We start from the raw sequence: 144,179 nt of genomic DNA on the forward strand, positions 1-144,179 counted from the left end.
GCACCCATCTAGTGAAGCACCATGTGGATACAGGACCCTAAAGGCCTATTAAGCAAGGCCCCTTATATGGTGCAAGAGAGGGTAAAACAGACTCTGATGGAGGAGATACAGGAAATGTAGGAACTAGGGGTAAACCAGGAGTCCAGCAGTCCCTGGGCCTCCCCAGTGGTGCTTGTACCAAAAAAGGATGGCAACATCAGGTTCTGTGTAGACTACAGGAAATTAGTCACACAGAGACAGACGCTTACCCCATGCCTAGGACAGATGAAGCCCTAGAGCAGCTGTGTGGGGTTAAGTATCTTACCACTATTGATCTTACCGAGGGTTACTGGCAGGAGCCCTTGACTCCCAGTGCTAGAGAGAGGTCAGCCTTTGTGACTCCTTTCAGCTTGTATGAATTCACAAAGATGTTCTTTGGGATGAAATGCCCCCAGTGACTTTCCAGAGTCTGGTAGAGCATATCCTAACAAGAGCAGGAGATTTTGCCCTTCCTTGCCTGGATGATATTGCCATCTACAGCCATTCCTGTCAAGATTACCTTCATCATGTCAGGAAGGTTCTGGGCAGACTACAGAGGCAGGATTGACCATTAAGCCTAGTAGGTGTCAGGTGGGTATGGCAGAGGTCTCCTACCAGGGACATAGAGTGGGGAGTGGAAAGAACAGGCAAGAGCCTGTCAAAGTGGTAGCCATTCAGGCACAGCCTGCCCCTGTTACAAAAAAGCAGGTGAGGATATTCTTAGGGACATCAGGGTACTACAGAACGTTTGCCTCAGTTATAGTACCATAGCTGCTCCCCTTCACAGACGTGAGAAGGAAAACAGGCCAGACAGGGTAGTGTGGACCCCAGCATGTGAGCAGGCATTCCAGAAACTTAATGGAGCTTTGGGAGGGCCCCCTGTGTTAACCAGTCCAGACTACAACAAAGAATTTGTTGTATGGGTGGATGCTTCAAACCATGAGGTGAGAGCTGTACTCAGCCAGGTTTCCTCAGAGGGAGAAGAGCATACAGTGGTATATCTCAGCCATAAGCTCGAACCCAGGGAGGAATGCTATGTAGCTGTTTAAAAGGAATGCTTAGCCATAGTGTGGATACTGCAGAAACTTCAGCCTTATCTGTATGGAAGGAAATTCACTGCAGTTACAGACCACAATCCCTTAACATGGCTACATCAAACCAGCCAGTAAAATGCCAAGTTACTAAGGTGGAGCTTGGGGTTAAAGGTATATAATATGACAGTGCAGCACCTTAGTGGGGTTAGCAATGCCAACACAGATGGGTTCTCAAGACAAGGAATGGGGTAATGTATTTCCAGATAGACTGTCCATACATGTCAAGCAGAGCACCTATTTGGCCCTCTTCAAAAGGAATCTTGATGACTGGATGGTAGATAGAAAATTCATCATGGGGATCATGTCAGTCACTCTGCTAGACAGGGGTCCAGGATAGTAAATATTGTGTGAAGAATTAGCCAGGGAATTATTATGGCTAGGCTTGTATAGGCCCTAGGGCTGATAGCCTAGTACCAACCTATGGTCCTATGAACCTATGAACCCTCTCCAGAAATATTTCTCAAGGGTCACTTGAAAAACTAGCTTGAGTCTTTGGGGGGGGTGTCATAAAAGGAGATACTGCCAGCTCAGCTATCTGGAATTTTGTAAATAATTATATATATGTCATTTGTGAATGTCAACATGATTCATATGCTTGTGTTACAAATGCATTAGAACTGTATGTTATGTGTATATCAAACTGCTGGTATAGAAGTATGCATTGAAAAGGGTTTGTAAAGTACTGAGCTTAAGAATTTAACCACAGTGTACCCTAATGGAAAATAACAGAAATATGCATACGCTATTGTAACTGTTTAAATGTATATATTTTAACAATGGAAACTGGGACACAAGAGGTTAACTTCATAAAAATAGCTGAAATTAAATTACTTTATGGCCATGTAATAAAAGGATATTATCTTTTAGTTTGGGTGCACTAACAGACACAATGTCTAGAACTAGAATTTGTATGTATGTCTTGGAAGTATTTTACTGTTTTATGACTTCTAGGATCTGCCTTAGATCTAAGAAAAGCCCTTGTTTATGTATTTTTACAGGTAGATGGTAAATGCTACCAGCTGCATCAATGGGGGTTTTACCTGGGATAGAGTCAGATGACACAAAATGATGTAATTCTGCAAGCTATCCCATCAGTAATATTTCAGATATTAATTTAAGAACTCTTTGAGAGAAACTGAGTATTCCCTATTTTGTCTTTGACCTGACAAGAAGATCCATTCACCACAGATCTCCCTTACACTGTAAGTAAGTCTAGGGGACAGTATAATTCTTTTAGATACAGTCAGGAATATAACAAAACTTAATTTAGATGCTTTTCTTTATTTATTTGAGACTTCTCTGCAATGTTGTTTTACATATTTCTTGTGATTTTAACCTGTGATAGGCAATATGAGTCTCATTTTATGAAACCATAGAGTAAATATCTAAATCTTATAGCAATTTAAACATAATATTAGGATAATCTAAGGTATTAAATAAAACCATTCCTCCCCCTTTATCTAGCTTCATAATTTGAATCATAGGGTCTATATTAGATCACCGAATGCTTAAAAAAGCGAATGGTGATTAATCGACCTTATGTAAGCAAAAGCTTAAAATATCAAAGCAACAGAAACCTGAATTTTTTCCTAGGGAAGGAATTTGGTTATCCGTTTCTGTTGCTTCGGTATTTTCAGTGCCGTGGTGTAAAGTTACTTGTCAGGTTCAGATAAGTGTGCGATTGTGTGGATGTGAGTGTTAGGGCACGTTTGGTCAGTTAGGGTTAGGGCGCGTTAGGTATGTGTGTGATTGTGTGGACGTGCGGGTTAGGGCTGGTTAGGTGAGTTAGGGTTAGGAAGTGGGTGAGATGAGTGTGCAATAGTGACGGACCTTAGGGTTAGGGTTTGGGTTAAGGTAAGTGGATAGTTAGTGGTGTGTGCATAGTTTAGTGTAGAGTTAGGTGTCTGATTTTAGTTGTATGTGTGTGGATTGCTGTTTGTTTGGTGTGCTTGTGTTGTGTGTATGTGTTTTGGAACAGTGTTTTTTTTCCCTAGGAAAAAAATCGTTGTTCTGACAGTTCGAGATTGTAAGCTTTCGCTTACATAGGGTCGATTAATCACCGTTCACTTTTTTAACTGTTCGGTGATCTGATATAGACCCAGATCATATTATCTTGCCTTAACTGGTTCACTAAAGTCCATTCTTCCCTTGACAAATTGTGGAAATGAGTTTTCTCACCCTATTACTAAGGGAATACAGTTTATCACTCACTGCTTTCTCAAATATCTATAACGTTAGAATGAGTGGAGGATTAAATAAACTTTTTTTCTTAAAATTATTGGTCTCTCTATTTGCACCTTTTGTTTCATTGTTTTTGAACCAAATAGATAAACAAATCTTCCTCAAAAATAACAAGTTCAATAAGCATATCTACTACATCAAATTTTGAGGAGGGTACAAATTTCACACCCTTCTGAAATAAGGAAACAAAATGTGTTTTTTTTTTTGTAATACAATGTTCTGTAAAGTTATAAATGTGAAAACCACAAAAAACTAAATATATCCCATCCAAAGTCAGTATATCAGGATCTATTTGTCTTATTTCTATCTGTTGGAGTGGTAAATATGTGTCTTCCCCCTCCTTGTGAATAATTCTGGTGATATATTTTCTTTTTCCAGTGGTTCTTCCCAGCAGAAAACCCCTGAGTGTCCTTTTCCTCCCCATCTGCACCTTTAACTGGTCTATTCACTTCTTTATAACCCCCTTAATTGTTGCCCAAATGTTTTACTATTTATTTCTTTTTTAATAACATAAGCTTCACGTCTAGCATACTGTCCTAAATCCCTCTCCAACTTCCTTTGTTTACATTTAAAACCATTATTACATTTTTTCCACATTAAAAATAGATGTGTTATAATACCTTTCCCACTCTTCAAATATCAAATCATTCCTAATTTTCACATTCAGATTCTCTACTTCTTGTAACAGGTGATTAATACTTTCTGCATTATATTTTATAATCAAATGCATTAATTCAAAACCATGTCTGTCAAACGTGAAGAAATTCCTTAAACATTTTGTCATCGTACCTTAAGCCAAAAGGAAATTTAAAAACTCTTAGTCCCTGTGGGACAATGTTCAATTCAATTCAATTCAATACATTTCCTAAAATATTCATTGTCTTGATTTTCAAAATCTGTTTTTTCTAAAGTATTAATCAAGACTTTCAGTGGACAGTCATAGTTAAAATTTGCTTCAACTTGCTCGTTAAATTGCTCAAAGTTAAAATCTCTCCTAATTAATTCCTCAGACTGCAAGGGATTAGTTCTATTGTTCACCCTGTTTTTGTTTAACAAACCATTCCCTCCTATAGCACCAGAAACTGCATCATATGTTTTCTTAGGCATAGAACCTGTCTGAAGTAGAAAATGCTTAATAAGGTTGGTCATAAATAAATAATATATTTTATTTTATAGAAGAATCCTGGTTTTGGCTTCTGGTTACTATTTTTTTTTAATTTTTTCTAAGTATTTAAAGATGTTACCTACATATTGCCACTAGTGCTGTGCTATTATAGTCTAAAAATACTACATAGGTAAATAGTGATTCAGAGTCATACAAGCATTGCCTGGAAAAAAGCTCATTAGATGCTACTTTGCATGTCTCTAAATTGAACAGTTAACACAACCAAGGCAATTACATTAGGTTTCCCCCCTAATGCCCTATGTAACACTACTTCATAGGCATCTACCCTGCTATTTTTAATGCATGTACACTTACACACACACACACACACACACACACACACACACACACACACACACACACACACACACACACACGTGCACAATCACATGAACACACACACGTATAGACAAAATAACATGTGCCCATGTACATGCACAGACACACACACACACACACACACACCCACACACACACACACACACACCCACACACAAAGTATACATGTACACATACAGTACACACACAAACACACACACACACACACACACACACACACATATGAACACTGTTCTGCAATGCTTTTCTGCTGTTATAATAACAGACCTGCTGCTGCGACAGTACGTGATTAACTTAAAGCTGTAGCATTAAAAATAGCAGAGTAGAGCTTGGCTTACCACAACTCTGTCAGTCTGCTATGATCCTGGTATATCACTCTAGTGCAGGGCACATGGATAATTTATATTAGCTGTCCTCCAGAACTGCTGCAGCTCTATGTGTCATTGTCCAGGGCTGCTGCACCTGCATGTGCCATTATCCAACAATATCACCTTAGTATTAAAGCATAGTGCTGCAGCATTTCATCTGTCTTTAAATTGTGCCCTCATAATGCACTGAAGAATCCTGCTCAAAGCAACAACCTGGGTGTCATTTGCAGTTAGCAACCTACTCTAGATGTCTAGTTCCTTAGCTGCAGGCAATGCTTCTACCTTTTGAAATAGTATCATCCTTTGTCTTCTAGTGCCTATAAACATAGATTAATACAGCAGCTGCAAGCTTGTTCTTATCATGTAGAAGCTTATATTACTTCCAATACTTGTCCTGAGAATTAAGAAACTTACTTCCACTGCATGTTCGATTCCAGCCATAAACAGAGAAAAATTGAAAGGTGTTACCCAGTTGCTATTGTGTGTCTGTGGTGGACATTATTTCTTATGCAACAACCCATCAAACCCTTACTAATGATGGCTTTCTCACTCATCATTAACATGACTCTTAAAAAAACATGCAGTTGTTCATTACTATTGAGGCTCCTTTACTTACATATCTCTGTTGTAGCTTAGATTTTATTTAGCACCTCTGGGTAGAAACTTATGATTCCTGTAGATTTATTTGCTAGTTGTTAGCTCTCATTTCATCCTTTTTTTGTATCCTTGTTTAGAACTGTAACACTATTGTACAAAATCTACTGCATATATATTTATACCTTAATGTATTTTTGTTCAGAAGTTTGGCTTTGATTGATGGATATCTTGATCAAGAAATACTAGGATAATAAAATAAATATTCTTTATTGTGACACTGTAGACATCCTAGAATTTGTGCATTGCAAATAAGCTGCATTTGTGGAACAATGTGTTTATTAATTTAGCAATCTGTAGTCTTAAAAAGGCATTTATTTATTTATGTATTTATTTAGTTATTTATTGATTTATGTATTTATTTCATTGACTCCGTCTTGTAGAAAACTAGTAGTACTAATGCTGTTATAATTAAGAATCCCATACACACAACATTCAGTAAGGAACATGTGGATAGGAATTATGTGTGGCATTTGTCAGGAGTCAGATCAGGTTTTCTCTTTCTATTTCTCTTTTTCTTTATGCTCTCACTCTGCTACCATCTATAAGGAGCATAATGAGGAAAGAGGATTACTTTCATACTTGTGGAAGGAGTGCCACATATAACCCTAGCATATGAGGGTGTTCTTCAAATTATATATAGTTTAGTCAAAACTGGGCATATCTTAAAGATAGTAACTCAGTACTTAGCAATGTCTAGCATAGAGCTCAACATAGCCAAGAAAATAGTGTACCGACTCACATGTCCTTAGTGACACAAGTGGCAAATAAATATTTTCTATGAGAGCCAGTGTGGTAGAAATACTGATGGCTTCTATGTTTAGGAATTTGTGATAAGGAGAATAAAACTTGATGAACTCATAGAGCAATAAATACATGATCCTAGAAGATGGTATAAGTTGTACTTGTCCTTAACAAAGTACATTTGTTTAAAATGAATGCCCATTTAGGCTATATCAGCTCATAAGTTCACTAATTCAGTATTCAGACCCAAGGTCACTGAGGAATACTAAGAGCAATTTTATATGATTAGATTTTTGTAATGTATCAAGTAATGCAATTATGTTATCAATATTGTTATGGGTTTTATTAATATGACAATCTGTTCCAAAATGTTTGTATATTTGGAGTAATACACAAGTCTTGATTTTTAGTACAGAGAAGTGTAATTAGCATCTTTGCAGAAGAATCTTGTAAACATTGGTCCCTCCTACACAACTGAACTCCCATCAGAAGATAACACTGTATACATAGCAGGTATGGCTTTATTACTTACATAGGTAAATGTCTAACATCTGTGGAGTAATCAAGGTTATGCATAGATGTTACATGCCTAAGATACCAAATAGAAGAGAGTGAGGTCAAGTTTCTTAAATTGGGACATGGCAACTTAAAATCTAACTCTATAGTGATAGTATTACTTGAAACACAGGCAGACTTCTGTGTATAGGGTTACATGCCCTATTATTGGGAGATTAAGATAAAATGTATTACAGCAGTTAGGATGTCAGTAGGGGTCCTTTGTTATGCGTGTCAGAAGGATTCTCCAGAAAGGACTGCACCTGTTCCTCTTGGGCCACTGGTTATAAGCATTCTAAGTTTTTAGCAACAACAAAGATATACTAGTCATGAGAATAGAAGATACACTCTGGTATGGAACCTCAAATTAGGGTCCGTTAATCCTAATTAAAGATTACTGAAGAAACTTGCAGTTTTGAGATTGTTGAAAGTAAAGACATACCCCAGGATTTAATAAACTCTGTGTAGGCACCATGTAGAGCCTACACAGAATGTATCCATGTACACAGCCACACAGTTTCTCCTGGCAGAGTGCCATGCATATTAATGAGGGAACACTGCTTAGGGAGAGCCAAGGAACAGGAATAATGAATCAGTGTAGGGAGAGCTGTAGAGGCTGCCTTTGGTTGTGGATGCATGTTCAGATGTAAAGTAGAGGGTAAGGCCCCCATTAATGCACCTTGCCACTGTTGACATCCTGTGAAGTGTGTTAAATGTGTAATATGTAAATTTTATTATTTTTTTTATATTTATGTTTGTGGGGCCATGAGCACAACAATGCCAAGCAGTGCTCACATATAGACAGCTGACATCTGCTACATATCTAAATATAGAACCCAGAGGTAATCAGTTCTCATAATTAATATAATTATCTTATTTGGGTTTATTAATTTTTCACAATTTCTATTTGTGTTCTGCAGTGCTCACTTTTATATATAGAGCCAACACCTGCCAAACATCTAAAAATAGAAACCAGATGTAATTCATTATTTATTTAAAGTTTTGTTTACGAGTGTTTACATGTGTTTGTGCTGCGTAGTGCTCAGCAATGGCTGGCAATGTTGCACCATGCATGTGGTGAATACGTATGTATTATGCTAACCGTAGTGCAATAGGCACAAAACAATAAAGCATTAACTGTAATAAAGTATATAAAAGAAAACCTGCAGTGCAATAAATGGGCAATTAGAGCTGTAGTACAATAAATTAATAATAACAACTGTAGTTCAATAAAAACAAGAAACAATACCAATAACAGTAAGCAGAATGGTGTACAGCAGGATTTTGTTGTCATAACCATTGCAGTAGAGCTTGTGTGCATTGATTCTGTAAGGTAAGGTTGCCACAGTCAAGTATAACACTGTAATAGCTGTAGAATGTAAATCTAATAGCTTGCAAATGGTTTACCATCAAATGACTGAAAATCAAAAGACTGAATCCCAAAAAGACTGAAAATTCAAAATATTGAACGACGGTATTTGCCCCTTCTCCACTATCATGCAATCTTGGAGTTGGTATATATATTTGGCAAGGGGTGTAGGGGGTGCAGCCCCCCACATGAGAGGAGCAGGGGGGCTTGCCTCTTGCATAAAAAATGTATTCAATATTTTGAATTTTCAGTCTTTTTGGGATTCAGTCCTTTGATTTTCAGTCATTTGATAGTAAACCCTGACTGTTATGTTACTTAATGTTGTGCTGCACATAATATACATTAATATGTATTTGGATTAATCAATACAATGTTCCATTCTGTTAATAATAATAACGTTTTGGTTATTACTAACTGTAACTTATTTCTATGCCTCATTTACCACAACACGTCAAGGTAGGCTTGTTTTGTCTGATCCCCCTACCTTGCCTCAACCAGCCATGGCACTTGGACGTAGACTAGTGGTGCCTCCTCTGCTACCCCTACACTACCTGTCGTGTCAGGTAGTACTGCCCTATGGGACAAAGATTGGCCTCCTTCTGGGAGCAGAGGGAGAAGGAGAGTTGTCACCCAGTATGAACTAACAGCCCTGGTTCACAGGATAGTCCACCATGGACCAAACGTACCTTAACCTGGCCAAGGCTTTCAACACCATTCCCCACTCGGGTATTACAGAAAAACTCACCAGCCTGAACATAACCCCCTACGTCATGAGATGGGTTGCCAATGGTAAGAATAGTGGGCTCCAGGTCCGACTCTAAACCAGTCACAAGTGTTGTCCCGCAAGGCTTGGTCCTGGGACCCCTACTGCTTGGCATATACTTCTCAGAAGTACAGGCAAACACAGGAGGACTATGGCTAACCAAGTTTGCTGATGACTGCAAACTGGGAGCCATAATTGACTCTACGGCTGACATGGACATCCTCCAAAAGGACTTACTGAGATGGACACCTGGTGTCAAAGTCATGGCCTCAAGCTAAATGCCAAAAATGCATAGTCATCAAATTTGGAAAAACAAAACACCCACGAATTACCACATAGGTGGCAGCCCCCTTAATACAGAAGAGGTAATAAGAGATCTGGGGACTCAGGTAGATAGTAATCTCTCCTTTGACAATCATATTGCCAAAGTAGTTAGGAAATCCTTCTATGTGGCCCATCTAATTACTAAAGGGTTTGCGTCTAGAAATAAAGAGGTTATAGTGCCCCTCTACTCATCACTCATTAGACCCATCATAGAGTACAATGCCCCATTTAGGATGTACCTCACAAGACACTTCCAACAGCTGGAAAGACTAAAAAAGTACCTCACCAAGAGGATCACTGGCCTCAAACATATGTCCTATTCAGTCAGACTGAAAAATCTCCAGCTGTACTCAGTGGCATATCGCTTACTCAGAGGTGATCTCTACCTGACTAACAAAGCCATGTCCAACTCAGAATTGATGGACATGCTCCACCTAAAGAACTCCAAGTCACTGCAAGACATGCATTGTAGTGAGCTAAACCTCACCACAACAATAAATAGAACATGCTGGAGGGCTAGATTCCTGTCACAGAGACTCCCCATGCTTTGGAACAAAATTCCAAACTATATTAGGTTCATAGGTTCCTAGGTAGATACTAGGCTATCTGCCATAGGGCATTTATAAGCCTAACCAGAGTGTATTTGGCTTCCGCCTCCCTATTAGATTAGCCTACTGTGCCTCGGTAAAGTAGGTCACAGAAGGTACCCTTTTAAGATTAGTTTACTGTGCCTCTGTCTAGCAGGGACACAGAAGAGATCCCAGGGGTGAATTTGTGATTTCCCATCCACGTGTCCAGATTTTGCTTGAAGAGGGTCAGCGAGGGTCTATGTCTAACATGAATTGAGATTCTATTCCAGAGTGAGGGGAGCCTCTGGAAAATGAATCTGTCTCTCCAGCATGTCCTATTTATTTTTGTGCTGAGGTTTAGGTCCCTGGAGTGTGTAGCTCTAAGGGACTTGGATTTTTTTGAGGTGGAGCATGTCCATTAATTCTGGGTTTGACATGGCTTTGTACGTCAGGCATAGATCGCCTCTGAGTAGGTGGTAAGCAACTGAGTAGAGCTGGAGTTTCTTTAGTCGAGCTGCATAGGACATCTGTTTGTAGCCCATGATCCTCTTGGTGAGGTACTTTTGGAGTTTCTCCAGTTGCTGCAGGTGTTGGGTAAGGTACATTCCAAAAGGGGCATTGTATTCAATTATGGGCCTGATGAGTGATGAGTAGAGGGGCCCAATGACCTCTCTTGATCTAGATGCAAACCCTTCCGTGATAAGGTGGGCTATATAGAAGGTCTTTCTAACCACTTTGACAATGTGATTATCAAAGGAGAGATTACTATCTACGTTGGTCCCCAAATCTCTAATTACTTCTACCGAACTTAATGGATTAACACCTATGTGGTAATTTGTGGGCACCTTGTTTTTCCCAAAGGGGATGACTAAGCACTTTTTCGCATGTAGCTTGAGGCCGTGGCTCTGGCAACAAGCATCCATCTCTGTGAGACCCTTTTGGAGGATGCTTGTGTCAGCGGGAGATTCGATTATGGCCCACAGTTTGCAGTCATCTGCGAACTTTGTCAGACATAATCCCCCCGTGTTAGCCTAAACCTCAGAGAAGTATATACCAAACAAGAGAGGTCCCAGAACTGAGCCCTGTGGGACACCACTTGTAACTGGTTTGGATTCGGACATGGCACCTGCGATTCTGACCATGTGGGTTCTATCTCTGCGCCAGTTTACAACCCATCTTGTGATATAGGGGTTGATATTTAAGCTGGTAAGCTTATTTATGATGCCTGAGTGGGGTATTTTGTCAAAGGCTTTTGTGAGGTCCAGGTAGGCTGTTTGGACTACCTTGCCCTCATCTATGGCTTTGGTAACTGTTTCAAAGAAATCAACTAGGTTTAAGAGGCAAGATCTGCCCTTAACAAAGCCGAATTGTGTAGGGTCCAGTGTCTGGAGGCTCCCAATGTCTTTGTTTATGAGTTCCATGATAATACGCTCCATAGCTTTACAGACCAGATTAGTCAGGCTTATGGGGCGATAGTTTCCTGGGTCCGTTGTGGCACTACCTTTGTGGAGTGGGACCACTGTAGCTGTACACCATTCTTTGGGTACATATCCTGTAGTAAGGCTAAGTTTGAACAGTGACTTAATGTGAGGGTTCAGTTCTTCTTGGAGCTCATGTAAGACACAGCCTGGGACACCGTCCAGTCCCATAGATGCTGTGATTTTTTGCTTTGGAGGGGGCAGCTTTCACCTGTGCATCTGTGATGTCAGGGAGTTTACATTCAGTTGGGATAGGCATTTGCTGCTTTGGGGGGAAGGGGGAAAGAAGTTTGCGCTGAATCTGTCTGCCAGGATGTTGGCTATGTCTGTAGGTTTGGTATACTTTGTACCGTTATGCAACAATTCAGAGCATATCTGGGAGTTTCCGCCCATGTTCCTGACATAACTAAAGAAGGCCTTGTGATTATCTTTAGTGTCTAGGGCAATTTTTCTTTTGAAGCTGGCCTTTGATGATTTTATGAGGGATCGAAGTTTCTTGCTAATACTGATCAGAGATGCCTTCCCTTTTTGGTATTTTGCTCTGTCATGTAGTAGCTTCCTCCTTTGGTTGTATAGCTTATTTATGGCCGGGGTCCACCAGACAGGTCTCCTGTTTTTGGAGGAGTGAGTCTTGGTTTTATTTGGGATAGCATGATCCATGCATTCCTGCAGGTGCTCATAGAATGCATTTGTAAAGGATTCTGCGGATTGGGCTGTATTATCCTCTGGCCCAGGGGCTTTGAAGGATTCCACCTTAGTCTTGAGAAGTACAAAGTTGGCTTTTGAGAAATTCTTTACAGTGATTTCCTTGGCTGGGGGTGGGGACGGGATATGGATGTCCTGGGAAATCTGTTTATGGTCTGATCTTACCAATGAGGGGTTTACCTCTGGTGTGGAACATAGAGTCTCCATGTTGGTGATAACCAGGTCCAATATGTGGTCCCCTCTTGTGGGAGTGGTGACCAGTTGTTCCATTGCATTAGAGTTTATAAATTCAAGGAACCGTTGGGCGAGGGTGTTTGGGCTTGAGTAGTTTTCCCAGTCAATGCCTGGGTAGTTGAAGTCATCCAATAACATAGTGTTTGGAGAGACCTTCATATTCTCCACTGTTCTCAGGAATGCCAAGTGGGGTTCCTGTAATAGGGAGGGTGTTCTGTAGCAGGCTACAAACTGAAAGGCAGTTTTGCCCACTGTTAGTTGCACATGGATGGTTTCTGATGCTTCTTGCAGTGCCACTAACCTGGAGGTGTGGGTATCCTTGATGAATATAGATACTCCCCCTCCTTTTGTGCTTCGGTCCAAGTTTTGGGGCCAAAATACATGGTATGAGTTATAACCTGGTAGTGCTGGGGTGCTCTCAGGAGTCTTGAACCAGGTTTCTGTTACTGCACAGACATTGATTTTCTCCATACTGAGGACAGCCTCGAGTGCATGCATCTTGAGGTTTAGACTTCTGGCATTGAGTAGCATTACCTTTAGTTTTTTTTATCCTTGGGTTGTCTATGGAGGTGGGTTTGTCCTTTGAGCCTTGCCTAAAAAAGGCACTATGGGGGTGGCAAGAGGCTTGGCCAGTATACGAAAGCCTAAGGGTGACAGGTGCAGGCCGTCCCTAGCGAAGCTACGTGACTTGTCGAGCATGTCTTCCCAGGCTGACAGACACTGGATCCCTTTGAATGACACCAATACTTTAGCCAGTTGTTGAAAGTGATCATTTTGTCTTTATACTGTGGCATCATTGTTGGTGAGGGCAAGATGCTACTCAAGGTCAGGGTCATACCAGCCTGGGCTACATGGTCAGAGAGCTCCTCTATGTCTCTTTTCTTGTAGTCCAGGGAGGTGCGTCTCAGGTCATTCACACCAGCATGGACAATGACGGAGTCATACTTGTACTTGCTTTGGAGTGACCTGAGTGCTTGCATTATGTGGCAGATCCTGGCACCCGACAGGCAGCTTACAGTGACCTTCTCCTTGTTCAGTCTGGTGAGCAGGACGTCAGTGTGCTAGACAATAGAGTACCCTATAACGAGTGTATTTGGTGTGTTGTTTGGCCTTAAGGGCCGTGACTGTGAGGCACACTGATTTTGTGAGATATGTGATTCATGGGTATTATTGTGGGGTGGCTGTTGCTTGGATATCTGCTTAGGAGGTCTTTGCTGTTTAGGCAGATTTTTATTTAGAGCCTCTGAGTACGTTTTTGTGTGTTTATGTGTTGGGTATGCAGATGCAATAGGTCTGTGTGAGACTGGATTTGTGGTGTGGGTGGTAACTTTTTCCTCCTGACTGACTGTGCCAGTCTTGGGTTGAGAGAGCTCTGCCTCCAGTTTGGCTGTGTAACTGCATCTCTCACATGTATTAGAGTTTGTTGGAAGGAGGAGAGGGTTGTCTGTGTACATAAGGCAATTGTAAGATTGCCTCAAAATTCCCAGATTCACCAGCTGGACTGGAGAGTAACCTTGAAACTGACCCTTGGACATACCAGATTAGTATAGGGAACTGTTTTTTTTACTGATAAGATTAGGGAAGGGAACTGATTTTTCACTTGATCAGGAAGGACCGATTGGGAGCCTAATACTTATGAGAAGTCAAGGAGGGTGTAGTGTTTTAGTTAGTTAGTGTTACCTTATAAGAGCTGAGCAAGTGCAGGGCTTTAGAAAGAGAATAGAGTGATTACTTTGAGAGTTTGAACAGTTCTAAGGGAAAAAGTGAAGAGCAGACTTTGTGGAGCCTGGAATAGTTTAAACCTGTTTAGGTGGCGCTGCCAGACGCTGCTCAGTGTGCAAAACCGCGCAAAAAGAGAGTTGTAGGGTTTTAAGAGAGATAGATCAAAGAGTTTAGAATTGACCCAAAATGGCCAATAAAACTACAGCTTCTAGGTAGTACTCCTCCAGAGACAGGCAGGCTGTTCAGTGTTAACCACTCCCACTGGTGAACACAGAGACGTCCCTTTAGCCCAAGCAAGCACTGGCCGTCTAGAAACTTCCAAACAGTTCAGAACAGCAAATCTGTAACTGAACTTTCTTAACTTTCAGAAAGTGGGAAAAAAGCAAGTTTTTTTTTCTTTTTGTTGTAGTTTAAAGGTAGCAGAGATACACAAGCAGCAAAATAATCACAACAGTGCAATAAATGACCCCACACTTGAGTGCTAGGCCAAAATCAGGTAAAATGCAGTTTTTAGAGAAAAAAATGATTTTAAATTAAGTGCAACACAGGAAATGCAGTAATCAGGCTCTAGATGTGTTCCAAGTACTGTTACAGTTACAGATATCAACTTTAGCAAGCCGGAAAATGCCAAAAAATAGGCGGCAAAGCAGTAAAACTTAACAAAAAATCAGAAGAAAATACTTAAAATCACAAAAGTAGCTCCTTTTCTTCTCTCAGCATTTTCTCCCCTTGGTAGGTGCTTCAGCAACAACTAGCAAGCCTGAAAAGATGCCAAAACCATGAGGCAGCCGGGTTTTAAGAGAGAGAGATCAAGGAGTTTAGAATTGACCCAAAATGGCCAATAAAACTACAGCTTCTAGGTAGTAACCACTCCTCCAGGGACAGGCAGGCTGTTCAGTGTTAACCACTCCCACTGGTGAACACAGAGACTTCCCTTTAGCCCAAGCAAGCACTGGCCTTCTAGAAACTTCCAAACAGTTCAGAACAGCAAATCTGTAACTGAACTTTCTTAACTTTCAGAAAGTGGGAAAAAAGCAAGATTTTTTAGTTTTTTTTCTTTTTGTTGTAGTTTAAAGGTAGCAGAGATACACAAGCAGCAAAATAATCACAACAGTGCAATAAATTACCCCACACTTGAATGCTAGGCCAAAATCAGGTAAAATTCAGTTTTTAGAGAAAAAAAAAACGATTTTAAATTAAGTGCAACACAGGAAATGCAGTCAACAGGCTCTAGATGTGTTCCAAGTACTGTTACTGTTACAGATATAAACTTTATCAAGCCGGAAAATGCCAAAAAATAGGTAGCAAAGCAGTAAAACTTAACAAAAAAATCAGAAGAAAATAATTAAAATCACAAAAGTGGCTCCTTTTCTTCTCTCAGCATTTTCTCCCCTTGGTAGGTGCTTCAGCAACAACTAGCAAGCCTGAAAAGACTGAAAAGATTAGGCAGGCCCCCTCACTACGACTCTTCAAGAAAAACCTTAACGAGTGGATGGGTAACAGAAAATATACCCCTGGGATCACTTCATTGGCTCTGCTTGACAGAGGATAAGTTAATTAATCAATGGGGCGGCGAAAGCCAACACACTTTGGCTAAGCTTATAAATGCCCTCGGGCAGATAGCCTAGTACCTACCTATGAACCTATGGCTATGACTATTGCCTGCGCTGGATTGAGGACATGCTGGCCAACCTGATGAGGCAGTGTCGTCCTGGTGCCCAGCCTCCAGCACAGCCACCCTTGAGGCAGTGATGTAGCAGTGCCGACAGTCTCATGCATGGGGATGTGAGTCATGCTGCTGCCATCTGGAGGCACAAGGGACTCAGATTCCACAACACTCTCCCTATCCAAGGTTTTCACCCCTCTCATGTGTCACACAACACACCTATCTGCTGTCTTGTCTGTTTGCATATGCATCCTCACCTACCCAGCATATCTCCCCATACATACCTATGCTTCTTCCCCAACATTCCATTCTCACCTAAAAAAAAAAAATAAAAAACAAATGGGCACCTGTCCCAAATAAATAAATAAATAAATGCATATTGTCCCATACATAGCTTTCCATTTCTCACACGTGTCCACTGGACCCACATAATTTGGTCCATTTGGCTTGACAACACAGTTATGTTGTCCTCATCCCTCTCTCTGGGGTGGAGAGCTCAAAGGCATGTACAAATTCTGTCAAGGTGCACAGCTATTACTGTACAAGAAGTGGATAGCTATGGTTCTTTCCTATACCTTTCCTGCACATCCCTATCTGCCTTTCACTATATTTTCCCCCTGCTTGCTGCCATTTCACCACTTTCTTATCTCCCCTTATTTCTTTTCTTTATATTTTTAGTGCACCTTCACTTACATCAGCTATCTAGAGCTATAATGGCTATATGTGTTTATGACATTGTAGGACACTTGCACAAAATAAACACCTCTGCCATGTTTCAAACCCAAGCGCAGTACATCTACAATACACTGCATTAACCCACCACACAACTCTTTATTAAAGCAGGTGGTTTAAACAAAGCATAGTAATTGCCAGTTACACTCATTAGACATGTTTCAGCTGAGCTGTGAGTCATGCTGAGCAAACTAGAATTTAAAAGTAATGGAATAAATGGGATTTTACCCTGGACTCTGTTGCAATATTACACCACTAGACAGCCAAAGACATGATTATGGATGTAAGTGAGGCCTGTGATAGCAGGATAATGTGCCCTTTTATCAGCAACATGTAGAAATACACCTGCTAAGGCATCAATGGCAAAGTACATGTACAATTGGGACCCTGTTGTAGAAATACAGCTATATAAAGCCATGCACATATTGATGGATGTGGAAAATGTTTGTCACAGCCTGTATGTGTGCACATATATCTTGCAAATAAACCTCCTCTAGCAATGACTCAGTTGTTCAGGCTGTTAAATGCCTTGCAAGCAGTACATTTTGCCACACACTGGTGATCAAATCCAGTGGTGTGTTGCATTTCAATGACATTATTGTGAAGACAGCAAGTAATGTATTACACATGCCCTCTTTAGCCACACAAACATTGCAAATGTAATTACTTTTCAGTGTTGGGAGTCACAGGCCTGCAGGTGGGGACACACATCACATATCCGTATAGCATAACTATATGTCACCTGATACTCTGTTAGTGGCATAGGTGCCTAACATATGTGTCATAAACACATGCCTTAATTGGAGTGTAAAGGGTACTCTCACCCTGGATCTGCATCAAAAACAAGGCTGACACAGCTGACACAGGTACACCTACAACTTGTTGCCCTCCAAAGTGTTCACACCCTCTGCCTATGGGTATTACCTGCAACAGCAGCTGCAGCATGTGCACACACAGCAATATATAAAGGTTTCTACTACAGACCTACCCTCTGTGACAAAGTAGTCTCCTCACCCCAGTAATGTCCATCTCAACAGTTAAGAATGGGACCCTGGTCTAGATGAAGGCCTCATATATTGCACAGCGGTTGCATGTCATTGGCTAATGATAGTGCAATTCAGCTGTTTAGGCTGCAATTAGCATATCAGAAGCACAGATTGATTTAAAGGCAATTACATGCTAATGAGAAGCAGGTTAAAAATGCAAGCAACTGGCTATGGGGAAGCATTCTGTATCAGATTTTCTCACACAAACACGCCTTTGTGAAACATTATCAGATGCAATCCTCAACAGAGAAGTACTGCACTCCAGCAGTTATGTAACTGTTTTTTGTGTATAATAGGATGCAGATGGGAAGATAGAGGTATGGGGAATGGGGACTATAGTAGTAAGCATGTCCTAGACCTGTGGTAATGACATGTCATTGATACCCTGCTGTCTTACACCTACAGGGAATGTACAATACACCAGGGTTGCATTGTCTTTTGTCATTGAGGCCCACTGGCGTTGTTGGACTGTCCATATATAGAGGTTGTAATAGCACACTACTATTTGTCTGGCACTGGTCTTATGACATATTATTGGGTGGTTGACCTTAGGGGCACATCACAGTGGACCGGAATGTTGGATGTATGATCATACAGCAGAATCTCTCATGGCACACAGGGAAATACTTCAGTAATGATTCTATCTCAGTTGTACACATGTAGCATGTTGTCACACTGTGGGGTATGACATGTGTGAGCAAGCAGTGGATAGTGTAGGCAATTTTGTTCTTGCTATATCTGTACATAGTGGATGTCCATGTATCTGATCCTGCAATGTGTTTCCCTTTTGGTGCATTTCAGGACAAATGTATTGCAGACCCCATGCCCCCCTCTCAGATGTGGAGAAGGAACTAATATTTAAAGAACTATGCTAGCATCACCACATCCTCTTATCCAGGGGGAGGCATAACAGGGAACAGTGTCAGGTGCTGTCCAATGCTGCCGTCCTGCTCCTGGTAATCTTGATACTGTTTTATTATGGAACATATATATATATATATATATATATATATATATGCTATTAAACTTAAGGGCCAGAAAAATGTTCTATGTGCACTTAGTTTTGTGGGCAGACCTTGTCTGGGATGTTAATGTCAGTAGCCACCAGAAGAGGTCATATGAGCAGGTTTGAAACTACTCTACAGACATGATGAATGCTGCATGATGAAGGGCAGCTGATGTAGCCAGGGACTGTGCCATCACAGGTGGAGGGTCTGCAGTGGAGCAATCACTCATGGCCACTGAGGAATTCCTGGCAAACCTAGGAATACATGACAGCTCCCAGGCATCCATCACACCATAGATCATGGAGGTGGGTGCCACAGTGTCCACAGAAGAGGAGCATGCACGTAAGCTTAATGTGATCACCATTGTAATACTATAGCAGTCAGTCTGCCAAGCTGTACATACCTTTACACAGTAGGTACTGTACACATGAGATATATGCAGATATTACCTTGTGCTGCAACATGCGTTGACACTGAAATTGCCTCACTCTTGCCTTTTTACAGGTCTGTCAGGTGTTGTCCAAGGCTGCGGTCCTTCTCCTGGTAATCTTGATACAGTTTTATTATGGAACATATATATGGTACTAAACTTAAGGGACAGAATAATGTCCTATGTGCACTTAGTTTTGTGTGTAACCAGAGTAGAATGTTTGTATTTTCCAGTCTGGAACCTTTACCTAAGGTTGCTAGAATGGGTAATCACAGGAGTGTAGTTGAATGAAGAGAAACAATTTTGCAGTTATAGTGAAGAGTGAATAAGCCTCCTGGTGTACATGAGGCAAGTAATCTGACATGCCTTTTAAAAAAACAAAAGGCAGATGGTACATACCATAGGCACTGAAACTTGTATTTGTATTTATTTGTAAAGAATGGTGCACTGGGTGTTATATGCTGTTTTATCAAGTATAGTATCACAGTGCATTACTGAAAGGTAAAGTGTACTGATCATGTTTTACTTGAGTTATCTGACATGCTTGTTATAAAGGCCTTGAGTCAAATGTGTATGTTGTGAGGAAATCTGCTGTGCATGAAAGTGGTGATGAGAAGATGGGAGACTGGTAATGCAGTTCTGGATCCCCATTATTATGGGATTGTGTGGATTTTCCATACATAATAGTGCAGGTAGTAATGTACTGCTTTTGTCTTGGTTTTCACAGGTAATGGGGGGGGTTGGGTGAACTCCATCACACAATCTGATGTTAGTGTCTCTTCAGACTCTGATGATGATGGTGGCCACAGTGAGGCACAGGTGGTGTTGTCAGGGACTGAATCTGTTCCAAAGGTTGACATCCTTCTTCTGCCCCCATTGTCACTGCACACAGTCAGTATGACCACACATACCCAGTCCCCAGAAGCCATAGATATTGGACAGTCATAGGGAGGAGACATTGAGCAGGACAGTGTGGCTTCAGTGAGTGTAAACACTGGCCATAGCCAGAGATCTGGTGAGGTCCCACACAGGTGGATTGACAGGGGTGCTTGTAAGGGGACTGCTGTCCATCCACCACCAATTGCAGGTGTCACATCACGGGTCACTCAGCGCATGTTTTGGGCCATCATAGAGGCACAAGCATGTTTTGAATGGAGCACCAGATGTATGCTTAAGGCTATGGATGTAGCACAGTCTGACATCCATGACTGCCTTCACTGCATTGTGAACACCCTGGATCGGTTCACTGATGCAGTGGACAAACAATGGGCTGAGACAGTATCTGTTTTGCACTGCACATTGTCTGTGCTGGAATGTGTGGTTGGAGTAGGGCAATGGACCCATGGATGTAGGTCAGCGACACCATCTGCTGAGAGTCCATGTGGCCATGCACAGTTATGCTCCCATAGTGGCAGTACATCTAGCACTACAGAGGGGAGTGTGCTGTCCACACCAAGATGTGGCAGGCCATGAGATCATGGTCCTGTGTGATCCTGTGAGGGACATGGTCGCAGCAGACAGCAGTCACCATTAGGTATTAGCAATGCATCTGACCTTGGGCATGATGGTGCCAGTGCAAGTCCTGGCAGAGCCAGATCCATTGCTCAGGACTGGAGACAGTGGACTGTCAACTCTACCATGTACTGCCCAAAGCTGTCCAACATACACACATGTAGGGCTAGCAGTGAGCTTGACTGTGTACGTGCACACATTCACACACCACTGTCACATGCAGGTCACATACAGACACACAGAGCACCACTCCATGGTCCATATAACCTGCTCCCCTTCCTGACTCACACACATGCTGTTACCTGTTTGGACCTGCCTAAGCCTCCAGCACCCCCACAGAACACCCTGTGCAAGTGATGATACCTGTGCTACATCCCTGTTATCCTTACCATCGATGCAAGGAAATTAAGTTATGTGTTTAATGCACAGGGTGACAGTATTACTTGACATGTGTTTGTGTACTGCAGTATTGTTTTGCCATGCCTCTTGTAGTAGTCATCAACATATATTGTATGCTGGCATGTGTCATGAGTACACAACATACTTTTGAGTACCTTATGTTGTATGATGTACAGGCAGTATTGTTACACAATGACAGGTATGTCATGGACCTGAGGGGATAACCTATGGACACACAGTGGCAGTAAAGCTGCACAGGATGGCATGGTAGCACAGCAGAAATATGACATCAGCAAGGTACAGCAGTATATGTGCATGTCTCCATAGGTTCATATGTGTATGACAGTCTAACAAGGGCAATGGCAACAGTCAGAGTACTCATGCATTCATAATTTGTGATAAGGTCTGCTACCCTTGATACATGTCACCTGTGTTTTTGGAACTTATACATATACAAGCTGTGATGATGGAGTGTACCCATCTACAAATAACCCATGTCCGGTTCAGACAGTTGGCCAACATCAGTTATGATTGTCATGTTCTGCATCCCGTTGTGTAATCTGCACATGATGTGTGTCACAACAGATGTGTCCTTTACATTCATGGGGGCCTGTTTCATGTAGGGTGTACTGTGTGTGTTACTTAGCAATCTCCTCAATATGTGCAATGTATACCACATTGATGTTGTAGGTGTGTAGAGCGGGTCTATATTAGAATCTCGAAGGTTTAATGCTTCATATCACTAAAGATCGAACTTTAGTGATTGAAGCATTAAACCATCGGAATTCTAGTTGACCCTATAAAAAGAAAAAAAAAAAACAAGTAAAGGGTATTTAGGTAGGGGGCAAGCCCCCTGCACCCTCACATGGGGGCTGTGCCCCCTATACCCCCCGCTACTTAAATATACCAACTTTGAGATCGCACTTCAACAGAGTATGGTGCGTAAAGGGAAGATTTCCCTTTCTTACACTGTAGCGCGATCTCGGAGTTGGTATATTTAAGTAGCGGGGGATGTTGGGGGTGCAGCCCCCCACATGGGGGGTGCATTGGGGCTTCCTGCTACTTACACTCATTAGTTGTTTTGGGGGTTTAAAAATATTTTTATTGGGGTTCGATTGTTTAATAGTTCGATGCATACAGTTCGATGTTTATGCATTCAAACTATTAAACTTTTGAGATTATAATATAGACCCGTGTAGAACATGTGAGACATGTGTTACTCCTGTCATGGCATCATGAGAGGTACACAGTGCGATCTTACACTACCATGTATGGAGACATACACAGCCCCATCAAAGCATGTAGGAGATGGATTACATTTGTAACGTCATGACACGGACTACATAGGACATGTTAAAACCAAAAACTAAGCGTCACAGTCCACAAGCGCAAATGAATCCAGTCCTTAGGATACCAAAACCAACGATTTATTGAATAATCCACAATAGTGCTGCAAAAACAAGCAATTGTATTGCTTGTTTTTGCTTCAATAAATCGATGGTTTTGGTATCCTCAGGATGATTCATTTGCGCTTGTGGACTGTGACGCTTAGTTTTTGGTTTTGGTTTGTATTTGGCGCCACTTGCTCTTGTTTTCTACATAGGACATGTTATCTACACTGTGTATTGGTGTACCGTGGCACCTTTCTGGCTGCTACAGTTATACAATATACCTGTGTGGTGACATGTCAAGTGTGCCATTGCACACAATGATAGGTGTGTTGGCTGTCACAGTCAGTATAGCACTGACAGTTTGACATTTACATCCAAAACCTGTCAGTATAGGTGGTACAACAGTGAATGCATCCCCACATCCTAATTAATAGTGACTGTCAAAGGGTACAGTATAGTGTATGCATATCTTCATGTGTAATGGCTCAAGTGTGTGCAGTGTGCCGACACTACAATGTTGTGCTGTGGTAGATGATATCCCACAGGGTAGTATCATGCAGTGGTTGGCATGTTGTCTGTGTCAATGGCACAGACAACAACTGACTGTGTCATAGGCCATCCTGGATAACTTTTGGGTCTGTGTGGGAGTTAGTGATGGCTTCCAATATGCAAACAATTGCTAATGTACCAGACAAAGATCACTGATAATGGCTGTGACTGCAGGAAGGGAGTACTTAAAAGGTGCATGGTATTAATGGCGGATGGTAAATCCCACTGTTGAGTGGCATCAGTGTAGCTTAGGTCTCCCAATGCTATGTTTCCAGGGTATGAGTCTCAGACACATGCCTATATACCAGCTGACATACCACTCTGAACATGACATGCATAATTTCAGCATGGCCTACTGCCTTAATATACACATAAACCTTGTCAGGCCAAGGATGGTGGAGTGAGACTGCTGTCCGATATCCATCACATAGTGTGAAAGTCATAGGGCTCTGCCAATCACAGTCAGTAGGCATGATCTGGCAACATTAACAGTGTTTGACCCAATGTCAGTAGGTGTATGACAGTGTTAGTGCTGGTATCCATGCTAACCCCTGTCATGACATTTCAGGTGACGTGACTCAGAGATCTGTGGACACAGCTTGGCACTACATGTTAGTTGTCCTTTGTGCAAGTAAGTGTAGCAGTTACACCCATCATGTTACAAGGTGAGAGTCATGCAATATGTCTGTACAGACCACAGACAAACACGTTACAGTTGTGTAATATATACACACTGTGTTCCCTACTGGTGTTATGGCTCCCTTGTCCACAGTATGTTCCAGGTCCTTACCTACACTGCCCTGGAGCAGTGCCGTGACATCCCCACATGGGGAACCAACATATATCATCATGTGTATAGCAATATGGGTGACTACTACAGCTCCCCCATGTGCAGTCCACCCTGGTAGGGTCTGGCCACATGACAGTCCCCTTAGAACTACCAGTACATACCCCCCTTGAAGACAATACAGACATATATGTCAAGAAAGCCATTTATATCCTCCTGTGGGATGCTTGACATAGCATTACTACACCTCCCCCTTCAGATGAGATCAGCATGTTTGCAGAGCTCTACACCCATACATTATGTCATCAGCATTACAACTGCATAAACCTGGCTGTTCAGAACAGGAGGGACACAGGCTCATCATTGCTCAGCACACCTGACTCATGGACAAGTGCCATTAGCAGGCTGTGCAATAACAGGTGGACATTGCTGTTTGACAGTTGTGGTTGGAGAGCCCCCCCTAACATGGTGGCACAAACACCTCAGATAACAGCAGCACATAGTGTTGTGATGTTGTGTAACATGGTAAGAGACAACTGTCGCCACTCACACAAAGCAGAACCAGAATGCACAGAGTTGTGACATGTGTAACCCCGAAGCACAGGTCCAGATAGTCGCTGACCACAGATGTCATGATGCCACATATGATGGGTCTGTACTCATAACTAACCTGTACTCCCACACTGTCTGCAAAATGTACACTCCCTATTCCCCACCATATGTTACACATGATAATCCTACAACCTGTCCCAAAACAGCCATATAGCAGTTCATAACTGGCCTCACAGTGGAAGGCATATAGCATCTATTGCACATGCTAACATTCCAGGCTGACTCCCACCTGTGATCTGACAATGGTTACTAACAACATTGGGAAGCCCTTGAATTCATACTGACACCACTATCTGCACACCAGCTGAGTGGAGTATAGCACCTGTTCTACCCTTGCACTAAGGAGGTACATCCACTGACCAGCATAACTATACAACTCATTGTGTAACTATCCATAACTGTATGCCCATAGGGGCGATCATCATGGAGCTGATCAGCACACATATCTGTGGTGTAAACACTGTTGAGTGTGCACACTTTGGAAGTGCAACAAGGGGTGCATGACTTTAACACGTGGTGGACATTTTTGAGGCAGTCAGCAGGGATATGGGTGAGGATAAATCAGACTGTACAACCCCAGAATGAGTCAAGCTGTCGGACTATACCACCCATTCAGGCATGTACAAAGCACCCATGTAGGCATCCACGATACTGTCATTGTAGGGCTCACTATGTGGCCCATTGATGATAGACATGCACAACATAGGGACATCTGACTCCAATAGCTGATCGCTAAGCAGCAGTGCTCAACAGGGCATAGTCCTGGGTCCTCTATTGCTCAGACTGGATGTCATCCCAGTACATGTGAGTACTGAATGACTGTGGCTAACAATGTTGGCTGCTGCCTGTTAATTAGGAGCATTCATAGAGTCTCTGTGTTATATCAGTATCCTGCAAGAGGGTATCGCAAAACACATTCCTGGTGACATACTAATGGCCATAATCGCTATACATATATATATATATATATATATATATATATATATATATATATATATATATATATGTAGTATCATTACCATCAGGTAGAACTATGTCTCCAGTTAGCAGCACATCAGTCCAAACATGTGATGTACATACCAAGGGTTGAAAAGTGGGCACAGAGACCTGGCCACACAGGTGTACACCTAATGTGCCTCAGATCACCATGTATCTACAGTGGTATGACAGGAGTTATAAGACACAGCTGAGGCCACAGTCATCAGTAGGTGACATACTCATACCCTCCACATACTCTTTCCTCAGCATGCCAATATCTGTCTCCAGCAGCCATTTATTACTTTACCTGCTGTACTGGCACTTGCAATGGTCCCTCACAAGGCCACTGCACATCTTCAGCATGTGCTCACTGTTGGTCATCTACAATGGGTGTCATTGTCACCTCTGGCATATACTCTACTCAGAGTTGATCTGTGCCTTGCATATAGGGCAAGGTGTGACCCTGCTGGAGTGCATATGCTGCCTTTTTGTAGGGAGCATAGTAGATGGATGACTCACTCTACAGACATTAACCTACTATGTGACATAAGTACAACATACTTGTGGAAACATTTGTCTAGCAGACATAAGCACACCCTTGAAACAGACTCTGCCTAATGGTACACAGAACACCTCAGTGCACCTCACCACATGCCATCTATTTGATTGGCTGGGCTACCATCATGTCAATACACAACGTCTGCCTGAGTCCCTCTTGGACTGGGACAATATGTGCTGATCCTGTTCAGAGGGCTATACAGATGTCTTTGATTGTGAGGGCTGAATGGCCATTATGCTAGTTAAGTTCACATGTTTTTTTGGCTCCATAACATGATATATAATACTGTAACAGCCTCCCACACAGTCATGGCTACATTCAGGCTAGCACCGATACCACTCACTGAATACAGGACATGCCAACGCACACATGTAGTGCCAGTTGGCTGTATGTAGATTAAAACACTTACCTATGTAGTGGTACACACTACAGATCACAGTACCCGATGCTTGCAGCACACCTTATGTCTGCTAGTACTATCCATTTAGAACATATAATGCTTGTTGGTATCAGCAAGCCTTGTTATGTTTAATCATTTGGTGGGGGCACATCACCTGCTACAAATAAAATAATGCAAAACCCTACCTATATCTAAGTTACAAATGTTATCATACATATGCCATGTGGATATATACACGCACCAAGCTGGGCACAGTGAGATTACAAACCCTCCCTATTTAGTCTTCCACACAACAGAACACAGTACTTATTGCATGTGCCATGGCTTATATCTAATACTACACTGTCAGCTAGTACTCTTAAGGTGGCTGACATCATCAGGCCTCATAGAAGAGGGTGGTTTGGAAGCCAGCAGTAATTTACACTGCCAGAAAGTGCATAAACATTACAGGTGGATAGCCTATAAGGGTATGTCCATTTTTTGCAGGGGGATACACACACGTACACACACACACACACACACACACACACACACACACACACACACACACACACACACACGCACACACACACACACACACACACACACACACACACACACACACACACACACACACACACACACACACACACACACACACACACACACACACACACACACACACACACACACACCAAGTGGCCAGGAGTGAAATTACAACCTCTACTTATCTAATCTTTTATACTATAGATCCCAGTACTTATTGCATGTGCCAGCGCTTACATCCGATGCTACCTTCTCAGCTGGTAGTCTTAAAGTGGCTGACATTATCAGGCCTTGTAGAAGATGACAGTTTGGAAGCCATCAGCAATCTACAGGCCCAAAATATGTATAACCATTGCAGGCGGATAGCCCATGAAGACATGTCCGTTGTTTTATAGGGGGATATGCAGAGATGCACACACACACACACACACACACACACACACACACACACACACACACACACACACACACACACACACACACACATGCACACACTCCTGCACCAAGTAGTCTGGAGTGAGATTAGAACCCCTACCTATTTAGTCTTATGCACTATAGATCACAGTACTTTTCACATCTACCACAACTTACATCTGATACTACACTGTCAGCTGGTAGTCTTAAGGTGGCTGACATCATTATGTCTTGTAGAAGAGTGAGGTTTAGAAGCCAGCAGCAATCTATAGGCCCAAAATGTGCATAACCATTGCAGGTGGATAGCCCATAAGGGCATGTTCATTGTTTTGCAGGAGGATAAGCACACACACACACAAAAATAAAAAAAAATAAATAAAAATAAATATCTGACACTACATAGTGATAGATAATATGCCTGTGAGAGAGAAATACTGACAGATGGATATGTATATGTATATGTCTGTATGTGTAGACATTTATACATAACAGGTCATTTCAATGAAAGGCCAACAGAATTGCGCTAATTTTTCCTAAGTGTACGGATATGTCCAGTGGGACTGTCAGTACTTATAATGTGACTCCAGGCCACATCTACCTGTACTCCAGTCCCGAATTTTGTATGTTACAGATAAATAACATCTGCTCCTGTTTCTGCAGTGCTGCACTTCACTCAAATATCCACAGCATTTCCCAGCTGTCTACTGTACCTAATATGTGACTGAGGTTGGTAATGTTACACCACTGACAGACTGACAGTCTGCATACCTGTCAACTGTGCTGATTTTCACAGAATGCCCAGAGTTCTGCCTCATATGTTCATATGTTCCTCTTACATTTGTGGTCTTCCAGTGCTTTATTGAATGTTGACATCAATACATTCTACTAACTTCAGAAAAAAATTGCATTTCAGACTTTGTATCCTTCATTAAATATGTGATAATAAAACATCTCTAATTCCAGAAACTGTCTAGGTTTATGTGACAGATATTTCAGTTCTATCCCTATATTTGGGCCTCTGTCCCCCAATCTTTCTGGCTTTGTCCAGATTTCTTGCACTAAGAGGTTGAGTGATATGACATTTTGTGAAAACACTAAAATAGTACCATCTCACATGCGAAAGATGTGAGTAATTCCAGATTAGAACCATCAACACCATCACCCATGCTAGCTTCCCTTGTCCACTGAACCATATGGGTCACTAGACAGAGAGGAGTCGTTCATAACACAATCAACAACATACATATGTACAATGCTATCCTGTGTGAAGAGAGACATAAAATGTGTGAGCTATGTTACAACAGTGAGATTGCCTGGTCCACTGATATACCATAGCTAATTTTCGGTTAATGCAGTTATATGGGTACACTGCTATGTTGGGGATGGGGGGACAACAGCACTTGATCAGCTTGGGTAGACAGTAGTCCAAATATCATGTGTGCCCATTGTTTAACATCACTCTTGCCTGATGCCATAAATATTCCAGCCTAGTGAATATTAAAGAACACATACTATTGGACTGGATATCTGTACTCCCATGTAGATGCTAAATCTGACCACATAGCCCACTATATTCCCTTGCATAACAGCAAAAGATTCATATATATATATATATATATATATATATATATATATATATATATATATATATATGATACCTTATTACAGTAATCCTTACAATTAGGGTTAGAGATTTACTTTGCGAATGCAGCAGTTGACAGAACTGTAGTTTAGGGGTGCCTCTGTGTGATGCAAGCAGTACACAGCCAATACATGGCTAGGTACAGGTTATGTGGGTTGCCTGGCATCGGCTACTTTAATGTATGAATGTGAGTAGAAGTGAGCTGTCAGTCCCAAGGGCCCTAGGTTGTCAGTGAATGTGCTATGTATTGTCTCTTAGCCAATGCCAGGGCATACTGAGCATGCCTACATCTGCCTACAGGTACAACATCAGGGGTATCCTCAGAGTCCTCCTGTGAGTGTGGCTGTGGTGACCTAGGCACTGGTGGGGGGCTGTGTATCTCTACTCTTTGCTGATCCTGCTGCAGCTGCTTCTGCAGGATCATATTTTGTAGCATGGCACAAATTGTGAACCTTTGTGCACATGTGGCTGGAGAGTACTGCAAGGCTCCATCAGATATATCAAGGCACTGGAACCATGACTGAAGCAACCCAAGCACATGCTCTATGATGTTCCTACTGTGTGTGTGTGCCTCATTATGGCATTCTTCAGTGGGTGCGTGTGCATTTCTAATGGGTCAGCATCTCCCAGTAAATGGCCATGTGGGATGTCCCCCCTAGCAAACATCTGGTACAGTTGTGATGCATGCCAGATATGGGAATTGTGTTAGCTGCCAGAGCTGCCAGCGCACACATTCATGATTATGCCCTGGGCATTGCATATGACCTGCAGTTGATGGAGTTATAGCCCTTACGCTTGATGCAGATTCTACCCTCCTCACTGGGTTGTAACTTGATGTGTATATGGGTGCATTCTATGGCACCCAGTGCATCATTGTAGTGTGCTACATGGTAGAAGTGTTGCATATTGCTGGTCCTTACCTCAGGAGTGAGGGGAAAATACATGTGCTCACTGGCATTTGGTAGCATGGCATCCAGAAACTGATGGAGTACGTTGGATGCTGATGCCTGTGAGACCCATATCACATTCTGAGTTGGTCTTTTGAAGGTACCAGTGGCTGTTATTCTAAGGGCTGCACTTAACTTTGTTTCCACTGTGATGGGTTCCCTTCTGTTGGTTCTGGGTCTGAGTTGAGGGCAGCAGAGCTCAGCGAGTGTTTCTAGTATGTCCCTGTCCACCCTGTAGTGCTCTACAATCTCCAGCTCATGTAGCTCCTGGAAGGTTACCCTGGGCCTGAACACTCTTCTCCTTTTCTGCCTAGTCCTATTGTCAGCAGCAGCAGCATTGCCTTCAACATATAGCACATATAGATGTAAGCAAACCTGCAGCAGCTCCTAGCATTCTCTCAGTTAGAATTCCCAAGTCTTTACTCCAATGGTGCAGAGTATGGGGGAAAAATCAGATTGTAGGATGTATGCATACTTTATAGTGCTCTACTGTAGGTGCTAACTGTGTGATTGGCTACCTATGATGCATTGCACCTGCCTAGTATATTATTAACATAATTTAATGGCCCTAGTTTAAGTTAAACAAGGATCAACAGTAATCAATACATCATTGGCCTTTTATATACTTTCAGTGATGCAGTGCAGCATGCAAACTTGTGCCCCACAGGTAAAGAAAGCTTAGCATTTAATGGACATACACCCTCCAGACTTGTATGCTAGCATGGCAGTGTGCCATGCAAATATCCGGAAACAAGCACCTCGAAGGTAAACAAAGCTTAGAAGTTAGTGCACACCATCCCCCCCAGACATGCATGGTCAGCATGGTGATGCACTGTGCAGACAGGTGCAGCTAAGCTCCAGTCAGCTCAGCAGTTAGTGGGGACACCCTCTCCTGATGTCAGCTATCTCCTCTCTGGGCACTAAGATGGTTCTCTGCCTACACAGAGGGGATCTGTGGACATGATTACCCCATTATGCTAGTCAGTAACTCCACCTAATTTACATAGGGATCCGTGCTCATGACCTGGATACTACACACATCCAAGCCCTACCACATTAGCAACAGCACTAATGCACCATTGTAGATATTCCATGCAGGGTTTTGTAATACATTGCTGTCTCATAATATTAATTTTCTTTTTCCAATTTTTTTTTTATTTTTGTTTTTATAAGGCATGTTTGTGCACTGTGGCGTGCCATGCAAACATGCCAAGATTATTAAAACTAAATTTATTTTAACATATTTTCTGTAACTTTTGGGACACACAGAGGATAATTTTGCTCATCTGTCTGCATTTTTACAGCCCTATTGTCTGTTTACATTCCTGTACATGGAATTTTTCTGTATACACTACGAACACTGACATGGGGTCTTAAGGGCTGCCTATCTGATTGCTCTACCTGTCTCATTTGCATGAGATTCATCTGCATAGGAGGTGATTTGCATGCCATGGAACTTCTCATATTCGAGCTTGCATGCACGCCACCCGGCTGTGCTTATTGGATCTCAAATATGCTTACTTTTGTGTAAGCACCATGGCATAATGCCTACATGGTAAATAAGACCATGTAGGCTTTATTAAATTCCCCCATAATATACTGCTGCTGAGGGTTAAACAAATGGAGACTGGGCTAGATACCTTCCTCAAACCTTTTCAGATTAGATATGTGATTCTGGAAGGAATGGCAAAGAGCACCAGGCTAACTTTTTCTTAGACTGGATTCAGAAAACACAGAAAAAGTCAGGTATTGATTTTAGTAGAGATTATGCAGTTATATCCTCTTAGTAGTGCATTTCCAATAAGTACAAGGCTAAAAAGCTACATATAAAGGAAGGGATCTTAGGGACAAATCAATGCAAGTCTTGAGGAGCACACCTATAGCAAGATTAAGGTTGTTAAATCCCAGAAGTGCAATAATTTATATTTTATAACCTGCAGAATTAGAATTGTATATATTTTGGACCATAAAAGTGTTTGCATCAGCTGAACTGACCTAGTCTAAGCTTTCTTGTTATCTGTGGGTGTGATTATGCCTTTAACAACAGTGCTGATGGCTGCTTGTTTACTGATGCCTTTTTAGACTTTATTTCATTGAAAGCGGGCAGTTTAAAAGTTGCGGTCTTTCAATTCATGCATAAAATTTGCAATAAAACATGTTTGTTTAAAGTATTGCATGTTGTTGTTTTACAACTGAGAACAACATAGGTTGAATATGATTCTGGGAGTTATTAGTCTAAACAGGTTATAACTGCTTCTTATCACTGTCATTTGTTATCAGCCAAGTTCTTTCCCATAGCATGTGCTGTTCGCCACTGTGCAACAGCATAACTCTGTGTGCATCAATGTGAATGTGATACACAGATATGTGACATCCCAGGACTGAACAACTGCTACATTAAATAATGCAAATGTTTACTCATCAGTGCTGATATAAACCTTGAATATCCCAAATGGGCCAATCCCTTTCCACAGTGACAGTATTAATCCTCAGCTTAGCATAATTGTCATTGAAGGTGTACTGGTCCATGCTGGTAGGAAACTTGATGAATATTCCAAGGTGATTGATTGTCTTTCCTCAGCAGCAGTAGTAACCTTTAGCTTACAATAACTAAGTGCCAGGGTAAAATTAATGGCTATTCTAAGATGTGTCATATCCTTTCTTCAGTGGCAGCGATAGCCCTCCATAAATTGTCAGAATAAGGTGTAATAATCCATGCTGATAAGAAACTTAATAAGTATCCAGGATGTGCCATTCCCTTTCTTCAGTGACAGTAGCAACCTTCAGCTTAGAATACTTAAGTAGCAGAATAAGATTTACTAGTCCATGCAGACGTGAACCTTGAATATTCCAAGATGTGCCATTTCTTCTCCTCAGTGACAATAGTAATCTTCAGCTTAGAATAATTAAGTGGCAGTATAAGGTGTAATAGTGCATGCTGACAGGAAACATGATGAATATTCCAAGAGGTGCCACTTCTTTTTCTCAGTGGCAATAGTAATCTTCAGCTTAGAATAACTAAGTGGCAGGATAATGTATAATAGTCCACAGGAAACCTGATGAATATTCCAAGAGGTACCACTTCCTTTCCTCAGTGGCAGTAGTAATTTTCAGCTTAGAATAAATAAGTGGTAGAGTAAGTTGTAATAGACTATGCTGAGAGGAAATTAGATGTGCCATTCCCTTTCCTCAGTGGCAGCAGTAACCCTCAGCTTAGAATAATTAAATAAAAGGGTAAGATGTGCTAATCCATGTGGAGGTGAACCTTGAATATTCCAAGATGTGCCACTTCCTTTTCTCTGTGGCAATCATAACCTTCAGCTTGGAATAACTAAGAGATACAGTAAGTCATAACAGTCTGTGCTGAGAGGAAATTTGATGTGCCATTCAGTTTCTTCAGTGGCAGTAGTCACTATTAGTTCAAGAAATAATTATGTGGCACAGTCTAGAGATGCAGCCACAAAACTTAACCCTGGAATGGTTCTCTATATGAAGTAAAATTTCCCTTCCCACTTTAGTTTGCTTGTAAGCTGTGCTGAAGTGACTTTCCTTTAAGGTATATTTGCTTAATAAAGTTTTCCTTATATAATGTCTTAAGTCTGACTACCCTAGGAACATTTTTAGATAAAAAGAAAAACAGAAGTAAACTTTTTAAATGTTGTTCTTTCTTACAGTAGAGTTAGCAAAAAGAAGTAAGGCCTGTTGGGGCACTCCCCCAATTTGCAGGATTCAGATAGTTTTAAGTTGTGTTATATTATTTACTGATGCATTTCTTTGTCTAATGTATTATTACAAATGCTTTTATGTTTTCTTGAGATGGAGGCTGCTTTTGTCTTGATCAAATATTGTCATGCATTTTCTGTGTGCATGTGGTTACATGCATTTGTACATGAGTATATTAATGTACCTTAAACCTACAGAATGAGTGGATAGACTTCATATCTCAATAGCCCACGACAGGATAAAGTTGGTAGCAGATATGCGGTGAATGCCTATATATCAGTCTGTGTGTGTGTGTGTGTGTGTGTGTGTGTGTGTGTGTGTGTGTGTGTGTGTGTGTGTGTGTGTGCGTGTGTGTGTGCATGAGTGGAGTGCTGATGCAGTGGTCAGACAACATGATTTAGTTTAGGTAAGGTGTAACTAAGGAGTCATGATGAACAGAATTTGTCCTTGTAGAATAATAAAATATTATTTAATCCAAAGTTTTGAATATACATTTTGTCATTTTTATTCTTTACTTAAATCATAATAAAATTATAACTACAGAAAAATAATGATATGGGCCAAAAATCTCATTACAGTGTGATATGCTGCACAACCACAGTTACAAAAATGTATAAAACGAGTTTCCACCGTATGTTTGAGAACCATAGGAGCAATCCACAGAATGGTGAGAATTTATGTATAAACACAGGGAAGTACATACCAAGCTCACTACTGCAGTATCCAAGAGTATTCCCTCTTGTCTAAGGTACAGTGATCGAGTTAGAATGTATAACAGATAGGGCAGGAGCAAGGGGAAATCCCCCTGCAAAATACAATTTTAATATGAATAATAAACATCACTGTTATTTTATGAGGATCACATAGACATTGCACATATATTCTATTCTTCTTACTAAGGTATTTTATCGGTTCCTATTACAAAGTACTATTCTAGTGATTTGTGGAAGAAATATTTGGAAATGTTTTTATTGTGGCTTTCATAGAAAAAGAGCTGGAGACAAACTCATTAGTAACAACATTTAATTTGACCCATGCCTGGTTAAAACACAGCTGGAGTTGAAGACATTATTCAGAGGACTCAGAAATGTCATGTCCATGATCGTGGTCAAGTCAGCACTGTTTACACTGCATGCGCAACAAGCCATGGGGCTCATTAATAATGTATGCAGCCAGGCAAGTGTGCACAACAAGCAGCTCCTCATCACAGCTGCAGTAGGGACCTGAGGGAAGATCCTGTAGAACCAACTCATGGCCACACTAAAGTACAAACAGCTGCAGTAAACACTGAGTGTGCATTATCCTTTGAGGTAGTTGGCATGAAACTGCATGCACAATTGTTAATGCTTGCATGCAAATTTAGTTTTGTAACTCAAGGTTACATATATTCAGGGACATTTGTTTTGGAGGGAATTAAGGGAAGTATGCCAAAGGTGGGAGGGTAGAGGTGGTAGTCGGGCCACAAAAACACATGCATAGAATGGACACAGGATTGCAAAATGTGGTGCTGCCAAATCCAGGGATGCAGAAGACAGATATGTACACATGGATATTGCACTCAAGTACTTGAAGTTAAAAAAATATGAAAAACACACAGGATAGGTGGGGTACAGTAAATTAACAAGATGCATTGAGTGAAATAAGTTATGACATCAGCAAAGTTTGATCACCACAGCCGAACCTATGCTATAATTCGAATGCCATGAAAAGACATATCTTCGACTCTGAGTGGATATTAGCCTGGTATTCCCATCCTTGACATACTGTCAAGCACTTCACTTACATGACAAGCCATAGAAATAGTTACACATTTGTAGAATGAAAACAGAAAAGTTAAAAAAAAACATGCAAATTGAAACTCCCTACAAATCACATCATTTACAAGCTGAGTTACAGAAGCAGTCAGAATGGAGGCATGATATTTTCCCTACTAATTTGCATACTGCTGCATAACAGCTCTAAGTTCATTTGTGCAACTGATGGCAGCCAGGGCCAATATACTTAGTACATAATGATTGGATGTAATTGTTGCCACGCAGTGACCAGTATCATTCCTTGCTGGCTGTACATGGGCATCAACAGTGCTCTTTGTGACTTCAAAAGCACAGTACAATAAAAAAATAAATTATTTTTGAAGTCTTATGTGGTCATGTGTGTGGTGTGTTTATCTATTTTTTGTTGACCAGATTAAAGGCTGGAAATGGGAATATAGGAAAAAAAATTAAAAACGGAAGCAAGCAGAGGGCAGAACAGAAGGAGAGTAAATAAGGAATGCAGGGTATAGGTGGGGCAGGATAGAAGTACTTTTTGTGGGGCAATTGCCCATCTTATATTTTTGAAGAAAAGGGTAGGTTGGGAAATAAATTAATGGAAGTAACAGAAAGGTAAAAGGGTTAGTTTAAGCAGCCAATGAAAACAGACATGACTAACAGTGTGCATGTTAACACACTGAGAAAGGGCAAACAGAATGGTGAAGGTGACATTATACAACCACAGAAAGGACACTGGTGTGGGGAGGACTGAATGACAAAAAGAGGTAGGCATGGGCACAAAAGGTGGGAATACCAGCTTGGTGGATAGGATTGGGTGTTCAGAACTGCAGACTAAACCAGCTGGGACCCAGTAGTAGATTACTTGACACCCTGGGTTCTGTAACCCTTGGACTTTGGCTCAGGTGCGGGAGCCAGTACCAGGCAGGGAAATGACTCAATGATTCATCAAAGAAATTTCTCCATTTGGCCGATTCAGGCAACAAACATCCTGCCCATGCTATTTTCCACAACTGATGCCAGCAGCCAATGGGTGACAAAGCTATTACCTTCACTCACACATTACTTGGAGTGCAACTGTACCAGCTTCCAGTGGAGTATTACATGAAGCAGGTGGAGCAAGTAGGGCAGATGGTGTCAAGGTTGGGACCCACATGTCCTGGGTACTTCTGGTGATGTTGGTAGTCCTGTCACCTGTAGGAGCCTGAAAGACCTTGCCAGTGAGATGTGTGGAGGTCATTGTGCTGTTGCATAAAATAAGAAACAAATGGAGAGAAACAGAATAATAAACAGAATGAATGTATGTAACAGGACATCAACTGGGGGGGGGGGGGTACTAATACAATGAAAAACTGAAATTCTTACAATGTTGGTATTGATACAGTTAAACATAATATACTTTTAGCCCAAAAAATACTCATGAATTTAACAAGCCTGATTGTATCTATGAAGGTATATTGGACCAGAACCATCATTATGTGCAGTTTAACAGATAGAGGATTAACATGATGAGCTATTCAGATAGAACAACAGGTGTCTGTAGCTATAGATGTAGCACTGATGTCTAAGGCTAATGTACACGTACAAAGGAAATATGCTATCAAATGCAATATTGTTTTTCTCAGGCAAAATAAACAATTTTTATTTTATATTGAAACATGTCCATTCAACTACTAATGTGGTCCATGTAATGCTGCAGTTATTGTAATGAGACAGGAAAATAAACTGAGAATATTGTTCAGGATGATACACCCGTGTGATGAGGGTTTGGTCCAACAGTCATTCCCACAATATGAGAGCAGAAGCTTAACATCCTGAACCACTTGTCCACATAAACAAACCGATACAAGCATAAGCACACTAGTCCAGTCCACGTAAACAAACAGATATATGCATAAGCACACTAGTCCACATAAACAGATGCATGCATAAGCACACTAGTCCACATAAACAGATGTATGCATAAGTACACTAGTCCACATAAACAAACAGATACATGCATAAGCACACTAGTCCACATAAACAAAAAGATACATGCATAAGCACGCTAGTCCATATAAACAAACAGATACATGCATAAGCCCACTAGTCCACATAAACAGATACATGCATAAACACACTAGTCTACATACACAAACAGATACATGCATAAGCACACTAGTCCACAAACAGATACATGCATAAACACACTAGTCCACATACACAAACAGATACATGCATAAGCACACTAGTCCACATAAACAGATACATGCATAAGCACACTAGTCCACATAAACAAACAGATATGTGCATAAGCACACTAGTCCACACAAACAAACAGATACATGCATAAGCACACTAGTCCACATAAACATATACATGCATAAGCACACTAGTCCACATAAACAAACAGATACATGCATAAGCACACTAGTCCACATAAACAGATACATGCATAAGCACACTAGTCCACATAAACAAACAGATACATGCATAAGCACACTTGTCCACATAAACAAATACATGCATAAGCACACTAGTCCACATAAACAAACAGATACATGCATAAGCACACTTGTCCACATAAACAAATACATGCATAAGCACACTAGTCCACATAAACATATACATGCATAAGCACACTAGTCCACATAAAAAACAGATATATGCATAAGCACAATAGTCCACATAAACAGATACATGCATAAGCACACTAGTCCACATAAACAAACAGATACATGCATAAGCACACTAGTCCACATAAACAGATATATGCATAAGCACACAAGTCCACATAAATTGATACATGCATAAGCACACTAGTCCACATAAATAGACATATGCATAAGCACACTAGTCCACATAGACAGATGCATGCATAAACACACTAGTCCACATAAACAGATACATGCATAAGCACACTACTTACACTGAGCAATGATACTGCTGCCTTTGAGCTATGCCAGCATGTACAGAAGTAACACCTGTGTATGAAAGTCATACATATTCTGAATTAGTCCGTATTAATAATTTTAAAAGCAAGACATGTGAAACATTTATCTTATTCTGGCATTTTCTGAGATTCTGCAAACTATTCCAGTGCAGCTGTCTATTCCTTTTGATCTCTTCATATGCTAGATCCCTAAAAAGAGCATTGTGTAATAATTGTAAATGTCATGCATTGCCAGTTTGTACCAAATAACTGCTCCAATTACAGTACAAAGGCAGTGCCATTTTCCTAACTTTATCCTCTCATCAGTCTAGTAAGGATTGTGGCACCTTATGTCACTATAAATAATGACGACACTGTTCCCTCCATACATGGAATGTAAGTTGCTTAGGTGACAGTGTGGCCCAAACTATTCTAGGATTCAGCCTTATACTGCTCTTCATACCCTCCTATAGGAGTCTGTGCCTTTATTTATGATGGAGGAGATGGAGAAATATTTTAGTCTCCTTCATACACCACCTCAGTGCTCTAAAACAAACATTACCCTCTCCTTCTCCAGCCCTGATGCTTCATTCTGAATAATCTCAGAGAAAAATAATAGACAGTCGGTGAGTAGAATAGATCTTGTATGTCCTACCTGCTATGCAGTAATGGCCAAAATTGATCATCTAATTTGCATAATACATGGCAACTTCAAAGAAATATAGGCACTCTATTATTATGGCTCACAATGTCAGTTTAAGGAATGAAACAAGGTGGTCCACAATGCCAATTGTTGCTGTTCAGGCAACATGTACTACAGTGCTTCCATGTCCAGGTGGTGGAATGACACAACTTCCCTGATAGGAAAGGCTAACTACAGGTACCCAGATGTGTGTACAGCAGAGAGTAGAAGTCTGTGAAATTTTTACCATGTGTACTCATCACATGAACTGAGTGATTCAGAAACAATAATTAGCTGAGGCCTATTTAGCATAATCATCATACCCAGAGAGGTAAATCTGCAGAATATAAATATGATGAGGAGCACAGAGCTTCATCATGCTTTGGAGGAAAGCAGTGCTGCAATAGTTTGATTCCTATCGGGGTGACTGTAACTGCTCTTGAACCTGCTGCCTATAAGGGATGACAGACTGTCAGTTCTTTTAAGTGCATTGGCCAAAGTGTACTGTGGGGAACATTGCAAGGGTACAACAATTAGCAGCCAGCAGGATCCTTAAGCTGAGCTCCTATTCATAGCACTGTTCAACATTATTTTAGTGCTTTATGTGTTGCACAGTTGTCTTTGGCATCAGTATTTGTAACAGTACTAGTGTAATATCTGTCTGTCCTTGGTCAGTTGCACTTCTGTGATTGCTTGCAGGGTATACGGGTTTAGTAAACGTATATGCCCAACATGTGTTACAGAGCATAGATGCTGGCACAAATAAAGCATGATATATGGACTAGGAGGATACTAGAGTGTTAGAATTTATATAAAAAAACATTTCAGGAACAAGGCTATTAATTCCACTGTTTTCTATCACCAACATAGCAATGCCTAAAAAAAATAAATAAATAAATAAATAAAAATAAAAAAGTGGACCACCTCTTACAGAGATGGGGGAGATCCTTGCATTCCTTAAAGGGAGTACCACATCCACAGTGTCTCATGGTGTGGTTCTGGATTTTGAGCAGAGCTGGACACACCCCTAGAGTACTAATTGTGGATGCTACAAATATGTAGCCATATTTGCATTTTACCTCTTAGTCACTGTGAAGCTTCATTAAATCTGACTTACAGTATACAAATATATAGGGGATTCAAAGCTATAGCCATTTACACAAGGTATGGTCATGCCATTTACACAAGCTATGTTTATAGCAGTAAAAGTCTCATTTGCATGCCCAGCTGTGCCCTCCCATTTTAAATAACAATAATTCTAATCTGAGTGAATTGAGGAGAAAACTAAGCTATTTATAATTTTATTTTGTTTTAACTTTAGAGATACAGAATTTAGGGAACGAGATTTTATAGAAGACTTAGCCAGCTTCACGAACGCCTACACTAAGTGTATACGATTTCAATTCAAGAACATCCCTACTACATTTTTGTGCTGTCTATTCGCATAGAAAAATTAGAGTAAGTGTAGAAGTAGTTGACACATTGTAGCAACTTTTATGACTCCACCTCAATATATACGTTTGCAGAAAAATCACAAGGAAAATGAAAATTAGGAGGAAGAAGGTGGAAGTTACTTTTGTGCTGTTTTTTTCACTCACAATGGGGTACACCTAGTGTACACTTAGTACAGGCATTAATGAATCCATTATTATTATACTATTTACTACTATGCTTTCTTTGTGTGATGTTTCTTTAAAGTGGTTTTAGTAACTGGTCACATGAGTTACTAGAAGTTTTTTAAATAGTGTTTTGTGAGTGTTTGATCTGGTCCTGATGAAGTCCATGACAAGAAGGAAGAAAATGCGTAACCTGTTTTAATAATAAACTGTTAAGGCAGGATTCTGTAAAGTTTACAGAAACTATTTATGGATGGCGAAGCAAGTTGAAGGAAAACCTTAGCGCACCTGTTAAGGATATGATTTCAGACGACACAGTGATGACACTCTGAGTATTTACTTATTCAGTGTAGGATAATTACTGATTTCCCACATGCCCATCTGATTCCAAAACATATTGTGCACACAACGCAAATTAAATACAACAAACTCTCTGAAATCCTTGCTGTATGCTTTATGGATCTCAAGGAATAAAAGGTAATACTACAGACTTTGCTGAATTCTGTAAAAAGAAAAGTACATAAAAATGTAACCTGCTAGTAATGAACTACAACAGGTTGCAGTGATACAAGCCATAAATGAGGCTGTTGCTGTGCACCCTAGAAGGCAGTCAGCTAGAGTCAGAGTAAGGCTGCAACTAAGCCAGTTGTCAGACCAGCAAATAATTGACAGGTACCATTTAGACAGACAACTGGTGCAGGCTGTCTGCAATGTGGGTACTCCCTACATATTTGTGCAGATCCTGTGAGGAAATCCCATCCCTCATAGAAACCAAAGCATGTCTCACTTTGGGTGTACTTACATCTGGGACATTCCAGAGGCATACTGTATGGGGGATGCTGTGGGAAAGTCACAGACAGCTACCAGACATATACTGATACAATTCCTGAAAGGAATGTGCAGTAATGTGGATGACTATATACACTTCTCTCTATCCTCATGGAGCAGACAACTGTAATGCACCAGTTGTACAGCATCGCAAACTTCCCTTATATACTCAGTGCAATAGTTTGCACACACATACCTATCAAGTTGTCAGTACATCCTAATGCAGACTGATACATAGACAGAAAGAGCTCTCCATCCATCAACTGCCAAGTTATGTGTGCAGCAGATGGCAGCATAACAAACATCATGGCAACAGGCCCTGGAAGTGTCAATGATGCTGCCATAAGGAGGGAACTTGGACTGAGGGCTGTATTAGAGCAAGGTGAAATACCTGAGAGACTCCTACTGGGCAACTACTGGAACACAGCTAGGATGTCAGCTAAGGATACACCTATTAATAATATCCATTCTGACAACATGTGTTTTTATTGCCTACAGCCGGTAACTGTGGTTATCCACTTGAGACATGACTAATGGCAGTGTACCATGGACCATTCAACCCTGCTTAGGAGACTTACAATATAGCAGACACAGCAACCAGAAACACCATAGAGCGTGTGTTTGGTGTACTGAGAGTTAGGTTCAGATGTCTGGACACATTTGGTGGTGTACTGCAATACACACTGAAAACACAGCAGAGATGATAATGGTATGTACAATGCTGCACAACATTCTAACTAGAGCACATGGTGGTCTTCAAACTGCAGGTGTGGGTAAACTAACCCAAAAAACACAGATGTCTGAAGATGACGTTCCACAGTTATCAGAAAAGGAGCAGGATGATATAGGGGACAGAAGACACAGGCATGGGTGACAGAGGGTGTGACTACAGGTGAAGGCCCAGGGAACACAGCAGTGTCTGACCCACAACTTTGAGTTATGACAAGCCATACATACATGAGTACACAGATTAAATATTGATGTTCAGGGGTTGCCCCACCACAGCAGCATGGATTGTATCTAATGACAATTACCCGCAAGATGTACACACCAGGCATCAGCCATAACACCACAATCATAATACATTGCAATATGAACATATGCAAATGTGTCACAACAGGGATCATCAACTCAGGGAACAACTGACACAGGTATGCATACACACTTGGATTGTTGTATCAATGTATGGAAAACAATAAGAGACACCCATCAGTACAACACATACATATCTCTACAATATAATAATATGAAAAAAGAGAAACACCACAGGACATAATGTAGAGTAAAGTGGTAATTCAATAATATGAGTCAGCAATTTCTATGACACTCTAACACAGTCTAGGGCAACTTCACTGATGTCTCACATCACAGTCTGCTCTACCTTGACTATGTACAGAAACAAATTGCCCTGGTCAATCCACAGAGGAGATTAATGGGATGGCAACATCATACTGAGGTGAAGGAGCATGACTGAGAGTCAAAGTCCTTGTTGTGACAGGTGGGACCACAGCATATGAGGCAGCACTGGAAATCAGTGCATGTTGGACCATAGACACTAATGCTCAAAGGCAATGGTGGTTATGCAAAGAGGAGGCCAGCCTCTCCCATGTTACAGTCTGCTGAGCACTGTCTAGGCATGCAGAACCCTGCTGGTGGTATGGGACTGCTGCAGTACCATAGAGATTAGGGTTTCTACTGACCATGACACAGCTAGCAGACTCATTTTGAGTGGCCAATGCTGACATTATCTCACCGTGTTTGTGCTAATGTCCTTCATGTATCACAAGTAGCTGGTATGCCACATGATCTGTGGCTCATGTAAGTGCACTGACATCTGAAGGATGCTGTTGCTGGGAACATTCATTTTTTGCATCAGAAAGCATACCCCTCTGATACCTGGCCATGCTCAATATCTGCACCACAACGGCCTCTTTCAGATTGCTGTGCAAAGCTGTCCTCAGCAGCATTTATCTGTCATTCAAAAGTTTCATTTTGTTCGACATCCAATACCCCATCATCCTCTGAATGGCCAAACAAGTTCCCTTCCACATTTGAGGCTACAGCTGCAGCAACATTACTGTTAACAACATGGACAGGCTCCTTCAACACATCAATGTCCTGTGTGCAAGGTGCCATAATTCCATTCTGAGACACATCTGAAACCACATCATGATCTGTGGATGGGCTGAGGGATGATACAGATAGTTAATGTTTTACAAGATACAAAGACACAGATCAGGATGATGTGCTTACACAACATGATGAATAGCATCAAAGACACATGACATATATATCTCACTGCAATAGTACAAAAAATAATGACTTTACATGAGGTCCACTGCAGGTATGTTTCACATAATCCACATACGTGGAGTATATAATTTTGTTATAAGGGTAACATACATGACATACATGAGGAATACAAAACACACACATACACACACACACACACACACACACACACACACACACACACACACACACACACACACACACACACACACACACACAAACACACACACACACACAAACACCTCACAACCCCTCATGGGATGATGGTACTGATGAAAAGAGATGAACTCTTCAACTATTGCAGGGAAAAAAACAGCATTAGTGTTCACATTATTGCCACCATCAACCACCAGTGAACACAGTTAAAACCTACAGAAGGTTTGACACAGACATACCACTTGTATGTGCACTTGATGAGATTGATACAGACTGGCCTAGGAATGGGAAGAATTACACTATTAATGGAGGTCAAATATCGGATTAACAGCAAGGACAGGTAAGAAACATTGTTGATAGCATACCACTGACAGGATCCTGCTGTGAAGAGCTTGTGAGTTGTACTGTGGATCATGCCATGAGAAATTAAAGAGAAAGACAACACAGTCATGCATGTAGCAAAAACATTACTAACAGCATCACATATACAATACAGTACCAGGAGCTGCAGATACTCACATGATGGATGTTGCACCTGTATAATGAATGAGCTTTTAGTTAAAAATATTGACATAAATCACAACTATCACATGTGTGCTACACACTGATGTAAGCTATGACAGTTTTGCAGTAACATGCCTGGTCTGTCTGAACATGAACCTGCATGGCTTGGGTCCCCACTGGATGTACCTGTAGTGTACAATGTTAGGGAAATAACAATATGAAAGTAAACAACAGTGGCATGAAATGAGGCCAAGGCAATAACAGGTAATGGTCACAGTAACAGTATGGAGACACTCACCCAACGTTTCCTGTTGTTGTCCCAAAGTAGATTGATCTGTGCATATTAATGCAAACAGCATTACACATGTTAGTTGGACTGCTCTGCCTGTAATTCATTTGTATGAATACATGCCAATAAACTTACATTCACCATTCTCACCATGTGTTGATGTGTGTGCATGGCTCAAATTTGCTGCTGTAAATCAAAAACAATACACAAATATGCATGCTACAGCAATATGCAGTGATTGTCTCTAGACTCAGCCATGTTATGGAAAGAAAGACAGATGTTCAGCCTAAGAATACAGCTTCAATCCCACCTCAAGTATGAGTTGCTTCCCTCTCGACACATGCAGTGAGGCCAGAAATATTGTGATATCATTGAGTGGGTCAGTGGTGGTCCTCCACTGGTGACATCCATTGATCTCTTTTATCGTATTAATCTGTTGGTTGCACAAAGTATCATGTCTGAGTAGCTGCATCATTTACAGGCACTATGCAATCTGTTGTGCCTTCCAACTGCATTTATCATGTCGGTGAGGTCGGTCCAGATTTCATGTCTCTAAACTGTTTTGTTAGAATGGCCAAGGAGTCTCTGTCAATGTTGACATAGAGCATTAATTATGACTTTGGTTTCCAGTAGGGAGAAGTTGTCACCCCCTAGGATGGTTAGCCTTCTGAATGACAGTAATATGCACATAATCATATACCTGTGTGAGCTCATTTGTTATGATTCTGTGGACAGTGTATATCAACATAAGCAGTATGCATTCCAGTGCAATGCAAAGGCTTGTATAACACTGCCTATGACACGCACTAATGTGATATACAAAAAGTAACAGCAGTACCTTCATACTTATCATCTGTAAAATCAACATAATTGGTAATATCTTTAAAGTTAGTGAGTGGGATTGGAACCCCTCACATCACATGCATATTGAATGGAGGGCCAAAGATGACAGCATCATGCCAGAGGAGTCTGCATGCATTTCACATTAAAATACTCCACAAACTTATAATTGAACAACATACAGAAAGGATCAGCAGACCTCAAGATCTGTAGGCAGGTCACAAACAGTACAGATCCTTTGTATACTGAGCTCTTTATTAAGAAACATCATTAAGTAATATCCACAATAACATGTGTTTTAACAGTTTTGTTAGAAAACATGAATTTAGAAATATCCGTAATATCAACATAACATAGTACATACAGAATGTGTCAGAATCCATAGTTTCCTGTAGGTACACCACAGAGTGAAACGAAGTGCTAGTAAGAATTGTAGATGATCTGTAAATCTGCCTTTATATACTGTTGACATTTGCAATGTAAATCTGTTCATACAACTGCATATGGGGCTGAAATCAGTTGATTAAAGTAGCAACACCTGTATGCATAAATGTCAATCAAATATCAGTCTAATAACTTACAATTTCTACTAAATTTCATGTTTTGAGTAAAAATCAATTTAAACAGGTACCTTTGAAAATGACTGACATTAAGAGATATAATCATCACCAAACCAGAAATGCTACCAATTGTCAATAGACCTCTTGTGCTGAATCACAGAAACAAAGTGCATCTGTGTTCACCTACCTTTTAAGTACTGTTATGGGACAAGACCAGCTTATTAAAATGTATATTAATTTTAGTTTATTAATGATGTTATAATATGATTGTTAAAAAGCAAATATAATTTGTATGCAGGGCTGGGAAAAATACAGCTTCATGAGCCACAGTGTTGTCTTTTAAACTGCATTCTTTTAGTATGTAATAAGAGAGAATAGTAGGTGTTGCATGAAGTGAGGCATGTAGTTATACAAAAAGGAATTTGTTAGCCTGACTCCTCCAGGCTACGAGTGTGTGTGTTGCTAGGCTTTAAAAACAACCAAAGGTCAGAAACAAAGACCCTTTGGAAGTAGGATGTAGGTGTTCATGTGAAGTCTAAGGTGAAAATCATGAGGGATGAGGACATTTGAAAAGTTTTCTATAGGACACAGTCATTATAACGACATGAAAGTACATGAGCAGTTTGATAAGAATGTATAAAATTACAGTTTTTGTATGTAAAGTGAGAAAGCTTCATCAAGAATTATAAAGACTAAGGGCTGTATTTACGAAAGAAGAGTGTAGGAGCTCACAGTGGCAATATGTCTGCCATGCGATCCAGGTACAGCCGGCAGGGGCATGCACGACAGCTGCTAAAGCTACTCTTACACGGACATCATCATGGTATAAAAATTACCTCATTTGCTGCTGAAAGCTATGCAAATGAGGTAAATTTGCAATCCAGGAAACACTAACCTGTCCGGGGAAGATTAGTGTTATCTGCAGAAATATACTCCAATGGAGTACCGTTCTGCAAATAGCTAAACGGAGCTATGACAGCTCTGATACAGTTGAGGAAGCATGCCAATAGCCAAATATAAGGCTATTGGCATTTATAAATGTTTAAAATTATTAAAATCTAACTTTTTCTTTTCCCTGATCTCCGATGTTTAAGCATAGCACAGCACCATGCAAACATGTGGCGCTTTAAAAAACAAGAAAATAATTTAAAGATAGGCATTTTCACTAAAAAGCTTATCCTGCCATACAGGTGAATGGCAGGCTGAAGATAACATGGCCACTGAGTAGTGGTTGCTAAGGGGGGAAAGCTCAGTGTGAGAGATGTAACCATGCATTAGTAGGCAATCCTATGCAAATGAGGATAAGGATAGTGAATCCCAATTTTCCCCAGCATGTGAGCCATGTCCCAATAGTGTAAGTGTAGGAGTAGGTGAGTAGTAGAGTAGAATATAGGTGACATTATGGGGGGGTATGTGAGAAAGGCTGTAAGCTAATTGGAGCACAGTGGCTTGTGTTTGCCCTGAGTTGCTCTGGATTGCAAGAGGCGTGTCTACAGTTGACCTATTTGAAAACCTGAAACCAAAGGTGCACACTGTTAAAAGTTTGGAAATTTCTTGCAAACATGCACACAGCGTGTGCTCTCATATACGCGTGTGTGCGTGTGTTTGCGTGGTGCTGCCCTGGGCGGAAACAGAAAGGGAAAAGGAAGGAAAAGAAGTAGTAGCAAGTTAACCAAGGAGAACTAGCAGAGCTTCCAGGTGAAATATATCAGAATCAGCCAATTACACAGTCAGCAGACTATCCCAGTCCAGCCCAGCACTTTAAGCTCTGCAAACAACATTCCCCTCTGTTTTTTTCCCAAGAAGTCTGCAACACTGCAGTATACAAAGAGGGAAAGCTTAAAAAGCTTAAGTCAGACAAAATGTTAGGGGCTGCTCTTGCTATCATAAACCAACATGTGCAAGGTGCTGGAGATAGTGGAGCACTATAGGGTGGACAGAGACCTCCTGCAGCAAATTGTTGAGCTGTGTCGGCCACGCCTCACACACAGAATCAACAGAGGGGAACCCATCCCAGTGGATACCAAGGTATGTGTTGGCATAAGAATACTAGCTACAGATGCCTTCCAGAGATCAACTGATGATATGATGGGGATTTCACAGGCATCAGCATCCAGGGTATTCCACCATTTCCTGGATGCCATGTCAGCACATGTCGGTGACCACGTATATTTCCCCAATTCCCGTGAGGCATTGTCCAGCAATATGCGTCTTTTCCACCAAATAGCAGAATACCCTGAGGTAGTGGGTGCAATAGACTGCATGCACATATGCATCAAAGCACCACCCAGTGTGCGGGGTAGGTTCTACGTCAACCGCAAGGGCTTCCACTCCATCAACTGCTAGGTCATGTGCAATGTCCAGGGCATAATAATGGATGTGTGTGCTGGCTGCCCTGGAAGCTATCACGATTCCCACATCTGGCATCTGACACAGCAGTGCCAGAGATTTGCCAATGGGGACATCCCTGATGGTCACCTAGTGGGGGATGCTGGATATGCACTGGAGCCGTGGCTGATGACACCCATCAGAAATGCACACACACCTGAACAAGAACTCCATAATGAGGCACACACACAAACAAGAAACATAACTGAGCGTGTGTCTGGGATGCACAAGTCATGGTTCCGGTGCCTGGACACATCTGGTGTAGCCTTGCAGTCTCACCAGCTACATGTACCCAAATTGTTATGGTATGTGCCATTCTACACAATATGATTCTGTGGAAACAGCTGCAGCAGGAACAGCATGGGGCAGGGCCAAACGGCCCCCCACCATTGCCAAGGCCTGCACAGGCACAGCGTGACTCGGAGGAGGAACAACCTGAGCCTGCCCCAGTTGGCAGAAGGAGGCGTGCCCAGTATGCTGCCCTGGCCTTGGCAAAGAGGCAACGCATAGCACATAGACTGACTCAGTAGGAACCCAGAAAATGACACCTGTCTCTGACTTGCACATACAGTAAAAGGGATGCCTAACTTGACACTACCTGTTTTCAAACATGTATAGGGAGTGTACTATGTGCATCCGATATAGGCAGCCCTGCAGCACCACCTGAGGCATGAGTGCCCTATTCTAAGCAATATAAAGCACTGCTAAGCACATTTTACCAGTACTGAGCATATTTAAATACAATTGGGCATAGTTGCGCACAGTGCTAACCAGCGCAACGCCGGGCAACATCAGGCAAAGTTGGGCAATGTTAGGCAAAGTCGAGCGACGTTGGGTAAACACGCTCACACCTGCTTTACTGTTCCTTGACCAGTCAGGTCTGCCCAGCAGGAAAACAAAAAGCAGTGACAGGGCTCGAACTCAGGATACTGTGCACTATAGTCACAGTACTGAACCACTAAGCCATGACAGCATTTCACTGGCACAGACACAACTTAAGTCACTCACACATACCAGTTGGGTGGGGTCACATACCTAACAGTCACAGCCAGCAGGACAATTGTAGACAAATGCAAACACAAACAAATGCTGCATCATGCCCTCTGAAGAGGCATATGAGTAACCTCCCCCCAGACCTATATAGACAGATAACAGCAGGCCAGGCAGTGTGATGTGGGTTGGGTAGACTATGAAGTCACAAATTAATATGCATGTAATTGGAAGCTAAGGTCTGTACTACAGTAGTATGCCTTAAGCCAGTATGATAGGCAACAGTACAGATTGAAATGGAGTACCTGACATAGCAGTGCAGGCCTAGCAAATGTGTATAAGTGTCAGGTGTACCCCTCATCCTATGTACACCCACAGTAACAATCAGGTGTGCCCCCTGGGTAGAAATGTTCAAATAATAGCTGTTGAGACTCACCTTCTGTACAGGATATGAAACTGTTGAATGGGTTGCAGCAATGTTTGGCACACTCCACAAGTGTTGGTGCACAACAGGCCATAGGAACTATTGTCTTATAAGCCTAATAAGCCTGATCTGCAAGGCTAGAGTCCATCATTATGGAACTCATAAACAGAGCTGTTGGGAGCCTACAAACACCCAACCCTACCCGTTTTGGTTTGGTCAGGGGCAGATCATGGTTCCTAATCCTGCTAGACAGTTTTCAAGGCAGTCACCCAGGACATACATCAATGAAATGAGCTACACACGGCCTACATAGACCTTGAAAAGCCCTTTTCCAACATCCCACACACATGTTGTATCCACAAAATCAACAACCTGTGCATAAACACATATGTCATCTGATGGATTGCCAACTGGGGCACAGATAGATCCCACAAGGTAAGAATTGTGGTCTCCCTGTTGGACTGTAAGCTGGTAACAACTGCTGTTGCCCATGGCTCAGTCCTGGGACCCCTCCTGTCTGGTGTATACTTTTCAGAAATACAGTCAAATACATGAGGGCTATGGTTAGCAAAGTTTGTGGATGACTGCAAAAGGTTGTCATAATCGATGCTTGGGACAACAGAGACATTCTTAAAAAGGGTCTCAGTCAGACAGATGTGGTGTCAAAATTATAGCCTCGAGCTACAGTCATACAAATACCACATAGGTGCCAACACCCTAACTATGGAGGTAATAATAAGGGATCTATGGACACATGTGGATAGTCATCTCTACTTCCAGAAACACATTCACAAAGTGGTTAGAAGATCATGCAGGTCTTTGCATGTAGGTCAAAGGAGGTTCCCTCTACTCATCAGTCATCAGACCTATCAGAGAGTATCATGACACACTTGTGGTGAATCTGACTAGGCAACTTCAGCAGCTGAAAAGATCACTGAAGTACCTCAACAAGAGGATTACTGGCCTCAGACAGTTGCCCCATGCAACAAGACTGAAGTTAACTCAATCTGTACTCTGTTGCATACTGTCTACTCAGGCGATCTCTGCCCAACAGGCAGGTCCATGTCCAATGCAGAACTGATGTACATGCGCTATCTGAAGTAAACCCAAGCTCACTGTGCCACATGCTCTAGGGATATCATCATCACAACAATAAATAGAACATGTTGGAGGGATACATTATTAACTCACAGACTTTCCTTGCTTTGGAAAAGGCTCCCAACCTACATTAAGCTGAGTCCCTCACTGACACTCTTCCAGAGGAGCCTTGATGAGTGTATGTGAAACTGAACTGTCACACCATGGATCACTTCATCAGCTCTACTACACATACGCCTAGGAAAGTAACCCCATGTGTGATGATAGCTGCACACTCTGGCCATACTAATATATGCCTTCAAGCAGATAGCCTATTACCTACTTATGTACCTATATACATGTAGGGGGAACACAGTGTAATAAGCCAAAGATGGATGGGCAGAGATGTGTGTAAGAGGGTGACCATGACAGGGAGCCATCCAGATTGTCCCACCCAGCACACATCCCAATGGAACAAAAGACATGAGGTGCACATCTCACCCACTGTACATAAGAGCCACCTGTATCTGTAAGCATTACAGTGTATTTGGTCCATGTGCCTGCTGTACAACATGACTGTACAATGAAGTACACATCTACTATCTGTAGACATGTACTTGTCACATAGGTTCATAGGTATGTAGTAGACTATCTTCACAAAAGCATATATTAGCCTAGGCAAGTTCTGCAGCTTTCACCACCCCCTTGGGTAGTCTCCTAAGCCCTAGTTCTAACAGTTAGTACCCTAAGCACCTTTTTAGTGGGGCTACTGATGTGATGCCTGGCGTGAATTGTCTGTTTCCCATCCACTCGTCAAGGTTCCTATTGAACAGAATCAGTGAGGAGCTCTGTCTGATGTACATTGGGACTCTGTTTCACAGTAAGGCATGTGTCTGGGATGGCAGTCTATCCCACCAGCATATTGTTTTCATTGTTGTGATGAGGTTCATATCCCTGGAGGGTGTAGTGTGACTCAATTTTGTTATCCGTAGATGGAGCATGTTCACCAGTTATGTGTGGGACATGGCTCTGTATGTTAGGCAGAGTGTGCCTCTGAGTAGGCGGTATGCAATGGAGAACACATTTAGTTTTACCAGTTGTGTTGCATAACACAACTGTTTGAGGCCAGTAATCCTCTTGGTGAGGTACATCTGTGGTCTCTACAGCTGCTGGATATGCTTAGTCGAGTACATCCAAAATGGTGCATTGTACTCAATGATGGGTCTGATGACTTAAGAGTAGAGGGCCACCACTACCTCTTTTGATCCTGATGCAAACCCTTTGTTGATTAGATGGGCCACATAGGATTTCCTAATCACTTTGGCAACATGGTTGGCAAAGGAAAGATGACTATCTACTTGTGTCCCCAGATCCCTTATTACCTTGTCAGTTTTTAGGGGGTAACACCTATGTGGTAGTTTGTGAGTACTTTGTTTTCACCAAACCGGGATTACTATGTATTCTTCCACATTGAGCTTGAGGCCATGATTCTGACACCACACATCTGCCTCATAGAGTCCCTTCTGGAGAATATTACTGTCATCCGGGGAATTTATTATGGCAAACACTTTACAGTTCCCAGCAAACTTAGTCAACTACAACCCTCCTGTGTTGGCATGTACTTTTGAGAAGTCTATACCAAACAGGTGGGACCCCAGGACTGAACCCAGGGGGACAACAGTTGTTACCGGTGTAGAGTCTGACATGTAGCCAGCAACTCTTAATTTGTGGGATTTATCTGTGATCCAGTTTGCAATCCATCTTGTGATGTACGGATTCATGCCCAGGTTGGTGAGTTCATCTATGATACCTGACTGGGGAATGGTGTCAAAGGCCTTAGCGAGGTATAGGTAGGCTGTGTGGAGCTCATTTCAATCATCTGTAGCCTGGGCAACTGTCTCAAAGAATTACACCCAGTTTAGGAGACGTGATCTGCATTTGATGAAGCCAAACTCGGTGTGCTCAACTGTGTGAAGGTTCCCAATGTCTTTATTGTTGACTTCCATTATGATTGGCTCCATTGCCTTGCAGATCAGACTCGTCAGGCTCATAGAGCATGAATGCCAAGGGTCTTTTGTGGCCTCACCCCTGTGGAGTGGGAAGAACATTGCTGTGCAACATTCTATGGGTACATATCCTGTAGAGAGAATGTAGAGAGAGGTGTAGGTATCCTTGATGAATATGGATACATCCCCACCCTATGTGCTATGATCCAGGTTCTGATGCTGGAAGGTATGGAATGAGTAGTATCCTGGTAGTGCTGGTGTGCTCTCTGGAGCCTTGAACTAGGTTTCTGTTACTGCACAGATATCAATATTCTCCATACTGAGAAGTGCCTCGAGCGTGTGCATTTGGAGGCTGAGACTTCTGGCAATGAGTAGCATTTAGCTCATTTTGTGGTTATTTGTGTTGGTTATGGTGTTTGGTTTGTCCCGCGTGACTGGGGTTCCACACGTGAAGTCAATGCCTCATTGGTCCGATCTGACCATAAGCTAATTACCCTACATATCCACATTCTGCCCCCACCCCCCATTAAGGAAACCATGTTAAAAAATTTCTCCAAAGCCAACTTCATGCTTCTTAAGACAGAAGTGGTGAACTTCAGGACACCCATGCAGATGGACAATACAGTTACGACTACTGAATCCTACACAATTGCACTTTATAAGCACTTACATAAGTGCATGGATCATGCTATCCCAAACAGAACCAAGATGCTATCCTCCAGGAAAACAAAGCCAATCTGGTGGTCCCCTGTCATAATCAAACTGCAAAACAGAAGGAAGACACTGTTGCAAAAGAGGGTAAAATCCTATGAGTGGAGGAGCTCCCTGGTCAGGCTCAGTAAGAAGCTACGATCCCTGATAAAATCCTCCAAAGCTAGTTACAAAAACAAAATTGCCACTGATTCTAAAGACAACCACAAAGCATTCTATAGATATGTCAAGAATCTCAATGGCAACACTCAGATCTGCTCTGAGTTACAGCACAATGGCACTAAATATACAGACCCAACTGATATTGCCAACATCCTGGAAGATAGGATCAGTGCTAACTTTACCCCCCTCTCACCCATGAAAGAGCCCATCTCTCTACCAGAAGAATGCAAAGTTGCTATCATCATGGCTGCACAGATAAAAAACACTCTCCAAAGTCAGGAACACAGCATCTATGGGACCAAATTACATCCCAGGCTGCGTTCTACACAAACTACAAAATGAAGTGGCACCACACCTAAGTACCATGTTCAATCATAGCCTCACCTCAGGCTTTGTGCCTGCTGAATGGTGCACAGTGATGGTTATCCCACTACACAAGGGGGGAGCCACCACGGACCCTGGAAACTAGTGCCCCATTAGCCTGATGAGCCTAGTCTGCAAGGCCATGGAACGTATCATCATGGAACTTATAAACAAAGACATTGGTAATCTCCAAACTCTGGACCACAACCAGTTCAGGTTTGTAAAAGGCAGATCATGTCTTCTAAACCTGATAGATGTCTTTGAAGCAGTCACCAATGGTGTAGACAAAGGTAAGGTGGTTCACACAGCCTATCTAGATCTTGCCAAGGCTTTCAACACCATCCCCCACTCTGGAATTATAGATAAACTCACTAAACTAGGTATAAATCTCTATGTCACAAGATGGGTTGCCAACTGGCTCACTGACAGAACTCACACTGTGAAAGTAGCAGACTCCAAATCCGACTTCAGACCAGTGACAAGTGGAGTACCACATGGTTCAGTCCTGTGTCCTGTCCTGTTTGGTATCTACTTCCCTGAAGTACAGGCTAACACAAAAGGTCTTTGGCTAATGAAGGTCCCAGATGACTGCAAACTAGGAGGCATAATCAAAACTACTAACGATGTGGGCATCCTACAAAAGGGCCTCACTGAGACAGATGCCTGGTTTCAAAGCCAATGCCAAAAAGTGCATTGTCATCCCCTTTGGTAAAAGCTCTGTACCCATGAACTACAACATAGGCGGTAGTATACTTAACATTGAAAGTGTGATAAGAGACCTTGGGACTCAGGTGGACAGTAGTCTCTCCTTTGATAATCACATCACCACAGTAGTCAGGAAATCCTTCTACATGGCACACCTCATCACAAAAGGTTTCTCATGCAGAAAAAAAGAGGTAATTGTTCCCCTCTACTCATCACTCATTGGATCCATTATAGAGTGCAATGCCCCTTTTGGTATGTACCTCACAAGACATCTACAACAACTGGAAAGCCCACAGAAATACCTCACAAAGAGGATTACCAGCCTCAAATACATGCCCTACACAGTCCGTCTCAAAACATTCCAGCTTTGCTCTGTCGCATATTGCCTACTCAGAGGTGATCTCTGCCTAACATACAAAGCTATGTCAAACCCAGAGCTGTTGGACATGCTCCACTTAAAGAAATCCCAATCCCTCCGAGCTTTGGTCCCAAAACCTGGACCAAAATACAAAAGGAGAGGGTGTATCCATTTTAATAAAGGATAACCACACCTCCAGGTTAGTGGCACACCACGAGGCCTCGGAGACCATCCAAGTGCAACTAACAGTGGGCAAAGCTGCTTATCAGATCGTAGCCTGCTACAGATCACCTACCTTGTCTCAGGACCTTCACTCAGCATTCCAGAGAACACTGGAAAATATAAAGGTCCTACCAAACACCATGAAATTAGGAGATTTCAACTACCCAAACATTGACTGGGAGAATTACTCAAGTATAAACTCCTTTGCCTAATGCTTCCTAGAGTTAACAAACTCAAATGCCCTGGAACAGTTGGTCACCACGCCCACTAGAGGTGACAACATACTGGACCTGATCATCACCAACATGGGAGATCAGTGTTCCACACCAGAGGTAAACCTCTCACTGGTAAGATCAGATCATAAAGTGATCACACTGGACATCCACATCCCGACCCCACTCCCAGTCAAGGAAACCACTGTGAAAAACTTTTCAAAAGCAAACATCACACTTCTCAAGACCGAAGTGGAAAGCTTCAAAGCCCCCTTGCTACAGGATAATGCTATCCAATCTGAAGAATCCTTTACAAGTGCATTCTATGAGCATCTACAGGGATGCATGGATCGAGCCAACCCAAATAAAACCAAGACTCATTCCTCTAAAAAGAGGAAACCAGTCTGGTGGCCCTTGGTCATAAATAAGCTATACAACAGAGGGAGGAAATTACTACATGATAGAGCAAAATTCCAAAAAGGAAAGGCATCACTGATCATTATTAGCAAGAAACTATGATCGCTCATAAAATCATCCAAGGCCAGTTTCTAAAGAAAAATTGCCAAGAAATCTAAAGATAACCACAAAGCCTTCTTAAGCTATATCAAACATATAGGTGGCAACTTTCAGATATGCTCTGAGCTACTGCAAAATGGCAAAAAATACACTGAACCAACTGACATTGCCAACATCCTGGTGGACAAGTTCAGTGCAAACTTCACACCCCCACCTCCAAAAGAACCCGTGTCCATCCCAGAAGAATGCAGAGCCCCAGACATCATGGACATGCAGGTAAAAACAGCCCTCTTCAAAGCTAAGAACACAGCATCAATGGGACCAGATGGTGTCCCAGGCTGCGTCTTACACAAGCTCCAAAAGGAACTAAACCATCACCTAAATTCACTAGTCAGACTCAGGCTTACCACAGGCTATGTACCTAAAGAATGGCATACAGCAACAGTCATCCTGCTCCACAAAGGTGGTGCCACAACAGAACCTGGGAACTATCACCCTATAAGCCTGACCAGCATGGTCTGCAAAGCTATGGAGCGAATTATCATGGAACTCATAAAAAGAGACATTGGGAACCTCCAGACACTGGACCCTACCTAATTCGGCTTTGTTAAAGGCAGATCCTGCCTCCTAAACCTAGTTGACTTCTTGAAACAGTTACCAAGGCCATAGATGAAGGGAAGGTAGTCCACACAGCCTACCTGGACCTCACTAAGGCCTTTGACACCATTTCCCACTCTGGCATCATAGACAAGCTTACCAGCTTGAACATTAACCCCTATGTCACGAGATGAGTGGCCAAATGGCTCACAGATAGAACACACATGGTCAGAGTTGCGGGTGCCATGTCCAACTTTAAACCAGTCACAAGTGGCATCCCACAGGGCTCAGTCCTGGGACCCCTCCTGTTCGGTATATACTTCTCTGAGGTACAGGCAAGCATGGGAGGACTATGGCTGACCAAGTTTGCAGGTGACTGCAAACTGGGGGCCATAATTGACTCTCCGGCTGACACAGACATCCTCCAGAAGGGTCTTACAGAGACAGAAACCTGTGTCAAAACCATGGCCTCAAGCTGAATGCCAAAAAATGCATAGTCATCCCCTTTGGAAAAAAAACAAGGTGCCCATGAATCACCACATAGGTGGTAATCCACTAGGTACAGAAAATGTAATTAGGGACCTGGGGACCCAGGTAGAAAGTAACCTCTCCTTTGGTAATCACATTGCCAAAGTGGTTAGAAATTCCTTCTATGTAGCCCACCTAATCACAAAAGGGTTCACCTCTAGATCAAGAGAGGTCATTGTGTCCCTCTACTCATCACTCATTAGGCCCATACTAGAGTATAATGCCCCATTTGGTATGTACCTTAATCGGCACATGCAACAGCTGGTAAGACCACAGAAGTACCTCACCAAGAGGATCATGGGCCTCAAAGAGATGCCCTATGCAGCTTGACTAAAGAAACTCCAGCTCACCTCAGTTGCTTTCTGCCTGCTTAGAGGTGATCTATGCCTGACGCATAAGGCCATGTCCAACCTGGAATTAATGGACATGCTCCACCTCAGAAAAACCAAATCTCTTAGAGCCACACGCTCCCGTCAATTAAACCTCAGCACAGTAATAAACAGGACGTGCTGGAGGGATAGATTCCTGTCCCAGAGACTTCCCTTCACTCTGGAATAGAATCCCAGTTTATGTTAGGCAGAGCCCATCGCTGACTCTCTTCAACAGGAATCTTGACGAGTGGATGGGAAATTGTAAATTTACCCCTGGGATCACTTCAGTGGCCCTGCTAGACAGAGGCCCAGGAAACTAATTTAAAAGGGAGGTGAAAGCCAACACATTCTGGCTAGGCTTATAAATGTCCTTGGGCAGATAGCATAGCACCTACCTATGAACCTATGAACCTACACGCTCTAGGGACCTAAACCTTGTCACCACAATAAACAGAACATGCCGGAGGGATAGATTCCTGTCCCAGAGACTTCCCATACTCTGGAATAAACTACCTATCTATATCAAACAAAGCTCCTCATTAGCTCTCTTCAAGAAAAATATTGATGACTGGATGGGAAATAGGAAATTCACCCTGGGGAGCACATCTGTGTCTCTGCTCGACAGTGGCACAGGAAAATAAATGTCTTGGGTGGCAAAAGCCAGGGTACCTTTTTGGCTGGGCTTGTAGAGGCCCCAGGGCCGATAGCCTAGTACCTACCTATGAAACTTTGAGCCTTGCCTAAAAAAGGTAATATGGGGATAGCAAAAGCCTTGGCCAGTATTCAGAAGCATAGGGGTGACATGTACAAACCATCTGTAGTGAAGTAACGAGGCTTGTCTATCATGTCATCACAGGAAGACAGAGACTGGATCCCCTTTGAATGACACCAGAAGCTCAGGCAATTGTTGAAGTTTATCGTCTTTCTGTTATATTGCAGTATCATGTAGGTGAAGGTAAGATGCTACTTAAGGTCAGGGTCATACCAACCTGGGCTACATTATCATAGAGCTAATATATATCTCTTGTCATGTTGTCCTGGGAGGTATGTCTCAGATCATTCACAATGACATGTACAAAGAACACGTCATATATGTACCTGTTTTGGAGTAATGCAAGTGCTTGTGTTATATGGCGGATCATAGCACCTGACAGTCAACTGACAGTAACCTTCCCCTTGTCCAGCCGAGTGAGTGGAACATTTGCGTGCCTATCTATGAAGTCACCTATTACTAGTGTGTTGGGTATGTTGTTTTGCCTTATGGCCTGTTGTGAGGCACACTGCTTTGGTGTATTATGTGTTTTCTGGTGTGTGCTTGGAGGTGCATGTTGCTTGTTTGTCTGCTTAGGAGGACACTCTCTCTTTTTCAGATTAATATTTGTATTCTCTGAGTATGGTGATGTGTATTTATGTGTGTGTTTTGCTGGTGCTTATATTGTAGGTCTATGTGAGACAGTTGTTGTTGTGGTTGTATGACCCTACTCCTCCTGACTGTATTGTCCAGTATTGGGTTGATAGATCTTAGCCACCAGTTTGACCCTCTGTGTGCCAGCATGTGGTGCATCAACCCATATATGATATGGTCATGGCCTATGCATACAATACACTCACAATACACCTAGTATGATAAGCCTGCTGAGGTTATCAAATGTGAAAAAAACCTTTAGGCAAACTGTCAGCCAGTAATGTCTGTATTGCACCCTGTAACTCCATATTGCTTGCTGAAGTGTAAAGACGTACTTAGTTTGGATTAAGAACACCGCACTTGCCAGCTGTGTGTGTGTGTGTGTGTGTGTGTGTGTGTGTGTGTGTGTGTGTGTGTGTGTGTGTGTGTGTGTGTGTGTGTGTGTGTGTGTCTTTCCCTGGGGAGAGAGCAACCTTTTTGGAGACTACTTACACCCCTTAGAATTGGTATATTCCTCTTTGTCAAGTCTGATGATGTCACCATCCTACAAATATACCAGTGGAAAGGAGAAATCCCAGTAATGTGTATAGCACGTTGTGTAAATGTGTACTGCTGTAGTATTATAATAAAGTTAGGTAGGGATTTGAATTCTGTACTTGCCAACTGTGTGTGTGAGTGTGTGTGTCTTCCTGGGGAGGAGCAACCTTTTTGAAGACTACTCACACCCCTTAAAAATGGAGTCTGATGATGTCACCATCCTACAAATATATCTGTGGAAAGAAGAAATCAGTGTAATGTGTATAGCGTGTTGTATAAATGTGTACTGCTGCATTATCATAATGTGCTTAGGTTGGGGTTTGAATCCTGCACTTGCTTAGTGTGTGTGTCTCACTGGGGGAGGAATAAGCTTTTTGGAGACTACTCACACCCCTTAAAAGTGGTATACTCCTCTTCATCAAGTCTGATGATGTCACTATCCTACAAATATACCTGTGGAAAAAAGAAGTTCCAGTGATGTGTGTAGCGCATTGTATAAATGCATACTATTATACTATCAAAATGTAGTTAGGTAGGGGTTCAATCCTGCCCTTGCCAACTGTGTGATTGCCTCCCTGGAGAGGAGCAACCTTTTTGGAGCCTACTCACACCCATTAAAAGTGGTATACTCATCTTTGTCAAGTTTGATGATGTCACCATCCTACAAATATACCTGTGGAAAAACAAAATCCCAGTAATGTATATAGCATGTTGTGTAAATGTGTACTGCTGTAATATCAAAATGTAATTAGGTAAGGGTTTAAATCCTGCTCTTGCTAACTGTGTTTCTGTGGATAAGAGCAACCTTTTTGGAGAATACTCACACCCCTTAAAAGTGGTATTCTTATCTTTGACAAGTCTGATGATGTCACCATCCTACAAATATACCTGTGGAAAGGTAAAATCCCAGTAATGCGTATAGCGTGTTGTGTAAATGCATATTGTTGTAGTATCAAAATGTAGTTATATACGGGTTCAACTCCTGCATTTGCTGTGTGTGTGTGTCTCCTTGGGGAGGAGCAACCTTTTTGGAGAATACTAACACCCCTTAAAAGTGGTATACTCATCTTTGACAAGTCTGATGATGTCACCATCCTACAACTATACCTGTGGAATAATGAAACCCCAGTAACATGCATAGTGTGTCATGTAAATGCATACTGCTGAAGTATCCTAACGTAATTAGGAAGGAGTTTGAATCTTGCGCTTGCTGAGTATGTGTGCGACACCATTGGTCAATGTGGAGTGGGTTTTGATTTTTCTATTGTATGATATATCACAATGACAACTGTATGTGCATTATACATGTAAGGTAGCTGTGGGGCAAATCCATATACATACATGTGACCTCAATTATTTCATAGGTGGGTACTCTGCTTTCTCCATGAACGCATCAGTTATCTTTGCCAGAGCATGCTGGAGCTTTCCAGACCTTAGGTCACTTCTGTATGCTTGTGACAAGCTTAGCCACTGCAGTAATCCCTGGGCTACCTCTTCTGTTTCACATCCACTCATCACGGTTTCTATTGAAGAGTGTGAGTGAGGGTTTATGCTTGAGGTATATTTGAAACCTGTTCCAAAGCAAGCAAAGTCTTGCAAAGATGACTAATCATTAAAGGTGTGCAACAACCTCTGTGGATCTTCATGCAAACCCTTTATTGCTTATGTGCTCCACAGAGGGATTTCCAAAACCCTTTGGTAATGTGATTATTAAAGGAGAAAAGACTAAACACATGGCTCTATATATACATTAGTACCTGTTCCACATTGTGGGGGCTACTACCTATGTGGTACTCTGGGGATACTTTGTTTTCTAAAAGTGGATAATTAGAAGTTATGTTCTTACCATAACGTTCCATGTGGAGTGTTCATCTCGCCTTTGTTCTTACACATGGGTTCGAAGCCGATCCTCGGCCCGTCGGCCGCTGCAAGCTCTGCATCGAGAAGAAGCTCGAGACCAACCACTCCCACAATCCTCTGCCTTTACTCAGATCTAGTTTGCAAGCAAACCAGCAGTCAGAGAGAGAACACACTCATGCAAAAACTACATAACTACAAGAACACTTATATATATATATATACATATGTACATACATATATACACACAACAAATGCAGAAGCAGAATAACCCAGACCAGGCACCAAACTGTACGTTCTTCCTGAGGGTGGGATGTGAATGTAAGAACACACACATGGAACGAGAACATAACTTCTAAATGTCGAGTGTCTTTGTTCTTACATGATGGGTAGCTCCCTAGCTCCATGTTCCTGAGGAACTCATGGGAGAACGTTCTTGAGCACAGTGGAACCAAAGGATGCCCTGTCCCTAGAAACCCTGTCCACTTTGTAATCAGAAATGAATGTATGTGGTTTAGCCCCCGTGGCAGCTCCACAAATAGTGTCTAATGGCAAGGGCGCTGCATGAGCCAGGATGTAGATACTTGTAGTGCCCTTGGGTTTGGGTAAAGTTTGTTCTGAAGTAGCATAAACAAACACAATGCAATCAGTTAGCCACTTGGAAGGGTTCGTTTAGTAACTGCTACACCTTTCCTGCTGTCCCAAAGGCTATAAAAGTTGATCTGATTTCCTGTGATCCTTTGTTTTATCCAAGTAAAATCTAAGTTGTCTATGAACATCTAACTTGTGAACATACTCCAACTTATGGAGTGATTTTTTAAAAAGGTATGGATTGATTAATGTTATTGTTATTATAGAGCAGACTTTTGGGGAGGAAGGATGGATTAGTGCGAAGAGATACTTTGTCAGAGTGAAAGATCAGATAAGGGTGTTTAACAGAAAGAGCCTGAAGCTCTGACACCGCCTACCCGATGTAATGGCCACCAAAAAGAGGGTCTTCGACAAATACTAATGGACAAGAGGAAGCCGGTTCAAATGGAGGCAACATCAATTTAGAGAACAAAAGGTTCAGATTCCGGAGATGTAGAAGTCCTAACTGGTGGTCTAATATGGAATGATCGAAAAGGCCTTTTACAAAGTCTGTGAGCCATAATAGGTGCCCACATTCTTCCACATGAAAGTTGGAAATGGCAGCCAATTGCACTCTTAAAGTGGCAGGAGAAGCTCCTTGGTGGAACAACTCTGTTAAAAATTCCAAAATCTTGTTTAAAGGAGCCTATAACAGGATCCAAATGTTGTGAATGTGCCAAGAAAACAAAGCGCTTCCATTTACTAGTGTAGGTCTTTGTAGTGGAAGCTTTGTGAGAAGCCACTAGTATATTCTGAACTGCAGGTGAAAGAAGATCCTGGCTAAGTAGGGAAGCGGAGCAACCAAGCTGCTAGATGGAGGACAAGAGCGAAGGGTGGGGACCCCTGGACGAAAGTGGGTCAGTAGATCCGCCCGGGTCCAGGATCCAGGGTTCCCGAATGCGGTGCCAGAAGAAACGAAACCAGATTTGAGGCCAGAATGGGGCAATGAGGATAATCGTCCTTTGCAGGTTGTTGGCTTTCTGCAGAAACTTTGCAAATCAGTGGAAAGGGAGGAAAAAGCGCACAGGAGACCCGGAGGTGTCGTGAACCAGTGCAAGGGGACTTCCCCTGGAGCAAAGTAGCTCCTGCATTTGGCGTTCATTGGAGCAAAGATCGCAGGAAGGCTGGCCCCACTTGCAAAAAATCTTCTTCGCAAACTGACTGTTTTAGGGACCCTGGAGGCAATAGGATTGCTCTGCTCAGCCTGTCGGCTATGACGCTGGATGGCATTGCAGAAAGCTGCCCGTGGACTCCACATTGCCATTGCATTCGGCCTCTCTGCATAGCTGATAGGATTTCCCCTTGTTTGTTTATGCCACTACGGACATGTTGCCTGAACTAATAGTCCTGAGAAAGGAGGAAAGTGTTGCAATGCTAGAAACACTGCAGATTGTACTCTAAATTGGTCCATTCACCTTGACTGTCCCTGAAAGAATGCCCCCAAAGCGTCCGTGGTCACCGTAGCTCGGCGTGAGGGTAGCACAAATGGTCTTCCTGGCTGGAAAGGTTGCAAGTCTGAAGCCACCAAGTTAGGTGCGTTTGCATGTGTTTGTGATCAGAATTTCGTGTGTTAGGCGTGAGCTGTTGGCCATTGTGCAGAGTAGCCATTGTAGAACTCTCATGTGCAGTCTTCCCATAGAGACTGCCATGAGACACAAAACCTTTAGAACCAGTCTTTGCTGGGGATTTCTTGGATGACAGAAGAAGAGATATGTTGCTGTAGTGAGGCTATCCTTTCTGGAGGAAGCCTAGAATTAAATGATGTATCCAATTCTGCTCCTATGAATGAGATATGCTGTGATGGCTGTAATAAAGATTTTTCAAATTTCTGAAATTCCAAATCTGTAGAGTGTAATCCCTGGCCTGACGCTATGATCAGTTGCCAGTTGGGTGATGGCACGAGGACACCTGGAATCCTGAGACGCTAGTCTCACTGCCATGCATTTGGTGAAAACCCTGGGGGCTGAGGTCAGACCAAAGGGCAGCTCAAATTGAAAATGATTGGCTCCCAGCCGGAAGTGCAAGTGATCCTAGACACCCTGGCCATTTTGATGTGGTAGTATGCGCCCTTCAGATCTATTGAGCACATCCAGTCGCCTGAATGGAAGGGATCGTGACCATTGAACTTTTTCTTTAGGAATTGAGGCAGAATCGGCCTCCAGTCCCTGTCTTCTTTGGAACTAAAAGAACCTTGAGTAAGTTCCCTCTTTGGTCCTGGTTGGATGACTGACTCTTTTCTAGCAGCTTTGAAATTTCCATAGCTGCAGGTTCGATGGGCGGCACATCCTCTTGGAATGGGGATAGGAAGGGTAGTTGTCTGTTGTAGATTTTGCCAGGCCTGAGGGTATAAAGCTGAGTGCTGAAAGGTTTTCCAGGGGGTATCCCTGTCACCTTGGTTTTCTGCCGCCAGGGTGTCTTCCTCGATCCTGTTTTTCAAACCACATTTTCCTGAGTAACTGACATCTTTTGGCCACACTGGCAATGCTTGAACCCAGACTTAGCCTTTTCAGACATCTTAAAAGCTAAAATAGGTATAGCACAGTAAAGTCCAGTAATAATGTCCAATCCGGTAAAAATGTCAAATCCAGTAGTAGTGTCTATCCGGTAGTCAAATCCTGAAACGGGATAGGCCCGAGGAATAAAATAACTTTAACCGAAAACCTCGAGACAATCACACACAGTCAATATACAAAAGATTTAGAGAAATCTAACTTCAAAAATACAAGAAAAAATCAAATCTTAGCTTTAGGAGGTGCTCGAGCTCACAGCGGCAAACTAGATCTGAGGTAAAGGCAGAGAGGGATTTCGTGACTCCTCGATGCAGAGCTTGCAAGCGAATCGAACACTCTCACATCAATGCTTTATTTGGCTTATAGCTTTACAGCATGAGTTTGACACCAGATATCTGTCTCTATGATACCCTTTTGGAGGATGTGTGTGTCATCTGGAGAATAAAGTATAGCCCACAGTATGCATTTTCATCAAATGTGGGAATTCATATCCCTACTGTGTTTGCTTGTACCTAAGAAAGCTATATAACAAGAGTGGTCCCAGGACTGAGTGCAGGTGAATACCACTTGTTACTGGCATAGAATAGTACATGGAGGCTGCAAATGTTACTGTCTGTCCTACATCTGTGCATCAGTTGTCAATCCATCATCTAACAATCATTTATGGTCAGTCTGTTGAGGTTATGTATAATACCAGAATGTGGGATGGGTATGAATTGCTGGTGAGCTATAGCTTGGCTGTCTTGATCTCTCCTCCCTCATCTATAGCCTTGTTAACTGGCTTGAAGTCTACTAAGTGTAGGAGCCATGATCTGGCCTTTAGAGAACCTAAGTGGGTATGGTGCATTGTTTTCAGGTTCATAATGTCTCTGTTAATGAGTTCCATAATGCTGTGCTCCATAGCCTTCCAGATAACATTTGTCTGGCTTATAGGGTGAAGGTTTCCAGAATCTTTTGTAGTTCTACCCTTAATCAATTTATGTTAACATTTGCACTGGATGTGACGAGAGTGGACAGGTTTAAGAATAAGTATATTAGAGGGTCAGGCCTGGATTGAAGGTTAGTAGATCAAGCCAGATAGGCAGTATTAAGTTGGTTTGTACATGTGCTGAGGGGGGATGCAGAGTATATTGTGAAATAGATGCTAAGGATGAAGCCGCCATGTAACAGGAAAAGAGAAATGCCTAAGATGAGGTTTATGGCTGTGGTGAGAGAGGACATGCAGGGGGATGGTGTGACAGCACAAGATGCAGAGGGCAGGAAGAAATGGAAATAGATGATCTACTGTGGCGACTCCTAATGGGAGCATCCGAAAGGAGTAGCTCATCCCTTGTGGACTGTGGACACCATTACCGTGCATCATTCCACAAGTATGTAACCTGTATAGAGGCTGCATCTGGACAGAGTGTTTAGGTGAGTGGTGAGTTCATATGTCAGCTTGTGTATGACACAGCTAGGGACACTGTCCAGTACCATTGCTACTGTGGTAAAGATATTTCTTAAGTAGAGTGTCTGTGAATCATCAGGTTTTACATTCTTCAGGTCTGGAAATGTGGCCCATGTGTAACGACAGGATGGTGAAATTCGCATTCAAACTGTCTGACAAGGAATTGTTAATGTCAGTCAGATAAGTGTACTTTGTGACCATTTACATTAACTGTGACCCAATCTGAGATTTCCCCTGTAGATTATAAAAAACACTAAAGAAAGCTTTAGTGTTGTCTTTGTAATCCTTGCCATTTTGTATTTTGAAGCTTGCCTTGTATGTTTATTGAGGGATTGTATTTTCCCAATGATACTGAGAGGTTATCCCTTCTTGGTATGTAACTCTTTTTTGGTACAGATTCACACCTTCTATTATATATTTAGTTTATGTCAGGGGTCCATGAGACTAATGCACTTTTACTGTATAAGTGAGAATTTCTTGTGTTTGTGATAACACGGTCCGTGCAACCCTGTAGGTGAACAGTGTGCATTACTAAAGGATTATGCAGCTGGGACAGTGTTAACCTTAGTAATGCAAACCAATGACAGATAGCAACAACAGCATCACCCACAGCACAGTGTCAACCCATGTCATACACACACATGTGTATTCAAGTTCCAAAATGCGTGTAGTACAATGTATAGTGGCCACCAATAGAAACTATGGAGTGTTAACAGTGGCCAATACAGGGCATGTCACCCTGCCCATGTGTTCAATATGCATGTACATGCAGACAGTGCACCACCACCATGTTCACAAATGGACACCTGCAAACCTGTGTTGCACACACCCCACACTTACTGTCCACTGTATAACGCATGCTGACACAACTACACACATCAGCCAAGTGGCTCATGGGAAAACAAAACACAATTGGAATAAGCACTGGTGAAAACAATACAACATTGCTAATTACAGCTTTAATGCACCATGCCTGCTCAGCTACACCTTCAAGGATATCATTACACTTTACTGATGACGACATGCTACACATCCAACCATTGCTATACTTTATTAAAGTCACCCTGTGCATCAGCACCATGTTAGCCTGTTCCTGCATCAATGTTACAGATGACAGGAGGTGGTACAGGTTTCATCATATGCACAGGGTATGTTGTTGGTTTGCCAGAGGCCTACACTGAGCCATACAATCGACATGTGTGTGTGAGTGTGTGTGTGTGAAAGCATGAGTACTGTTATGGGCCAGTGTTGATGTCATATGTGTGGGTATGTGTTTGCCCAAGGTTTCTGGTTTATGTGTGTGTGTCTGCATGCACACAGTTCCACCATGTGGCTGCCATATACGGGAATTTGTGAGACAGCTACAGACTGTACCTGGCAGGCTTTACAGATCACCATCTCTGGCCACGGATACGGAATCTGTGCCTTGCAGGGGTGCTACAGACAGTATCATGTACTAATCCAGATTGGGTACTATCTGAAGAGGTTGACATATGTCCACTGGATCCAGGTCCCTGCTGGGACTGGCCAGAGCCACGTGCACATGGTCTGCTAGGACGGTCTATGGACAGCCCCCCCCCAACATTGCTGGGGCTGGTACTGGCACTACGGGAGCAGCTGTGACTTGCTGGATGTCCAGGGTGACCTCCAGCTGCTGATGTTTCTGGCACATGTCCACATTGATGTCTCAACCATCCCGCACTGTCTTGACACATGGACATGACATTGTGGAGGACATCCAATGTCTCACCCCAACGTCTATCAATGACCTCAGTGTAGTTACATATGGCACCTGCTAGGTCATGGATACTGTTATTTACAGAGGTGTTATGAGCCCCCTCTGCCCTTAGTCCCTGTCTGGTGTACCGATCCATTCATGTCTGTGCCTCTTTGACAGCCTGGAACATGCGTGTGGTAGAAAGAGGTGTGGCACGTCTGCCAGGGGCATGATGACCAGCAGTGCTCTGACAAGAACCCCTGGGCATCTGCATATGTGGTACCATTCCAGACACTTAGCTATGGCTGCTGTGTCCTGATACATGTGCCATAGATGCCACACTGTCCTGGCCAGTGCCAATCGTACACTGTCTCTCAGCTAAGGGCAATGGTGATGATGGATGTACAGGCAGTATGACTGTGTGCATGGATGGGGTGGAGACTTGGTTACTGTCAATTGGTGGCCCAACAACAGACCCTGACAAACCTGTATGTGCCTCAACACACCTATCCTCATCATCACTATCTGTCTCAGTGACATCAGGTTCCCTGCTATACTGAACCAGCCCCACATCGGCACCTGTGAGAGGAAAACAAGAAACACACTTTAAGACCTGAACATGACTTCAGACCACATGCGCACATGCACACATGCACACATGTGCACATGTGCATATGCACACATGTGCACATGCACACATGCGCACATGCACACATTCACACATACACAAAAATACACTCCTCTTTAAAGCAGACACACACAACACCAGCAATCTCAGAACATACACAATAGCAGGTGATGGTGGGGTACAATTTCACAAGCAAAACAGTAATATCACACATGTCAGCATGCAGGTGTTGCTCAACAGCATGCAGTGCAAGTGTAGACAGTCCTTGTTACTAACAGTATACATGGCTTTGATGCATGTGCTTTGTTATTAGGTGATGGGCCTCCCCATGGAACACAATGCATACATGGACACAACATTGCTGTGCAGGTATTCATAATCCTGTAATGTACTGTGCACCTTAACTCACAGGTGTACATACCATTGCTGGATGTGTATCTGTGTGTCAGATAGGTGTCCAATGCTGATTACAGCCTCTGTGTCTTTAGCAACTAATTGTGGACACATTTTTAGCACATGCATGATGAGTATTCACACAACATCATCAGTGGTGCATGGATAATTGATGGAATACCATTTGGCCACATACCCAATGTACGGTACTTATGGTGAGTGTAGATCATATTGTGGAACATGCCAGTTTCATCCATGACATGGCATGCTAAAACACAACTGCATATTTAAACATTACACATACCCAATGTGTGTCATATGACCTAGCCACTCAATAGCATCACAAGACATATATGTGTCAGTTGTGCAAATGGTGATTGGTACGCATATTGTTTAGAGGTGCATATGTGTGCACTCACGCAACATTAAGGTGTATAGCAATGAACGCTATGTGTAATACTGTAGTTACAATAACTGGATGGGGTATAGTACCATAGGCCATCATCATGAAGCATCATGTGGTCACTCAAGGCTACAAATGTTTCCCAAACCAGCACTAATCATGCTGTGCCAGAACTGTACTACCTTGGCTACATTCACCATTTTACAACCAGTTGTTACGTGAGTTTGTAAGGAGGCCAATAAGGAGCATTCCCTGACATGAATGTGTAGTGTGTTGCAGAGTGTTTAAATGCCCCATGATAGGCCTCTACCCCTCAGGTATATTATATGTAATGTGTGGATGAGATTTTGGATACTGGAGTGTGTCTTTACAGAGGGTTTTGGAATCCTTTATGTGTAGCATGTTAAAATGCTCTGTGTATGACAGATGTGTATGTTATGTGCATGTTGAGTATCAATTATGCCAATCCAATGGCCACTACAGTCTAGCCACAGTTGTTTGAGATGGTCTGGGTATTACATGTGTTTGAGGCAGCTAATCACATTAGTGAGATGTGCGTGCTCTTACACCAAACATGCACAGCATACATTATGGGTAGGTGTGTTACATGTGTACATGGCCTACACCTTAATTATGACAGGCACTTTTTGTTTACAATAATAAATGTAGAACACTCTCACCAGCATCTGTCCACTGCCTTGATGTCACCCCAGAGGGACCTACATAGAGATGAGACAGTTTGTCAGTGGCCACAACTGTGGCATTGCTACTGTGTGTTTGCAATCTTACAGTACAATAACAGTTTACATTCACAGGGCTACAGATTATGTTCTAAATGATCCGTATTGCACAACAACAGGCTCCACATCTTTGAACAACACACTCCACATCTCACATATGCATGGTCTACCAATACAGATAACAGTAGTCTACAGATATGCCATGTTACCTGCATGCTCTATGTGTGCTTGCTGGGTGGCTCCAACCTCCATCATGGTGTATATCTGCTGCTGTTGTTATTCGGCAGGTGCCACCAGGCTCAGGAGCAGCTCCTCCACTCTGCTGAGGGGGGGATGGATATTAACACCACCTCCTGTTGCAAGCTGTTGTCTACACACATCAGCAGCACACGGACGGACATATCTGAGAAGATCACGGCAGTGGTGGTGTACCTGCTCATATGTCTGGTTATACAGGCCTACCTCATTTACCCTGCGGACAACATCTTGCCACATTGCAGTATGCTTCTGCTGGTCCTGGCTGGTTCGTGAGAACATGAAACAGTAGTGCTGAATCATACTGCTAGTAATTATATCATCTTCAGCACTACTGTAACTGGGGTTCCTGCAATGGGCCATGATTCCTGGAAGACATAAATACAAAAATATGTCTGAGCAAGTCATATGGCACATTTAACATTATACAGTACAGATATCACTGAACTGCCATATATAGCAACCTATTAGCTAACCGAGAGTGAAACACTGTAACTGCCACTTATCACTGCTCACCCCACAACTGCTTGAAAGTGCCTTGCTCACTGTCTATCTAATGAACCATGTTCTGCAGAGCAACAAAATAAAATCACTATATAAGACTATACAAGAGTATCTGGCACACTGTATGCAACACAATGCACCACCTAGCCACAGCAGATATACATCAAGGTGGTGTGAAAGAAATATATCACCCATCACAATCAGTGTAAGGTCCAGTAAATGTATTACTATTATACCACACAACTTATTAATGGCAAACCCGTGGCCAAAATATGTGCACAATTGGGGATATAGGTTGCATACTGCTGTAGTACACTATGAATGTTGCTAGATACACAGTTATATGTTTTACCAAACATATGTCAAAGGACATGTTACAGACATAACCACACACACATCAGACATAATTACAGGACACAAAGGTATGAAAGCCCAGATAGGCTTTCAGTGTGTACTATACAGTACTGTGTGTCAGTACTTACACAACCTTAATCTTGAGAAATGTAATCGGTGATGAATACAGGGACCACACAAAACAGTGGATGCAAGCAATGTGGACATACACCATACTTTCTTGTACAGGCCCAGAGCTTCAAGTAGCACTACAGTACACACAGGATTTGGATTCAACATCGGTACAGTACACACAGGATTTGGATTCAACATCGGTACCAATCAATAATCATAGATGTAGTGCTTTAGCCTCTAGTGACATACCCTAGTTAAAACCAAGGGACTTAATCACACTGTATGCAATAGCACTTGTTCTGCCTAGCAACAGAATACACAGCTTTTGCTAGGATCAAAGCAAGGACCCATAATACCATGACATAAACAGTTTCCCACTAAGCTATCCCACAGATACATATCTTTGACGTATTCACAAACATATTGACCATCATAGTCAGTCAACAGTACAGAGAATCTTTTGCAACAAGTAGATGTAGGTGTGTATGAGTATATATAACTATATATATATATATATATATATATATATATATATATATATATGTATATATACATATACACATCCATTGGTCTACATATATATATATATATATGTAGGCACATATACATTTCACCTTTCATAGTGAGAATATCAATTATACAAAGGATGTAAGGTGTACAGTAATGTAATAAAATCGCACAGTCTTGGGATAAATGCATTGAAGGTGTTGACAGCCCAGGTAGCTTTAGCAGGCCTTACTGGCTTCAACATTGCAAACTGAACAAACCACCCACAGTGTTTAACCACCACATGTCATATACCAGCACTGTATGCTGTCTTGTTTGTCACATACTAAAACCTACATACAAATATGTGCATACTAACCTTCACCAACATATATATATCCACCCTTCACAAACAGTTGCAATATGTCCCCTGCTCTATGCGCATATACATATGTGAATATATATGACACATATATATTTCTCCGTATGTGTGTGGCATACACACACAAGCTCCACACTGTTGTAAGTCCTTGGACCTCACAGCTGAACTGTTGGTTCTTGCGGCAACACAAACAGGTGTCACATATGAACACACACTAACATGGGGGGGGTATATATGGCTACAGATGCTAGATAAGTATACTAGACTGATACAGCAGTTGCCAATGCTAAGCTACACTTTAATATGACTATCATGCATGTGTTGTTCTGTCTCACCCATGTTTATATAATGTCAGCGCCAATTCCCCCCAACAGCCATTGGCCACACTACTGTACAGAACACAGATAACATGGATCAGATCTTTGACATTTAATGCTGAGCTACACATTTCACAGGTATGTCCCACTGCCCACAGGTACACACAGTATTGTCTATAACAGTAGTTAAGCAGAACATCTGTGCATAAAGAAGTACTGCTGCCACATATGAATGGTTCACATTATGTAGACTATTCTTCAATAACATCTACTACATGCCATTAAATACATATGTGTCACATACCTTTCCTTTGTATGATGTGGTAATATTTCTTTTTCTTTTTCCTTTTCTCTGTCTCTCTCTCTCTCTCTCTCTCTCTCTCTCTCTCTCTCTGTCTCTTCGTCTAACAGTCTCTGCAATAGAGTGATTGAGTTTGTTGGCAGAGATTGCAGCCTGCTTTTGTAGGAATTTGCACATGAGCATGTGATGGCCTCTGCACCAATTAGTGGCCACCATTTGCTAATTGCATTCAGCCTGCTGTGTAATAATTGCAGTAATTACTGTCATAGCAACCCAGTACTATAAATTGCTAACTCATATAGGCGTGACCCTTTCAGCTTTCCAAGATGGAGATTATCCTTGTTCACTGTGGTCATCATTGTCTAAGACAGAAGGTTGGTATAGTTCTTATATTAGAAGCCAGGGGTGTAGCCAGAGATTTACATTTTGTACTTAGACCTAATGTTGCTCCTTCCAGTACCAACTTGTTAGTGTAGAAATGTACTCACCCCTCAAAATGCTACCCCAAGATACATGGAAATATGTACTTTCTTTTCAACTATTACAATTAACTGCCATACAAATGCTAGTTATTGAGATGTATTTCTTTGGCACAAGAATTGTTTGTGAACTGCTATACTGTGAATATTCATTTTCTCAGTTCTAAACAGTTTGTGCTTTTTTAGTGTTGACATTTGCACAAGCTGCTCAGAAAAACTGGACACATTTCAGTACTGTGAGTATGCTTACCTACATCCTTGGTAGACCCTGCACACACAGGTATATTCTACATTTGGGTAGGGTTGCAGAAGTACAGAGAGCATAAGTACTATTGTGTGGATTTTATCTTGCTGGACTTTTAGGGTTGCTGTGTACATGTTAGTTTATCAAGGCAAGTCACTGCGTAACTCCCAGTTGTGGACCTATCCACATGGTAGCCAGAGAATAGCCTGTTATTTTTTTGTCTGTGCACCACACAGGTCTTTTCAGCAATAGAGCAATGGCATTCTTACAGTTGGTTGCTACCAGTACATGGCTACATCCATTTGTATTTCAGTGTTGTATTCCTACATAAGGGTATGCTTCCGAAACTCCTTCCAAAGTTATTTGCACAGTGTGTAACAGCAGAAAGGCTGATATGCCTCTGTGTTTCTGCCTCTTCCAGACCTCTCAACCACTCAGCTACATATTTGAACAGACTCAGGGAAAAGTCAAGAAAAAGTCAGGGAAAAACAGGGAGACCTTTAAAATATTAGTGCATTAAGTTGAGACATTGAGCGAATCAGAGCATATTAATTAATACACCTTTTCAGAAGTAAAATAAGTGTCTAACTTTTAATTATTGTCATTATTCATTATGAGTAATTCACCACCTTTCTGGCCAAAGTCAGTAGTTTTTGGAGGGATTCAGAGGGACAGAGCTAAAATTTATTTTAAAATCAGGGACATCCCTGAAAATTAGGGACAGTTGGGAGGTATGGCCTCTGCCCTAAACAGATATGTCAGTGATTGTCCTGCTGTGATACTGTGTGTGGTTGTAAAGTGATGGTGTAACATTATTTCCTGCTAGAATGGCTGCTTCCCTTATCACAGTCATGTAATGTCATCCCACAACAACTGTTGGTCAACATCCACAGAACAAGTTGTGTGGTATGGTATTCCTATTTTTCCTTTACATTCACTCATTCTGATGCATTATATATTTATTTAAGCACCAACTTGATGTATAGTTACCGTGGCTTAGTCGTACTTCATGTTGTGTAGTATGTGTAAGGTCCGGGGTTCGAGTCTTACAGAGGTGTTTTATTTTGCTCCTGAGCAGAACAAGGGCCCTCACATACAGAGTGACTAAGGCACTTTTAAGCAGTTGTAAGTGGGTTTGCGTGGGTTTGCGCATTGCTACACATTGCTTAGCCAAGCGCAAACTCGCACAAACCCGCTAACTACTGCTTAATAGTACTTACTCCCGTTAACCCCCACGCTCATTTCTTTGAAAGAAAAGAAAAATGGGGAAATAGGAAAGTGGTGAGATAGGAGCGCAAGGAGAGAAAGACAGTATGGAAAATAGCTCAGGATGTGCAGGACAGGTGTAGGGAAGGTCCATAGCTGCCCATTTCTTCAACAGCAACAGCTGTGCATATGCAATAAATTCGGAGGTAGATATGAAACCTTCAACCCCTGAAAGAGGGGTGAGGACAACAAAGTATATTGTAATACCAATTAAATAACATTTCATATGTCCAGTCGACATGTGTGCAAAATGGGCAGATATGTATGGGGCGTAATTTTTTTTGGGGAGAAGATTGCCCTTTTTTTTCAGGTGAGAGTGGAATGTGGGGTAGGGGAAGTAGGCATATTTGGGAAGGTAGGTTGGGGAGATAAACAGACAAGACAAATAAGATGCATACAGGGGTGGTATATGACACATGTGGTGGGTGAACACCTTTGAAGGGGAGGGATGTTTGGAAATCGCAAGCCCATGAGCCCCCAGATGAAAACAGTGGGACTGAGGTCCCCACCCATGGGCAGTCACCACTGCACCTTCATGGCCCAGAGGGTGGCTGTGCTGGGGGCTGTGTAGGATGGGCAGGCTGACCTGGGAGTTGCAGCACTCGAGCTTCAAACTGGCATAGAGGTTTTGCAACAGAACATTCAATCTCTCTACACACCACAGCCCAGACCATTCGAAGGGTTATAGGTGGCCCTCCTCTGCCCACGCTTGCATGGGGGGGGGGTCTGAGCCCCATCCCCTGCAGCACTTCCACCCAAAGGTGGTACAGAGCCAACGGAGGAGGAGGTCCCAGGCTTGTCACCAGATCTGCTGGTGCAAGGTGCCATGGCCAGCTGAGGTGGGACAGGTGGGTCCGCTGGGACTGGCCTTCCCATACGAACTATGTTTTGGAGAGTTTAATAAAGATATGCATTACTAACAGTCAACAGCATTCCCAATTAGTTATAATAGCATGCAGAAGTATTCCCATTAACCCAGCACACCAGATTTTCAACAGTTGAAAAGCAAGCATAACACATGCATATATAGAACAATAGTGGACATTACAACAGCATGCAGGTTGAGTTGATGGCAACAGGCCACCGATATTGTGGTATTTTAAGAGTACACATGCATAGAAATAAATGCAAATATTTATAAACCAATAGGACATATGTCCCAACAAATGTTTTGAGATTAGACATACCGATTGAGGTGTGGAATTGCATTTTTTATGCACGTACAGTAGGGTGGAAAAATATAGCTCAATTAACAACTTATATATCCTTCTAGTTTTCACTACATTCCTATTAACTGCAGTTATATGTCCCTTACATGTATTATTACACTACCCAATGACCTTATATTGAGCAGTTGGATTTTGCTAGATCATTATATACATGAGCTGCATCTCACATACAAACTGTCCAAGATGCAGATGTTACTGCTACATATTTTGAGAGTTGCTCACACACACACTACTGATAAGATGGTAGACTGACAGCTCTACTTTCATATAATTATTATCTAGATGTGTTCAGGTGAAAGTATCAGTTATATGTTAACAGCTCCCTACATTTCTGGCAGCACACTGACATTTCTGGGGAACACAATACCAAGCTACTCATGTGCCAGATTAACCTCTACATGCTGGGCATGAACCAACAGTTGAGGGCTGTAAATATGCATAAAAGCTACTGGCACTCCCTTCATCCACGTTATATGGGCCTACCCAAGTGTAGGTTGACACTGCTTAATACAACACTACTATTTGTAGAATGCAACAGTACAACAACATATCAAAGAAAATGACACAGACGCACACCAGGATTTATACAGTTATTAAAGGATTATTACACCTTTATTTATTGTGTTAAAACACGTTTTGAAGGCTCTCTCATTTATTTTATATAACAGTACATGCAGAATAATTACTAACCTGCCTGATGACGCAGCCTTTGCAGCCTATCTTCATGGGCTTGCTGATTCAAAGCCCGGACACCTGCAGCTGTGAAGTAAATGCAATGATACTGAGACATACCTACCCATAGTAGAGACAAGCATAACAATTCTTAACTACTTAATACAATAGCTACTTACTCAGTATTGGGGCATTAGGCATCACACAGGATTCCTGGATCCACTGGTCCAGTTGATCCTCCCTACATCTCTTCAGGTCAGAATAATGGTGCTTGACCTGCTCACCAGTCCGAGGAACACCAGTGGCACTGGTGAGCTCATGAGCAAGACTGTTCTAGGCCTCCATTTTATATTGGGTACCCTGGTACTGGCCTCGCAGGAGTCTTTCCTCATTATTGTGTACAAGGAGCCAAACCATTACTTTGTACTCCTCAATGCCCCAGCGTTGCCCTCTAAATTGAGTGCCTTCTCCAACACCGGCCATGCTAACTGCAGAAGGAAGCTACAACCAGTTATAGCAAGTATTCCTGCCTGTGGAGCTTAAATATGCCTCATTTCCCGCACTTATTTGTGATTGGCCAGTTTTGAAAAACCTCGGCTGTAGGCACACCTGCTTAGCTGATGCTGGCAATGTTTAAAATTCCTTTGATAGATATGTTTCTGTTGAACGTGCATGTTTATGAAATGCTGTCATGGTGTAGTGGTTAAGTACTGTGACTGTAGTGCTCAGCATCCTGAGTTTAAGCGCCATCACTGCTTTTTATTTTCCTACTGAGCAGACCTGACTGGTTAAGGTACAGTAAAGGAGGTATGGCTGTGTTTAACCGACTTTGCTCAACTTTGCCTGACTTTGCCCAATGTTGCTCGACGCGTTCGACATTGCACTGGTTAACGAGCGCAGCTATCGCGAATACATATTGGACATTGCGCTGGTTAATGTGGTGCAGCTATGAGCAATTGGATTTAAATATGCTCACTACTGGTAAAATGTGCTTAGCAGTACTTTATATTGCTGAAAATAGGTACTCATGCCTCAGAATGCGTAACTATTTTCACCTTCTACATATATATATATATATATATATATATATATATATATATATATATATATATATATATATATAATTTGTTCACTACTATATTTAACTTTTCATTGCTTTTTACAAAACTTATACATAAAAAATGCCAGGAAATATTTTTTGTATACAGATTTCCAACAGAAAATGGAACGACAGTAGTGGGACTCAAACCGAATGCCTCCTCTTTGTGTAAGGCTCTAACCACTATGCTATCAGCATTTTGGTTAATTTGCATATATTTTTGTATTATACTCTTTCTGTGTCTAAGCTGCTAACTATAGCTAAGCAATGGGCAAACCCACGCAAATGTGTGCAAATACGGGCAGCTATATTGGATGAAATAAAACAAATTAAAATCTTTCTATTTTTAATTTTGTCAGTTGTTTAACATATGGGGAGTGTAGTGTTACATTGTACTCATGTGAGCCGGACTCACCATGTAACTTGACATTGCGGCATTTCTTCATTACAGGGCGTGGAGTTTTGGATTTCTCGGCAGTCCGGACACACCCCTCACACACGCCCACGCCTGTGTAAGCTTTAGAGTTGAGGCAGCAAGCCCTCATTAATATGCATGCTTTGAGCGCCATCATACTCTTAGACTGGTGCTTCCGTAAGGCTAATCTAGTCTTGCACGGAAGATTAGTAAATCCTGGTAACTCCCAGTGCAGTAAAATACATTTTCTGTTTGCACATCCTGAAGTGTTGTTCCTGACTAGAGGCATATAAGGTACATTCTTATTTATTTATGACTATAACAATTTGGTGCCATTCTCTGGATCTGAACTTTGGTATTGCAGGGCAGTTCTGGAAAAGGGCCCATCACAGATTTTCTGTGAATTTCACACTGCTTTGTATATGAAATAGTCAAGAGACTCAGATGTGCAGCTATTCAGAGTGTGCAAAACATACTAGCCTTGGCAGAGAAATTATTTTGTAAGGGAAAAGGGTTGGTTTTGTGTTTTTCTTTCTCTCTTTAGACAATTTTAGCAAAATGTAGAATAAGTGCATGACTGTGTTTGTAGAATAAATGCATAACTGTGTTTGTAGTATAAGTGCATGACTGTGTTTTTATTTGACTTGAGAGTGGTTGTAAGAGTAGTGGGAGGACCTCACAGTAAATGAGTATAGTAATTGTATGTGCACATACAGTAAAGGACAAATTAACACAAAGAGGAGCCCTGTGTCGAGGGCAGTACCCTCAGGATTGAAAGGTAAGAATTATGAGATGTTTTATTCTGTTAATGCATGAATGTATGAGAGAAAGAAGAGAAAAAGTTAAAAGTTAAAAATAAAGTTATAACAAGGTTATGAGACTACCTCATGATTGGAATGTAGACTGTAAAGTTAAAACAAGTTCATGAGCCCACCGTATGACTGGGATGTAGAATGTAAAGTTAAAACAAGTTCATGAGTGCACTGCATGATTGGGATGTAGACTATACAACAAGTTCATGAGCCAATAGCATGATTGGGATGTAGACTATATACTGTTAAAACAAACTCAAGGAGCCTACCGCATGATAGGAGAGGTATGCATTGATAAAATAAATTCATGAGAGCATGGGGACTTAACAGTGTGATTGTGTAAAGTACCCTCAGAGGGTCTAAAGAGTCTGAGGTCCCCACCCATGGGCAGTCACCACTGCACCTTCATGGCCAAGAGGGTGGCTGTGCTGGGGGCTGTGTAGGATGGGCAGACTGACCTGGGAGTTGCGGCACTTGAGCTTCAAGCTGGCATAGAGGTTTTGCAACAGAACATTCAATCTCTCTACACACCACAGCCCAGACCATTCGAAGGGTTATAGGTGGCCCTCCTCTGCCCACGCTTGCATGGGGGGGGGCTGAGCCCCATCCCCTGCAGCACTTCCACCCAAAGGTGGTACAGAGCCAACGGAGGAGGAGGTCCCAGGCTGGTCACCAGATCTGCTGGTGCAAGGTGCCATGGCCAGCTGAGGTGGGACAGGTGGGTCCGCTGGGACTGGCCTTCCCATACGAACTATGTTTTGGAGAGTTTAATAAAGATATGCATTATTAACAGTCAACAGCATTCCCAATTAGTTATAACAGCATGCAGAAGTATTCCCATTAACCCAGCACACCAGATTTTCAACAGTTGAAAAGCAAGCATAACACATGCATATATAGAACAATAGTGGACATTACAACAGCATGCAGGTTGAATTGATGGCAACAGGCCACCAATATTGTGGTATTTTAAGAGTACACATGCATAGAAATAAATGCAAATATTTATAAACCAATAGGACATATGTCCCAACAAATGTTTTGAGATTAGACATACCGATTGAGGTGTGGAATTGCATTTTTTATGCACGTACAGTAGGGTGGAAAAAGATAGCTCAATTAACAACTTATATATCCTTCTAGTTTTCACTACATTCCTATTAACTGCAGTTATATGTCCCTTACATGTATTATTACACTACCCAATGTCCTTATATTGTGCAGTTGGATTTTGCTAGATCATTATATACATGAGCTGCATCTTACATACAAACTGTCCAAGATGCAGATGTTACTGCTACATATTTTGAGAGTTGCTCGCACACACACTACTGATACGATGGTAGACTGACAGCTCTACTTTCATATAATTATTATCTAGATGTGTTCAGGTGAAAGTATCAGTTATATGTTAACAGCTCCCTACATTTCTGGCAGCACACTGACATTTCTGGGGAACACAATACCAAGCTACTCATGTGCCAGATTAACCTCTACATGCTGGGCATGAACCAACAGTTGAGGGCTGTAAATATGCATAAAAGCTACTGGCACTCCCTTCATCCACGTTATATGGGCCTACCCAAGTGTAGGTTGACACTGCTTAATACAACACTACTATTTGTAGAATGCAACAGTACAACAACATATCAAAGAAAATGACACAGACGCACACCAGGATTTATACAGTTATTAAAGGATTATTACACCTTTATTTATTGTGTTAAAACACGTTTTGAAGGCTCTCTCATTTATTTTATATAACAGTACATGCAGAATAATTACTAACCTGCCTGATGACGCAGCCTTTGCAGCCTATCTTCATGGGCTTGCTGATTCAAAGCCCGGACACCTGCAGCTGTGAAGTAAATGCAATGATACTGAGACATACCTACCCATAGTAGAGACAAGCATAACTATTCTTAACTACTTAATACAATAGCTACTTACTCAGTATTGGGGCATTAGGCATCACACAGGATTCCTGGATCCACTGGTCCAGTTGATCCTCCCTACGTCACTTCAGGTCAGAATAATGGTGCTTGTCCTGCTCACCAGTCCGAGGAACACCAGTGGCACTGGTGAGCTCATGAGCAAGACTGTTCCAGGCCTCCATTTTATATTGGGTACCCTGGTACTGGCCTCGCAGGAGTCTTTCCTCATTATTGTGTACAAGGAGCCAAACCATTACTTTGTACTCCTCAATGCCCCAGCATTGCCCTCTAAATTGAGTGCCTTCTCCAACACCGGCCATGCTAACTGCAGAAGGAAGCTACAACCAGTTATAGCAAGTATTCCTGCCTGTGGAGCTTAAATATGCCTCATTTCCTGCACTTATTTGTGATTGGCCAGTTTTGAAAAACCTCGGCTGTAGGCACACCTGCTTAGCTGATGCTGGCAATGTTTAAAATTCCTTTGATAGATATGTTTCTGTTGAACGTGCATGTTTATGAAATGCTGTCATGGTGTAGTGGTTAAGTACTGTGACTGTAGTGCTCAGCATCCTGAGTTTAAGCGCCATCACTGCTTTTTATTTTCCTACTGAGCAGACCTGACTGGTTAAGGTACAGTAAAGGAGGTATGGCTGTGTTTAACTGACTTTGCTCAACTTTGCCTGACTTTGCCCAATGTTGCTCGACGTTGCCCGACATTGCACTGGTTAACGCAGTGCGCAGCTATGCGCAAATACATTGTGATTGCGCTGGTTAGCGCGGTGCACAGCTACGCAAAGACATTGCGCTGGTTAATGTGGTGCGCAGCTATGAGCAATTGGATTTAAATATGCTCACTACTGGTAAAATGTGCTTAGCAGTACTTTATATTGCTGAAAATAGGGTACTCATGCCTCAGAATGCGTAACCATTTCACCTTCATATATATATATATATATATATATATATATATATATATATATATATATATATATATATATAATTTGTTCACTACTATATTTAACTTTTCATTGCTTTTTACAAAACTTATACATAAAAAATGCCAGGAAATATTTTTGTATATAGATTTCCAACAGAAAATGGAACGTACAGTAGTGGGACTCAAACCGGGAATGCCTCCTCTTTGTGCGAAGGCTCTAACCACTATGCTATCAGCATTTTGGTTAATTTGCATATATTTTTTGTATTATACTCTTCTGTGTCTAAGCTGCTAACTATAGCTAAGCAATGGGCAAACCCACGCAAATGTGTGCAAATACGGGCAGCTATATTGGATGAAATAAAAACAAATTAAAAATCTTTCTATTTTTAATTTTGTCAGTTGTTTAACATATGGGGGAGTGTAGTGTTACATTGTACTCATGTGAGCGGACTCACTCATGTAACTTGACATTGCGGCATTTCTTCATTACAGGGGCGTGGAGTTTTGGATTTCTCGGCAGTCCGACACACCCCCTACACACGTCCACGCTCTGTGTAAGCTTTAGAGTTGAGGCAGCAAGCCCTCATTAATATGCATGGCCCGATGCCATCATACTCTTAGACTGGTGCTTCCGTGTAAGGCTAATCTAGTCTTGCACGGAAGATTAGTAAATCCTGGGGTAACTCCCAGTGCAGTAAAATACATTTTCTGTTTGCACATCCTGAAGTGTTGTTCCTGACTAGAGGCATATAAGGTACATTCTTAATGTTATTTATTTATGACTATAACAATTTGGTGCCATTCTCTGGATCTGAACTTTGGTATTGCTGCAGGGCAGTTCTGGAAAAGGGCCCATCACAGATTTTCTGTGAATTTCACACTGCTTTGTATGAAATAGTCAAGAGACTCAGATGTGCAGCTATTCAGAGTGTGCAAACATACTAGCCTTGGCAGAGAAATTGTTTTGTAAGGGAAAAGGGTTGGTTTGTGTTTTTTTTTCTTTCTCTCTTTTAGACAATTTTAGCAAAATGTAGAATAAGTGCATGACTGTGTTTGTAGAATAAATGCATAACTGTGTTTGTAGTATAAGTGCATGACTGTGTTTTTATTTGACTTGAGTGGTTGTAAGACGTACAAGTAATAGTGGGAGGACCTCACAGTAAATGAGTATAGTAAATGTATGTGCACATATAGTAAAGGACAAATTAACACAAAGAGGAGCCCTGTGTCGAGGGCAGTACCCTCAGGATTGAAAGGTAAGAATTATGAGAGATGTTTTTATTCTGTTAATGCATGAATGTATGAGAGAAAGAAGAGAAAAAGTTAAAAGTTAAAAATAAAGTTATAACAAGGTTATGAGACTACCTCATGATTGGAATGTAGACTGTAAAGTTAAAACAAGTTCATGAGCCCACCGTATGACTGGGATGTAGAATGTAAAGTTAAAACAAATTCATGAGCCCACTGCATGATATGGATGTAGACTATACAACAAGTTCATGAGCCAATAGCATGATTGGGATGTAGACTATATACTGTTAAAACAAACTCATGAGCCTACCGCATGATAGGACATAGAGGTATGCATTGATAAAATAAATTCATGAGCCCCAAAGCATGCAGGGACTTAACAGTGTGATTTTGTAAAAGTACCCTCAGAGGGTCTAAAAGAGTGGTCATTTCTGGACACAGTACCTATCTGCCCCATTATCCCGACCGCAATGCTGGATCTGTAACTTTTGAGCTCATACAGGGACAAAAGCAAGGAGGTGCTGTGGGAAAAGGCTGATCAAAACCTCTCCTCTGTTGCTGCACAGTGACAGAATTCCTACCCTTCCCTCCCTGTATGGTGTGTGGATTACTACAGTTATTTTCTGTCTTCGGAATTGCCAAAATCCAGGAGTTGTAAGGTAAGCATAACATTTTTATTATTACTGATTTATAAAATAAGAAAAATGGGAGCAAAGATAAGCAAGCAAGATCAAATCCCTGAAAAGGGAACACCTGCATATTTTACATATTCAGGGGTGGGAGACTGTCGTAATGGTTAAGGTGTTCACCTTATAGACACAAGGTGCAGGGTTTGATCCTCACATGGGGTAGTTGGCTAGGCTTCAAATAGTCTACAATGACAGTTAGTTTGGTACTAATCTATGAATCTGTTTTAGTTATGGGAAGGAAAGTTGTAAATATCTGTATGGTTTCAGCTTACTAAGAATTGCGCTGGTGGGGTATTTCCATTAAATGAAACTTATGATAAGACTAAATTGCTGACATTGAAAAAAAAAACAAAGCAAAGTAACAAATGTCAGTATTTTTTTCTTGGTATACTGAAGCTCTTGAAAGGAAAAAAAGAGTCAGCATTAAGAGGGTTACAAAATGCTAATAAACAGCTGTTGCAGCAAGTAAGAGATAGCAGTACAGACCAGTAGAAAGGGATCCCTTTATCCTGTTTTGGCAGGTTTGGAAAAAAAAAACAGAGACTTTTAAAGAGGATAATAATCCTCTAGTAGCTACTGAACCCCACCCCATATGCACCAGTACACGTGGCCCCTGTACAAGAATCTGGTGGTTCTCAGACCTCTGCATTTTTGAACACAAGATCAGCTTGGTACTGTTACATCTCAATTTAATTCTCCTGTTCACTTATTATCTTTAAAACAGGCATCTGCAATCAAAAAGGTTTTCCTTTCTTCTTCTTCCTGTCATTCTCAACAAGCTTCTACCTTTCCAACAGGAACACTGGTGTTTGACATTTGTATGGCTCATCACAAGCACTCACATGATAGGGTAGGACAAGAGGCTATTGCCTCTGCAAAATATTTTTTTGGCACCTTTAAAAAAATGGGGGGGAGCTAATGCTGATTTTTATACTATGTCTAAATGTTTCCTCACTGAAAGAAGAAAAAAAAACACCCATAAAGGTTTAAAGACTAAATGGAAAAAAAAAACTATTTACAACCCTACTTTTACAGATTTAAACCAGATGTTTCGGAAAGTTACTCGAGTGAAATAAAAACACAGTTACTTAAAAAGGCTAAAATAAAGTTTATTCCCACAGGAAATGTACTAATAAATAAAAGGATAGCACTGGAAAATTACACAGGTGTGTCAGGCATGTAGGAAAAATAAAGAGAAAGCCCCTGCAGATTATTTGAGTCATCTTAAAGCAATGTTTGCTAAACATTTAGAAATGCCAGATCCAAAGGAACAAGCTAAACCAGATATTGCAGCTGCCTTCGTGCAGAGTTTGCAAACCCTGTACAAAAATCAAATGAAACAAGTGCTTATAGACTAGCAGGAAAAAGACTTAGGGGGGATTCAGTAATCCTCCATGTAGGATGAACACAGCCCTACTCAGAGACAGCCACCTAAGAGTATGACACCAGCACGTCATGCATATGCAAGAGGGCGCACTGACTCAACTCCCTGGCTAACACGGAGCGTGTAGGAGTGCAGGGGGTGTGTCAGACTGCCGAGCAGTCCAAATATCCATGCCCCTGCAAGTGCCTAACTATGCAAATGTCAACAGATATGAGCGAGTCTGCTCAAATGTGCATACTCCCAACACCACACTCTCCCACATTAAAAAGCCCGGTATAAATTAAATAAAATGTAAAACAATTTTTTTTTATTATTCACCATATAGCTGCCTGTATTTGCACGTGTGTGTGCAGGTGTGCCCATTGCTTAGCTACAGTAAGCAATTTAGACATCAAAGAGGATAATAAACCATTAATATGCAAGTTAAGCTAAATCGCAATAGCATAGGGGTCGAGCCTTTGCACAAAGAGAAGGCATTCCTGGTTCAAGTCCCACCACTCTCCTTTCCATTTTCATTATGAAATCTGTGCAGAAAAATAATTCTTGACATTTACCTGTTAAATTTTATTAAAATGCATTGAATTGGCCTATGTAGTAGTGAACGATATTTTAAATATATATAAGAAGGTGAAATGGTCATGCATACTAATGAATGCATAAGTAACCTATCTTAAGCAATGTGAAGCACTGCTAAGCAGCATTCACCAGTATTAAGCACATTTAAGAATAATTGCCCATAGCTAAGCACTGCTTTAACTAGTGCAATAGCTTTGAGTGGAGCTGTGCATCATGCCAACTAGCGCATACAAAACATGTTTGTGTGGAGCTGCGCACTGTGCCAACTAAAGCAACGTTGGGCAACGTAGAGCAAAGTAGAGCAAAGTCAGCTAAACATAGCCACACCTCCTAGCCGGTCAGGCCAGTATAAAATAATAAGCAATGACAGGCTTCAAATCCAGGATACTGTGCATTATAATCAAAGTACAGAACCACTAAGCCATGACAGCTTTTGGTGCTCATGCACTGCCAACATACATATACATATTAATGAAAGTTTACACAGTGCTAAGCAGGTTTGCACTCAGCTGAGAATTTTCAAAACCGGCCAATCACAAATAAGTGTGGGAAATGAGCCATATTTAAGCCCCATAGGCGGGAATAATTGCCATAAGTGATTGTAGCTCCTATCTACAGACAGAATGGCCAGTGCTGGAGAGGGCTCTCATTTTTGAGCGCAACGGTGGGGCATTGAGGAGTCAAAACTGATGGTTTGGCTCCTTGTCCATCATCATGATGCAATACTCCTGCAGGGCCAGTTCCAAGGTATGGAGTACAAAGTGGAGGCTTGGAACCATCTAGCACATGATCTCACCAGTGCCACAGGCGTCCCTCGGACTGGTGAGCAGGTCAGACATCACCATGCAGACCTGAAGAGATGGAAGCAGGACCAACTGAACCAGTGGATACAGGAGGCCCATGGAAATGACAATGCCCCACTACTGAGTAGGTATCCATGGAATGGAGTATGTAAGAATAGCTATTGTAGTCTATATAATGGACAGGTATGACTCAATATGCCTTCATTTACTTCACAGCTGCCGGTGTCTGTGCTGCGAATCAGCAAGCCTATGCAGATAGGCTGCTAAAAGCTGCATCACCAGGCAGGTTAGTAATTATTCTTCATGTATTGTTATATAAAATAAGTGAGAGAGCCTGAAAGAACGTGTTGTAGCCCAATAATAAAGGCACAAAATGCCCTGAATAATTTCTTTGCATGTACTGCCATATAAAATAAGTGAGAGAGCCTGAAAAAGAGTGTTGTAACCCATTAATAAAGGTATAATATATCTTGAATAAGTCTTCTGCATGCACTGTAATATCAAATAAATGAGAGAGCCTCTAGAAAAGTGTGTAATGTAATTAATAAAGGTATAATACCTGGAGTGTGTCCATGTCACTTACTTTGAAATGTTGTACTCTTGCATTATATAAATAGTACTGTTGTATTAAGCCCTGTCAACCCACAGTTGGGCAGGCCCATATAAAGTGGATAAAGGGAGTGCCAGTAGCTGTGAAGCATATATGCAGTCCTCAACAGTTGGTTAATGGCTGGCATGCATAGGTAGATCTGGCGCACGAGTAGCTTGTTAATGTGGTCCCCAGAAATGTGAGTGTGCTGCTAGAAATGTAGGGGGCTGTAGAAATATAACTGATAATGTCAAATGAACACATCCAGATATGTAGATATATAAATATAAATAAAATATATAAATACGTAGCAGTAACATCTGCATCCTGGACAGTTAGTATGTCAGATATAGGTCAGGTATATAATGAACTAGCCAAACCCATTACACAACTTAATGCACATTGCCTAGTGTAATAATACATGTAGGGGATATACACTTGCAGACAATAGGAATGCAGTGTAAACTATAAGTACATATAAGATGTCAATGGAGGTATCTTTTTACACCCTACTGTATGTGCATAAACAATGCAATTCCACACCTCAATGGGTATATCTAATCTCAAAACATTTATTGGGACATATGTCCTATTCTATAAATATCTGCATTTACTTTGATACATGTGCCCTGTTCAAACACCACAATCTTGGTGGCCTGTTGCCACCAATCAATCCTGCATGCTGTTGGAATGTCCACTGTTGTTCTATATATGCATGTGTTATGCTTGCTGTTCAACTGTTGGAACTCTGGTTTGTTGGGTTAATGGGAATATTACTGCATGCTGTTACAACTAATTTGGAATGCTGTTGGCTATGTTGTTATTAAATACACCTAAACACAGAACATATGGGAAGGCCGGTCCCAACAGACCCACCTGTCCCACCTCAGCTGGCGATTGCACCTGGCACCAGCAGGTCCGGTGCCCAGCCCAGGCCCCCCTCCTCAGTTGGTCCTGTGCCACCTTCGGGTGGAAGCACTGCAGGGGATGGGGGCTCGTCCCCCCCATGCAAGCGTGGCCGGAGGAGGGCCACCTGTCACCCTCCGAAGGGTCCGGCTGTGGTGCGTAGGGAGATCCAGTGTTCAGTCGCTGATCCCTTATGCCAGCTCGAGGCAAGAGTGGCGTGACTCATGGTTGAGCCTGCCCCTCCTACTCAGCCCCCAGCAAAGCCACTCTACAGGCTGTGAAGGTGCAATGGTGACTGCCCATGGGTGGGAATCTCAGTTCCACTGTTACCATCTTTGGGCTCATGGGCTTGAGATTTCCAAACATCCTTTCCTGTCAATTGTGTTCACCCACCCGATGTGTCATATTCCTCCCCTGTATGCATCTTGTTTACCTCCCCAACCTACCTCCCACAACATACTACTTCCCCTACTTCACATTCCACTCTCACCTGAAAAAAAATGGGAAATCTGCTCCCACAAAAAAATCACGCCCCATACATAGCTGCCCATTTTACACAAATGTCCGCTGGTCAGAGACACTGAAATTCAATTGGCACTACAACATACTTTGTTGTCCCACCCCTCTCTCAGGGGTGGAAGGTTTCAATATTCCCTCCAAATTACTAGTATATGCACAGCTGTTGCTGTTAAAGAAATGGGCAGCTATGGACCTTCCCTATACCTGTCCTGCACATCCCGAGCTGTTTTCCCCACTGTCTTTCCCTCTTTGTGCCCCTTTTTCACCATTTTCCTATCTCCCCATTTTCTTTTCTTTCCTTTCAAAGAAATTAGCGTGAGGGGTTAGCGGGAGTAAGCACTTTTAAGAGTAGTTAGCGGGCTTGCATGAGTGTGCGCATGTGTGTGCTTAGCTAAGTATTGCTAAGCATCACGGAAACCCACGCAAACCCGCTTACAACTGCTTAAAAGTACCTTAGTCACCCTGCATATGAGGGGCCTTGTTCTGCTCAGCAGCAAAATAAAACACCACTGCCACTCTCGAACCCTGGATCTTGGCACACTAGACTGCATGAAGTACCACTAGGCCACAGTAGATATACAGCAAGATGTTGCTGAAATATATATATCATGCATCAGAATGTGTGAATATAAAGGAAAGGTAGGAATGCCATAACACAAAACCTGTTCTGTGGAACTATACCAGCAGTTGTTGTGGAATTGCATTACATGACTGTGATAACAGAACCAGACATTGTAGCAGTAAATACTGTTACAGAAGCACTTCACAACCCCCACACAGTATCATAGCATGACAATCCCCACACAAATGTACAAAATACTAGTGTGTTCAAGGTACAGCAAGGAAGTATATAGGCATACTCAGTACTGGAATTGTCCAGTTTCATGCGCATCCTGTGATAATGTCAACAAAATAAAAAGCACAAACACTGCAGAAGTGAGTACATTGATATCCACAGTATAGATGTACCCAAACAGTTCATGTGCCACATGGAAACATCTCAATAACTACATATGTATGGCAGCTAATTGTAGATGTCGTAAAGAAGCTCCATACTCCCATGTATCTTGAGTGAGCATTTCTAGGGGTGAGTACAATTCTATACTGTCAACTGTGTACTGGAAGAGGCAACATTTAGGTCTGAGTACAACATAGAAATAACTGGCTACACCCTTAGCAACATTTAGAAGAAGTATACCAACCTTCTGACTTACACTGCGGTGTCCACAGCAAACAAGCATGGGCCCCACTTTGGAAAGCTAAAAGGCCTATGCCTACCTGACCTAGCAATTTATAGCATTGGGTTTCTATGACAGTGAGTACTGCAATTACCACACAGCAGGCTGCATGCAATTACCAAATGGTGGTCACCAATTGGTGCAGAGGCCATCACATGCACATGTGCAGATACCTCTAAAAGCAGGCTGTACTTGCTGTCTACACATGCAATCATTTCATTGCAGCCACGGAGAGAGAGAGAGAGAGAGAAAGAAAGCAAGGAAGCAAGCAAGAGAGCAGGAAAGAAAGACACAGAGACACACACTGACAGACAGACAGACACTGGCAACAACAACAGCAACAGCCACAGCAACAGCAAAAAAAAAATCAACATAAAAAAAATATATAAAAAATATTTGTATTACTACACACACGGAGCATAATAATACAAACCCACACAAAGTAAAGGTATGTAACTGATATGTATTTACTGGCACGTAGTAGATGTTTTTGAAGAGTACTCTACATACATTGAATCCTCCATATGTGGCAGCAGTATGTATCTATGCACAGATGTCCTGCATAACTACTGCCATGGAGAAATCAGTGTGTAGCTGTGTGCAGTGGGATATGACTGTGATATATGTAGTTCAGCATTAAATGTCAAACATCTGATCCATGTTATCTCTGTTCTGTACAATAGTGTGTACAATGGCTGTTTGGGGGAGTAGTGCATACAGTTATATAAATAAGGATGTGACAGAGTAACAAATGCATGATAGTCATATTAATGTGTAGCTTAGCATTGGCAACAGCTGCACCAGGCTAGTATGTTAATCTAGCATCTGCAGCTATATATACACCCTCTAATATTACTGTGTGCTCACATGTGACACCTGTTCATGTTGCAGCAAGGCCCAGCAGGTCAGCTGTGAGGTCCATGGACTTATGACAGTGTGGACCTTGGGTTTGCATGGCAAACACATATGGAGAGATCTGTCTGTGTCAGATATATTAGCATCTGTACATGTGCATAGAGCAAAGGACATACTGCAACTGTTTGTGAAGTGTGGACATATATATGTTGTTGAAGGTTGTTATGTGCATACTTCTATGTAGGTTGTAGTGTGTGGCAAACAAGACAGCATACAGTGCTGGTATATGACATGTGGTGGTTAAATGCTGTGGGTATGAATTGGCAGGTTTGCAGTGTTGCAGCCAGTGAGGCCTGCTAAAGCTACATGTGCTAAGAACACCTTCAATGCATTCCGCACAACACTGTGCAATATGAATACATAGCAGTATACCTCGCAACCTTTGCATAATTGATATTCCCACCATGAAAGGTGGACCGTATATGTGCCTATATGGATATCTATATGTACACCAATGTATGTTTATATTTATATATATATCTATATATAGATATACATATATGTGTATATATATATATATATATATATATATATAGAGAGAGAGAGAGAGACAGGGTCATATTTACTGTGACAGATGGCTGGTGACAAAGCCATGGACTCAAGTTCAATGTTGAAACTGCATTGGCATCCCTTCTGGCAAAAACACTGTACCCATGAACCACATAGGTGGTAGTCTGCTTAACACCGAAATGATGATAAGAGTGTGATAAGAGACCATGGGACACAGGTGTACTGTAGTCTCCCCTTCGATAATCACAGTGACACACTAGTCATATAATCTGTCTATCTGCCACACCTCATCACAAAAGGTATGTCATCCAGGGAAATAAAGGTCAGTGTTCCTCTCTACTCATCACACATAAAGCCCATTATAGAGTATAATGCCCCATGTGGTATGTACCTCACAAGACATCCACAGCAATTGGAAACGACAAAGACATACCTCACAAAGAGTAATACCAGCCTCGAACAGATGCCCTATGCAGACCATCTCACAAACCCACAACTACACTGTGTCGCATACCACCTACCCAGAGGTGACCTCTGCCTAACATACTAAGCTATGTAAAAACCAGAGCTGTTGGACATGCTGTACGTAAACAGATCACAATCTCTATGTGCTACACGCTCTAGGGACCCAAACCTTCTGACAACAATAAACAGCACATGCTGGAGGGATAGATTCCCATCTCAGAGACATCCCATACTCTGTAACAAACCAACTATCCATAGCAAACAAAGCTTCTACTTAGCAGTCATCATAAATAATCATGAAGATTGTATGGGAGATAGTGAATACACCCAGGCAATCACCTCTGTGTCTCTGCTTGACAGGGCCACATGAATGTGTGTCAAAGGCCAGGGTAGCGAATGGTTAGGCTTCTATAGGCTCTAGGGCCAATAGCCTCTTACCTACCTATGAAGAGATACACACCCACATATACTTGTTGCAATAATTGCTATGTAAGTTTGACTGAGTGTGATGGTGAATGTGTTTGTGAATGTGTCAGAGTTTGGTTTATGTGTGATAGCTTAGTGGGAAACTGTTTCTGCCATGGTATTATGTGTCCTAGCTGTGATCCCAGCAAAAGATGTGTATACAATTGCTAGGCTGAAAACGCAGTATGCCATACATTCTGACATAGTCCCTTGTTGTCGACTGGGGTGCCCATTGTAGGCCAAAACAGTACATGCATGCTTATTGAGTGTTACTGCTGGCAAATCCAACCCCTGTATGAACTGTAGTAAAACCTGAGGCTGTATGCCTAAACAGCACAGTATGGTGTACGTCCACATTGATTGGAACCACTGTTCCGTGTGTTCCCTGTAGTCCTCACAGATTACATAGCTCAGGCATATGGTCTCATAACTACTGACACACAGTACTGTAAGATACACAGGTAAAGGTCACCTGTGTTGTCATACCTATGTGTCTGGTATGTATGTCTGATGTGTGTGTGTGTGTGTGTGTGTGTGTGTGTGTGTGTGTGTGTATGCCTGTACCTTGGCCTCGGTCATATGTGTGTTACAGGATATAGGTGCATATCTAGCAACATGTATAGTGTAGTACAGCAGTATGCCACCTATATTCATGAATGTGCACATATGTTAGGCAGGGGTCTGCCATCAACGACTACTGTGGTATACCGGTGATACTGTCACTGGACTTTACAATCATTGCAATGGATTATACTTTTCATGATGCATTAGCATGATATATACCTCATGTGTGTAGTTTTGCATTGTGTCGCATACAGTGTGCCATGTACTGTTGTATAGTATTACATACTGTTGTAAGTTTGTTGCTGTGCAAAACGTGGTTTGATATATAGAGTGTGCCAGGCACTGTCAGGCAGCTGTGGGTTGAGTACTGACATGTGGTATTGAAAATGTGTATCATCTGCCAGCCAATAGGTTGTTATATATGGCAGTTAATTGATATCTGTACATTAGAAATACACGTGTGCCTCATGACTTGCTCACACATATTGTTTCATTGTCATCCAGGGCTATGTACCACCATCGTAATCCCGCCTATAGCACGGCGGAGGAAGAGGTCATATCATCCAGCCTGGTGCAGCAGTATGCCCTGCTGTTGTGTAGAACCAGCCTGGACTAGCATGAGTGGACTGCGCTGTGGCAAGAGATTGTCTGTCGGGTAAATGACATAGGCATGCATAACCGGACATATGAGCAGGTACACCATCACTGCAGTGATTTAATTAGACATGTCTGGCAGCGTGCGTCTGATATCCACAGACAGCAGCTTGCCACAGGTGGGGGGGTAACCATCCATCCCCCCTCACCAGAGTGGAGGAGCTGCTCCTGAGCCAGGTGGCTCCTGGCCAATAACAACCCCAACAACTAACATGTGTCATCATGGAGGCCGGAGTCACCCAGCAAGCTGACATGGAGCGTGCAGGTAACATGGCATAGCTGTAGACTACTGTTATCTCAATTGTTAGAGCATGCTTATATGAGATGTGTACTGTGTAGTTAGACTATGTGGTGCAAAGTGTTGTGCAATGGTAATAATTAGGAATACAATCTGTAGGCCTGTGACTGTCAACCGTTGTACTACTGTACGATTGCAAACACACAGTAGCAATACCACAGTTGTTGCCACTGACAAAGTGTCTCATATCCTTGTAGATCCCTCTGGTGTGACAGCAAGTCAGCCGACCCATGCTGGTGAGTGTGTTCTACCTTTAATACTGCTAATTAAATGTGCATGTCATAGGTAAGGTGTAGGCCATGCACACGTAACACACATACGCATAATGCATGGTGTGCATGCTTGCTGTGAGACTATGCACATCCCAGTAACGTGGATAGCTGCCTAAAACACATACAATACATGGAGCATTCCACAAAATTGTGGCAACACTGATGTGGACATTGGATAGGCAGAGTCGATTCACATGCACACAACATACGCAATACTGTCATACGCAGTACATGTTAACATGCTACACATGGCATATTCAGACGCCCACTGTAAGGTCACACTACAGTATCCTATACTTCATCCACACAGCACACATAATATACCTGAGGGGTAGATGCCTCACATGTGGTTGTGCGACACTCTTTGACACATTACACATTCATGGTAGGCAATGCCCCCATTGTGCCCCTTACAAACCCATGTAACAACTGTCTGTGAAATGGTGAATGTAGCCATGGTACTGCAGTTCCAGTACAGCATGGTATGTGCTGGTCTGGCACACATTAGTAGCCTTGAGTGACCATGTGATGCTGCATGATGATGACTCATGGTAGTACCCCCCATTCAGTTACAGTGACCACAGTACTACACATAGCATTACCTGCTATGCACCTCAGTGTTGTGTGTGTGCAAACATAGGCACCTATACACAATGTGCATACCAATCACCATTTGTACAAAGTGACACATATATGTCTTGCAATGCTATTGAGTGTATAGGTCACATGACACACACTGTGTCTGTGTGAAGTTTAATGTTGCAGTTGTGTTGTAGCATGCCATGACATTTCTGGCACTGGCATGTCCACAATATGTCCTACACTCACCATAACCACTGTACAATGGTCATGTTGAGCAATGGTATTCCATCAGGTAAACATGCACCACTCATCCTACGTGTATACATAGCATGCATGTGTAATCCTGTGTCCACAATTATCTGCTGAAGACACAGATGCTCTAATCAGAAATGGATATCTATGTGACACACAGATACACATCCAGCCATGGTATGTATACCTGTAAGAGATGGTGCACAGAACATTGCAGAGCTTATAATACTTGCACAGCACTGTCATGTCCATGTACACAGTGCATTCCAGGGTGAGGCCAATCACTGAACAACAACACACATGCATCAAAGAGATGTATAGTGTTATTGGCAAGGGCTGTCAACACCCACACTGCATGCTGTTGGGAAACACATGTCCTGCATGCTGACACGTGTGATATAACTGTTTGCCTTGTGATACTGTACCCCACCATCACTCGCTATTGAGTATGTTCTGGATTGCTGGTGGTGTGTGTGTGTGTGTGTGTGTGTGTGTGTGTGTGTGTGTGTGTGTGTGTGTGTGTGTGTGTTTTAGTGAGGAGTGCACTTGTGTGCATGTGTGCATGTGTTCATGCGTGCATGTGTGCATGTGTGCTTGATTGCATGTGTTCATGTGTGCATGTGTGCATGTGTGCCGTCATCATGTACAGGTTGTAAAGTGTGTTCCCTGTCTTTCTCTCACAGGTGCTGACCTTGGGCTGGTTCACTGCAGCAGGGAAACTGATGTCACCAAGCAAAAAGGTGATACTGATGATAGGTGTGTTGAGGCACAGGCATGTTTGCCAGGGACTGCCATTGGGCCACCAATCATCAGTACACAGCTGTCCACCCCATCCATGCATACAGTCTTTCTGCCAATACATCCATCACCAATGCCCATAGCTGAGGGACAGCGTACAGATGGCATTGGCCATGACATTGTGGTATCCATGGCACATGCATCCCAACACAGCAGCCATACCCAGATGCCTGGAAGGGTACCACCTAGGCAGATGTCCAGGGGTTCTCGTAGGAGCACTGCGGCTCATCATGCCACTGACAGATGTGCCACAGGTCTGACAAAATCATGCATGTTCCAGGCTGTCATGGAGGCACAGGCACATATGGAATGGTACACCAGACAGGGACTAAGGGCACAGAGGGCACATAACACCACCGTCATTTACAGTATCCATGATCTAGCAGGTGCCATCTGTCATTACACCGAGGTCACTGATAGACGTTGGGAAGAGACATTAGATATCCTCCGCAATGTCATATCCATGTGTCAGGACAGTGCGGGACGGTAGAGTCATTGACATGGACATATGCCAGCAACATCAGCAGCTGGCAGTTGCCATGGACGTCCCTCAAGCCACAGCTGCTCCCGTAGTGCCAGTACCAACCCCAGCAATGCTGGGGGTGGGCTGTCCATAGAAAGTCCTAGAAGACCACATGCACGTGGCTCTGGACAGTCCTAGCAGGGACCTGTGTCCAGCGTGCAACCATCCACCTCTGGGGATAGTACACAGTCTGGCTTAGTACCTGATAGTGTCAGTAGCACCCCTGCCAGGCACAAGTACCGTATCCATGGCCAGATATGGTGATCTGTGAAGCCTCGCAGGTACAGTCTGTGGCTGTCCCACAAATACCCGTATATGGCAGCCACATGGTGGAACTGAGTGCATGCAGACGCACACACATACTCCAAACACCTAGGGCTAACACATACCCACACACATTACATCAACATTGGCCCATTCCAGTATTCTTGCCCCACACACACACACACACACACACACACACACACACACACACACACACACACACATACATGTCGATTGGATGGCTCACTGTAGGCCTCTGGCAAACCAACAACACACCCTGTGCATATGATGAAACCTGTGCCACCTCTTGTCATCTGTAACATCGATGCATTAACAGGCTACCATGGTGCTGATGCACAGGGTGTCTTTATAGCAGTATAGCAATGTTAGCATGTTGTCAGCAGTACATTGTAATGATATGCTTGAAGGTGTAGCTGAGCAGGCATGATGCATTAATGCTATGATTGTCATTGTAGTGTTGTTTACACCAGTGTTGGTTCCAATTGTGTATTGTCCAGCCACGTGCCACTTGGCTGATGTGTGCAGTATGGGCAGCATGTGTTAGAGAGTGGACAGCATGTGTGGGATGTGAGTAGCACAGATTTGCAGGTGTACAGCTGTGAACATGGTGGAGGTGCACTGTCTGCATGTACGTGCATAGTGGACACATGGCCAGGGTGACATGCTCTGTATTACACAGTAACACTCCATAGTTTCTATTGCTGGCCAGTATGCATTGTACTACACACATTTTGGAACCTGACTACACATATGTGTATGAGATGGTTTGACACTGTGCTGTGAGTGATACTGTTACTATCTGTCATTGTTTTGCATTCTGGTAATATACATCACTTCCACAGCCTGACAATAACCAATTGTTAGATGATATCTTGACAACCGACACACAGATGTGGGACACACAGCAACATTTGGATCCTTCAGGTACTATACTATGCCAGTAACCACTGATATTCACCTGCACCCACGACTAACACCACTCCTGTTTGGCATATAGCTCTCTTAGGTACAAGCAATCACAGTAGGGATATGTCCGTCCATGTCTGGTAATGCATACTGTGGCCTATATTGCATACTTCAGATGACACACACATCCTGCACAAGGGTATCATACAGACAGATGCCTGTTGTCAAACCCATTCTGGAAAGCTATAAGCCAAACTAAGCATAGTCATCCACCTTTATGGAACATATTATCCCCACAGTACCACATATGTTGTAGCCAACAACGTGATGAACAGGTACCGATGTGTACATGCAACCAAGTGTTATGTCATCTGTCCTTTGTTAATCACATTTCCAAAGTTATTTTGAGATCCCTCGGAGGATCACATAAGCAATAAGGGGTCTGCATGCATATCCATAAAGGTTGTTCAACATCTGTTATGAATAGTCATCATTGACAGACTTTGCTGCAACAGGTCTGACATATACCTCGGCCATAGACCCTCACACACATTCCAATAGGAACCGTAATGACTTTGTGTGACACAGATAACCTAGGCCAGGGATCACTGCAGTGGCTGGGCTTCTCACAAGCATACAGATATGACCTAAGGTCTGGGAAGCAGCAGCACAGTCTGGCAAGGATGACAGCTGTGTTATTGGAGAAAGCAGGGTTCCCACACATGCAATCATTGAGGTAACATGTACGTATAGGTATTTGCCACACAGCTAGCTCACATGTGCAATGCATACTGATATGTCATACAGTAGTAAAGGCAAAACCGACAACACATTGACCAACAGTGTCACACCCATACAGCACACACACTCACCAAGTGCAGGATTCAAACCCCCACCTAATTACTTCATGATACTAGAGAAGTATGCATTAACACAATGCACTATATATATTACTAGGACTTGTCTTTTCCACAGGTATATTTATAGGATGGTGACATCATCAGACTTGACAAAGGTTAGTTTACCACTTTTGAGGTGTTTCACTACTCTCCTTAAAGGTCACTCCTTCTCAAGGAGACCACACACAAGCAGTTGTCCAGTGCAGGATTTAAACCCCTACCTAACTACTGCATGACACAAGAGAAGTACGCACTAACACGACACACTACACATATTACTGAGAGCTCTTTTCCACAGGTATATTTGTAGGATGATGACATCATCAGACTTGACAAAGGTTAGTTTCCCACTGTTGAGGTGTTTCACTACTTTCCTAAAAGGTTGTACCTTTCCAAGGAGGACCACACACAAACACACAGTTGTCCAATGCAAGATTCAAACCCCTACCTGACTACTTCATGATACTAGAGAAGTATGCATTAACACGACATGCTATACATACTACTTGGCATTTTCGTTTCCACAGGTATATTTGTAGGATGGTGACATCATCAGACTTTACAAAGGTTAGTTTACCACTTTTGAGGTGTTTCACTACTCTCCTAAAATGTTGCTCCTTCCTAAGTAAACCACACACAAACACACAGGTGTCCAGTGGAGGATTCAACCCCCTACCTTACTACTTCATGATAGTGCAGGAGTATGCATTAACACAACATGCTATACACATCACTGAGAGTTATTTTTTCCACAGGTATATTTGTAGGATGGTGACATCATCAAACTATATGAAGTAGGTTACATTAGGTGCATTAGATGGCCTACATTGAAGGAATGTCTAAACATTTTGGCCATGTGATCATCAAAGGTGAGTTTACTATCTACCTGTGTCCCCAGGGCCATTATGACTTTCTCCATACATGCTGGATTACCACTTATGTGGTAATTTGTGTGCACTTTGTATTACCCAAAGGGGATGACTATGCATGCTTTGCCATTCAGCTTGAGGGCATTGTTTTGACACCAGGTATCTGTCTCTGTAAGTCACTTCTGGAGGATTTCTGTGTCAGCTGTACAGTCAGTTATGGACCATATTTTCCATTCATCTGCAAACCTGTTCAGCCATACACCTGCCATGCTTGCCTGTACCTCTGAGCAGTATCTACTGACCAGGTGGGGTCCCAGGACCAAGACCTGTGTGATGCCATTTGTGACTGGCTTAGAGTTGGGCATGGCACCCGCAACTATGAACAAGTCTGTTTTATCTGTGAGCCACTTGGCCACCCATCCTGTGACATAGATGTTAATGTTCAAGCTGGTACACTTGTCCATGATGACAGAGTGGGGAATGGTGTGGTAAGCCTTTAGTGAGGTCCAGGTGGGCTGTGTGGACTACTTTCACCTCCATCTATGTTCATGGTGACTGTTTCAAATAAGTCAACTATGCATGGGAGCCAGGCTCTGCCTTTAACAAGGAAAAGTTGTGTAGAGTCCAGTGTCTGGAGATCTCCAATGTCTCAGTGTATGGGTTCCATGGCAATTTGCTCAATAGCTCTGTAGACCTGGCTGAGTAGACATATTGAGCAATGGTTTCCAGGTTCTGTTTTGGCACACTCTTTGTGGAGCTGGATGACTGTTACTGTATGCCTTTCTTTGGGTACATAGCCTGTGGTACGCTTGAGTATGGACAGTGAATGTAGGTGAGGATGTAGTTCCTTATGGGCCTAGTGTAAGACGCAGCCTGGGGCAACATACAGTCACATTGATGCTATGTTCTTAGCTTTGGTAAGGACTACCTGCATGTCCATGATGTCTGGGTCTCTGCATCCTTCTGTGATGGACACAGGCCTTTTTGGGGGTGATGGGGGGGGAGTTTACACTGAACATGTCCCCCTGGGTGTGGGCAATGAAAGTTGGTTTGGTGTAATTTATTCCTTTTTGCAGTAGCTGACAAAATATTTGGAAGTTGACACCTACATGTCTGGTATAGCTACTGAAGGCTTTGTGGTTGTTATTCTTACATTCCTTGGCTATTTGTCTTTAGAAACCGTCCTTGGATTATTTTATGGGCGATCATTGTTTCTTCCTGATAATGATCAGTGATGCCTTTCCTTTAGTGAAGTTGGATCTATCATGTGCTCGTTTCCTCCTTCTCTTGTCAAGCTTATTTATGGACTACAAACACCTGCTTGTTGTCCTATTTTTGGAGAAGTGCATCTTGGTTTTATTTGTGATGTCTCATTCCATGCATCCCTGTAGATGCTCATAGGATGCACTTGTAAATGATTCTGCTGATTGCATAACATTATCCTATAGCAAGGGGTCTTCGGAATGTTCCACTTTGGTCTTGGGAAGTGTGCAGTTTGCTTCTGCAAATGTCTTCACAGTGGTTTCATTGACTGGGTGTGGGGGTGGGATGTGGATGTCCAGTGTGATTACTTAATGATCTGATATTACCAGTGGGGGGTTTATCTCTGTTGTGGAACACTGGTACCCCATGTTGGTGATGATCATGTCCAGTATGTTGTCACCTGTAGTGGGCATGCTGACCAGCTGTTCAAGGGTGTTAGAGTTTCTTACCTGTAGGACACATTGGGCAAAGGACAATGAATACGAGTAATTCACCCACTCAGTGTTTGGGTAGTTGTAATCTCCTCATATAATGGTGTTTGATAGGACCTTTATATTTGCCATTGTTCTACAGAATACTGAGTGAGGGTCCTGAGACAAGGTACATGATCTGTAGCAGGCTACAATCTGATGGGCAACTTTGCCCAATGTTAGTTGCACTTGCATGGTCTCCAATGCCTCATGCTGTGCCAGTAACCTGAAGGTGTGGATATCAATAAAGGTAAATGGCTACACACCTTCCTTTTGTATTTCACTCGTGGTCTTGGGTCCAAAAGTCAGAGTGATTGTGAGTGTTTCACGTGGATCATATCCAACAGCTCTATGTTTGACATAGCTTTGTATGTTAGGCAGTGAACACCTCTGAGTAGGCGATATGCAAGGGAGTACGGATGGAGTATTTTGCGATGGTCTGTGTATGGCATGTATTTCAGGCCACTAATGCTCTTTGTGAGGTATTGCTGCTGGCTTTCCAGTTGTTGTAGTTGTCTTGTGAGGTACATAGCAGCAGTGGCGTTGTACTCTTTTATAGTTCTAGTGAGTGGTGAGTAGAGGGGAACAATGTCCTCATCTATTCTGCATGAGACACATTTTGTGATGAGGTGTGCCACATAAGAGGGTTTCCTGACTACTGTGGGACTGTGCTTATCACAGTTGTATCCACTGTCCACCTGTGACCCAGGGTCTCTTGTCACACTTACAGTGTGAAGTATACTACCACCTATGTTGTAGTTCTTGGCTACAGCGTTTTTAACAAAGGTGATGATAATGCACCTTTTGACATTGAGCTACAGCCCAAGGCTTGGACAACAGCCATCTGTCTCAGTGAGGCCCTTTTGTAGGATGTCCACATCTTTAGTGTTTACAATGATGGCTCCTAGTTTGCAGTCCTCTGGAAACTTCAGTAGCCACAGGCCTTCCATGTTAATCTTTACTTCAGGGAAGTAAATACTACACAGCCTGGGAAGTTATCTAGTCCCATGGCTGCTGTGATACTGGCTTTGGAGAGTGTTTTTTACCTGTGCAGCCATGATGACAGCAACTTTGCAGTCTTCCATTATAGACATGTGCTCTTTCATGGGTGAGAGGGGGGTAAAGTTAACACTGATCCTATCTGCCAGGATGTTGGCAATATCAGTTGGCTCTGTACATTTAGTGCCATTGAGCTGTAACTCAGAACAGATCTGAGTGTAACCATGACATGGACCTGTCTGTTGGGCAGAGATCTCCTGAGTAGACAGTATGCAACAGAGTACAGATTGGGTTACATTTCAGTCTTGTTGCATGGGGCAACTATTTGAGGCCAGTAATCCTCTTGTTAAGATACTTCATTGGTGTTTCTAGCTGAATGTGCCTAGTCACATTAATCACAAGTTTGTTGTGGTACTGTCTGACAGGTCTGATGACTGCTGAGTAGTGGCAACCTCCTTTGACCTACATGCACAGACCTTGGCAGTTTGTGTGAACACATAGCAGGATTTTCAGACCACTTTGTGAATGTGTTTCTGGAAGTAGAGATGACTATACACATTTGTCCATAGATCCATTATTATCACATCCATATTTAGCCTAAGTGTGTGAGCATGCCCAGTATGACCTTTCAGTATCTTCCTGTCTGACATTTGCTTTGTTTCTTTAAGTGTGTGGGCATGCCCAGTATGACCTTTCAGTGTGATGCTGAATGAAATCCACTAATGAAATCCACTACATTTGTTGGAGTGTGTGAGCACGTACAGTATACACATTTATACTATATGTGTGTGGTAAATCAAGTTGTATTTGTACAGCAGAGCTCAACTTTGTGTCATAGATCAACAGGGATCATGCTGTGCCTGCAGGGCTTCCATGAGACACTTTGCATAGACTTATCAACATTTCTACATACAGGAGGAACAGCTATTCTTTGTACATTTCTACCCGTGGGCACACAGGATTGTTACTGTGGGTGTACATAGGATGTGGGTTTCACCTGACACTTATACACATTTGCTGTGCCTGCACTGCTATGTACAGGACACCATTACACTCTGTACTGTGGCCTATCATACTGGCTTGAGGCGTACTACTGTACTACAGATCTTAGCGTCCAATGTCACGTATATTAGCTTGTGACTTCATAGCCTACACAACCCACTTCATGACGCCTGGCCTGATGTTTTCTGTCTGCATAGGCGTGTGGGGAAGGTTACCCATTTGTCTCTTTAGGGGCATGATGCAGCATTGCTTTGTGTTTGTATTAGTGTACAATTGCCCTGCGGTGTCTGTGCCACTGAAATGCTCTCATGGCTTAGTTGTTCAGTACTGTGACTATAGTGCACAGTATCCTGGGTTCAAGGCCTATCATTGCTTTTTATTTTCATGCTGGCCAGACCAGGCTGCTTAAGGAACAGTAAAGCAGATATGAGCATGTTTAACTGACTTTGCTCAACTTGCCCTGACCTTGACCAACATTACACGAGCAATTTTGTTTACATATACTAGATATTGGTGAAAGCTGCTTAGCACTGCTTTATATTGCTTACAACATGGCAATCATGCCTCAGGTGGTGCTGCAGGGCTGCCTATGTCAGATGCACATACTACACTGCCTATACATGTTTGGAAACAGGTATTGTCAAGTTAGGCATCCCTTTTATTTTATGTGCGAGTCAGAGAGAGGTATCATTTCCATGGTTCCTACTGAGCCAGTGTATGTGCTATGCGTTGCCTCTTTGCCAAGGACAAGGCATACTGGGCATGCCTCCTTCTGCCTACTGGGGCAGGCTCAGGTTGTTCCTCCTCTGAGTCACACTGTGCCTGTGCAGGCCTTGGTAATGGTGAGGGCTGTTTGGCCCTGCCCTATGCTGTTCCTGCTGCAGCTTTTTCCACAGGATCTGGCAAATGTCTGGTACAGCTGTGACAGATGCCAGATATGGGAATCGTGGTAGCTTCCAGGGCAGCCAGCACACACATTCAGTATTATCAAACATGACCTGGCAGTTGATGGAGTGGAAGCCCTTGCGGTTGATGTAGGCCCTACCCCGCTCACCAGCTGATGCTTTGATGTGTATGTGCATGCAGTCAATTGCACCCACTACCTCAGGGTATTCCGCTATTTGCTGGAAGAGATGCATATTGCTGGCCAATACCTCATGGGAATTGGGGAAATATACATGATCACTGACATGTGCTGACATAGCATTCTGGAACTGGTGCAGTACCCTTGATGCTGATGCCTGTGAAATCCACATCATATCACCAGTTGGTCTCTGGAAGGTACCTGTTGCTAGTATTCTTAGGCCAACACATACCTTGGTTTCCACTGGGATGGGTCCCCCTCTGTTGGTTCTGTGTGTGAGGCATGGTCTGCACAGCTCAATAATTTGCTGCAGGAGGTCTCTGTCCACTCTATAGTATTCCACTATCTCCAGCTCATGTAGCAACTGGTAGGTTACCCTGGGTCCATACACTCTTCTCCGTCTCCTCACTGTGGGTTGCTCAGCAGCATTCACAATGGCACCACCCTCAGCATCTTGCACATGTTGCCTTATAACAGCAATGGCAGCCCCTAACATTTTTATGTCTCAGTTTAAGCTTTTTAAGTTTTCACTTCTCTTTGTTGAATGCAGTGTTGCAGTGTGTCTGAGAAAAACATGGGGGGATGTTGTTTGCATAGTTTTAAGTGCTGGGCTGGGCTGGGCTAGTGTACTGCCTGTGTAATTGGCTGATTCTGATTGATTTCACCTGGCAGATCTGCTAGTTCTCCTTGGTTTACTTCCTACTACTTCTTTTCCTTCGTTTTCCCTTTCTGTTTCCACAGGGGGCAGCGCCACGCAAACAAGTGCAAACACATGCACATGAGCGCACATACGCACACACAGGCTTACACAAGCTTACACAGGCTTAGCAAGGTGCACATTCATTTATACAAGCTTAGATGGCCTTACACAGACTTACACAGGCGCACACATGTGCACACAGGCTTAGACGGGTTTACACGCATGCACACGCGTGCACACAGTGTAGGCAGCTTTGCAAGAAACTTTAGTGATAGCCACGGTGTACACCTTCAGTTTCTGGATTTCACTTTAGACAACTGTAGAGACACCTCTTTTAGTCCTGAGTAACTCACAGCAAACACATGCCATTCTGCTCCAATAAGCTTACAGTCTTTTTGATACATACCCCCTCATGATGTCACCCATCTTCTACTCTGTTACTCCCCTTATGCTACTCTTACACTCTAGGGACATGGTTCACATAGCAGGAAAAATTGGGATTCACTATCCTTATCCTCATTTGCATAGGATTGCCTACTAATGCTTGGTTACATCTCACAGACTGAGCTTCCCCCCCTAGCAACCTCTACTCAGTAGCCATGTTGTATTCAGCCTGCCATTCACTTGCATGGCAGATGAATATTTTCAATAAAATCCCTATTGGTGGCTTTTATTTTTTGTTTTTCTGGTTTTTAGAGCACAGCATGTTTGCACGGCGCTGCACTATGCTTAAACATTGGAGATCGAGAAAAAAAAATATTTTTTATTATTTTACAACACATGAAAATGCCAATGGCCATATATTTGGCTATTGGCATGCTTCATCAACTGGATGCATCCTTTATTTGGAGCTGTCATGGCTCCGTTTTGCTATTTGCAGAACGGTACTCAGTTGCTATCCGAGTACATTTCTGCAAATAACACTACTCTTACTCAGACAGGTTAGTGTTTCCTGGATCACAAATTTACCTCATTTGCATAGCTTTCAGCAGCAAATGAGGTAATTTGCATATACTAACCCTGTCCGTGCAAGAGTCGTTTTAGGAGTTCTCTTGCACGCTCCTGACGACTGTTCCTGGATCGCTCAGCAGACATGTTGGCTACATGGAGTCTTACTCTACTCATAGACTCCATGCAAGCCTTCGTGAATCTGGCCCTTAAAGTCCATACTAAGTGTTGCAAATCACCATACTGACTATGGCAGAGTAATAAAACAAAAGTAAATCTTAATCCCTTTGCTGCCACTAAAAGACCCTATGTCCTTATGTTAAAGTAAAAATAAATGCAAAGCCAATTCTATTCTTGGTAAAACTGGCAACACTAGGTCTGGATTAAAAGTTACTTCAGACAGTTAAATACCAGTATAAAAACATAGTAAAGGCAGTTGGTGTAAGAAATGTAAAATTTATGTATCCTGTTTTAAAACATTTAACCATTTCTTTAGGTCCAATAAAAAAAACACTCTTTCCTTTGAGTACTACTGCACCAGTAATCCTGCTAAAAAGAGATTTGTTATGTAAACTGGGTTATACTATTTACTGTACCACAGAAGGGGCATATTTAAATGTTCCAACAAAATCAGAGGGGAAAGTATTGGCAGTTTTAGCATAAGCTAAAGAACAGCCTGCTGAAAGCATACAGGCAATTAATGTGTTACTACAGGAGGTACCTACCAACTTGAGGGCTAAGCATGGAAATAAAGTAGATATACTGAAATCAGCAAAAGCAGTAAAATACAATTAAATCCATCAAAATCTCTCCTCAGAGTTCCACAATATCCACTAAAGCCAGAAGCAGAGCAGGGAATCAAACCTGTAATTTAGTCTCTAATACCTCAAGGAATAATAATACTAGCTAAAAACCCTTGTAATACTCCTATTTTTCCAGTGAAAAAGCCAGGAAAGGATACTTTGTACAAGACTTAAGGGCGGTAAGTAATGCAGTACTACCTACTTTTCCTGTTGTTCCAAATCCAGCAACAATCCTAAGTTCCATACCACCTACAGCTAATATTTTTTTTATGATAGATTTATGTTCAGCATTCTTTTCTATACCAATTCACCCTAACAGTCAGTTTTTGTTTGCTTTTACTTATCAGGGACAGCAATATACCTAAATACTGTTGCCACAAGGATATACTGAATCTTTTTCATTATTTTCTCAAATTCTACAAAAGATTTGGAGAATGTGACATTTCCAGGTGGGTCTGTATTAGTAAAATATGTAAATGATTTTCTTTTTTTTTTTTAAATATTTTTATTCATTTCCAAAAACAAGAAAACATGAATGCAGGTTATTTATGACAATGAAGTATTTACAAATTATTTAAAAAGGTAGGCTAAAACCTCTAAACAGATATCAAACATTAAAACCAAAATAAAGTATTTACAAGGGTGTCTATTGTTGACATATAATTGACTTTCTATACAATTGTTTCCTGATTATAATCTGCTGCAGTCATTATTCTCCAGTATTTCTGTTACTTTTTGCCATGCTACATATAATGATGTAGTTCTTTCAGTTCTTCCTTTAATAGTGTTCATTTCCAATTGCGATACAGCTGACACCATATTCATGAATTGCTTAAAAGTCGGAGAAGCTTTGGATTTCCGTTTGATGTAATGTTCTTCCTTGCAATAGCTAGGAGAGTCCATAAGATTACATATTTTGTTCTTGGCATACAGTCGGGTACAGGTGCATTAAACAAAATAATAGATTTGGGAATCTGGAATTTATCATTGAATACCATTTGCAGAAAATAATTTACTTTATTCCAATATGGTTTAATCAAATGGCATTCGTAGAACATATGTTGCCAGTCTGCTTTTATTGATAAATCACATCTCCAGCAGCCAATATTTTTCTTAAACATAAGTTCCATTTTATGAGGGGTTACATAAGATCTGTGTATGAATTGCCATGTAAAAAGTCTCCAATGTAATGAAAGTGATGTCTGCTTTGGAGAGAGAAGAATTAGTTTTTTTATCTCTGTCATTTGGCACATGTCCATTAACTGATCTATAATAATTCCATATTTTGTCATTATTATGCATTTTTATTTTTTGTTTGTTTTATAAATAGATGATAAGTATCCCTTTCCAGTAATGGGTTGATTCATTAGTAATATTATATGTTCTATAAGGTCAGGAACATTTTGTCTTATTGATGGTTGCATTGTTTCTTGTTTGCTTAATATATACTGTCTTAATTCTTGTACATGTAACCACAAACTATTTTCCATATTTAATTTCTGTTTAATCTGGTCTATTGTCAGAGGTTTTCCAGAGTTTAGCAATTGATGCCAATATATTAATCCCTTTTCTTTAAGCATGTTGACTACTTCCATATTAAATGTTATTATATTACCTTGTCTGTACGCTACTGGATATAAAAGAAATGACCATGCTTTAATATCAGGATTGCTATTAATAAGATTTTGGAAAATTTTTAATGTATAAGTAATGTATTTGGAACTTATATTTTTTCTTATGTATCATCATATATTCCTTCATCAGCCATAGAAAATTGTTTGGTATGAAATCTGTATACTTATTTGCTACTACAAATCCTGATTTTAACCAGATTCTCTCATGAACTAGCTTCCATTTTGATGTATATTTTGTATTTAGCCATAATGATATTGTTTTAATAATGGATGAATGCAAATATATTTCTATGTCTGGTAAACCTATGCCACCTATATCCCAATCATCTAGATGATACTTTATAGCTATCCTTGGTTTTTTTGGATACCATAGGAATCTTACCATTAAATCATTTAATTGTTTTAGGTGCGATTTAGCTAGTGGCAAAGAACAAGCTTGTATGACATAAAGAATTTTTGGAAATATGATCATTTTAATTATATAAAGCCTTTCTTCCATTGAAAAGAAGAATTTATTCCATCTTTGTATTAGATTTTTAATATTATTTAAGGTCTCTTTATAATTTGTTTCAATTGTAGTATCTAGGTTGTTAGTTATTATAATTCCCAAGTATTTAATTATATTATCGGTAGAGATATATTTATGGTATTTGTTATTTAGATCTTTTTTATTAGTATTTATAAGCAATACATTTGTTTTGTTCTCATTAAATTTAAGACTTGAAAAGTTTTGAAAGTTTTGAATTGAGTCCCATAATGCTTTTAAACTGCTATTATTATTTTTTAAGGTAATTAAAATATCATCAGCAAAACGTTGAATTTTAAGCTCTAGGCTGTTGTCTAGTTGTATTCCTTCAATATTGTTATCCATACGTATATTATTTGGTAAAGGTTCAATGACTAGTGCAAACAATAATGGAGAAAGAGGGCAGCCTTGTTTTGTGCCCTTAGTTATTTTAATAGATTTAGACAGACAAGATCACAGTTTTATATAAGCCAATGATTTTTCATATAATGATTTTATTAACAAAGTGAAATTGTTTGAGAAGCCATATTCTTCTAAAACTAACCACAGATAATCTCAGTTCACTGAATCAAATGTGCTATTTATGTCTAAGCTAATAACATTCATTTTGTTTTTCGTGACATTTATATAATCAATTAAGGAAATAATTATTTTAATGTTGTCATAAGTGTTCCTATCTTTTATAAAACCTGTTTGATCCTCCTCTATCAAAAGTGGTAATAATTGTTTTATTCGAGCAGCATGTATTGCCATAAAATTTTTATAATCTATATTAAGAAGTGAAATGGGTCTGTATGATGAACATTCACTGGGATCTTTATTTTGTTTCAGAATTGGTGATATTAATGTGTACTTTCAAGAAGGAGGAATGTCTTTACCATTTTTAACTGATATAAAGACATTCAATAACAACAGCAAAGCCTCATTTGATAGTAATTTAAACATTTCTGGGGTGATATTATCGATACCTGGAGCTTTGTTTAATTTTAGCTTATTTACTTCAGCTTTAAGTTCTGTCATTGTTATTTGTTTATCTATTAGTTGTACCTGCTCCTCTAATAACCTATCTTTAACATTGTTTTTGGGAAAAGCTTTCAATACTGAATGTGTTTCTGTTTTCTCATTTTGATTATTAAGTTTATGAAAAAAATAGCCTAAAAGCTTCTAATATTCCTTCTAAATCAGATACTTTCTTTTTGGTTTCTATATTATGTATTTCCTTGATTTGATTTGTTTTAATAATCTTTTTAGTCCTATTTGCTATTCTTCGTTGGTTTTAGGGTTCATTGAATAGTAACATAGTTTAATTTTTTCTAAGTTGATCATTGTTTTGTGGTGTAGCGTCTCTGAGTATTTTTTGTTAGTATCTTCTAGTTCTTTTATTAAGTTGGTGTTTCCATTTTGAATATCAAGCTTTAAATTATCTACTTTTGACTGTAATTCCATTAATTCCTTATTCCACTGTTTTTGTTTATTTTTATACCATCCCAACGCACTTCCATATAGGTATGCTTTCAATGCATTCCATATATATATTTCAGATACATCTTTTGTAAGATTGATATCTAGGAATGTTTGTGTCTCTTTAATATAAAATTCCTTAAAATCTTTGAGATTTGTTATGTAAGATGGTATTCTTGTTACTGACATCCTTCTGTTGAAACATAAGTTTATCTCAAATGTTATGGTGCTATGGTCCGAAAATGGACATGAAATTGTCTTTATTTAATTTAGAGGTTAAATTCTTTGTTATGTACACTCTTTCTATGCTAGAGTATGTATTATGTATATGGGAAAAATGTGTAAAGAATAGTGAATCTGGGATAGCATACTCATTTATGTCAACTATATTAAAAGTTTCAACAAACTCAGATAACAACTTTGTTAAAGGTGATCTCTTACGTGTAGTTTTAGTATTTGTGTCAGTTTCTTTTATAATGCAATTGAAATCTCCAGCTATGATTAAATTGCCTTTGGTATATTGTACAATGTCTTCTAAGTGTTGTTTGGCCACTCTAACACCTAGTCCTGGTATCCAATAAATATTCACTAATGTATATATCATTTCATTGATAGATATTGTCACTAGACAAAACATTCCTGAGTTGTCATGGAACGTGTTTATGATTTTAGGCATTAAAGTAGTGTTTTTCCACAAAATTGCTACTCCACCTTGCTTCTGATTATAGGTGGAACTTACTAGTATTGTATAAGTTTTATTGTTTATTTTATTTATGTCTTCCTGTGTAAGGTGTGTTTCCTGTAAAAATACTAGTTGCTTCACATAGCTTTAAATATCTATAAAGACTTCCCCTTTTGCAGCTATTATTTAAACCATTTACATTAAGAGATATACATTTTGCAATTGGATTTATATTAGCTTTGCTTTTATCCATATTCATATACTCGTAACAATGTGTAGATGTGTGTACATGAAGAGAATGACTTGTTCTTTCTTCTTCCAACAGTATTACAATAGATTATAGACACCCAATAAAAGTAAATTACAAGATCATAACTGAGAACAATATAAGATAAACAACCACCAAACCCTCCATGACAATAAACATGTCATCCTTGAATGATCTAATCATTCAAGCGATCTCTCTAAGTCTGCATTTCAGCATCCTCCCGCAGCCCGCCATATGGTAGTTTTATAATGAAAAGTATCTTATATATCTTTCAAGTATGCATGTATCTGTCTTTACAGATTACATAAATACAGTCTTTATCTATTTTTAATATTTTATAAAACACTAAGGCAACACAACTATACATAGATTTAATACTTAACTATTTGGTTTTGTTTAAATTGTAAAGGAAAATCTTTTATTTTAATATATCTTTTGTGTAGCAATAACGGTTATGCATCTTAAAAATAATATGCTTGCTGTCTATCTCCCTTATAGTGTGAGTGGCATTCATAGGTATCAAATTTATTGTAATGGTCTACCTATATATATGCATACATACATAAAAAAATGTTAAGCATTATATGAATCAGTTAACCATGCCACAAGTTGATTAAATCAGAAAGTATCCGTAACAATTAATATAACGTTTCATTTGTATTATCATTTATCAGTAATCTTATAGTTTTCTTTTAATTCAAAAAGTCATATTTTAGTGGTATGAATGCTACTAATTTGTTTTTGGCATTGGTATTATACAGTTTAAGACTATATTTCTTAGCAATTCCTATACATTTATTAGTGCCACTGGCATATTTCATCGCTAGTGTACCACATATGTCATATGTCAAATAGCAACTCATATTCCCTATGATATTACAGGACTTATCTGCAGCGTTATAACTGTAAGGTTGGAAAATATGAGAAGCAAAGTAGGCTTTAAATATGCTATAACACAATTGTTTGGTACTTATTAGTGTCAACTCTTCCACATACACAGGAAAACATAACCTTATATGACCATCAACCATTTTCCTTCATTTTTCTCTTCATCCTTCTATTCTCCATTTTTAATAAACATTTGTTTCTATTGTGGCTTCTTTGAATTTTGTGAGGGTACTCCATATCATATTATAGATAATATACAACGTTCATACAGAGAACATGCCCAATATAGAGACATATTCACAACTCAAGTGGTCCACACCATATATTTATAACACTTCAGTCAGAAATATACTAATGAATATGCAATAACTAGTAACTTTGCAGCATGTGTGTGTCTCTAACAAGTACATACCTATAGGATATTAAAAAGAATAGATAGCACGCTCTTGTTTCATAATTAATAAATGCACACAGCCTGGTATTTACTTTCATAGACAGAAATTAGACCTGTTACTTGCTTATATGCATATCAGGTACCAACAGCAATATGTTAGTAAATGCCTATACTATTCAAATCATATTTTAATGCTGATTGATATGAGCTGTAGCTGACAATGGCTTTAGCGTTGGTGATGTTATATAATATATATTCAGAATTATAAGTAAAAGTATGTTGCATGTCTATTTGCAATCTAAGGTTCAAGGCTGATCAATTTAGACATACAAGACAATCTCTTTAGTCTTGGTTATATAATGGGAGTTACTGTGTCTCTACACAACTATTCATTTTCAGTGAGGATGTTCAATATTAATATAACTTGCCTTTAATAAAAGCATACTTATAATTCAGCAGTTCTTTCCTATATATATATATATATATATATATATATATATATATATATATATATATATATATATATATATAAAACAATATCATAAGCAAGTCTGAGATTTTTTCTTGCTCATTACTGCTTAATGATTGTGCTACTTGAACAATTTAATATTTACAGAGTATCTTGATAATTAAACAGCAACTCCTTTTTACCCTTAAAATGCCTAATAACACATAGCTACATTCATGAACCTTAATTGACTTACTATCTTTAAGGCTGAGTACACTAGCTGCAGTGTGTTTACAAATATGTTATATAGTTCCAGTCAAGGACTTAAATATATTAAATGTTTATAAAATTAAGTTAAATTATAGTAATTTACGTGGGTGATCTTATCAGAAAAGATTATAGTAAAGTCTGTATGTGTTAACTATTCATACAGTTTCTTCCAAGTGATATACTTCTTTTTAAGCTTTGTGTGCTGTTTATGTGTACAATTCAAAATAAATAACAAATATTACAATATAATAAAATGTCATGTATGTGTTGATACCTTCTAAATTCATTAGGTACTTCAGTGTACTTTTAATATTTGTTAAAACTGTAAAAGCACTTTGCCATCTCATAAATAGTGTGCTCGTTACTTTAAGTAGTTTAGGAGCTGACACCCCACCCATACTGTCTTGTTTTAGTGCTGACATCACTCATGACTGCTTACTTTAATTTTGTGCTGTTAGAAGGTTTAACACACTGTAATGGATTCTAACTGAAGAACCTTCATTCAGGGGTGGTAAAATAAGAGTTCCCAGCTCGTGACCATGGCGGGAAGACAAAAACAAAGTAAGTGAAGTTTTTAGGGCTTTTTTAAACTGAACACCAGGTCATTAAACTTCTATTAGTTTTCTTAACATTAAGGGCAGATATACAAACCAAATAGTTGTTTATTAGTCAAAAAGGCACTTTTAGCATCAAAGAATAGATAATTACTTTTCAAGGCACTTTTTGACAGTTATTACTATCAGTTTTTATATATTATTATGTGTATTAAATACATCAGTTTAGATATTTCATGCAGCTTAGTGTAAATAATATAAAAAGGAATCATGCTCATTTAAACACACCACATTAATATGTCAGTGTAAATACATCATATTCTATACTAGCAGTAAAAGGCAGGTAATTTATAAATGAACTATCTAAACATCATTTAGAGTTAGAAAAATCATGACTGTAAGTATTTACACTGTAATAGAGAAAGATATGTTACCTTGATTTCTTTAGGGTTGTTTCCTTTAGTTATAAAATGTCCTGCTTATCTTGTATTTATATTGTTTCAAAGACTGACACTTGTAAAGCATGAATGCTTTCAAAGAACTTTTTTGCCTTACAGAGCAAATAGAAGACAATAATGTTTGTGTTTTTCATATGTCTTTTATCGTTTCTTCTTCTTCTTGTCAGCAGTGCTCCATTCATTTTTTCTAAGTGACGCTTAACCCCAAATTGGGAGAAATCCATTTCTTCCACATTATCCAAGGTTTTATTAGCTGAAAGATAAGAAACTGTTGCTTGCAGAGTGTCAAAAGTTTTAGGACCTTCAGTAAAAAATATTTTTATTCTTGCAGGGAACAGCAAGTGGACTTTAAGTTGTCTTTTTCAATTCCTTTATCAGAGGGAGACATTCTTTTCTTGCAGTTATAACTCCAGCAGAATAATCATTATCAAATCTGATTGTGTTGTCTTTGTATTTAACTGGAGAAGTTGACCATGCTGTTTTTAAAATAAGTTCCTTGTCCTGTGATGAAAAAAACTTTACTATTATTGATCTCGGGTGATTTTTTTGATTTGATGGTTGATGAAGCAGCTCTTAAGGATCTGTGGGCTCTTTCAATTCCATAAGAAAGAGCTTCAGGCAATTTTAAAACTTCTGGTAACCAGGTAGTAAGGAAAGTCACCATGTTATCTCCCTCTGTTTTCTCTGGTAGCCCATAGATGTGAAGGTTATTTCATCTGGACCTGTTCTCTAGATCCTCTATTTTATTTTGTAATGAAGCATTTTGTTGTGATAAAAAATGTAGCTGAAGATCTTGTTCTGAGAGTCTGCCCTCAGTATCATTTAAGGATCTCTCTATGTCAGCTATTTGAGACTTCTGTTGCGTCATTATTTCTTGTAGTTGCTGTATTTGTTTTGTAGATCTCCGCTCAAAGTGTCCAGTTTGGTATTCATTTTGTTAAATTTCACTGACAAGTCTTGTATAGCATTTAATAAAGACTGTATCTCCTTTTTCATCATCTGGTCCTGTGTGGTATGCTTAGAAAAGCTCATTTTCAGTAGATTCAGATACCTTCCTTCTTGTTTTTGACAGGAAAATAATGTTTAAAGCCAAATTTTTTGCATTGTAGACTTCTAGTGATATTAGTAGAAGTAATTCAACAAAATAGGTTTGTCTACAATATCTAGTTTTTAAAAATTCCTGTCAGAAATATCTATTGAGTGCAGAGCTGAGAAAAGATGCTGCCAACCAGTCTACATCCTAGCCACGCCCCCCTCGTAAATGATTTTCTAATAGCACCAAATTCCTTTCAGCAATGTTAACAGACTACTTTGCATCTTCTGACTATCCTTGCAGGAAATACCTTGGATCTTCTGACTATCCTTGCAGGAAAACGACACAAAGTGTCATCAAAAAATTATAGCTGCAGTTATCTCTCAGGTACATTATCTTGTTCATTTAATATCTCAGAGTAGGATCTTACAGTGGTTATCCCTCACTCTGAATCATCTTTATTACATAAAATGAAACTCATCCCTTCTTGAGTGCATGTCTAACTAGATATGAACTTACACTTCTTTCTGATCCATGGTAAAGAGCATGTGTGTGTGCAACTAACTATTTGCTTTCTCCTAGGGAAGACTTAAAGGACACTCCTATACCCAATGCTGACATGCATCTGTTTGTGGATGGTTCCTGTGAAAGAGATCAAACAGAAAAGTTGATCTCGGGAATAGCAGTCTGCACCAAGAAAACAATATTGTTGCAACAAATATTAGAGGGTGTTCACTCTGCTGAAATAGCTGAGCTAGTGGCTTTGCAAAAAGCCTGTGAGTTAGAGAAAGACAAGGTGGCCAATATTTTTACAGACAGCCATTATGCTTTCGGGTTGGTACAGGATTTTGGGCAACTTTGGAGAGAGAGAGAGAGAGAGAGAGAGAGGGTTTTTGACCTCTTCAGAAAATCAAATAAAAAATCCAGGGTGCATAAAATCATTGTTAGATGCACTTTTTTACTTAAAACGCTGTTTGTAATCAAATGTTGTGCCTATCAAAGGGGAATAGATGCTGTAACAAAGGGCAATAATTTGGCAGACCAAGCTGCTAAACAAGCAGTAGAAGATTGTTGTAAAGATGTAACAATGACAAACTCCAACAGTAATGATGTTTGATTTTAAAAAGTTGTCAGCCTTTCAAGCTGAAGCATCACAGAGAAAAGTTCTGAGGTGGCTCAGAGATGAATGTAGAAAATCCTCTGATGGCATATGGCGACATCTGGACAGCCAACTGGTGGCACCTGCCTCTTTGCTACCTTACCTGGTAAGGGCATATCATCTACTGGCCCATACAGGTAAGACAGATTTATTTAATCAAATTACTCAAAGTTGGTATGCCCCTCATGTCTCCTCTTTGATACTTCAGTATGTACAAAATTGTAGTGTATGTTTAAAATATAATGTAAGTAAACCTGCCAGCAGTAAGGCTGCATGTTTACTTCCACCTTGGGGGCATTTTGTTAACATACAGCTGGACTTTATCCAAATGCCTAAGACTAATAATTTTCAATTTATCTTGGTTATGTTCTGTATGTTCTTTGCATGGGTGAAAGCTTACCCATGTCGCAAAGCAAATGCAGTCACAGTTGTCAACAAGTTTTTGTATAACTATATTCCGAGATTTTGTATACCATGTTCTATTAATAGCGACCAAAACTATACCATGTTCTATTAATAGCAACCGAAAAACACATTTTAATAATGCATTGCTTAAGAGACTATGTAAAGTTTTTAATACTAAGTTGAGTCTTCATTGCCCCAACCATCCACAGTCATCTGGATTTGTGGAAAGGGTGAACAGGAATCTTAAAAATAAAATTTCGAAGATTTGTGCTAAAACCAATTTAAAGTGGCTCAAAACCCTTCCTTTAGCATTAATGAGTATGAGGGCCTCACTAAATGCCACCAGAAAGTTGCGTTCATATGAAATAATAATGGGGAGACCCATAGCCCTTCCAGCAACCCCTCCAGTGGAAAATGTCAATTTAACCTTGTCAGCTAATGCTATGATTTCATACTGCAAAAAACTCCTTTATGTTTTGCAGCAATATCACCGAACAGTAAGAGCAGCATTACCAAAGCCTCCTGACCAGCCCTGTCAACAACTACAACCAGGTGACTGGGTTTATGTTAAAATTTTCCAGAGGAAAAACAGCTTCAGCTTGATGTGGAAGGGTCCTTTCCAGGTCCTGCTGATGACCCTGACTTCTGTTTGCTGTGCAGGACTACCAACGTGGATCCATTCGTCTCATTGCAAGAAGAGCTGTCATGTGGGGACCCCAGATAACTCATCAAAGCCAAGAGAGGGAGATCAAGGTGTGACAGATAGATAATCTGCCCAGTGAGAAGGTCAACTTCAGTAGCAGTCTATGATAAATCCAGAGACAACAGGTACTTTTACTTTGTTCCTGCTGCTGTTCACTTCTATAAACTGGTCGAGAAAAATTTTCTTGCTGGTCCTTTTGCAATATGCCAAAAATCTAAACAAAACAAACTGCTGAATATGTTTGCATGTACCTCATTATTCTAAGGCAGGGATTCCTGTGATTCCTATCCCTGCATCACAGGTGTCATTTGAAAAGGGCCTCAATGACATCAGCTTAACCTGGCATAATGCAACTGATTTTTCAAAGGCCGTGTTTCTTCAACTTGCAACCACACATCATGGAGACACATGTTATGCCAGAAATGGGACTGTACCAGTAGAAAAAAGCAAATCTAATGACATCAGACATGAAAGTGTGTTAGACTCTTTGCACTTAAGAAGCTATGACTGGGGGTGTGGCATGGACATGGTAAGTGACTGTTACTACATCTGTGGTAATCGTGCCTACCCCTGGTTGTCTACAAACTGGTCCGAATGTTGCCTTGTAGGCTATATCACTCCTACTATACAACATTTCAAACACCCTCCAGCAGGTAGACTAAAAAATAAGTCAGCAATCCACTGGGCAGACCAAGTATTTTCAATTTTTAATCCTAGGTATGGAGTGCAAAGGACAATGCTTAAAATCACCATGCTTGCTCAAATTCTACAGGAGGTGGCCAACAAAACTTCATATCACATAAGAATGGCAAATCAAAATATGACTGAAATGGAAACTGTGGTGTTACAAAATTGAATTGCACTTGATATAATGCTTGCTGCAAAACGGGGATCATGTGCCCTCATAAGGAGTCATTGATGTTCATATATTAGTGACTATCATGATAGAAAAAACTGTCAAACTTCATGAAACAAAGGGCAGTAATTTTGGTAACCTGGGAACTAACATAATCCAAGGTATTGTCATTGTACTTTTTATTTCATTTGTGATCATTTTGGTATTTTCTATTCTAAAGGCAGTGATTACAAAATGTTTAACTTCACTTGCACATGAAATGCTACTGCATGCACAAATAAAAGACAGTTCTATTTTGACAAAAAACAATGATCATGTAGTCATGCTGAAGTGTATTTTATCAAGTTAAAAAAAAAAATAAAAATATAATTATATGGTATGACACTGATAGTGTCAGAGGGAGAAAACTGTTATGTGACAAGACCAGCTTATTAAATGTATATTCATTTCAGTTTATTAATGATGCTATATGATTGTTAAAAAGCAAACATAATTTGTATGCAGGGCTGGGAAAAATACAGCTTCAAGAGCCACAGTGTTGTTGTCTTTTAAACTGCATTCTTTTAGTATGTAATAAGAGAGAATAGTACGTGTTGCATGAAGAGAGGCATGTAGTTATACAAAAAGGAATTTGTTAGCTTGACTCCTCCAGGCTAAGAGTGCATTGTTGCTAGAGCAGGTTTGAAGCATCCATGGAAGTAGGTGAGTCATGTATAGGAAGGTGTTCACATGAAGCCTAAGGCGAAAATCACGAAAGATGAGGACATTTGCAAAGTTTTCTATAGGACACAGTCATTTTAACATCATGAAATTACATGAGCAGTTTGATAAGAAAATGTATAAAATTACAGTTTTTGTATGTAAAGTGAGAATGCTTCATCAAGAATTATAAAGACTAACTCCCAGCGCTGTAAAATAAAATTTCTGTTTGCACATCCTGAAATGTTGTTCCTGACTAGAGGCACATAACGTAAATCCCTTAATGTTATTTATTTATGACTATAACAGTACTATTTCACACACATAATTAATGAAGTTCATTAAAATTCAATATTTTAAAACACCTAGGTGTACTGGGTAAACACCCAATCCATATTGATAAATGGTACCATGTGTGGCACAAGTCTGTTATCTGCCAATGATCTGATAACATGACATCAGTGCCACATTCAAATATTGAGTTTGATAAATTTATGGATCAGACCATTGACAACTATAAACTGAGTGGGACCTTTGTAAGCATTTCTCTGTTTTTTGCATTTTTCAGGCATTTTCTAATGGAGGATTGTAACGGCTACTTCTAGGAGTCTGAGATGTGTCTGTGCATCCAACTGGATTGAGGAGGAGACCACCCAGATATTGACTGTGCACATAAGAGTGGAGCATCGGATGAGAGCCAGGTCAAGGAACTTTACTATGATAGATGTATGGAACTGAATCAGAAGGGTGCAGTAAAGAAAGACAGAAATCTTTCACACTTGATTACAGGTTCATCGATGCTATGATAACCTGCATCAGAAGGACATGGAGGGGCTTTGATGGAGGGTTACCAAGTTGATTAGACAGCCTGTGGATCCTTACAAGAAGTTTGACTATCCTATGGATACCTGAGCATTCCACTGGAATTTAGAGCTATAACTCTGTCCCATATATCTCAGATTTATGGGTTTATAACCCTTAAGTAGCTGTTGTGACAATTAGCTCATGGGGATAATTAGGTAGATGTAGTAACTAATCTCCTTGCATGTGTGAATTTGAATCCCATGCTGTTAACTTATTTAATAATGTTCATAATATACATACTTATGAACTTTCTAGGTATACATATGTTTTACAAGGGTTTATATCACATTATCGAAAGCAGATATCATAAAATCACTTAACATCGAACAGACTTCATCGAATGATGAAAACATCAAAATGCTGTTAATGAGAATTCCAAATGTGGACATGACACTGTAAGGGTGTAGGCAGGGGGGCAAGCCCCCCTGCAACCCCCACAGCCTCCACTACTTAAATATACCAACTCCGATATTGTGCTACAGTGTAGGAAACAGAAATCTTCCATTTCCGCACTGTAGTGCACCAAAATGCGATCTCAGGAGTGGTATACCTAAGTGGCAGGGGGTGTGTTGGGTGCAGGGGGTCTTGCCCCCCTGCATGGAGCAAGTTGTCATTGATCTGTCCTCCACATTTTTTTTACAACTTTGATGTTTTCCAGTTCGATGAAGTCAGTTCGATGATATGCTATTCGATGATGTCTGCTTTCGATGATGTGATATACACCCGTTTTACAACATATAATGATATAATTTCAAATAGCCATTATCCTCATGCCTCACCAATGCCTATAGCTCCTATGCCATAGATGACTGTGCACTTTCTTGTTTTCCAGTATAGTACCACAGTATCACCTACTGCATCATTATACATCAGATTAAAAACTTCATGCATAACTTCTTTAATTCATTTCTCCTAATAAAGTAAACAGTCACACTGATTTAAGTCAAAAGGAATACCTGTCTGACTGCTTACACATTTTATCAGTTATGTGTTGATAATTATTATTGCTTTACAGTAAATTGTCCAATAAATGTTTGTAGTTTCTGTATACATTCGTTCTCTGCAGGAATTTAAATAAACACCTGCAGTACCTGTTTGTTAAAACAAAGCCCCTGCTGCTTTTCAGCTTGACCTGTAAGGAAACTGGCCAACACACCTACATTTTGGCATGTTATGGGTTCCAATCCACATAGAGGAAACATATCTGAAACTGTTGCCTTGGTTTACTTTTCTCATAGCATTTATTTAGGGAAGCACATTCCACTTATTGATATTAATGCCTATTTTTTACATGGTTACGAATAGCAGAGTTAGTCATTGAATTCCTACTAATGTACCTGTAATCTATAACACTCTGTAAAGATCAGCTCTCTAACTGCAGAGTTAGTAAAATATTTTGTTTAAAGGAAAACACGCGATGCCTATTATCTCAGCATGTAAGGAAACCAGCCAGCACACCTATATTTTGGCATGCTGTGGGATCCAATCCACATAGGGAAACACATCTGGAATTGTTATCTTGGTTTATTTCACCCATAGCTCTTCTTAGGAGATACATGAATGCTGACTTTACTGAAGAATGAACAGCCTGTTTTATGGCAAATGACTAGTTACCCATCCCCCACAAAAATACTGTATCCATGTGTATAAATACACATCCATGCAGCACACCCAGAGAAAACAACACAGAGACCCACATGAACTTAAAACAAACTGAAATCTCCAGGGAACTGCATCCCTATTCACCTAGTGTGCATTGCACCTGAGTTACCCAACCTGTCATGGTTTTTGCAGGGCTGATCTGATATGATAATATGAGTTGGGACTCTGTTATCCTAATACATTTAGAATGGAGAAAAACTAAAATGTTATCCTTCCTTTAATACTTCAACCATTGTTACCACGGCCCATTGTAAATATGACCATAAAATAACAAACAGCTAACACCGACCACACTGCTGCAGAAGAAAAACAACTACAATCGTGAATAACTCATCTGAATAATTTTGATATGTTATTCACTATCGTAGTAGTGTTTCTCCTGCTCTGCTGTCATCGGTGTTAACTGTTTGTTATTTTAAAGTTACTTCACCACAGTGGTAAATGCAGCTGATAAGTTCTGCTTCTGCACAATTAAGATATTCAGCTTGGCTGCTAATGTTGTCATTAGTTTCATTATCCTGCAAGGGAAGCTTGGACTCAGGAAAGGAAAATATTATAGTTTGTGCTGACTGAGTCATGAAACAAGCAAACGAAAGCCTAGCTGTCAAGGTGTTCTCTCAATCACAAGGCAAACTGCATATTGATACTTACACATTTGGTAAATTACCATGACCATGCCATCCAATGAGGTGCCACACTGCTGTTTTGAATTTCAATCTGGTGGTAATTTGGAATAGAGCAGAGGGCAGCTGTGTGCACAGCAGGCCAGGCAGCAGTGAGCGAGCAGACTCAGCGCTGCTGTCTTTACAGTTTAACTTTAAAATTCTGGCAAATCCCAAGGCAAGCCCAACTTACTTCTGAACTCTGCAGTACAGAGTTTGGTCCACATGCAGTCCCAGTCTCAGGATGAGAAAATTTACTTTTTCTGGCAGTGGAAATTTGACCTTTCCCTCCAAGTATGTAAAAAAGAGCAAAAAATGAACATTATGACTTAAAGTTATTGCCTAAGTAATGCAAACTGCCTGTGTATAAAGAAAACGGTAACAGAGCAGTTATATCTGAATAACTGGATGCTTATTACAAACATAATCACTGGTTAATTGTTGTCCTTGACGTAAATACACACTCAGCTCTCAACAACATTAGAAATTCAAATAACTGAGTCCTGACAACTGTACACCTATGTTTCTTTACATTTAATATCTCCAGACACAAAGTCCATAGTTTGAGTCACATCCAGTTCCCATGGCAACCCCATGAAGAGCCGCCTCCATCCACAGAGTTTAGGCAACTAGGGAATGGAAGTAGCTTTCTCTACCTTTTTTCTGTTTTACACATAGCCATACACATATACAGACACACAGACACACACACACACACACATGTTACACCACACCTGTGCTGTGATACAGCTTTATGATTTAATTCAAAGATTGAAGATTGCCTCCAAAAACCTGCTACAATTATCCAGAAAGTGATTGGTTATTTTGCTCAACCAAATGCTTCAACCAGTGAAATTCAACAGCAAAGCAACAGGTAGGGTTCGCGAGTTCTCTTACTTCTGCACAACATTTACTATATTTATATATTTAGTGGCTTCTATGACTTGCAGACAAACTAGCCCCATAACAAAACCACTTAATGTGTTATGGAGGGAGTTATTTTCAGGTGTAACAAAATTTATATCTTTTGGGGAGACAGTGTAATTAGTGGGCTGTTTAAAAGACAGTCCAACAACAGAAGTACTAGGACCAACAACTCTTTTTTTCTTTTCAGTAACGCACATGTTCATACTGGACTTAAGGAAGACTGCATCAAGTGCAAGATAGTAAAGTGCTGTAGTTGACATTTTAATATTATTCTTAATTGCACCTAGCTATAAAATAAATGAATAAATAAACTTTTTTTGCAACAATTACTTTTTTCAAGTTTAGTGGAGATGCAGAAGTGCCAGCTGCCTTTGCCAGTGATAACAAGCCGTAGTTTGTTTGCAGCTCTTACACCTGCCACAAAGCTATGTTCTCAGTGACTACATTTGACCTTAACAGGCCAGTGGAAATAATTACATAATGAAGCAAGTGCAGGCAGAAAAGATCTTTAAAGTTGTTCTAGAAAAAGACATGCTACACTGTGACATTATAATCCACACTAGAAAACGTTCTTAAATTTGGCAGGACATTATAAATTTTGTACATGTACTATATATATCAGATAAATGCATACCATGTCTGTTTTTCTAGTAGTTAGAGATAAGATGGTAGTGGTAAGCAAAGAGCAATTTTGCATTTTCCTGGATTCTGACATGGAAAAAGCATACATGCATAGCATGAGATAACATTCCTTTCCTGGAAGCATAAAGCAGCAAGTTGTAATACTTTGTTGGCAAAAGCCAGTGTCTAATGTCTCTTCCTTACTTGTTCATAATTAAAATAGTATTACCTTATTTTATTTTATGTAATTAATGTTAAGAAGGACACTATACGGAAAAAGTAACTGTAAGTGAAACAGTTTTTATTAGTAGTATTTGTATAAAACATTTCATGATATAAACTGAGTGTTATGTTATAAAGCAGGCTTGTATAGTGTGTAGTCTGAGTGTGTGTGTGTGTGTGTGTGTGTGTGTGTGTGTGTGTGTGTGTGTGTGTGTGTGTGTGTGTGTGTGTGTGTGTGTGTGTGTGTGTGTATACATAGTATATAGGCTCATAACAGTTAATGGATGGTCAGTCAAGAATAGATGTACCCCAGGAATCAGCAAGTTCTGCATGAAGTACAGGAATAATGCAGGAGCTGCTGGAGGCAATATGGCTGCCGCGAGATGCAGGAACAAGCTCCCGGGATGCGCACGAGCGCTCCTGCACTATTCCTGCATGGACACAGCTCCTGTATGAAAATTACCCCATTTGTAGGTGAAAACTATGCACATGAGGAGAATTTGCGATCCAGGAAGCTGCCAGCCGGCCGTGCAGGACTAGTGTAGTCTGCAGAAATGTAATCGGTTAGTAACCAAGTACATGTCTGCAAACTACAAAACAGAGCCATGACATCTCCATATAAAGGGTGCATATAATGTGGAAAGCATGCCAATGGCCAAAATATATGGCCATTGGCATGGAAAACAGTTGTAAAAAAAATAACTTTTTTTTTTAGCCGATTTCGGTTGTTTAAGCATAAGGCAGCGGCACGCAAATAGGATCGGGCTGAAAATAAAAAAAAACTTGAAATAAGCATTCTATCCAAAATCACAATCTTACCATTATACTCAATGGCAGACAGAAGACAACATGGCCAGTGAATAGTGGTTGCTAAGGGGGAAGGCTCAGTGTCAGACTTGTAACTAGGTATTAGCAGGCAATCCTATGCAAATGGGGGGAATGATACTGAATCCCAGATCCCCCCTCATGGCTAGCCTGCACCCAACCGTCTAGGTGCAGGAAGACCATGGTGCAAACTTAAACATCATAGAGAAGTATGTCAGGCATACTGTAAGCTTATTGGAGCCCCGTGGCTTGGGTTTGCCTTAGCTTAGCAGAGCTAAGCAAGGGTGTGTATCTGAAGCTGCCAAGCCCTCTTTACATTGCCTAAGTGTTTTAAAGGAAAAAAAAGTAAGCCAGGAAATAGCAGCTCTGTGCACATCTGAGCACTGTGTTTGTGCGGCGCACCCCTGGGCTTAAACAGGAAGGCAATGGGAAGGGAAAACAGCAGTAGGAAGGTAATCAAGAAGAACTAGCATAGCTGGCAGGTGAAATGTAGCAGAATCAGCCAATTACACAGGAAGCATCCTAGCCCAGCACACCACTATAAACTATGTAAACACCTTTCCTTCTGTTTTTTTCCACAAACTCTACACCACCTGTGTACACAAACGGGGAAATTTTACCAAGCAAAAGCAACAAAATGATAGGGGCTGCAGCAGCTATCGTAAATCAACATGTGGAAGAGGCTGAGGGTTATGAGGATGAGAATGTTGATGACCAACCCACAGTGAGGAAAAGGAGAAGAGTATACAGACCCAGGGTAACCTACCAGGGGCCACATGAGCTAAGATAGTGGAGCACTATAGGGTGGACAGGGACCTCCTACAGAAAATTGTTGAGCAGTGTTGGTCACACCTCACACACAGAATCAACAGAGGGGAACCCATCTCAGTAGATACCAGGGTATGTGTAGGGTTAAGAATACTAGCCACAGATACCTTCCAAAGGCCAACTGGGGATATTATGGGGATCTCACAGGCATCAGCATCCAGGGTAGTGCACCAGTTCCTGGATGCCATGTCAGCACATGCCGGTGAGCACATATATTTCCACAAAAGCCGTGAGGCGTTGACCAGCCATATGTGTCTCTTCCACCAAATAGCAGAATACCCTGAGGTAGTGGGTGCTATAGACTGCATGCATATACATCTCAAAGCACCACCCGGTGAGTGGGGTAGGATCTACATCAAACACAAGGGCTTTCCCTCCATCAACTGCAAGGTCATGTGCAATGCCCAGAGCATTGTAATGAATGTGTGTGCTGGCTGCCCTGGAAGCTATCATGACTCCCACATCTGGCATATGATGCAGCTGAATCAGAGATTTGCCAATGGGGACATCCCTTATGGCCACCTAGTGGGGGATGTTGGTTATGCACTGGAGCCATGGCTGATGACACCCATCAGAAATGCACACACACATGAACAAGAACTCCATAATGAGGCACACGCACAGACCAGAATCATAATAGAGTGTGATTTTGGGATGCTCAAGTCATGGCTCCGGTGCTTGGACACAAACAGTGGAGTCTTGCAGTACTCATCAGCTACATGTACCCAAATTGTCATCGTATGTGCCATGCTACACAATATGATCCTCTGGAAACAGCTGGGGCAGGGCCACACAGCCTCCCACCATTGCCAAGGCCTGCACCAGTAGGCAGAAGGAGGCATGCCCAGTATGCCCAGGCAGTGGAAAAAAGAGGCAATGCATAGCACATAAACTGACATGGTAGGAACCCAGGGAATGACACCTCTCCCTGACTCACACCCCCTTCAGCACCATCCTCAATACTGGCACAGCCACAAGGTAAGTCACTTTCCCTATCAATTGCCGAATGGAGTAGTATGTGTTGTCACTTGTATCTATGGTATGGATGTGAGCATGCAAGGGAATCGGGTGGCTGAATGGGATGCCAGCAGACAGTAGACACCTATAGTGGCAGCATGAGATCTGTAACAAATACTGGTGTCACTATAATAGCCAGTACTAGACAAGGTGGCAAAGCCCACTACAGGAAATGTGGTGGGCCACATGTGTGTCCATAGGACACACACATGCCAGACAGGAAAGCTACCATAGCCAACAACAGTCTCAGCCAGCAGGACAGGTGTAGATGAACACAAATAAAGGCTGTGCTAAGGCCTCCAATTGATGGCTATGGAGAACATCCCACCTCCAGACCTACACAGACAAACTACAACAGGTCAAGCAGTGGGATGTTAGTTCTGAAGGGTCAGAAATCTGAAACTGAAATGTAGGTCAATCAAACCTAAGACCTGTAGTACACTGATATGCCTCTATTCAGCATGATAGGTTACACATATTCTTTTTTCTTACTCCCGGGAATAAGGGAAAAGAATACTTGTCCTCTACTGTTAACAGCGGCAAAAAACAATGGTGCTAATAAAGAAATAAATGCCCAGTAGGATAAAGGTTCATGTAGCGGAATTTTCACTAGTGCCCAGTAATGACTGAGGACTTGCTTAAATACATTTATTTTACCAAAATCTAAACAAGAACCACATCTGATTAAGTTTGTTATGAATGAAAACGTATTGTTTTTGTGAAGCGCTAATGTGCTTTTTGGAACGTCTGCTATGGTTGAATACATATCCTTTACTGTCACTTGGCTGGTGTTGTTCATGCCCCTTCATACTGAGCATGCTCACACACTTAGAAAAATGAAGCCCATGTCTGGCAACAACATTGGACTATACATATCTGAGACTCACAGAGAAAAATGAAGCCCATGTCTGGCAACAACAGTGGACTATACATATCTGACACTCACAGATGTTTGTGCACACACCCCTCAGTACATACCAGTCATGCTTTGCACACACATTGGATAGGAATACACACATATATCCAAGGACAACACAATATAATAGGCCAAAATAATACATACAGAGATATGTGGAAGGGAGTGACAGACAGTAACAAAGAACCTTCCATCATGAGGCCTGACCCACCCAGCACACATCCAATTGGATGAAATCATATGATGTGCAAATGTCAATCACTGTAGACATTTGCCTCTGGTATCCCTCAGGACTATAGTGCCTGTGGTGCTTGTGCTAACTGTGTAACATGACTGTACAAGTCAGTAGTCATCTAGCAGTTGTATACATGTACCTGTGGAATATAAAAAATGTGTGTGTCTGAGTGTTGTGTATGCACACACACTGCACTCTCCATTGCTCTACTATAGCAAGCCTGCTGATGTCTTTATCTTGAAATACACCTTTGGGGAAGGAGTACTGTGTAATGCTATAATGTAATGTACTAGTTAGGTAGGAGTTCTAATCCTAGAAATGGCAACTGTGTGTGTGTTTGTGTAGAGATCAGTGCGTTTGAGGCCATTCACACTCACTACAATTTCAAATGCCCAGGGCTGCTGATGTCATTCACTTTGAAATAGACCTTTGGGAAAGGAATAGCCCAGTAATCTTTGTGGCGCATCCTATAACTGCATAATGCTGCACTGTGATATACTAGTTAGGTAGGAGTTGTATTCCGAAACATGGTAACTGTGAAACTGTGTGTGTGTGTGTGTGTGTGTGTGTGTGTGTGTGTGTGTGTGTGTGTGTGTGTGTGTGTGTGTGTGTGTGTGTGTGTGTGTGTGTGTGTGTGTGTGTGTGTGTGTAGAGATCAATGTTTTTGTGGCCATTCACAGTCACTAGGCACACCTAAAAATGGAGAATATCGATATTTGTGCAGTAGCATAGACCGGATCCAAGGCTCCAGAGAGCACCAATGCAATACCAGGTACAGCTCTCACCACACCTGTCAGCCACCAACCCAGGAACAAAACAATAAAAGTGGAGGAGTGTCCATATTCAGCAAGGATATTCACACCACTAAGCTACTTGCCCAACAGGATGTGTCTGAAATACTCCTGTTGCAACTAACACTAGGTCAGACTGCAATCCAAATTGTATAGCTTGCTACAGATCCCCCACCATGCCCCAAGATTCCCACTATAGCTTTTGAAACATACTGGGAAATATTATGATATAACCAAATGCCCTAATACTGGGTGACTTACAATACCCTAACATTAACTAGGAAAAGTACTTGTGTACCAACATGTGTGCCCAACGGTTCCTGGAAGTCATAATTCCCAATGCCCTGGATCAAGTAACCTATAGTCCCACCAAGGGCTCAAATATCCTAGACCTGGTCATTACCAACATGGGAAATCAATGCTCCACACCTATGGTCACCCCATCAGTGGTAAGGTCTGCCCATGAGCTAATCACCCTTAACATCCACATCCCTCCCCACACTCCAGTAAGGAAACCTCCGTAACACACATCTCCAAAGCCAGTGTCATGTTGCACATGTCAGACGTGACTAACGTCATGACACCTATGCAGGTGGGAACTGAAATGATGACTGCTGAATCCTACATGAAGGCACCATATGAGCACATCCACTCGTGCATGAATTGTGCCATCCAATATAGAACCAAGACGCTCCTCACCAAGAAAAGGAAGCCAATGTGGTGGCCCCCTGCCACAAACATACTGTACAACAAAAGGAAGAAACTGTTGCAGAAACGGGGGAATTTCCAGGATGCAAAATACTCCCTTACCAGCCACAGTAAGAAGCTAATATCCCTCATAACATCCACCAAAGCTAGTTATGAACATAATATAGTCAAAGAAAGACAACTGCAACCCATTCCATACTATGTCAGGAATCTAAATAGCAATGCTCAGATCTGCTCTGAGTTACAACAGGATGGTATTAAATATATTGCTCCCAAGGATTTTACCAATATCCTGGCAGATTGATTTTGTGCCAACTGCACCCCCTCCCATCCCTGAAAAGGCGCATCTCAAGACTGAAAGATTGCCAGATTCTGGTAATAACAGCCACATAGGTAAAAAACGCCCTGGATCAAGTAACCTATAGTTCCACCAAGGGCTCAAATATCCTAGACCTGGTTATTACCAACATGGGAAATCAATGCTCCACACCTATGGTCACCCCATCAGTGGTAAGGTCTGCCCATGAGCTAATCACCCTTAACATCCACATCCCTCCCCACACTCCAGTAAGGAAACCTCCGTAACACACATCTCCAAAGCCAGTGTCATGCTGCACATGTCAGACGTGACTAACGTCATGACACCTATGCAGATGGGAACTGAAATGATGACTGCTGAATCCTACATGAAGGCACCATATGAGCACATCCACTCGTGCATGAATCGTGCCATCCAATATAGAACCAAGACGCTCCTCACCAAGAAAAGGAAGCCAATGTGGTGGCCCCCTGCCACAAACATACTGTACAACAAAAGGAAGAAACTGTTGCAGAAATGGGGGAATTTCCAGGATGCAAAATACTCCCTTATCAGCCACAGTAAGAAGCTAATATCCCTCATAACATCCACCAAAGCTAGTTATGAACATAATATAGCCAAAGATGCCAAAGACAACTGCAACCCATTCCATACTATGTCAGGAATCTAAATAGCAATGCTCAGATCTGCTCTGAGTTACAACAGGATGGTATTAAATATACTGCTCCCAAGGATTTTACCAATATCCTGGCAGATTGATTTTGTGCCAACTGCACCCCCTCCCATCCCCGAAAAGGCGCATCTCAAGACTGAAAGATTGCCAGATTCTGGTAATAACAGCCACATAGGTAAAAAACACACACTCCAGAGCTAAGGCAACAGCAGCCGTGGGACCAGGCAACATCCCGGGCTGTGTACTACATGAACTGCAGCATGAACTGGCACCTCAGCTACATGCCATTTCTAATCATGGTCACACCTCAGACTTCATGCCCACTGTGTAGTGCACAGCTACAGTTGTCCCAGTCCACAAGGGGGGATCCAACTTGGATAATGGGAACTACAGCCCCAGCAATATAATGTGCCTGATCTGCAAGGCCATTGAATATATTATCATGGAAATTAAAACAAAGGCATTAGCAACCTGAAACCACTGGACCACAACCAGGTTGGGTTTGTGAAGGGCCGATCATGTCATCTCAACCTGATTGACAACTGTGAATCAGTCTTCAGAGCTGTGGATGAGAGTAAGGTGGTTCACACAGCCTATCCGGACCTCACCAAGGCCTTTGACATCATCTCCCAGTCTGTAATCATAGATAAATGTATCAAGTTGGCCATTAATCCCTATGTCACCTGATGGGCTGCCAAATGCTGTACTGACAGAACCCACATTGTAAATGTAGGTGACACAAACCCCAGCCCCAGACAAGTGACAGTTGGAGTACCTTAGGGTTCAGTCCTTGTACTGCCTTTGTTTGGTATCTACTGCTCTGAAGTACAGTCCAACAATAAGGGACTCTGGCAAACAAAGGTTGCAGATGACTGCACACTGGGAGACAATATTGAATCCCCACATAATGTGGATATTCTTCAGAAGGGCCTTACAGAAAGACATGCCTGGTGCCTGAGCCATGGTCTCAAGATTGATGCCAAGAAATGTATATTTATCCCCTTTGGGAAGGGACATGTACCTGTGATCCAAAACAAAAAGGCGAAAAGCGGAAACACACCAACCAAAAGCTCATGTTGAGCTTTATTTAAATAAAGCTCAACTTGAGCTTTTTTTTGGTGTGTCTCCGCTTTTCACCTTTTCATTTTGGATTACTGGTTTTGGTGGGCAAAATTTTCTCTATTTTGTTCGTTACATGTACCTGTGAAGTACCACATAGATGGCAGTACACTAAATACCAAAAGCATGATAAGAGACTTAGGGACACAGGTGGGCAGTGGTCACACCTTTGATAACCACATCACCACAACAGTCAGGAAATCCATCTATGTGGCATACCTCATTACTAAGGCCTTTACATCCAGGAAAAAGAAGGCCCTTATCCCACTGTAGTCATCTCTCAGTAGACCCAGTACAGACTACAACGACCCATTATGCATGTACCTCACAAGACATCTGCAACAACTAGAAAGGCTGCAGACATACCTCACTTAAAGAATCAAAGGCCTAAATCTGATGCCCTATGCTGACTGTATGAAAATAACCCAGCTATACTCTGTCACATGTCGTGCTCTCAGAGGTGATCTCAGCTTAACATACCTTGCCATGTCAAACCCACAGCTGTTGGACATGCTACACTTAAAGAATTCCAAACTATCACAGTCAGATTCTCCAGGGATCTAAATAGTGTCATTACAATGAACAATAGATGCTGTAGAGATGTGTTCCTGACCCAGAGACTCCCCAGACTCTGGAATAGACTGCCCATACATGTCAAGCAGAGTGCCTCTTTGGCCCTCTTCAAAAAGAAAATGGATGATTGGATGGGAGATAGGAAATTGACCATGTGGATCATGCCAGTTGCTGTGCTAGACAGGGGTCCAGGGAAATAAATATTGTGGGAAGACATAGCCAGGGAATTGTCATGGCTAGGCATGTATAGGCCCAAAGGCCAATAGCCTAGTACCAACCTATGAACCTATGCCCTACACTTTACATTTCCCAACCTTGGCAAGGCTACTGATGTCATTCACTTTGAAATACACCAAGCTAACCCAGTAATTCCGTGGCATGTGCTATAACTCTTTAATGCTATAGTGTGATGTACTAGTAAGGTAGGAGGTCTAATCCCAGATGTGGCAAGTGCAAATGTTTGTGTGTGGGTGTGTTTGTCTGTGTAGGGATCAATGCTTTTGAGGCCATTCACAGTCACTACAACGTCCATTGCCCTACTTTGGCAAGCCTGCTGATGTCATTCACTTTGAAATACACCTTTGGGGAAAAACTAGCCCAGTAAGTACCATGGCATGTACTATAACTGTGTAATGCTGTAGTGTGATGTACTAGTTAGGTAGGAGTTCTAATCCCAGAAATGGCAACTGTGACACTCGGTGTGTGTTTTTGTGTGCTTGTCATACTTATCCTGTGTGGAGGTAGTTGGTGAGTGTGTAACAACAGGACTCATTGTGGAGTGGGTTTTGCAAATTTCTTATATGGTGGGCCTATTATATGTTACAATGTCCACCTTACAAGGATAACAGATGTCAAACAGCATAGAGGCTGGGGTAGACAATCCATACCCCTACATGTGAAATCATGGCTTGGGGAACAATATAGGCAACCCTTGTATTACCCAGAGAACACTATCCACCCATGCCTCATACACAAACACACTCGGCTAGGCAACAACCACTATGCTGATAGTTCCCTGCATAATGCTCACAGATAGCAACCATGGTGTGGTTCAAGTGGACTACAGAGGACATTGCACCCTGCCCCATCTCTACAATAGGCAAATCATTGCATACAGTGCTCCTAGGCTATGTTCCCCACTGGACACCTGCAACAACTGTAGAGCCAGCAAATGTAACCCACAAAGGACATACCATGCCTTAAACACACACCCTGTATAGACAGATGCCACTGACACCAGGGAATACCTGTATCGTGCTGTCAATGTAGGTGCAGGGTCAACCTCGTGTCCATTGCCAGTTCTCACCACATGAGGTCAGGAATGGCACATCTGATGATAATTTGTCCACACAACATGCCCCAGACACCCCAGGTACACTTCCACACGTCACAGAACATGCATGTGGGACATGCACACATGCCAGACACCCTCCATGTTATGGAATATAGAACACCTACATGGCAAGCATTGCACAGCACTGGCCACCCACAATAGTAACCCAGATGACTTGATGGGGAATGCAATACCCACATGTGTGGGCTAATCCAGACACTACACCCCTAAGCCATCCTGCAGAACATTGCCATGTGGCCTGTTGCCAAGGTATACCTTTTACCTAGCCTTGTACAGCCTTCTGGTGCAGTCAACCACTACACATCTGTGAAGCAATGCACCAATGTATGTCAGTACTGGCAAACCTGCGTCTGTGTGTGTGTGTGTGTGTGTGTGTGTATTATAATGATTTGGACACCATTCACACTCGCTACACCTCCCATTGGCCTACTGAAGCATGCCTTCTGATGTCAGACACCTTAACATACCCTTTGCCCATATATCATCCTGATAACCCCTGTGGTGCATGTGATACCTGCATATTACTGTATTGTGGCAAAGTAGCTAGTTAGGAAGTCTAATCCTGACCCTGCCAACTATAATAATGTGTGTGAGTCCCTGAGAGAGTGTGGCTGCGTCAACCTTGACACCTGTTCTTGTGGACAGGCACTTGTACTACACCTACCTTATCCCTCCTTTATCACTGTTGCTGATGTCACTCACCATTGAATATACCTTTGTACAGCTCCCCAGCAGATAAGCTCTGTGGCGCATACAAGAACTCCATAGACACATGATAGCAATACATAGTCAAGCAGGGGTTTGAAACCCTGTACTGGTAAGTGTGTAGCACAAACATGCTTAGGTTTTACTCTCCCACCCCTCCCTGTCTTACTTTGTCTCTGTCTGTCTCTCTCAGTTCCTCTCTGGTGGATGTGGAGAAGTACACCTGCTTTGCTTAAGCAGCAGCTTTGGTTTTGTAAGTGATACTCATGATCAGCTGATGGCCTCTGCATGAATTGCAGTCCCCCAGTAGCTGATTGCATGTGGAACAGCTGTGGTAACATTCCCATAACCAGTTGAATGGAAACACAATCCTATAGTTAGAAACATCATGTAGGTGTTGGCCCTTTTCCTTCACAGTGAGCAGGACTTCATGTCGGTGTTTGGCAAACAGCATCACAGATGGTAGTAGGATATACCTCTAACAACATACACTGTGGAGACAGGCCAACAAACAAGAGGGGGATGTTCCAGACATGACTACAGAATGTAAGTGTTGCTCTAATGCATTTGGAGTAATGTTGGTTTAACAGGGTTTGTGTGGATATGGCTGGTCTACATGATTTAATACCTGTCATGACAGTGTTATGTGTTTGAGGAAACTCCTGCCTATAGGGTAATCTGCAGACTGGCCAGGGTTTGGAGTCGTATGTGTCTTGTGTTACTCACAGATCACCTATCTTAGAACTGCAGAAGCATAGTCTGAGGATTGCAGTCAGAACTTGGTGATAGCCATGAGAGTTACTGACTTCATATCCCTCATAGAACATATGTCACAACAAACCCTGTTACAACAGTAAATGTACGAGGTTATCACAGCAACATGCCACTATTGGCCCAGTGTTTGTGCCTCCAGTCATAAGTCTGTCAACCTTTGTACATATGTCATGCAGTAAGAGGTGCATATGTTCTGTACACCATTATTTATTGACATCATACCTGATAACAAGCCAGTCGGATATCAGACTGCTAGACATGTTATTTATAGTAGGGGTTATATTTGAGGACATAACCTAGGCATTCTGTGGCTGTGTGTACAGTAGTGAGGTCTGTGTACTTATGGTGATTGTCGACAGTATGTGTATTCCGAATATGTACCTTGGCCTGTGTACAGACTGTGGTTAGATGTCATTGTTCTTGGTCCTGTTCTGTCTGATGTTATATGCTGCTCCAGTGTTTGCTACCCTATCAGCTTACATGTTTGTAGGGCCAAACACACACATGTCCCATACCACAGACAGGCATCAGACCACACTGTGTCATGGCCCAGTATATGTAGGGTTAGTGTGTGAGTGGCACATATGAGGATAGTGTTGATCAGACAGCCCATATACTGTAATATTAAGCTTGCTTAACATATGTGTCTGTGGCTGTGTTCACATTGGTTGTGGGTATGCACTTTCACACAGGTGTCTGTTACTCTGTGCTGTGACATGCCTGTAGAGCCTGCTATATTTGTAGGTACATGTGTATTACCCCATAAGAAATGTAGGCCAGTGTTGTGCAGTTTGCCTGTAGTTTGCACAGTGCATTGTTACATGCCTAGCAGCTTAGTGTAATTACCCAGTGTGATGTTATGTCCAGATATTTGTCAAATGTACTGCTGCTGGGCCACCATAGCTATCTTGTATTTCTGACAAAGCAGAAGGATGCTGTACAGATGTATGTCACTAACTAGTGGGTAGTATGTGGCCATGTGAACTCTGCACCACCAGTTATTATGTACCAGGACAGACACGAGTGTGTGAATGCATACACTGTGTGGGCATATGTAGTCCAGTATCTATGTGATATACCCATGTACATGGCTGTTAACATGCACATTGTCAGGCTTGGTCTACATGTCTCACACTAAGGGGATCTGTGTATACCTCTGGACTGACCAGAGTGTGCCAGACTGTCCACATTTATTGGTCATAACTCTGCTGTAGTCCACAGGATCATTACTGTGATATCAGTGGTACTCTACTATGATGACCTTAGGATGTCTGTCAGTAACTGATGGCCTAAATGTCAACAGCAGATGTGACCTCCCACACAACATGACTATTAAGACAACCCCTCTTACAGTAGCAACAGTTTACTTATATACCTGCAATACATACATGACATCCCCTTGCACTAAGAGGTTGAGACTATTGGTGCTGAAGTATGACTCCACTCCCTGTTCTGGACATATGGTAAACATATATGTATATATATATATATATATATATATATATATATATATATATATATATATATATGGCCATATATATGCTGCACTATACAAATGTATATAAATATATATATATATATATATATATATATATATATATATATATATGAATATATATGTGTATGTACATGTATACATATATCGACATATGTATATGTATATATCCATACCCTTCTAATGTGTAAACATTACTGTTGTGTATACCTTCCCAGATGTATCACACCATATGTATCTGATATGTGTATATTTAGATATAATAACATATGTGATGCAACAGTAATATCACTAACAAGTACTGCACAATTGTAGAAGTCACAGCAATTGTTCAATACTATTCAATATGTGTACTGACAGATATATTGGAAAAACAACAACTGTCTTCATAGCTGTCATGGTGTAGTGGTTAACTGTTGTGATGTACTGGGTCCTATGTTCAAGGGCTGTTTATTTTGTTGCTGGGCAGAACAAGGGCTGTTGGATAGAGATTAGTTAAGGCAATTTTGAGCAGCTTTAAGCACGTTTGCGTGGGTTTGCATGAAGCTAAGTGGTGCTAAGGTATGGTGAATTGTACGGGCACTTACGCCATGTAGGCTTCGCTTACCAGTACACAAATGTACTTAGCTGTTATATTGCAGCAATGCTGACACCTGCTAAGCATGGCTCAGCCCTGGTAACCAGTGCTCACATCCCAGTCTGATAATATAGCAGGGTAATGACATCTGTAATAAGTGTATGTAATGCCATGTACATAACATGTGTCTATGTGATGACATTACAGCAGCAAGGGGTGTGAGTCTCCTGTCTGGGACACTTGAGTATATGTGGCATGTACAACACTCTTATCCATGTGAATGTGATATATACAAGGGTAGTATCCCAGGTTATATGCAATCACATTGGCATGTAGTGTATCATTACGTTACTACTGTTGACAGTGCTTTCCCAAGCAAGAATAGATTGCTAATTGTAGTACTGGAAACAAACACCCCTGCATGGATAGATAGACTCTGAGTCCTCACTGTCATGTTCCTGGTATGTGAGCTGTGTCACATTATATATTTCCTACTGGATAATGATCTGACATATGGAAAATAACTGTAGACTACTGTCTGTATAGCACATGTCAGTGAGGACTGCCATCATGTAGTAATGGCATACCTATCGGTGTCAGATGTCTATCTGTCAACACATTCATCCTAGTGCATAGCTAGTTGGTGAGCTGATGTCTGTCAGTCCCTGCACAGATGTGCAGATATCAGGTATCCATCTTGGATACATTCAGACAATCTATGCTTGACTGACACTGACATGTCTGCCCAGATGTGTTATAAATGGCACAGATAGGACTCAACACCCTGTATACACCACATGTCATGGATACCTCAACTACACCACCACAGTCAAAAGAACATGCTTGGGTACAGGTCTCCAAGACAGACACTAACCATGTTATGTAATACATGTTGCATACATGTCAACTGGAGCACCTCACCGGCCCACTGCAAGAGGTACCCAGAGGATTGGCTGATGCATGTCACTTTCACCCTGAGGGTTGCTACAGTGGTGTCTGTTGATAGATGGCCTACTGGCACATGGCAGGTGGCATGATACCACTGTACACACATCCCCTGCACCTCCCATCTATCCATGAACAGTAGCCTGGTACACACCTATGATCACCTGCAACAATGCACCCCAGTACTGACAAATGTGTATATGTGCATTACTGAGAATATCAGTGTCTGTATGTTAGTAGACTTGTAGTTGGGAATACCTTGAGGCCCTACACACCCACCGCACCATCCATTGCCTTAGTTATATGTGGCTGCTGCTGTACCGGGCATTACATGTACCTTGTTACACTCCTCTTCCCAATGGCTACCTGGGCTTTGCAGTGCCAACATGACACTTTTGTACAAATGAGTTGATAGGCATGGGATACCCACTGAGTTCTGGCAAGTGTGTGTATATGTGCATGTGTGTATATATGTAGGGTACAGCATTCCGAGGCCACATACTCTTATTACAATATGCATTGCCACACAGTATTAGGGATAATGATGTTGCTGCCCATAGGAAAGGCATGACAATGCATCACCCTACTATGCCTGTGGCATGTGCATTAGATGCATATCCCTGTAGTAGCACTCGTGGGATGGATAAGGGATTGTATTGCAATCCTGGTCAATGTGTGATGCTGAGTATGTCAGAGTGTCATCATGGGTTCCAGTGCATACAATATTCACAGTGGGGTGTGGGTGCTGGGTATATTGTCATTACACCATGATACCCTAGGTACATGTGTCATGTACCACTGTATGGTGACCACTGTCACCATCAACCATACAGATAACTGATAACACTATCTAGCCCAGTTATGCATTTGCTGTGTACAACCTACCTGTAACACATTAGACACAATGACAAGGTAGTTAGCACTGATAGGCCCAGGTCTCTCGGATGTGTGTCTGACTGTTATGTGTTTGTCAGTGTGTATATGGCGGTATGTCACACTATGTATTGTCCATATACAACCATTACATCCCTCATTACCATACTGTACATGCCTGGGGATGCTTTGCATGTAACATGTAACCTGGAACACACCATCCTAAAAGCTGGATGGTGTGTGCAATTAAAAGCCACACACATCATTAGCACTACATACCTAGGTAGGGGTCCAGTCCCAATGTTGCCAAGTTAGAGTGTGTGTGTGTATATGTGGAGGGATCTACTTCAGGTTGCAGAATATGCATGTCCCAGGGGATCATCTGTCCAAGAACTGTGTAACATATGCTAACATGTCACAGGTATCATCCTGTGGACATACATTCCATCACTACTGTTAGCTGTGTAAATGGCCTTTTCCCCACTGTAGAGGTGTGCAGCGATACTGGGGTTGGTATATATAGCTAGGTGTAGCTGTTGTGGACACAGTGAACATAATTGCGGTTACTGTTAAGTCTATCCCCACGTGTAGCTGACAGTACAGTGCATGTTAACAAGTTAGGTATTTGTCTATCAAACTATCTGTCGTTTAACAGCACCTCTCACCCTCCAAAGGGTAGGGGTGTGCCACCCACACCAGCACAAATACTTTTATCATGTTGAGGACTGCACTACGGGGAAGGGGACATATACCCTGCCACTACCATCATCAATGACATTAAACTAGCGGAATGCTTATTCCACAATGTGCTGTTCTGCATAGTCTGGCTTGGTGGAATTACATAGGCTACAATGGGTTCCTTGCACAGGTACATACATCCATGTGTACATTATTCTCTGTGTAATGCATCAACACCTAAGCCTCTGTGTGTGTTATACACAAACATGTGGTGTGTACCATCCAGTACAGCTACCACTGTCCACTGTAGAAGGGTTGCTAACAGCAGCCACAATGCACTCACCTGTATACACCACCCCCAGAACTATCAGCCATGTGGCACAGGCAGTAACTCTTATACAGACCTGTGACATGTGTTCACCTCTACCCAGTATATGGCACAGCCAAAGTGTCACCACAGTGCCATACCCCTTGTGAGATATGACAGCAGACCATCCTCCTGCTAACACATGGACACCTACAACACAAATGGATAACATTATGGAGACCAAAATCACTCAGTGTTACTAACAGCTATAATGCATCATGGCTGGACAGCTACTCTACCTGACTTGTTCATAGGTTCATAGGTTCATAGGTTCATACTAGGCTATCTGCCCAAGGGCATTTATAAGCCTAGCCCATAGTTATTTGGCTTTCGCCACCCCTTTAGTTTGAATAAAACTATGCCTATTATTTTGCTGTGCCTCTGTCAAGCAGTGACACTGAAGTAATCACTGGGGTATATCTGCGATCCCCCATCCATTGGTCAAGATTCCTCTTGAACAAGGCCAGCGAGGTGCTCTGCCTCACATGTACCGGGATTTTGTTCCACAGCATAGGGAGTCTCTGGGTGATGAATCTGTCCCTCCAGCACGTTCTATTAATAACCGTGTCAAGGTTTAAGTCTCCTGCTCTTGTGGTTCTGAGGGATCTAGATTTTTTGAGGTGAAGCATATTCATCAAATCAGGGTTTGACATGGCCTTATATGTCAGGCACAGGTCACCTCTGAGCAAGCGGTATGAGACTGAATAGAGCTGGAGTTCTTTCAGTCGGGCAGCATAAGACATATTTTTGAGACCCTTTATCCTTTTGGTGAGGAAGCTTTGGGGCCTTTCCAGCTGCTGCAGGTGTCGGGTCAGATACATTCCGAATGGGGCATTGTACTCAATCATAGGTCTAATGAGTGATGAGTACAGGGGGACAATGACCTCCCTTGATCTAGATGTGAATCCCTTCATGATCAGGTGGGCAATGTAGAAGGTTTTCCTAACTACTTTAGCAACATGAGTGCCAAACGAAAGGCTACTGTCAACCTGGGTCCCCAGATCCCTGATGACTTCTTCTGTGCTAAATGAAAAACAAAACAATGTTCTGTGCCTCACCAAAGTCCAGTCAAATAAACCATAGTAAATATTCAAAAACCAATAAGACTGGACACTGCTCGAATACCAACTCCTTCTGTTTATTAAAAATAGACATACAAGTGATGAGCGCTTTCGGGCCTTTGCCCTTCATCAGATAAAGCATCTCCCAAAGCCAAACATTTTAAAACAAATAAATAAATCAAATAAATACAAACCAATAGAAAATCAGTAAAAATCAGTAAAAAAAATTGTATTTGTTTTAAAATGTTTGGTTTTATTGGCTTCTTCTGTGCTCAGTGGATTGCCACCTATATGGTAGCTAGGGGTAACCTTGTTTTTCCCGAAGGGTATGACTATGCATTTCTTGGCATTTAACTTTAGGCCATGGCTCTGGCACCAGTTATCCATTTCTGTGAGGCGCTTCTGAAGGATATCTGTGTCAGATGTGTTTTCGACTATGGCCAGTTTGCAGTCATCTGCAAACTTTGTCAGCCATAACCCTCCTGTGTTTGCTTGTACTTCAGAAAAGTAGATGCTGAACAAGAGTGGACCCAGGACTGAGCCCTGTGGGACAACACTTGTGACAGGCTTTGAGTCTGACATGGCTCCAGCAACTCTGACCCTGTGGGTTCTGTCACTTAGCCAGTTTGCAACCCATCTTGTGATGTATGGGTTTACATTCAAGCTGATGAGTTTTTCGATGATACCTGAGTGGGGTATTGTGTCGAAGGCCTTTGCCAGGTCAAGGTAGGCTGTATGGACTGCCTTTCCCTCATCAATGGCCTTGGTGACTGTCTCGAAAAAGTCAACCAAGTTTAAAAGGCATGATCTGCCTTTGACAAAGCCAAACTGGGTTGGATCCAAAGTCTGCAAGTTCCCTATGTCTTTATTTATGAGTTCCATTATGCTCCTCTCCATGGCTTTGCAGATAAGGCTTGTCAAGCTAATGGGACGGTAATTTCCAGGGTCGGTGGAGGCACCACCCTTGTGAAGTGGGACCACAGTCGCCGTGCGCCACTCCTTGTAAGCAATAAATGTCACTGCTGACAATATGTTACACAGCAGTACATTGGTACACTGTAGTACAGTCACCATGTGCATCAGAACCATATTAGCCTGTCCTTGCATCGATGTTATGGATGACACGGATGTGGCACATGTATCATCATATGCACAGGGTGTGTTGTTGGTTTGCCAGACACTTAGGCTGGACCATACGTTTGACACAATGTGTGTGAGTGAGGTTTTAATTACTGATATGGCTGTTGTGATGTGGAATATGTAGGTAAGGGGTTGCCCTCGGTGTGTTTGTATTGTGTGTGAGTATTCATGCACACAGTTCTGCCATGTGGCTGCCCTATACAGGTGTTTATTGGACAGCTGCAGTCCATACCTTGCAAGGTGTACAGTTCTTCACCTCCGGCCATCGACATAAGAACTGTGGCTGCCAGGGTTCCACGGGCATGTCCATGTACAAGCCTTGATATGCTACTCTCCTCTGATGATGACATATGTCCGCTGGAACCAGGTCCCTCCTGGGACTGGCCAGGGCCACATGCACATAGCCTGCTGTGGTGTGGACAGCACCTCCCTGCAGTTCTGCGGCTGGTACTGCCACTGTGGGAGCAGCTTGGTGTCCTTGCATGTCCACATAGGCCTCCAGATGTTGGTGTTGCTGGCCTACATCCACATTGCTGTCTCACCACTCTCACCACATGCTCTAGCATGGACAATCCATGGTCGAGGAGGCTCACAATCTCACCCCACTGTATATCCATGACCTCTGTATATTAATGGAGGGCACTTGCAAGATCATGGATGTTGTCACTTACAGCTGAAAAAGCAGCCCGCTGCACCCTCAGACCCTGTCTGGTGGATCTTTCCATATGTGTCTGTGCCTCCATGACAGCCTGAAACATGCGTCTGGTGGTACCAGATGTGGCACTTCTGCCAGGGGTGCAATCACCAACAGCCCTCCCAATAGCACCCCTGTACATCTGCCTATGTGGTACCCTGCCGGACATCCAGCTATGGCTGATATGTCCAGACCCAGCAGTTATAGATAACACACTGTCCTGTGCACTGCCACCAACTGCCAACTGTCCCTATGTTATGGCCACTGTTGATGGGGTATCTATAGGCACTGCGACTGTGTACGAAGATGGGGTGGATAACAGGGGGATGTAAAACAATGGTGCAGTTTCAGCCTCTGACAACTCCGCCTGTGCATCAACACACCTATCATCATTTTCAGTGCCTTTATGGACACCAACATCAGATTGCATGCAGGAGGGACCCTGACCCACCTCGCCACCTGTGAGGGGAAAAGAAGAAATGCACTTTAAGACCTGCACATCATTGCTTAACAGTACACACATATACACACATACACACACACACACACACACACACACACACACACACACACACACACACACACACACACACACACACACACACACACACATGGGAATTCTCGTACCTTTCTGCTGATTGCAACTATAACAGTATACCTGGTGTCTAGTTTCCCTCCCAATGCATGTTCCATGCCACGGACCTTATTATACTATCTGCTGTCCTGAGATTACATATCAGGCAAGTATTCCTGGTGTCTCATGTGTCAGTTAATGTCCATATACTGCACTATTCCAAAGGGAACTTGAGACGTATGAACAACCCCACAATCACACATGTGCATACATGGCACACACACAAACACACACACACACACACACATACACACACACATCCTACATGCATCAACCCCCCTCCACTCCATCAGATTGCACTTACAGACAAAATAACCCCCCACCCCCTCACAAACACACACACTTACAGGTGAGGTTGCACCGAGATATTACATACAGACCTCACATTACCCATCTGTCAACATGCATAACATATGGTACTCAACAGTGTGCAGTGCAGCTATAGTCAATCCATGCTAGCAACAGTATACATATGTGTGATGCATGGGCTGTATTAGTAGGGGATGCCCCTTTCCCTGGAAAACACTGCACCCATGTACACCATATTGCTGTGCACCTGTTCAGCATCCTGCCATGCACTGTGCACCATACCGCACAGGTGTACACACCATTGCTGAATGTGTATTACTGTGTCAGTTATGTCTGCTCTGCTGCACACAGCCCCTATTACTGTGTCAGTTATGTCTGCTCTGCTCCTGACAGCTCCTATGTGTTTGTCCTACACATACCTGGGATGATATATGGACAGATGTCATTTGTGAATGCCTGATGTCTGATTTACAGATGTCATCATCAGAGGTGCATGTATGACCAATACAATACAATTACACTGACAACCGTCAAACCTTACCATGGCTATGGGGAGTGTACACACCCTTATTGATATGACACCCTCTTCCTTGATATGCCATGGGACCACATTACTGCATATGTTAACATTACATGAGCCTGATATGTGACATATGTCCTATACAATCAAATGCAGTGTCAAACAAATGTTTTAGTTGTGTTGAAGATGACTGAGGTGCATACACTTCATGGGTGCATATGTGTGCATGCCCTTATCATGGTGGTTTGTTGCACTTAGTGTTATGTGTACTACAGCAGTCACTATTCCTGGCAGGGGTATGCTAGCATGAGCCATCTGCATTTGCCAGTATATGGTCAGTCTGCCATACACATGACCCCCAACT

This window comes from Protopterus annectens, chromosome 5.part0 (genome assembly GCF_019279795.1).
Source record: "Protopterus annectens isolate FY-2018-M chromosome 5.part0, PAN1.0, whole genome shotgun sequence".
NCBI classification, from domain to species: Eukaryota; Metazoa; Chordata; order Ceratodontiformes; family Protopteridae; genus Protopterus; species Protopterus annectens.